Source organism: Hordeum vulgare, chromosome 4H (assembly GCF_904849725.1).
Source record: "Hordeum vulgare subsp. vulgare chromosome 4H, MorexV3_pseudomolecules_assembly, whole genome shotgun sequence".
Classification (NCBI taxonomy): Eukaryota; Viridiplantae; Streptophyta; class Magnoliopsida; order Poales; family Poaceae; genus Hordeum; species Hordeum vulgare.
In genome coordinates, this window is record NC_058521.1 from 589370240 (window position 1) to 589512682 (window position 142443).

Below are 142443 nucleotides of genomic sequence, written 5' to 3' on the forward strand. Positions count from 1 at the left end.
ATGCTTGCGAGAGGGGTTAATCATAAGTGGGATGCTTGTCCAAGTAAGGGCAATACCCAAGCGCCGGTGCACCCACATATCAAACTATCAAAGTAACGAACGCGAATCATATGAACATGATGAAAATAGCATGACAGAAATTCCCGTGTGTCCTCAGGAGCGCTTTTCCTCTTATAAGACTTTGTTCAGGCTTGTCCCTTGCTACAAAAGGGATTGGGCCACTTTCTGCACCGTTGCTACTACTTGTTACTTGTTACTTTTTGCTTGCTACGATTCACCTCACTGCACCATCACTTGTTACCGCTACTTTCAGTGCTTGCAGTTATTACCTTGCTGAATACCGTTTATCAGAGCCTTCTCCTCCTCGCTGGGTTCAACACTCTTACTTATCGAAAGGAATACGATTGATCCCCTATACTTGTGGGTCATCACGTATCAATTTACATCGTCGATGTCAATGCGGCACCGCTCTTCTTCGAGCATTCTTCGCCGCAGGGAGCAGATGGGTTCCCACACGCTGTTCGTTGCAATGCTTAGAGCAGAGGAGCCGGTGTACGATGCGGACATGTGAAAGAACGTGGATGTCGCCTAGAGGGGGTGAATAGGTGCTTTAAACAATTATGGTTTAGACTTGAACAAATGCAGAATAAATCTAATGTTTAATTTGTCAAGCACAAAATTTAAACAACTAGGCTCACCTATGTGCACCAACAACTTATGCTAAGCAAGATGAACAACTATGTGATAGCAAGATATATAACAAGAACAATATGGCTATCACAATGTAAAGTGCATAAATAAAGGGCTCGGGTAAGAGATAACTGAGGCACGCGGAGACGACGATGTGTCCCGAAGTTCACACCCTTGCGGATGCTAATCTCCGTCTGGAGCGATGTGGAGGCACAATGCTTCCCAAGATGTCCGTAAGGCCACCGTAATCTCCTCACGTCCTCGCACAATGCAAGATGTCGTGATTCCACTAAGGGGCCCTTGAGGACGGTCACCGAACCCGTACAAACATGGTTGGGGCAATCTCCACAACTTAATTGGAGGCTCCCAACAACACCACGAAGCTTCACCACAATGGAATATGGCTTCGAGGTAACCTCAAATGCTCGGCGCAATCTCCACAACCTAATTGGAGACCCCGACACTTGCGCGGGGCTTTACACCACATTGATTGAGCTCCAAGGCACCACCAAGCTTATAGGATGCTAAAGCACCCAAGAAGAACAAGCTCTAAGGTATCAAGCACCCAAGAGTAATAAGCATCTCAAACTTTACTTCCACGTATCACCGTGGAGAACTCAAACCTATGCACCAAATGCAATGACAAGGGCGCACGGAGTGCCCAAGTCCTTCTCTCCCTAATCCCACCACAACAATTAATACTATGGTGGAAAATGAGAGGAAGAACAAAGAAGAACACCAAAATCTCCAAGAACTAGATACAAGGGGTTTCCCTCATATAGAGGAGAAAGTGATTGGTGGAAATATGAATCTAGATCTCCTCTCTCTTTTCCCTCAAAAAGGAGTAAGAATCATTGGAGGGATTGAGAGTTAGCAAGCTCTAAGAAGGTAAACAATGGGGGAAAACGAGCTCAAGATTTGGGGAACCATTGGGGAAGAATAGCCCCTTCAATAGGTCCCCACAAATCTGCCCGTTATGTGCAGAATAACACACGGGTAGTACAACCGGTGATGTGGGCGGTACAACCGGTAAATGTAATATAGCGGTACAACCGGCCCACAACCGCCCAAGAACCGCTCCAAAATAGAACATAGTCCGGTGATAGAGCGGTACATGGCCGGTACAACCTCCGGACTAATTCTGGAGCGGTACAACCGCTCCTAACACCGGTTGTACTGATCGAGCGGTACAACCTCTCTTAGGGGCGGTACAACCTCTGAGTGAAAAACAGGTAAGACAAAAACAACCATAACTTTCGCATACGAGCTTCGAGTTGAGAAAACTCAAGCTTGTTGGATATCAGACGACAAGTACTATCCAAACAACAAATGGTTATAGCAAGAAGAGGTAGTAGAAAATGCCAATGATATAGAGATGGGAAACCTCTATGAATGAAGAACCGGCAAAACTCCAACATCAAAAACATCATAGAAGATGCAAATGAACTCCGTTTTCAATGAACTCGAGCATGTCATAAAGATGACCATAAGCTCTAAAACTCACAAAGAGAACCACCAAACAAGAACCGAGAAAGATGATGCAAGGATGCAAATGGTTTGAGCTCTCAACGAACGATACGATAAAGCTACTCACTTGAGATCCTCCCTTGATAGTACGACAATCTATTCAAAAATAGAAAAACTATCAAGGGCAAGCCTATACCTTGCACCTAGTCCACTTGAGCTAGATGATGATGACCTTGACTTCCTCAAGATGGACCACCTTTCTTGATTGCGTTGGCTCGTTGAAGACTTGTAAATTGCTCCCCTATACTCCACTATGGGTGATCCACTCTTCAACACATCTTCACAAGTCCATTGCCACCACAATGGATGGCGAGCTTCAAGCATGATATCTTCATGACGCTCCACTTGAACTTGCACACTACAATCTTCCATGGGTTGAATGAGATCTTCCTCTTGACGCAAAACCATGGGAACACACCTAACCCTACATAGAACTCTCACGAAGACCATGGGTTAGTACACAAAGTTTAATGGACAATGCTTGCCATATCATGGGATCACTTGATCCTTATTGGTACATCTTGTATGCTATATGTGTTGATAAACTTGATTTACTCTTTGACTTAGTCTTGATCAACCTTGTGTATTTATGATCAATGTTTGGATAAAACCTTGAATACCACCTTGGTCATCATATAAACTCCTTGAAACCAACATATGGACTTCAAGAAGTGCCTATGGACAAATCCTACAAATATAACTTAAGGCAACCATTAGTCCATAGGGATTGTCATAAATTACCAAAACCACATATAGAGAGGTATGCTCTAACAATCTCCCCCATTTTGGTAATTGATGACAATCAGTTACAAGAGAGTTTATATAAGGAAATAAGCATAACCAAGCACACATATGCAAATCAATAATGCATGGGTATGAGATGCAAATGATTAAGCAACAAAAGCAAAACTCTCTTAACATCTCCAAACTAAACTCTCTAAACTTCTCCCTATTGGCATCGATTGCCAAAATGGACGAAAAGCTTAGAGAGCCACTATAATAGTTGTTCCTCCAAAAAGTGTGTACTTCTCAACAAATGAATGCAAATAAATACACATATACAATGATAAGTAGTTGGAGGAAAACAAACTATACCAAGGACCCAAAGATTGCAAAAAGGATCACATGGCACAAAGACATACAAAAGAGAGAAGGAAACAATCAAAAGATACCAAAAGGAACAAGTAATCACATGGTCCTTCGAACCACATGAATAAAAGACATTATGATATGGGCAAAGGAGTGTTTTATCAAAACTAGTGAAGCTCCCCATGATTTGTGCACAATTAGGAATTTTTTTTATTTCATACAAGTGAACAAAATAGGATCGTTGCTCCCCGAAAATTAATAAAAACACACAACAAGTGCAAGCAAGTAGATAAGACAATAAGCATATCACTTGCACAAAACATATGGTTGAGAAATATGTAAAAGAGGAAACTTAAGAATAGGCTCAACCAAAATGATGTGTGTGAGTCATGGCAAAGCACTTGAGAAGACTAAGATAAGGATGATCATTACTCATCAACATAGTCTTGATGAAATGAGAAACAAATGGCAAGACATATCCTTCCCACACACACTACTAGCAAATGGGTTCGCAAGCTTACTAATAAACAAATTAAGAACCAATGCTTGTGACAAACCCACCAAAGAGTGCATCAAGATGCAAGGATATAAGATCCTCACTCAAACAAATCCATTCACGAAACCACCAAAAACTGAAAAATAAAATGCAACGGTGGACGTGAAAGAAAAGAGGATATCAATTAGAGATGTAACTTATCTCATGTGTAAAAGATTCTAGGTAGGAAACAATCATGATGATATATATCCACAAAGAACTATGTACACACGAAATTGTTACAAGAACGAACAAACAAGATATCCAAAAGGAAGTCATAAATATACCAATAAGATCTTTGCTTGGAAGCATAGCACATGGCCTAAATTTTTCTTCTTGTATAAATGAACTTCCAACTTACGAACATCAAAGACATCACAACTAGCAATAAGACATCATCATTAGGATGCTTTGAGAAAGGAAACAAGTACCACAAGAACGAATCAAGAAATTCATGCCATGATGCAACCTACAAAAGGTTGAATATAAGAAATGTATGCATGAAGTAGATAATTGTTACCGGGATAGCATATGAATCGATGTAGTAGAAAATGGTTCATCGATCATCCTAGCTTGTCCCCAATAAGTCCATGGTGTCAACAGCTTCCTTGTAGGTGAGCCGAGCATCCAATGCATCTCCAATTGTTCCTAGAACAACAACAAAACAAAATGGTGCCCAAACTCATTGGGACCAAAGAGTTAGCAAACCAACAATACATAGGACAAACTCCACATAAATACGTGCATATAGATATGAAATTGAATTTCATGCACACTTTAGCCAATTTATGATGAGGTGGAGTTTCTCCTATATATCTAGTGAAAGAAAGAAAGCATGCCAAACAAGGTACATATAGAAAATACGCATGCTCAAGGCTTTCAAAATTCAAATCAACACATAGTTGATAGGACACCAAATCACAAGGTATCAAGTGAGAATAAAATACCAAAAAAATTATCACTTGAAGGGTACCAATTAAAGGATATATCAAGGAATGTGATATCCATTGACACATTCCAAATAAAAGGAAACAAGATACGAGTTGAAGGAAAACAAACAAGATGTATCAAGTTCCCGAAAGAGAGCTAGGTTCCAAACAAACCAAACCCTCGACAAATTTTCATGATGGCACAAAGCACCATAAAGAGAAATACTTGCCTCCCACCAAAGCACGCTTGATGGGAATCAGAAGATTTTATGATAAACGCATATAGAGAGTGTTCTAAAGAAAATAGGATAGCTCCCCCAAGAGATGTGCATTATATATAATTTGCAGTTAAATACAAAATGCACAAGATGGTATAATCGCTTTCTCTATATCTACAGAAACACTAGACATGTTCAAAAAGATCCACAATAGGCAAGGAAGACAAGCGATACACAAAATACAATGTAAAGATGATTAGCAATTTCTACCACATGAAGGGAATACCAATTGTCAAAGGACAAGAAGTATTGGGAAATAATTCCCATTGTTAGATTGCAAAAATATCCAACGTCATCTTTACACAAAAAACACAAGAAAATGACACTTGTAGAACTAACATGTCACCTAGGAACAAGATAATTTACAATATCAACACTAAGTGACAATATCTCAAATGTATACGTTTTCTAGGCTTGTAATATGCACATAGCATATACTCCCCCATAATGTGATAACCCGATATTTAATAACAAGTGGCAAATGAAAACCAACAAGATATAATTAATGGACCATTTAGAATTTGAATTTCTCATGAGTAAGACATACCACATAGAGACTAGATAATCTTGAAATATCAATACTATGTGGTATTCCTCATGTATACACATTTATAGGATTGTGAGGTGCGCAAAGCACATCACTCCCCCACAATGGAATGATCCATTAATCTCTCAAAAGAGCCAACTAAGATACAATCAATGCAAAAAGGCTCAACACAATACTCACATGTACATGATGTGCAAACCAATATACTCAAGATAAAAAAATTGTAAGCACAACATATACAAGAACATGCAAGGTACAAAACCACAACATGCAAAGGGGCAAGTAACTAACAATGTAACCAATTTAAGTACAAGTTACCGTAAGGAGGCACATTGGATATAAGATAGAAACTCGGTAATCCAAATGACTTGGCTTAAGATAATATGAATGATGAAGATCCCTTAATTCTTCATAATTTAGCAAAGTCTCCAATGCCCCCCAACATCACCTATAGATCAAGTTTGAGCTTGTGGGTCCCCAACCAAGTTAGGTCCTAAGAGGTTAGTCAGAATATGCTTGGCTACCCAAATGATTCTTTTCTTGACACCACTTTGAGTACCAACAAACTTGGCAAACACATTGCCAACCTTATCCTTCCCAAGAGAATAGATATCATCAATAATGATTGGGTTGGATAAGTTACTGTTCTCTTCTGGTCCCGATCCATCCTCTACTTTTGCGCATTCAACATGAGCTTGTACCTCTACTATTTCTTGTTCTCCCTAACTGAAAAAATGCCATGTCAATGTGGAGGACATTCTTGTGTTGGCGGCGTCACGAGAGGCCCTTTCCTTCTCCCACTTGTTTCACATCGTTGTCGGTTAACCTTTGGAATGGTGGCTCTTCCATTCTTAACTACAACATCTTATTATTATTCTTACAACCCAATTGATTAGTGGGAGCTTGAATCATAATTTCTCTGCTTGTCGGCCTTGAGATCCCGTTAGTGTCCGTTAGTGCTCGTGCTTGTCCGCGCCCGAATGAGCTGCGGTGAGTGACAGACGTCCATCGGCGGCATCAGCGTGGGCAGAAAGCTCTTCGGAATGCCCAAATGGTCGTTGAATCCTCCTCTGTCAAATCATGGTCCGATGGTGCAATTCTTGTCGATGGCAGGATGAATATGGTGTGGAGGTGACGGGCACGGCGGGTGGGGGACAGCTCCTCGTCGATATCTGCATCTGGTCCCTGGGACATCGTTGATTCCCTCTGTCGCTGCCTCGGTCGCTGGTCCCTCCGGGCGATGTTCTTCAACTTGTGTGATTTCATCAAGGACACGGCACCGATTGAGGAGGCGGACGCAGCTTCGGTTGCGATGATCGGGGAAGGGCTAGACGACATCTCGGGCGACAGATCGGCACCAACGACAAGGATTGGGTGCAAGGGTGACGAACGACAAGGGCTTGTACACTAGAAAGGGTTGAGGGAGGCAGGAGGAGAGGGAAAGGTTTGGTGGATTTGATGTAATTTGTGGTGGGGTAGGACTGTCGCGTTCAACATGGTGGACGCGCATGGTCACGCCCGAGCCTCCCCATATACGCCCTACATTTGGGCTGGATATGAGGGGTGTCGTTTAGCCTGGGTGTTTGAGGCACCCATCTGGGTCTGGCTTTTTTGACCGGTCACTGACTGGGACGTCCGTTCGGGCATTTGAGGGGGGGGGGTTGGGGTGCCCAATTATAGATGCTCTTATCATATTGCTTCAAAGCACATGGTCCACCATCGAGATGCAGATCCCTAAAAACCTCATGTTCTCTCAGTCCTCTCCCATCATCGGCAGGCAAAGCTTGCCATGCACCCTACTGCGAGGTATGACAACTGTATTGCAAGGGGATGGGTGTTGCTATAGGCGAGCCACTGCGGTCGGCTCCGGGCTACATGTCGGCTCCAGGTCATGTAAGGCAATGTTCGACGCTGCAACGGGACCACACGACGTTTCGCATATACTTGAAGTGGCATGACAGTTGCTGCAATGGTGGGAGAGCTTGCGGTTTGCAATATGACCCCTGTTGTAAAGGCGAGGGTGATGTGCACTATGCAACACCATTGATGTTTCTGTAGCAACGTCGGTCGACGTGGATGTTACACATCGACGACAACAATACCAGTAATGTTATGGTGGTGATGATCCTAGTGCAACCTTGGCTATGATATCATGGATAGGACCTCAACACCATTGTTGTTGCACGGCGGCGGATGCAACACCGCTCTAGGCCCGCATGAATGCGGAGCTCACCACTTCGGCTGGGAAGGCAAGGGATCACTCTGTGCGTTCAGTTTATTTGGTTTACATGGTTTGGTTTATACGGTTTGTACGGTATGAATACTTCGATAAATATGATATAAGATATGGTTCGGTTTCGGTATATACCAAATTATTTTGGTATGGTTTCGGTATATACCATAAAAACCAAAGTTGACGTGAATTCAAAAATGACATATAATAATTTACAAATTTATGACTCAAAACATATACCTTTTTATACAAAGAGTACATAGCTATGTGCAAGTGTATATTCATGCATGGTTTCTATGGTTATGGATGTATTTAGTATTTATTTATTGAAGAAAAATATGACTACGTTTCAAGAAAAATGGATGTGCTTGATAGGAAATCTGGCTTGTGTAGAAAAAAGAGTACTTATATGGTTGTTCGCCTCAAGATATATAAATATATATTTTCATTTCGGTTTTTGGTATATACCATAAAAACCAAGTCCAAAACGATATGAAAATTTCATGCCATACCGAAACCATAAACCATAAAAAACATTAAATTGGTACGGTTTGGTTCATTTTTGGTATGTTTTTCGGTTCGGTTTGAAAATGCACAGTGAGGGCGAGGAAGATGGTTGTGTGTGGGGGGGGGGATGTTTGAAAACAGTGAGGGCGAGGAAGGGTTCGGTTTGAAAATGCACGGTGACTAAAAACTTATATAGAATCAACACGGGGATGTTTGAAAACAGTGAGGGCGAGGAAGGGTTCGGTTTGAAAATGCACAGTGACTAAAAACTTATATAGAACCGTGTTGGATGACAAAACACATCTCGACTACGCGGCCCAAACTGATGGAGAAGTTTTGAGGTCCGCATTAAAGATGCCGTGATAACCCTTTTCCGAAGTCTAGGTTTTTTTAAATAGTTTCGATTGCTTACTACATGTGGTATGCGTTTTTTTTTTCAAAGTCGACTTAATAACTAGATTAATGGGCGGGTCTGATACCCTGGAGCATGTGGCGATGGAACTTAACCGTACCTTAGAGCGTGCATGACACGACCGATGTGTGGTATGTCCTAGGCTAGCTGGGTCACGGCGATCCATGGATACCGCGGGAAGCATCAAACAACCACCAATGGAAGCACGTACGTCACTCCATAGCTGCGAGGTGTATATAGGTGATGTGGTGATCGATGTCCACATGGGACCTCCAATTTTTGGCCTTCCATAATCTGCCCGCTGTCGCAGTTAACACGAGTAACTTTAAAAAAAAGGGGGGGAGGGGGGGTTGACACGAGTAATTTTGTGCACTCGTCTCTTGGATAAACATGTGGCATATGCGTTTAAGAACTCTAGAAGTTTTCCATAAGATTCTCGACATTACCTTCATTTGTTTCATTTGTAACATGTCTAAGAAAACTAGATCCTTCTAGTGTCATGATTGCTAATCATATGATGGCACGCTACTAAAAGAACTCCATAGTTTCTTGTGTCTGTTTTTACAAGTTTTATTTACTAGTAGTTCAGCCAACAAGTTGGGCTATTCTTTAAAAAGGAAAAAGTTGATGCCGGTGTTTCACCAGGTAATCAGTTTTAACTTCTCGTCTATGTGAAATATGAATAGCTGAACACCAAGCTAAAAGTTTGTTCCTCCTCCACAAAATTTGTGTTATGCTACTCCTAAAAAGCTTAAAAAACAAAAGAAAACCTAGATTAAATGGGAAATTTATTATGATTAAAACCACAAGGAAACTATTATACTAAAGCACACGTAAAAATACAGATATATTAATATTAAACTTAACTGTAAAAATAAAGTATAAATATAATGACAATGAAATATAAGATTACACATATCATGTTTCTAGAAAAAAATAGTAACATTGTAACACTCATAATTTCTCTGAATTCTCTTTCTGCTTCTCTTGAATGATTTGGGTACCTGACCCTCCAAGTGCATAGAACTCTGCTATGACCTCAATAGGTATATTCTTTGTTTCCGGAACCTTTAGACAGACGAAAATAAAAGCCAACACACAAACAATAGCATAAACTCCGAAAACACCCGCCAGACCTATATACCTCAACAATACAGGGAGGGTATATGTCACAATGATGTCACAAATCCAAAAGATTAGGCTACATATGGCCAAGCAAATAGCACGAACTTTGTTGGGGAAAATCTCTGAGCAGAATATATTTGGTATTGGACCAAAACCCATGACAAATATGCAGAAATATATTCCAACACTCATTGTTGAGAGTAGTGCATGTAGTTCAGCACTCAGATTCACAATGTTGACGGTTACCAAAACAACAAGGGAGACTACCAAGATGGGTATTGTCACAAGTAGTATCCGTCTGCATTAAGCAATGAAAAGATATTATTACTCTGTTGTTTTATTTTGTAAGTACTAAATTTGGGCATAAAATCTAAACTTTTAACAATAATTATAAAGAAATATGATACCTTCTTCCTGTGCGATCCATAAGCCACATGGCGATGCAAATAAAAGGAAGCATCAATAAAGTTGTAAGAGCGCTCATAAGAATGGACACTGAAGAAGAGCTAATGCCAAACTTGGAGAGAAGAACCCCTACACCTGCTTGCTCAAGTATTTGAGGGGTGTAATAAAGAATGCCATTGATTCCAGCAAACTGCAAAAAATATTGAAAAAAATCATATTCAATTTAGGTTGAACAAAATAAATAAAAGAAAACTTTGTTTTTGTACTTTAATAACTGTGTGCTCGGCGAGTTAGCACAATAAAATGTGTACGTACTTTCTTTGACCAAATGTTTCTTTACTTAGTATATACTCCCTCCGTCCCAAAATAAGTGTTGTTGATCTAGTATAAAATTTGTACTAACTTAGTACAAAACACTTATTTTGGGACGGAGGGAGTATATCATATATATGAGTATTAGTTAGGAGTTGTATAAATCCCACAGTGCAAGTCAAAGTATATATATACTCTCGCTAGAAATAGGAAAACAAAATCATGGTCAGAACAAACTAACTAAAATATATAATGTGATATTTAAAATCCACAATAATTATGTTTGAAAATAGGCTTATAACTATTATTTCTCACTTCTAAAAAACATACCTGTTGAAGTACTTGTATTCCAACACCCACAACCAGCGCACGTTTTACACCAGGTTCTAATAGATCCTTCCATGTTGTACTTCTATAATCTTGATTAGGTGAATGAATACCAATATTGTGTCCAGACTTGTGAAAAACAGATTTGTTGACCAAAGCAGTTGCTTGAATGAAATTCCCATCTATTTGAGCATCCAATAGATTTTCAGAACTTGGCACACCTCCTTCATGTAAATATACTCGTTCCATGCCACCTTCCATTTGCCCATTTGGACGATATCCTGATGACATTTTCCAAGCCAATTGCCATCCTCCACCAATGTGGCCGCTTTTGCGACATACCACCAAATCATTTATATTCGTAGGTTTTGGTTGAATAAGATAATCATGCTCACCATCATAGAGATCATCGATGTTCTGTTCTAGCTCGTGTTCTTTGGTCTCTTCCTGATTCTCTTCGTCCGCTTCAATTGGACCTTGTTGTTCCAATTCATTGAATATGCCGTGGGCCACCTGTTTTTTGAAAATGTTAGTGTATTTAACGAAAGTGTTGGATTGAAGGCGAAACAACTAGAAACTTTTGAATTACCGAGAAGCACTAAGTATCCAAATCATTTGTAAAATAATATAGCAGTATAAATATTTTATTACATGATGCCTTATGACCCAATTTATTCTTAAAAGAAGATCATAAAGTAACTAAAATAATATGGCTGAGCATGTATGTACACATGTATTGGAAAATCCAAACCACGGAAGTAAAAGATAAAGTTCTAATGCTAACTAGATGAAGTATTGGAAGTTTTTAAATTATTCCATTACCTCAGGGAGCCCGTGCATACTCCCAATAATGTTGACAAGCGGGTCATAGAACGATGCTCCACGACTTATAGGACGACCAATACCACTTTCTTCTGTGTTTGTTCTCTTCAGTGGATAGGCAACACAATGCAAATCTTCTGGAAGTCCATATAATTTTATTATTTCATCATTGCCAATCAATTTTTCCCTTAACATGTTTTCGTTAGTGCTAATTAGGTACTCCTCCATAGACGGAGTGTCACCAACTTTTGTGCCCTCCAAAAGACTTGCCATTTCACCTATAATAAAAGCCATATATAACATTCAAAGCTAACTAAAAAGTCAAAATTATATTATAAAGAGAGCAGAAACATGACTTGATTCAAAGCTAAGATATACCTGAGACATCTTCCTTTTTTCGTAGTTTTTGTAAAACCTTCTTTGCTTCATCCACCCTTCCTTGGCTCACAAGCCAACTCGGAGTCTCGGGTAGGTAGAAGATAATCAACATCGAGTATATTAGTGACGGTATCAATTGTATCCCAAGCATGATCCGCCAACTGACCTTTGGCAGCATGGACATCCAAAACACCATGCAGTAAGATAAGAACATACCAACGGAACCACTTAGCTGGGGAAATGTGCTTAATTTTCCTCTCATATCAGAAGGCGCGGTCTCAACTATATATAATGGCACAAGTGTGACTGCCAAGCCAATACTAAATCCTTGAATAAGTCTCGCGGATAGAAGCATATACACATGTTGGGACCAAAATATGACCAATAGTGCACTAACAAAGGACAATACCGCCGAGGTAAGTAGCATCATCCACCTACCAAATTTATCAGATAGCATTCCAGAAAGTGTCGTGATTATCGTTGCCCCAAAAAGTGCCATGGCCATAATACACCCCTCAATCATTGGCATGCTATCTAGTTTAAATTCCTCCTTTATGTAAAACATAGCACCTGGTGATCATACAAAAGTTCATAAGCAATTAGTGCAATTTTATAACTTTGACCACCTCCCAGAGAAAAAAACAAACTAGAAAAGGCACAATGATACACTATATTACAATAAATTGGAGTGTTAGTATGTAAGCATATATGAGCCATGCATAACAATATAAAGAAGCCATCAAGTCATCAACTATATCAAGGAAGCACTGGTGGTAAACCACATAGAATGTTCATACTACATGTGTGTTTGGGGGTTAAAAATATATTTGTAGATCCTACCAACTACAAGTTAACTTGGCATTGTAAATTGGAATTGCCTTGCTAAATGTTCTTGGGTCCAAGATGATGCCTCACGCATGCACTATTTTTTTTCTTTTGCGAGCCATTCATGTAAGAGATTTTTTGTATGTAATTTGCGGTAGTTTAGGAATTAATTGTTCAAAATAAATTTGAGTTGGCGTTAATTTGTTATTAACCTCAACAAAGACTAGGCTTCCGATATGTGTGAATATGGACTGTATATATAGATGCATATGTTTTCTTGTGCCAATTTGATGTCAAAATGGTTATGAATAAATTCAAACAATTTACAGGTTATAGTCGGTATACACAATGGTTAAAAGAATGAAAGAATAGATTCGTAGGGGAAAAAACTATGAAGAAATGGAGTTTCTTCACCTGCAATACTCGCATTATCCCAGCCTTGGAGCAGGTTGCCGATGGATGCCATGAACGCGACGAGTACCGCACGATCAACGGTCATCCAGTCACGCAACTTCTTACACGCTGCACAGAGAGAAGAAGAAGAAGAAACCTTGAAAAGAAGTCATAGGCCATATATACACGAAGTACAATCGATCTTAAAGCTGGCCGGTCGATCGTGAAACCATGAGCAAGTCGGTTTCTTTTCAATTACCTTGCTGTAGTCCAGATCCGGGGCCGGAGGGAGCGAGCTTGGCATGAAGATTAGCCTCTGAATCTCTCACAAGAGGACATGTTAAATCTTCCATGGTGGATCCAGAGAGATACCGAATGCGCCTGCATTGAGAAGACTTGTTGATTAGGTACTGGAGAGAGAAAAGAAATCGTTCGTGCATGCAGCAGCTAGCCGCCGGCCGTTGAGTCCCTACTCATTTGGCTGAACAGAGAGTCGTCACATATATGATTTGATCTTGCATCAAAACCAGAGAGGGTAAAGCAGATTATTACTCCCACGCAGACCGAAAGCCCATAGGCTAAAACCCAGCGAAAGCAGAAGCGGATTTCGCGCAAGAAATCAGTCACGATCGATCGGGGACATGCATGCTCAATCGGCCCTACACTGATCAGATTGAACGGAGATCCGCCGGCACATACAACTCGGAGAAATCGCGCATCATCAAAGCCCAAGGGTGATGGTGAAACGGACCCAGACCCCGGACGCCAAAACCCCAGCAAAGCACAAGCAGATTCTCCAGAACATATCAAACAGCGTCAGGGGGGTTGCATTGGGGATGGGGGAGAGGAGAGGGGTAGAGTAGAGAGACGAACTGCTACTCACCTCGAGGGGCGATCGGGCTGCCGTTCCGTCCTCGATCTGGCTGCAGGATCTGGCCGCCCTTTTGCCTCCAACGAGCACGTATACTTCGCGTCTATATTCGCCCTGGGTGGTTGGTCAGTCCACGTTTTTTTCTCTCGGCTGGTGCTTCCGTTTGGAAGCTCGTTCCTCTTTCCCGTCCGATTCGTTCTCCATCGGCCATCGATTTTGTTCAGTTCCAACCACACGCAGCGACCAAACAAATTCGTGTTACCAGCACACCAAGCCGGCCCGTTCAGAAGCGGTGTGCTGCGGGCACGGTCCAGCTAGCCAGCTGAAGGGGCATTTCCTAGCCAGTTAACGTGCATTTTTTGTTAACTGACGTCTGTGGCGTTTGTAAATGGGCCGGCCAATCTAGGCGCCTGTTGACGTTTTAAAAAAAAAACTATGAACTTTTCTTAAATTTCAACGAATATTTTTTAAGGCTGATGAACTTTTCTATGATAATCGATGAACCTTTTTCTAAAATATTAAAATTCTATGGACTTGTTTAATATTGATGAACTTTTTAAAATTTTGATGAACATCTTTTTGAAAATGCATGATTTTTTATCAATGTTGATGAACTTTTTTAAGATTTATGAACTTTTTTCCAGTTCAATGAACTTTTTTAAAAAATACATGAACTTCTCTAAATTTCTATGAGCCTTTTTAAAATTTAATAAACTTTTCAAAACTTTAATGTACTTTTTCAAAATTGGATGAATTTTTTTAAAATTTAAATGAACTTTTTTAAAAATTGATGATTTATTTAAAAAATTGATGAAACTTTTTAAAGATATTAACTTTTTTTCAAATGGATGAACCTTTTTCTTTAAATCTGTAAACATTTTTTGATTTCATATTTTTATTTTCGTAATAAAAGAAAATTTGGGCGTTTTTTCTATTGGATCAACAGAAAAAAAAAAACAGATCAAAAAAACTTGGCAGCACGCTAGTGCGCCGGTCCATGCCAGCGACGCTGCACGCGCCGGATCGTTAACGGGCGCCTGCAGCGCTGCATAGGACGTCCCAGCTGAAAATCCAGCATGGAGAGCTCTTTGTGGATCCAGAGTTTGTGAGTGCAAGGATTTTAGATTCTCAAAAGAAAGTGCAAGGATTTTAAAGGCGGTGTGTCATCCAAATGAAAGTATTCTTGAAGCTTCCCTAGAAAATCACCCCTCCCAGATTTAAAGGGCTATTGTTGAGGGAAGAGATATGTTGAAACAGGGCCTAATGAAACGTATTGGCAATGGGAAAAGTACAAATATTTGGAGCTCCAATTGGATTCCGAGGACTAAAAATATAAGACCTATCGTATCTTTGACTCAAGACCCTTCTCAACTTCTGTCAAAATTAATAGATGCATCAAATGCTAGGTGGAACGCACACTAGTAGAAAAAAGGACCTTTTGTCCCGATTCGTAAGGGCCTTTTGGAACCGGGACTAAAAGGTCGTTACTAATGTCCTCGGCCTTTAGTCCCGGTTCTTACACCAACCGGGACAGATGGGCCTCCACGTGGCCGCTGTTGCCAGGCCAGGCAGGGGGCCTTTAACAAAAGGCATCCGCGCGTCAGCACCTGGATGAAACTGAGTTTTTTTTTTTTGAAAGGGGCTGGTTTAGGGGTTAATTTAGGTTGTTATATACATCAACCAAGGAGCATCCATGAGCAAGCACAAAAAGAAATAATTTTATCTTTCATCAATGAGCCTCCATGAGCATGCACAAAATTTCATCAGGCACACCACCATCGTACTTAAAAGTGCAGTAGCAGTTCAACACTATCGTACTTAAAAGGTTTACACTATAAAGATTAAAGCTCCATCAGGTTCTTAAGATCTTCACTCCTGCTTCTTCACCTTCTCCTTCATCATCCTGATGCGCTTAGAGCGGCGAAGCCCCGGGCCAGGCTGTGGGATGTATTCCTCTAACAGAATTGGCATGGCCTTGTCGCCCAGCTGTGGGATCACCATCACGAGGCCATCGTCGCTGCTACTTTTGCTGTAGCCAGAGTCGCTGCTACTTTTGCTATAGCCAGAGTCGTTGCTGCCGTGGACATAGCACATGTCGCAGTACTCGCTGCTCCTGCTCCCATTGCCTTGCCAAATGCAAAAAAGTTTTTTTTTAAATGGGTGTGAGACATAGCCTAATGGATAGGAAGAAGAGACAGAGCGTACTGGCATCGTCGTCGTCCTGGTAGCGCCTCCGACACATAGTCGTGTCGAACACCTTCACAGCGAACATGGCGTTGTCGTCGTACCTGAAGACAAGGAAGTACCCGTGCCGCAGGTCGTAGGCACGGACGAACTGCTTCCAGCCATGATCTAGGTACATGCTTCCATCGGTGTCGAACGCCACCTCCACGTCCCACAACTTGCGAAGCCCGTTGCAGGCCTGCCTCAGCTTCATGTTCTGTGGCCGATGACCGTCCAACATCTTCACAAAATTGTCCGACAGCACCTGCCTGCTGGAGGATTTCTCAAGTATAATCGTGAAGAACTTCATCTCTGAAAAGCAGCAGAAGAGACCAACTACTACCCTTTACAACATTGTCAGTACTCGCTGCTCCTGCTCCCATTGCCTTGCCGAATGCAAAAAAGTTTTTTAAAAATGGGTGTGAGACATAGCCTAATGGAGAGGAAGAAGAGACAGAACATACTGGCATCGTTGTCGTCCTGTTAGCGCCTCCGACACATAGTCGTGTCGAACACCTTCACGGTGAACATGGCGTTGCTGTCGTACCTGAAGACAAGGAAGTACCCGTGCCGCAGGTCGTAGGCACGGACGAACTGCTTCCAGCCACGATCTAGGTACATGCTTCCATCGGTGTCGAACACCACCTCCACGTCCCACAGCTTGCGAAGCCCGTTGCCGGCCTGCCTCAGCTTCATGTTCTGTGACCGATGACCGTCCAACATCTTCACAAAATTGTCCGACAGCACCTGCCTGCTGGAGGATTTCCCAAGTATAATCGTGAAGAACTCCATCTCTGAAAAGCAGCAGAAGAGACCAACTACTACCCTTTACAACATTGTCAGTACTCGCTGCTCCTGCTCCCATTGCCTTGCCGAATGCAAAAAAGTTTTTTAAAAATGGGTGTGAGACATAGCCTAATGGAGAGGAAGAAGAGACAGAACATACTGGCATCGTCGTCGTCCTGTTAGCGCCTCCGACACATAGTCGTGTCGAACACCTTCACGGTGAACGTGGCGTTGCTGTCGTACCTGAAGACAAGGAAGTACCCGTGCCGCAGGTCGTAGGCACGGACGAACTGCTCCCAGCCACGATCTAGGTACATGCTTCCATCGGTGTCGAACACCACCTCCACGTCCCACAGCTTGCGAAGCCCGTTGCCGGCCTGCCTCAGCTTCATGTTCTGTGGCCGATGGCCGTCCGACATCTTCACAAAATTGTCTGGCAGCACCTGCCTGCTGGAGGATTTCTCAAGTATAATCGTGAAGAACTCCATCTCTGAAAAGCAGCAGAAGAGACCAACTACTACCCTTTACAACATTGTCAGTACTCGCTGCTCCTGCTCCCATTGCCTTGCCGAATGCAAAAATGTTTTTTAAAAATGGGTGTGAGACATAGCCTAATGGAGAGGAAGAAGAGACAGAACATACTGGCATCGTCGTCGTCCTGTTAGCGCCTCCGACACATAGTCGTGTCGAACACCTTCACGGTGAACGTGGCGTTGCTGTCGTACCTGAAGACAAGGAAGTACCCGTGCCGCAGGTCGTAGGCACGGACGAACTGCTTCCAGCCACGATCTAGGTACATGCTTCCATCGGTGTCGAACACCACCTCCACGTCCCACAGCTTGCGAAGCCCGTTGCCGGCCTGCCTCAGCTTCATGTTCTGTGGCCGATGACCGTCCAACATATTCACAAAATTGTCCGACAGCACCTGCCTGCTGGAGGATTTCTCAAGTATAATCGTGAAGAACTCCATCTCTGAAAAGCAGCAGAAGAGACCAACTACTACCCTTTACAACATTGTCAGTACTCGCTGCTCCTGCTCCCATTGCCTTGCCGAATGCAAAAAAGTTTTTTAAAAATGGGTGTGAGACATAGCCTAATGGAGAGGAAGAAGAGACAGAACATACTGGCATCGTCGTCGTCCTGTTAGCGCCTCCGACACATAGTCGTGTCGAACACCTTCACGGTGAACGTGGCGTTGCTGTCGTACCTGAAGACAAGGAAGTACCCGTGCCGCAGGTCGTAGGCACGGACGAACTGCTTCCAGCCACGATCTAGGTACATGCTTCCATCGGTGTCGAACACCACCTCCACGTCCCACAGCTTGCGAAGCCCGTTGCCGGCCTGCCTCAGCTTCATGTTCTGTGGCCGATGGCCGTCCGACATCTTCACAAAATTGTCCGGCAGCACCTGCCTGCTGGAGGATTTCTCAAGTATAATCGTGAAGAACTCCATCTCTGAAAAGCAGCAGAAGAGACCAACTACTACCCTTTACAACATTGTCAGTACTCGCTGCTCCTGCTCCCATTGCCTTGCCGAATGCAAAAAAGTTTTTTAAAAATGGGTGTGAGACATAGCCTAATGGAGAGGAAGAAGAGACAGAACATACTGGCATCATCGTCGTCCTGTTAGCGCCTCCGACACATAGTCGTGTCGAACACCTTCACGGTGAACGTGGCGTTGCTGTCGTACCTGAAGACAAGGAAGTACCCGTGCCGCAGGTCGTAGGCACGGACGAACTGCTTCCAGCCACGATCTAGGTACATGCTTCCATCGGTGTCGAACACCACCTCCACGTCCCACAGCTTGCGAAGCCCGTTGCCGGCGTGCCTCAGCTTCATGTTCTATGGCCGATGGCCGTCCGACATCTTCACAAAATTGTCCGGCAGCACCTGCCTGCTGGAGGATTTCTCAAGTATAATCGTGAAGAACTCCATCTGTGAAAAGCAGCTGAAGAGATCAATTACTATCATTTACAACATTGTCACACAACATTTACAGCAACATGATCATCAGTATTAGGTAGGACCTAATTAAATACCCTCTTTAAGGTAAAATAGCAACATAATCGAGGTCGGAGGGGGACGCGGCTCGTCTGCAGTGCCTTCAGGCACGGCAGAACTGCAGTACGTGTACAAATCAACCGTTCATTCACTTTCCATCCCATCCAACGGACTTCTGCTACTCGTCAACAAACGACCCTGAATTAGCGAGAGCTGCTAATAAACTAGCGCCAAAATCACGTCTTTCGTCTGGCCTTCTCGCGCCAAAACTTGTTGCGTCGTGTACCAGGGTGAGGTGCTCATGGCCATGTAGAACCAAGTTCCTGCCAAGTTGTTGCTGCCGCTACCCCATCGCCCGTCGCAGCCGCCGTACCAGGGTGAAGGCACTGCAGACGAGCCGCGTCCCGCTGCATCGAATTCAACGAATCTGCGGCCGCTGCATCGTCCGTCGAGCAGCCGTTGCCGCGTTGCCCGTCGAGAAGCCGCCGCCGCGTCGAATTCAAACTGCACGTACACGTCGCGATCTAAGACGAGTTTGATCTCCATAGGTAAAAACCGAAAATCATCATCAATCCCCTAATCCATTTTTCAAAACTGATCTGATATTCTTGCTTGTACAGCCCAATGGAAAACACAAACGAGGGAGATTACCAGGCCAATGGTAGTCTGAACACGTGAGTGAGATGCAGTATAAATACTACAGTTATATTTTTAAGTTATTTATGTGTGCCCAGCATAGACTAATGAAAGTTGATTCTTGATTTTTACAGATCAAGTTGTTGGAAATATGCCCTAGAGGCAATAATAAATTAGTTATTATTATATTTCTTAGTTCATGATAATCGTTTATTATCCATGCTATATTTGTATTGATTGGAAACACAATACTTGTGTGGATACATAGACAAAACACTGTCCCTAGTAAGCCTCTAGTTGACTAGCTCGTTGATCAAAGATGGTCAAGGTTTCCTGGCCATAGGCAAGTGTTGTCACTTGATAACGGGATCACATCATTAGGAGAATCATGTGATGGACTAGACCCAAACTAATAGACGTAGCATGTTGATCGTGTCATTTTGTTGCTACTGTTTTCTGCGTGTCAAGTATTTATTCCTATGACCATGAGATCATATAACTCACTGACACCGGAGGAATGCTTTGTGTGTATCAAACGTCGCAACGTAACTGGGTGACTATAAAGATGCTCTACAGGTATCTCCGAAGGTGTTAGTTGAGTTAGTATGGATCAAGACTGGGATTTGTCACTCCGTGTGACGGAGAGGTATCTCGGGGCCCACTCGGTAATACAACATCACACACAAGCCTTGCAAGCAATGTAACTTAGTGTAAGTTGCGGGATCTTGTATTACGGAACGAGTAAAGAGACTTGCCGGTAAACGAGATTGAAATAGGTATGCGGATACTGACGATCGAATCTCGGGCAAGTAACATACCGAAGGACAAAGGGAATGACATACGGGATTATACGAATCCTTGGCACTGAGGTTCAAACGATAAGATCTTCGTAGAATATGTAGGATCCAATATGGGCATCCAGGTCCCGCTATTGGATATTGACCGAGGAGTCTCTCGGGTCATGTCTACATAGTTCTCGAACCCGCAGGGTCTGCACACTTAAGGTTCGACGTTGTTTTATGCGTATTTGAGTTATATGGTTGCTTACCGAATGTTGTTCGGAGTCCCGGATGAGATCACAGACGTCACGAGGGTTTCCGGAATGGTCCGGAAACGAAGATTGATATATAGGATGACCTCATTTGGTTACCGGAAGGTTTTCGTGCATTACCGGAAAAGTTTCGGGCTCATCGGTAGTGTACCGGGAGTGCCGGGAGGGGTGCCGGGGACCATCGGGAGGGGTGTCACGCCCCAAGGGGTCTCATGGGCTATGGGAAGAGATAAACCAGCCCCTAGTGGGCTGGAATAAGTTCCCACTAAGGCCCATAAGGTTTGAGAAGGAAAAAACACAAGGTGGAAAGAGTTTCCAAGTGGGAAGGTGGAATCCTACTCCAAGTAGGATTGGAGTAGGACTCCTCCACCTCCAATTTCGGCCAAACCTTTAGGTTTTGAGGCTGCCTCCTCCCCTCCCTCCCACCTATATATACGGAGGTTTTAGGGCTGATTTGAGACGACTTTCTCACGGCTGCCCGACCACATACCTCCATAGTTTTTCCTCTAGATCGTGTTTCTGCGGAGCTCGGGCGGAGCCCTGCTGAGACAAGATCATCACCAACCTCCGGAGCGCCGTCACGCTGCCGGAGAACTCTTCTACCTCTCCGTCTCTCTTGCTGGATCAAGAAGGCCGAGATCATCGTCGAGTTGTACGTGTGCTGAACGCGGAGGTGCCGTCCGTTCGGTACTAGATCGTGGGACTGATCGCGGGATTGTTCGCGGGGCGGATCGAGGGACGTGAGGACGTTCCACTACATCAACCGCGTTCTCTAACGCTTCTGCTGTACGATCTACGAGGGTATGTAGATCACTCATCCCCTCTCGTAGATGGACATCACCATGATAGGTCTTCGTGCGCGTAGGAAAATTTTTGTTTCCCATGCGACGTTCCCCAACACAAGTCCCATCCCAAGTTGGGTACCACAGATGGGCATGAAATTCGGCACAGTTGATGAAGCATGGACATTCTGGGTTGCTTATGGGGGCAAAGTTGGATTTGGTACTAGAAAGCGATACCTCAATCCAAGTAAGTTTGATCGGACAATCACGTCGTGTAGATTTGTTTGCCGCAAGGAAGGTCATCGAGGAAAAGACAAAAGAGATAAGCATATTAAGGAACCTCGAGCTGAGATTAGAACCGGTTGTCTAGCTCGTATAGGTCTCACAATAAATAGAGAAGAGGGAAATTATGAAGTGACTGATCTAGTTCTAGAGCACAATCACATTATGCAGTTACAAGAAACATGCCACTTTCTGCCATCACAACGAAAGATATCTGAAATTCAAGCTTTTGAGATTGAAATTGCCGACGATTCCGGTATTGGGCCAAAAGCTGCATATGAGTGTGCTAGTCGTCGAGTTGGCGGACCATCTGTTCTTGGCTATATACGCAGGGATCATAAAAACTACCTACGTACTAAGCGTCAAAGGGAACTAATGTATGGTGAAGCTGGGAGTATGTTGAAATACTTTCAGGATAAAGTCGCCCAAAACCCATCATTCCAATATGTCGTACAGCTGGACAATGAAGAACAGATCACAAATATATTTTGGGCTGATGCAAAAATGTTAATTGATTATGCTCATTTTGGTGATGTGGTTACTTTTGACACAACATTTGGAACCAACAAGGAACTTAGGCCATTTGGTGTATTCGTTGGGTTCAATCAATTCAGACAAACTGTTATATTTGGTGCCTGCCTTTTATATAGTGAAGCATATGAGGCTTTCAAATGGCTATTTGAAACTTTTCTGGTTACACATAATCAGAAGCATCCAAGAACTATATATACAGATCAAGATGTTGCGATGGGAAATGCGGTTGAGGATGTGTTTCTTATGGCACGACATGGTTTATGCAGTTTTCACATAATGCAGAATGCCATTAAACATTTATCTTCTCATAAGAAGGAGGAGGAGGAGGATGAGGCGCAGGAGGAGGTTCAAGCGGAGGGGGGTGAGGAGGACGATGAACCACATATTCTTGCAGACTTCAGTGCTTGCATGTATGAGTACCGGGACAAGGATACATTTGAGGAAGCTTTTGACACCATGCGAGGTAAAATAGAAAAACAAACTTGGCTTGATAGCATCTATAAGGTAAAAGAGAAGTGGGCTGAATGTTTTATGATGGATGCTTTCACCTTGGGAATGCGAAGCACACAACTAAGTGAGAGCCTAAATAATGACCTCAAGAACCACTTAAAAGCAGATCTTGATATTCTTCGTTTTTTCAAACATTTTGAAAGGGCCGTGCAAGTGAAACGTGATGCTGAGTTGAATTCAGAGTATGAGTCTAGGGAGCTATTACCTAGGGTCAAAATGAATATTCCCATGTTGGTCCAAGCAAGCAAGGTTTACACTCCTATCATATTTGAAAGTTTTCAAACAGAATTTGAGAGATCCATTGCATCATTCACGAAACAATTGGATGTGGGATATGAATTTGCCATAACAATCAGTTCCGAAGATGAATGCAAAGTTATTGGGGATCCTTTTGAACAAACAACTTCCTGCAGTTGTGGCCAGTTTGAGAGAATTGGTATATTGTGTGCCCATGCTATAAAAGTTCTTGATCTGATGAACATCAAGCTATTGCCTGAACATTATATTCTGAAGAGATGGACTAGAGAAGCACGTTGTGGAACTATTCAGGACAGAAGTGGGAGAAATGTTCATGACAACCCAATGTTTGATATTGATCGGCGCTACAAATCTCTCAATCGCAAGTTTATGAATTTGGCCACCCAAGTAGCTCCCTCTGAAGAATGTTGTATTCTGCTTGAAAGTGCACTTGATAGCCTTACTAAGGAATTTCTAGGTCGAATGAAAAATGCCCATCAAAGTAACAACATGGAGGGATGTTCTACCCAGGTGGTACATGAAGAATCAAATGAGCACTTAGCTGTTGCACGCCTAAAGAAAAAATCCCCTAAGAAAAAAACTAGAAAGAGAAAGTTGAGCTGGATTGACAAGCAACATAAGAACAAGAAGAAAGGGGCTCCAAAGAAAGGACAAAGTGAAGTTAGGAGAGCAAATAAATTACCTAAGGTATGTTCTTTATATATTACAAGTTTGTTGTTAATTAAAATATAAACTAAGACTTCATTGAAACTTTCTGTTATCTTTGGTCTCAGCAAAGAGAAGATGAGATGGGACCATCACAATCCCACTCCATAGAAAAAAATAATTATTGGAGCAATCATAATGTTACCGGGAGTAATTGTTTCACAGATAATTATATTGCAACTAGTTTTACCGATTTGTTGACGGTAAGTGTGATCTAAAATTGTGTTCTACTAGTATGTTCAATAATGCAGTTGTACATTGCGATAAAACTATTTTTTGTAATGCAGACTTCTAGAGTAGAAGACATTGAAGCCCTTTGCCGCAACGACTTCTTTTGATAACTAAAGAAAGTGCTCTCATGTAATATGGCTTCTCAGTGTTATTGTATTTGGGGGGTTTATATAAGCAGTAATATTACTATGTTATACTTGAGTTTCATTGCTCACAATTGCAAAATTATTTGATTTACATTGCTTGGATGATTCAGTGCCAATATTGCAGTAACACTTGAGTTTTAGTTACCTGCAATTTTTGGTGCTTGGCATGTACCTACAGAGTTAAATGCATTTTTAGGTGCTTGGCATGTGGGGCACTTCAGACTACAGAGTACAGAGAAACAAGCAAGTACGTTGAACAATTCAGGACCGTTTTTGGTGAGGAGCACCGGCGGCCAGAGTTCAACACTCGTGGGATTCTGTAACTTATTTGCACGGTGTTCTGTCAATGACTCAATGTGATGGTGGCGCAACAAAATCATCATGTCGCGGTAGTTTGTATCTTGGCAGCGCGGCTCGCGCGAGCTTGATAAAAGGGGTTTGAGGACGGACTGACGAACATTTTTAGGTGCTTGGCATGTGGGGCACTTCAGACTACAGAGTACAGAGAAACAAGCAAGTACGTTGAACAATTCAGGACCGTTTTTGGTGAGGAGCACCGGCGGCCAGAGTTCAACACTCGTGGGATTCTGTAACGTATTTGCACGGTGTTCTGTCAATGACTCAATGTGATGGTGGCGCAACAAAATCATCATGCCGCGGTAGTTTGTATCTTGGCAGCGCGGCTCGCGCGAGCTTGATAAAAGGGGTTTGAGGACGGACTGACGACGCTTGGAAGGGACACGTCGCCGCCGGTGTCGTCAACATCACGGAATACTCGCCGACGGCGACTGCGACGGGCGATGGGGTAGCGGCAGCAACAACTTGGCAGGAACTTGGTTCTACACGGCCATGAGCACCTCACCCTGGTACACGACGCAACAAGTTTTGACGCGAGAAGGCCAGACGAAAGACGTGATTTTGGCGCTAGTTTATTAGCAGCTCTCGCTAATTCAGGGTCGTTTGTTGACGAGTAGCAGAAGTCCGTTGGATGGGATGGAAAGTGAATGAATGGTTGATTTGTACATGTACTGCAGTTCTGCCGTGCCTGAAGGCACTGCAGACGAGCCGCGTCCGTCGGTGACGGGGACGACGACGTGGATGATGGAGGGGGCTCCTAGATTTCTGCATAGTGCTCTCCAATTTTAGTATTCAAAGTAGGAGTACTTTTTCAATTTGAGCATTCAATAAGCAAAACAAAATCGTAAAAAAAAATTTGGCCCCCCAAAATTCCTCTCTCTCTGTTAAAAAAAATGGGTTTGTGTAGCGGATATTTGATCTGCTGTTGTGGTCAAGAAAGTAAGAATCTTATCCCGCAAAAAAAAAAAAGAGTAAGTAAGAATCTTGGATCGTTTTCATGCTGAGCCATGAACCATGGAACAAGATGTGAACGAGTGGCTCGCGGCCCAGGCGGGCGTGGCCACGAACGAGGTCCCTGATCCCAACGACGCCCACACGTTTTTTATCCACTTCACCGGAGCAACTCGATCGGCCATGTGCAACTGGATCGCCCGGGTCACGGGGAAGGACCAGCCCAGCCGAAGATTAACGGCCAAGTGACGGGAAAAAGGACCGGACCGGATGCATCCCCTGTCGACGCAACGCCTGGCGCCCGTCCCCAGCGCCAGCGCCAACCACCAACGCGCGCTTCTCCCGCCGTCGCCTCTGCTGCTTCGGCCACGGACCACCAACACCAGGTCCTCGTCGTCCGCCAGATCGGCACCGCGCGCCATCTCGCCCGTCACCCCAACCACCGCAGCCACCGACGACCCGGACGCCGGCACGCATTCAGGTCAGTTGCCACTTGCCAGCCACCACCATGAACTAGCTCATGTCTTTTGACTGACACTGAGACTTGGTACGTGGGTGCGTGCGCAGATAAGTGGGCGGAGTTCGCGGCGCGGGTGTCGGGCGAGTGGGACGGCTTCGGCGCGGACTTCACGGTGGCCGGCGAGCCGGTGGAGCTGCCGGCGAACGTGGTCCCGGACGCGTACCGCGAGTGGGGGGTGCAGGTGTTGGACTGGCAGACGCAGTGCCCCACGCTGGCCGACCCGGCCGCGCCGGGCGCGCTCCACTACCGCCTCGTCCGCCTCCTCCCCACCGTCGGCTGCGAGGCCGACGCCGCCACCGTGCACACCTCGCACCAGCGCCACGCCTCCTCCGCCACCGCCTTCGCCTACGCCGGCGAGGGGGGCTCCTACGTGGCCACGTGGCCCAAGGGCCCGGCGGCCGTGCTGGAGGTGGAGCACTGCATCTGCCACCCGGACAACGCCGAGGTGCGGGTCAGGCTGGTGCAGACGGTGGCGCTCGCCAAGGACGCCGCCCGGCTGCGCGGCCTCAAGGTCTTCTCCGAGCAGTGGTACGGCCCGTACCGCAACGGCGACCAGCTCGGCGGCTGCGCGCTCCGCGAGTCCGCCTTCGCCGCCGGGGAGAGGCTCGCCGCGTCGGCAGTGGCGGGGCAGTGGGAGAGCACCTCCAGGTCCTCCGGCGCGCTGGACCCCGTCACGGTGAGCGTCCTCCTCCTGCACGTACCCCGCACAGTCCGTCCAAGATGTCAGTGCGTGACATGTCCGATGTGATGCAGGGCAAGTTGGCGGGGCTGGAGCCGGACCACGAGCCGCGGAGGACGGCGAGGGACGGCGCCGGCGGCGTGACGCTGCTGCCAAAGCAGCTGTGGAGCTCGCTCAAGGTGAGCGGCGACGGCGACGTGGTGTGCGAGGTCGGGTGGCTGCTGGGCCACGGCAGCGCGGTCACGTCGACGTGCGTCCTCTCCAGGGACGGAGACGTCAAGGTAAATATTGCGGCTTTGCTGCCATTCTCCGGAAATTAAATTTCTTACTTACGGTGCTGCCTCGCTCGTGCGCAGGAGATAGCTGCCGCCCAGGAGACCCGGGTGTCGGAGGCCACCTGAACTGAGCCAGACAGGACTCCTTCAGGTTTCATCAGATATTTACATAGAATGTATAGAATGTGAAGAAAAATATACTCTACTTACACATCTAGAATAGCCATACTGATACTGTAAATCTGTCCTCTACTAAACAAAATTGTCTCTGCAAATCATGAGCTGGTTTGCCTGCCTAGTGTTGTTCTTCTGGTTTACCAAGGGATGATGATCTGTGCAGATAGATTCATATAGTTTTAAAAATTATAACAGTAAGAAGATGAAATTTGGGGAATATGGCATCTCATTAAGATAGGTTTTTCATTAGACATAAGTACACAACTGATAACACAAAGAACAAACGAACTGGACGCACGCCCCCTCTTACTTCCACCTGCTGGATAACAGCCAGTCTTGCAGCCATATGAACCAGGACACAACTACTTACTATATATATGTAACCCACGACGCTGTCTCTCACAATGACTGTACTACTAGCTAGCCCAGCTTATTTTTTCGATAAATGCCACAGAAAGAATGACTTGTTCTCTTCCCGCACTTCGGAAGTACATGCCCACGGCCCAATTTGGGCTGTGAACATAATGGCATAGAGAAGAGAACAAAATCTGTGCATTAATGTACTTGAGCTGCATCTCTCAAGGTCACATTCAGACTGGTCTCCATAGTTGGACGCCCAAGTCCAATATTGCCACCGTTGGCGTTGCCTTGCATCATGGCTACAAATTCGGCATAATCAATTTGGCCGTCCTGAAAAACAAAGATAATACCCATTCATTAGATTCAGCTGGTTTTTGACAAGCAAATCAGCGGTGCTGTAGGTCATGCTGAAGAAAATAACACTAGATTTTTCTCACAGTATTATCCAGCTAAGATCACTAGTACAAAGTTGATTTTTACACAGTAACGAGTTAATATCACTATTTATTTATTTTTGCAACATTATGCAGATAACAAAATTTGTGTGTAATCCGAGATCTATGTGTTTCGTGCTGTTCCTATAAAGATTTTTCTTTTTTAGCTGCTGAGACACTGGGTATTAGGCGTAACTGGTGGTAGATACCCAATGCCACCAATGACAAAGGTACAGTTTCACAAGTTAAATGGCTCTTAGAATCAAGACCCTCTGCAGTAGGTATCAAAGATGCAGGTCCCAAAACACTATACAGTATTCATGTGTAAATTGACAAAATATACCTACCACTATTTGGCCGTGATAGTTTAGAGTGGGATAATAGACTTACATTGTTCTGATCGGCTTCTGAAATAATCTCTTCAAGGAGAGTGCCCTCCATGTTATATTCTGCACAGGCTAGTTGAAGCTTGTCGACTGTGATATAGCCACTGCCATCTTTGTCAAAATATGTAAAAGCTGCCTTCAGGTGCTCTTCCCGCTCTATCTTGTTTAAAGGCATGGTTGCAGCAATAAATTCTTCGTAATTTATGGTTACATCGGTGTCTGTATCAGCCTGAAAAAAGTTCAGGAAGATTAGATGAAGTAGGACAGCAATGCAGACAATATCCTACCAACAAATCAAGAAATGCATGTCTATATATTATTACTGCAATACCATATGTGTACAGCTTAGGCATTTTTCAGCAAAAAGAATGTCATATGTAATCACAGCAATGATATCTATTGCCTAGGTATTTTACAACAGGGGATATCCCAGAATCACATAGGAATTGAAGAATAGTGTGTGGTTGCTAAACAGTGTTTGAAGCAGGAAAACATTTACACATTCCACACATATGGACGAGCCTTTGTAATAATCAGAAGCACACACTTACCGCTTCCATTATATCACAAATCTCGGTATCCACCAATCCGTTGCCATATCTTGTTAAACCTTTTCTTAGCTCACCAAAAGTGATCACACCACTATTTTTTATGTCCACTGTCTTGAATAATTCTCTTAATCCAGCAATCTCCTCTTCTGAAAGACGCTCAGCTATCACCTGGAAGCATATAAAGTGTCACAGAAGAAACAGGGTCGTGCTGTTTACAAAATTGATAGATGTAGGATATAGTGAAACAAATTAAATTCCAGCATGGTGCCTAACCCACACAGTTGAATGCCAAAAACAAAAGCATATCCCCTTTCCGCAGCAAGAAATTCAGGTGATGAGACTAAAGCAGCAGATCAAATGAACTTGCTCGCATGGCAGCAATAGAGTCCATTCATGACCAATGGCATGCTCTTCATATGAACTGTAATGTCAGTTGATGATTCGGTGATTCACAGAAACTATGCATGTGCCATAAACTAACATATTATAGGAAAATCCAAACAAAACAGAGCCATGATCCATGAGACCATTATACTACATAAAGTTAATATTCTACCAAAATTTCAACTATTACACTCGTAAAGATCAAAAGATGTGAAATGGAAAATATTTGCAGAGAAAACTCACTCTCAGAGCCAATTTCTGTAGATTGTTCATTGCAGAGAACCGTTTGAGCCGAGAGATGACACTAGGATCCAAAACTCCGTCAGTGGCCGGCCCATTTTCGCAGATCCAGGGATGCCCTGGCATTAACATATAATTGGTAAACAAGTACAAAAGGAAAATGTTCGTGACTACTAAAACAATTTGCAAGGGTGAAGAAATAGATAAAATATACTTACGTAGCACTTCATGGGCTTTCAAACGCTCTGAAGGGCAATTGCAAAGCATCTTTCTTATAAGGTCCTTTGCACTGTCAGATATCTTAGGCCAGGGGTCTGATTCCAAATCAAGGTGCCCCTTCAGAACTGCATCAAATATGCCTTTCTGTGTATCTGATAAAGTAAATATTGATCGTTTTAGCAATTCCAGGAAGACAGTATACTCAAGTTTAACACCAGAATTTAAAGAAATCACCTGCCCAAAATGGTGGAACCCCACTTAGCAATACATAGAGTATCACTCCAGCTGACCACACATCGGACTCTGGCCCATAGCGTTTGTGCAATACCTCAGGGGCAACATAGAACGGGCTGCCTACTAGCTCACTGAAAACCTGGCCTGAATTGGTAAATTAGCAAAGTTAATAAAGAAAAACAATAACTTATTCAGAAAATAACAACAAACACTTCACACACGGGTTGGGTACATATAATGCAGATACATGTGAATATGAATGAGGTAGAAACAGAATTACATATTCAATTTGCATCATCCTCGTAATAAGCAGCAATGATAAGCTAATATTCATGTGTGTTGTTGAATCGACAAGATATACCAACTCCTGATGTGTTAGTCAACATTCATGTCATGATGTTATATTGTTATATACTCCGTACTAGTTTGAATGTTGAAGTGATGGCTCATATGATGATCGTTACGGGTACAGCAGGATGTAACTAAATGTGACCACATTTCAGTGTCAACAAAATATTATACAGCAAAATAGGCACAAAAACAGTATGGTATTTATTTGTTGCTTAAAAATATATCCCTATACATGCATCGAAATTCAGTACCATACCTGGCTTGAAGTAGACGGATAGGCCAAAATCAATTGCTTTTATGGACAGGTCATCATCTTTGTCAAGGAGGAGGAAATTTTCCGGCTTGAGATCGCGGTGCATCACACCAAGTGAATGGCACATGGCCACAATGCTAACAACAATTCTTGTAATCTCTGCAGCCTTCATCTCACTGTAACGCCCGTTCCCCTGAATCCGGTCAAAGAGCTCCCCGCCAGGCAAGAGCTCCATCACAATGTGGACCGCCTGCACGTCTTCATAGACATCCTTGATGGAGACAACGTTCTTGTGCCCCGACAAATGGTGCATTATCTGGATCTCACGGCGCACATCCTCGACATCCACTCTGGTGATGAGCTTGCGCTTGAGGATGGTCTTGCAAGCAAAGTCGCACCCTGTACTTATCTCGGTGCAGAGGTACGTCGTCCCAAACTGGCCCTGGCCAAGCTTCCGGCCAAGGATATAGTGCTCCCTGAGGTCCGCCGTCTTGCGCCCGAGTACAGAGATGGATGTCGGATCCAACCCTTGCCTGAGAATACCAGCGGCGGTGGGCTTGAACGAGTCAGCATCGGGCCAGGGCTTGTCAGACTTCTTCAAGTCCGAGTAGCTATCCTCTTCAATCCCATCGGCATACCTGGAAGCAGGATGCTCCCTGGGGAACCGGCCGTAGTAGTCGTTCCCGGGGGTCCCATTCTGATTACCCATCCCAACAACACCACCCTCTGCAGGCTGAAAGTTCCCAGTCTCTCTCTCTCTCACACACACACAATTGCCGAGTCCTTAAATAGCAAAAGAACACTAGTTGCAAACCTGGAGAACTGCAAGGATTTCTCGCCGAGGAGGAAATCCAGAACCTGACATTACACAACAAGAAACTTGGTCAGCAACCCAGGACGGCATGAAAACCAGAGCAGGCCTCGAATCAACCAAGGGAGGAGGAGGCAGAAACCTTGGGGGCCGGCAGGAATTCCCTTGGGAAGGCGTCTCTCCTCTCGGCGAGGAGATCTCCGGTGGTGCGAGGCCTTCCACCACGGGGCCTGGCGCGCTAAATAGGCCAAGCTTCTCTGCTCCCGCACTACACGAAATCCAACCAAACCCCACACGGGAAACACGAGGCCTCCGCCGCCCCCGGCACACCAAACCAAACCCTCGGAGCCGGAAGAGCTCCTCCCGAAGGCAGCTTTTTGCCCCCCGCAAAGCTCCCTCCGGCAGGAGATCCCCACGCCGAGGGCCTCCAATGCCGCACACCTGGCACCGGCCCAAACCCCGCGGACGCAAACCGCTGGACCGGGCCACGGATCGGCGGATACCGACGAGGGACGGCTGGCCGCACGACGGCGAATCTGGCCCGCGGAGCACGAAATCCCCGCCGGACGCACGCTAAACCGGGGCCGGGGCGCGCACGGGGACGAGACGGGCGGCGGCGAGCTGGACTGCACTGCGGAGGATCGGACGAGGGGGCCTGGCACGGATTCCCGTGTTCCCGAGGGGCCAATGCGCAAAACGGATGGGAGGAAAAAAAATATGCAGAGAGGAGAGAAGAGGAAGGCCGGCGGGGGAGGGCCGCGATTTATAGCCCCCGCAGTGGACGGGGGTAGGTGCGACCCTCCGCGGAATTTCGCAGTCAAAATGTATGTATTTTTTTCCTTTCTGGAATTTCGCAAGTCGTTTTTTTTTCTCTCTGGATTTCGTGGTCAATTTTTGATTTTCCTTTTTGGAATTCCGCGGTCACGGTCCAGGACTTTTTTTTACGCCAGCATAAACCAGGGGCTTTGCCAAGCAAGAAGGAAAAAAGAAAGGCAGAAACCGGGGGTGCTAAAAAGTGTTTGGCCTTTGGCGGCATGAGACGGCGGGCTCCGTCGCGTCACGTGTCACGAACGGTGATCTTCTCCTCCTTGGATTTCTGCTCTTTCTAGAATATACTTTTTCTGTCCTAAAATAACTATCTTAACCTTATACTAGCTTTAGTATAAAGTTATACTAAGCTTAAGACATTTATTTTAGACGAAGGGTGTATATATATACGGGTGTTTTTGTTCGGTCTGGCTTCTTTCTTTACCAAAAGTTAGCGTGTCTCGCTGCTCCTCCGCCGAGAGCGCTTTGTTTTATGTTTGCACGGAAAGGTCAGAGTTGAGCTGTGCTTGGTTTGGAGTGTTGTGTTGGAGCTGCTACCAGTTGTCTGCTTTGGCTCAAGCCTCTGTTTCCCCATTTTTGGACGCAACATTTCTACCGTGCTGGAACCATGAGTGTTTATGGCTTTTGGAATTGGATTACAGGTGTCTGGCGAGAATATCAGATGATTTGTTTGGATAAGCCAGAATATATCGGAGGGAAGGTTATTCCGTGTCTTCCCGTTTGGAAACCGGGGAAACTACGGTGGTGGATTGTACGTGGAGTTTCTAATCTCGAGCTCAAATGCAACTGGATGAACAGTAAATTTAAAAATATAAATAAAAAATAGAACAAATTTTAGAGAATGTCTGGAGTGCATGCCAAAATTCACCACGGAATCACACTGGTGCAAGGCGTGTTAAAGAAAATCAATGCTCCGAAAATGTTACTTTCAAACGCATTTTGGATTTTTGTTTTTATTTTTTTCCCATTACTTACTCTAATTTGATTTCGTGATGAAACTTTGCATGAACTTCAAACATTTCTTAAAGTTTGTTGCAGAAAAAGCCCGGAAGTTTTTATTTTTATTTTATTTTTCAATTTTACTGTTACAGTAGGTGCATTTGAGCTCGGGGTTAGAAGCATTCCTAGCAGATTGTAGTACCCGATGGATTAGTGCTTGCCTTGGAATACTGGTAGTTGTATGCTTTGTCTCAAACTTCTCCTTCCCCGTTTTGGAGGGAACCATTCCACTATGCGGGAATTAGATGTGTGTATGGCTTTTGGAATTGGATTACAGGTGTCAAACAAGAATATGAGATGATTTGTTTGGATAAGCCAGAATATCAGAGCACGGATTATTCCATGACTTTTTTCACACATGGAAAAGATTTATTCCATGATTTTTTCTTTTGTTTAGAGAGTTGTCTTACCGTGGTTGACAAGTACAACAAGTATTTTTAGGCACTTCTCGCCTGTAAATTATAATGACCACTGCTTTGAATAAAACTACTCTATTTAACAATATTTAGTTCAAGAAAGCAAAACGGCTGCTACAGAGCCATACAAAGTCTCCTCTAAAATGCTATGGTTCCTTTACCTTCCGCCGCATAGCTCCGGCGATCTGCCTTGTCTTCGGTGGCCAGAACCATGGGTCCCGGTGGATCCTAGCCTTTGCTCGTAGGAGGGCTGTGTTTTTACATGTTTTTTGGAGTATAGTTAGGATTTGTGTCCTAATAAAAAGGTGAGACGTCAGTGTCTTTCTAAAGATGAAATGAAGTTTTTTCTGCCTAGCCCCGTTTCAGTGGTGCGTCTAGCATCGTCGGTGGACGTGTAACGGTATGTCTCCAACATATCTGTCCTGGTGGATTTGTTCGGACCTGGTTGATGTTCGTCATTGTTTGTGTGTTTTTAGGTGGATCCTTCTGGTATACGCTGCTCTTCATGGATGGCGGTTGTTATTCTGGTGCGTTGTTTCTATAAGGCCTTAACACGAAGACTTATAGACTATCTACTACAAGAAGTTTTGTCGGCTTCCGCAAGGAAGGGGCGTTGACAATGGCCTATGAATCTGGATGTAATTTTTATTATTTATGATGTTCATTGTACTGTCATCATTAAAAATGAATATATCAAAAGTTTTTTCGCAAAATAAATAATATATCATTTATGCGCCAACTCTGTTTAGAGGTGGATCTATGCCGAAGCTCCGTCGACTCCATCCCGATGAACGACTCGATAGGAATCGGAGTCCAGAAGACTCGTCTGAAGATGAAGTGTCGTCACTCGTCCAAGCATCGTGTTACAAAAAAATAACTCAAACTACACTGGAACCGGCACACAGAGGAGAGGTGGATCCACGGACTCGTCAATGAAGTTTGGAAGGGATGAGTGCTCTAGCCGTCACAATCGGGAGCGGGAAAAGGAAATCCTAACCTGGAGCAACTTTTTAAACTTTGACAAATAACTTTATATAAAGAAAACTCTCGATATCTACAACATTTACAAATACGAAGCTATTTCCTTGGATGTATGTGTGTGCATGTGTTTGGTATTGGAGATGCAGAACTATTCTATCAATAAGTTTGATCCAATTTTGTAATATTGAGAAAAACCATGGAAATGGATGGGATTAGCACGAATGTACGAGCGAATTAATCTGTGCTTAGATGGCTAGAGGGACTTGTTCACATTTATTTTTGTATTTATTCAGGATCTTGGATGATGCGCATTCAGTGAGATAAACCTTTTCATTGACGATGAAGTGTCTACCTTCATTTCGTAAATTATGATATGCCGGCTCAATCTTTCGAAGATGCTCATAAAAATAGAATGTACATGTATGCGTTCCTAGAGGTGAATATATGCGTGTGTATATGAGTCATTGGGTCTATACTGTGTTAAATAAAATAAAATAAAAAAGCACGAATGTACGACACGTGTGTGATGTCGCGTGTTCCAAGTCAACCTATTGCCGGTCGCCCTTGGGACGCACACGAGGCGAGGTGCGTTTTCAGCTTGCTGGACACGTACTGTACTGCCTGAAGCCCTCGCGAGTCGCGACGGCCACATGCGCCGGCCGGACTCGAGCGGAGGGGGACAGAGCGGCGGAGCCACGCACACGGCGGCCACATGGGCTGGTCTGGTGGTGTACAGCCGTCGCAATGCGCTGCGCCATTGGCTTTCCGTGAAGGATGGTTAGGCCTATGTTCACCGTGACCTACGTGCAGCGTCCAACACGGTAATGTGAGAGCAGGAGTAGGCATATGGTTAGGCCGCCGTCGCCGTCGGAGCACGATCGGGTCGGACTAAAGGGTCGCTCCGCTGCCGGCTTTCCACAAGCCATCCGTCGATCGCGACCGACGGCCTGCTGGACCCGAAAGGCCGCGGACTAGCGCCCGCGGTGACAGGCCGATCTGAACCCACAACACAGCGACCGCGAGATCGACTCGATAGGACGTGACGTGACAGAACGCACGGCGCACCGCATTTGTTGGGGGTCGTTTCTGGAAATAACCATACATCACTATTGCACAATTTTTTTTGTTTTGAAACGACGCAAAAGAGCAGTCATTTGCATTAAGAAAATTATTGGATTAACTGATAAAATATCAGGCTAAAAGTGATACAACTCAACTCTTCATATGAACACCACAGGTCAACCTGGCCTCCGATAAGAAACACAGAATTGCAAAGAAAAAAACATCCGCCGAGGAGTCACAAGTCATCACCGGTTGTCTCAAACGGACGACTTCGGCTTCATTATAGAGCTCCATTGTCGAAGCCAACCTGCAAACAGCAATAGAAACCACGGCGACACATGACAAAGAATGACCACACACGTAAGCAACTGATAGCTCTAACTTTAGCGGCGAACATCGTAAGGAAAAGATGCAAGGCTTGCATTGAACATGCCCTCTGCAAATGACCATCAAGTGCATGTCATAGTCATCACCTGGACTCTCGAATGCAACTCCGACTTCAAAACAATCAAGCAACCACGGAAGAGCATCTCGGACACGTCGGGAAGAACCGACTACCGAAGCCCATGCCACGACCCAAGCTCCTCTCGACGTGATCATCGTTGTCAAACAAAAAACCAACACCCCACTTCATCAAACCACGCAACAAAGATGCCGCCATCCACTGGTCTTCCAGCCATAACCGGTTCCAAGATGATGCCCCAAAGATAAGAAAGACGCGAAGACGTCTTCCACGCCTGATGCAGCCGATCTAAGGTTTTCCTTCGAAGCCAAATCCATGGGGAGAAGGAGGTGCACACCTTCACGATGACACTTACAAAAAAAATCACGACACCTGAAGGAGCTGCGGTCACATGCTTCGAAGAAGACCGGATCAAGGATTTCTCCCGAAGATGACAACCTGCAGCCACCGATCGTCGTCCATCAACCACCACATGTCAAGGCCGACCTCACTTGGACCACGGGATCCGATGATCCACCGCAACTAGACACGCACCATCCCCGGTCGCAGCCGCCGCCCACCACCGCCACTACAGCCACAAAAGCCGCATGGCGAAATACAACGCCAAGATCGAAGAACTAACACACACTTTTATTTTTATTTTTATTCGGAACTCACCATTACACAAAAACGATAGGGGAATTAGGTGGGTACCGAACGGTACCCACGAATTAGCTTCTGGAGTAATGGATTGGTCTATTGTAAGGTGCGGCTGCATAGTGCGTGATGTTGATGTATGCAGGTGTGCACTTGTTCGGATATGGAGATATACAAATGGACGATGTACATGCGGTGCCTTAGAAAGGTAAGGCTCTTTTTTCTAGGAAAAAGAAATGTTAGGTTCGTGCTAAAGTAAAAGAAAGTTGCAATATCTATAACTGGACCCCTTATCCTCTTTAAACGTGTGAAATGTCCTCCCAATCAATGTTCGGATAAAAAATATTGATCTAATCGGACATCACACTTTATTTCTAGACGTTTGGACCGACTCTCGTCTGTCATATCCTTCACAAATCTAAGGACGATATGAGGACTCGCGGACGCGTTCAGACACACCTGGTCAGTCTGTTATGTAGGACGCGACCCCATCCCGGATCACTTTTTTTCTTTTTTTATTCATTATTTTATTTATCTCTATTTTTTCCATCAATCAAGTGCAAGTGATCGAACATAGAAAAAAAATATGAGAAGTGCGGCTATGCAAAGGAAAAATAAGGGCTGAAAATGGACACCCGGTCACTGAAGTGCCCGGACGCGTCCGCGAACATTTAAGGGGTCATATTTGTTAAGTCCGGCTCTAGATGCTTTTACGCCTTGTTCCTAGAATCGAAAGATTAATCACATGATCATATCCCTTAATAAGAACGTCCCATGAAACCTTCCTCAAATGATCGGGCGAGCGGGGCGAGCGGCCCGGTTAATGATCGGTCAGAAAAAACTGATCAATCCAAACGCCACGAACCGGCTTAAATGCACGGTTGACCGATGCTCCTCATATCCAGTCCAAATGCAGGGTGGATATGCGGCGGCATGTACGCGTCCATCACGTCGTGCTTACAGTCGCGTCCCACACGTAAGTGCGGCGGCATGTATCCTTCACACGTACGCCTCATGGAAGACACCTTAGGACAGTATCATATCAACACACAACTTATATCAATAATATCATATCACAATTAACCCGTAGGACAAAACATATCTACTCAAACATCATAGGATAGTCACATATCATTAGAAAATAGTATGTAGTGTTGAGCACCATGTTTAAGTAGAGAGTTATAGCGGGAAAAGAGGTGTTACACCGCTGCACAGAGGGGGAGGAAATTGGTGTTGACGGCGATAAGATTGTTGATGTATATCACCATCATGCTCCTTGCCCGAGTGGCACTTCGGTGCCATGGGAGAGAGGGGGAGAGAGCCCCCTCCTTATTCTTCTTCCATGTCCTCCCCCTAGATGGGAGGAGACTTCCCTCTCTAGTCCATGGCCTCCATGGCGGCAGAGGGGCAGGAGTCTGATACGTCTCAAACGTATCTATAATTTTTTATGGTTTCACGATGTTATCTTGTCTTCTTTGGATGTTTTATGTACCTTTTTATATCTTTTTTGGGACTAACTTATTAATTCAGTGCCAAGTGTCAGTTCCTGTTTTTTCCGTGTTTTTGACTCTTTTCAGATCTGATTTTGGAACGGAGTCCAAACGGAATAAAAACCCCGAAATGATTTTTTCCGAACGGAAGAAGATCAGGGAGCCTCTGGGCCAAGCCAGGTGGGCTCCAAGGAGCCCACAAGCTCCCACTCCGCCACCAGGGGGAGGCGGCGGTGTGAGGGCTTGTGGCCTCCGTGGCCGCCCCCTGACCTAGATCCTTGGCCTATATATTCCCAAATATTCAACAAAAAATCAGGGGAGCCTCGAAAATACTTTTCTGCCGCCGCAAAGATGGCTTCTTCTCTCTCTTGGATCTTCAATACAAAGTTCTTCATGGAGATCTATCCGATGTAACCTTCTTTGGCGGTGTGTTTGTCGAGATCCGATGAATTGTGGATTTGTGATTAGATTATCTATGATATATATTTGAGTCTTTGCTGATTTCTTATATGCATGATTTGATATCCTTGTAAGTCTCTCCGAGTCTTGGGTTTTGTTTAGCCAACTAGATCTATGATTCTTGCAATGGGAGAAGTTCTTGGTTTTGTGTTCTACCATGTGGTGACCTTTCCCAGTGACAGTAGGGGCAGCAAGGCACACATCAAGTAGTTGCCATCAAGGGTAAAAAGATAGAGTTTTTATCATTGGTTTGAGATTATCCCTCTACATCATGTCATCTTGCTTAAGGCGTTACTCTGTTCTTATGGACTTAATACACTAGATGCATGCTGGATAGCGGTCGACGTGTGGAGTAATAGTAGTAGATGCAGAAAGTATCGGTCTACTTGTTTCGGACGTGATGCCTATAGAAATAATCATTGCATAGATATCATCACGACTTTGCACGGTTCTATCAATTGCTCGACAGTAATTTGTTCACCCACCGTCTACTTGCTTTTATGAAAGAAGCCACTAGTAAACACTACGGCCCCCGGGTCTATTCACATCCATCGTTTACACCTCTGCTTTTACTTTGCTTTGTTGCTTTGTTACTTTCAGTTCTCACTTGGCAAACAATCTATAAGGGATTGACAACCCCTTCATAGCGTTGGGTGCAAGTTTTGTGTTTGTGCAAGATCTTGAGATACTCTTCCGCCGGATTGATACCTTGGTTCTCAAACTGAGGGAAATACTTACTGTCGTTGTGCTACATCACTCTTTCTGCTTCGAGGGAACACCAACGCAAGGCTCCAAGGCCACGGGGGAAATCCTTTGCATACTTGCCTAGGAAGTCCCTTAAGGCGTAGCCGTAGCTGAAGGATTCCTGGTGCCGTTGCTGAGGAGTATCAAGCAACACTCCTATTTCTCGCTCGTTGCCCGGAGGAGCACGTCAAGATAACTTCCCGACAACGTGCCTATTTCTGGCGCCATTGGAAGGTCTTTTGTTGCAATAGCAGAGCCCCTCCGAGAATGGATCTCCCTCTCTATTCTCTTATGTTTCGCGTTCCACGTTTCTCACCCTTCATAGTTTCTTAAATTCCGAGAGATCCGTAATTCCCAGAGAACATGCACTTTTTGGGTTCAGTCGGATCTTGAACTTGTGCAGACTCGCGAACGTCTCTTTGAGATCGTCGAGGAGGGTGCAACTTTCTTTGGTTTTGACCACAACATCGTCTACGTAGAGGTGTACATTGCGACCAAGCTGTCTATAGAGGCATCGCTGCATGCAGCGCTCGAATGTGGCACCGGTATTTTTCAGCCCGAACGTCATCATAATGTAGCAAAACGCCCCGAAGGGTGTAATGAAAGTTGTCTTTAGCCGATCGACTGGATTTAGCTTGATCTGGTGGTAGCCTGAATAGGCGTCCAGAAAGGACAACATCTCGTAGCTGGCCCTCGAATTGATCACTTGATCGATACGGGGCAGAGCAAATGGATCCTAGGGGCATGCCTTGTTTAGGCTCGTGTAGTCGATACACATGCGCTAAGTCTTATTTTTCTTCAACACCTGGACAAGGTTCGACAACCAGTCCAGGTGGAAGACTTCCATGATGAAGCCGTCTGCTAACAGCAGGGCAACTTCTTCACCGATGGTTTTCCGCTTCTCCTCTAAGAAGCAGTGCAGGGGTTGCCTGACTGGTTTTGCATTCGACCTTACGTGGAGAAAGTGTTCGACGAACTTCCTCGGGACTTCTCGCATGACCTTTGGGGACCATGCAAAGATACCCCGATTTTCACGGAGGAAGTCGACGAGCTCGCTTTCCTATTTGTCGCTGAGGCTGCCCCCCACCAGAACGGACTTACCGGTGGGGTCGGCCGGGTCCACACGGACCTTCTTGGTGTCCTTGCCGGTGGCCGGCTGAAACTGGGCCTCCGCAGTCGACTGCTTAAGCTTGGGCGAGGGTCACGAGCCGGTTGATCTATCGCCGCTTGATACGTCTCCATCGTATCTACTTTTTCAAACTATTTTGCCCTTGTTTTGGACTCCAATTTGCATGATTTGAATGGAACTAACCCGGATTGACGCAGTTTTGAGCAGAATTGTCATGGTGTTGTTTTTGTGCAGAAATGAAAGTTCTCGGAACGTCCTGAAAATTTACGGAGAAAATTTCTGGAAAATATGAAAATACCTGCGCAAAGATCAACCGGAGGGGACGGGCCAGTGGGCCACAAGCCCTGTTGCCGTGGCCCCCCTGGCCGCGGCAACCAAGCTTGTGGGGCCCACGTGGCTCTACCGCCCCAAACTCAGCTCTATAAATTCCCTTTCGTCCCGAAAAAAATTAGACGATAAGATTTCATCGCGTTTGCGATACGGAGGCGCCGCCACATCCTGTTCTTCATCTGGAGGGCAGATCTGGAGTCCGTTTTGGGCTCCGGAGAGGGGAAATCGTCGCCATCGTCATCATCAACCTTCTTCCCTCTCCAATTCCATGAAGCTCTTCATCGTTCGTGAGTAATCTATTCGTAGGCTCGCTGGACGGTGATGAGTAGGATGAGATTTATCATGTAACCGAGTTAGTTTTGACGGGGATTGATCCCTAGTATCCACTATGTTCTCAGATTGATGTTGCTACTACTTTGCCATGCTTAATGCTTGTCACTAGGGCCCGAGCGCCATGATTTCAGATCTGAAATTATTATGTTGTCACCAATATATGTGTGTTTTAGATCCGATCTTGCAAGTTGTAGTTACCTACTATGTGTTATGATCCAGCAACCCCGGAGTGACAATAACCGGAACCACTCCCGGTGATGACCATAGTTTGAGGAGTTCATGTGTTCACCAAGTGCTAATGCGTTGGTCCCGTTCTTTATTAAAAGGAGAATCTTAATATCCCGTAGTTTCCTTTTGGACCCCGCTGCCACAGGAGGGATGGACAATAGATGTCATGCAAGTTCTTTTCCCTGAGCACGTATGACGATAGACGGAATGCATGCCTACATCACATTGACGAATGGGAGCTAGCCACATATCTCTCCGTGTTATAACTGTTGCATGATGAATGTCATCCAACAAATCACCGACCCATTGCCTACGAGTTTGTCCCATTGCTGTTGTTACTTGCTTTGTCTTGTTGCTACTGTTACTTGTTTTGCTCTGCTGCTGTTACTATTGTTGCTACTATTGTTACTTGCTTTGCTCTGCTGCTACTTGCTACTGCTGTTACTTGCTACTGTTGCTACTTGCTACTGTTGCTACTTGCTACCGATGTCACTACTGTTGTTCCTTGCCACTGCTGCTACCTGCTACAATACTTTTTCTCGCACCATTGCCGGGAAAGAATATTTCCCGTCCACGGGCAACTTTCTGGCGCCATTGATACGACAGTTAGGAATAGTCTGCCTTGTCACCAGATCGTTTCTGGCACCGTTGCTATCATACTACTTTGTTGTTGATACTTTGCTTGCATATACTAATCTTTCAGGTGTGGTTGAATCTGACACATTCAGCTGCTAATACTTGAGAATATTCTTTCACTTCCCGTCGCGCGAACCAACAAATTTGGGTTGAATACTCTACTCTCAAAAACTCCCGCGATCCCACGCGTTGGTGGGCTATTGCAAGACAATTTTCTAATTGTTGAGCAATTGGGACGAGCTCTTTTCTGGCTCCGTTGCCATGGAGGCATCAAGTCAGGAATAGTTGCACGTCAGCAACATTTTTCTGCCGCCGTTGCCGGGGAAGGATAGCTATATTTTCTGAGTCACTTGGGATTTATATCTGCTGATCACTATGAAGAATCTGAAAGATCCAAAAACCAAAGTCTTGCCCTCAACTACGAGGGGAGGTAAGGAACTGTCATCTAGCTGTGCACTTGATTCACCTTCAGTTATGAGTAAGTTTACGACACCGCCTCCTGCTATAAATCTTGATATGTTGCGTGTACTTGATGATCCTTATGATGCTATGCCTGATACTGCTAGAGATGTTATGCGTGATACTGCTAGAGATGCTATGCCTGATACTGCTAGAGATGCTATGCTTGATACTGCTTTGTCTGATGATGCTACACATTCTATTTTGCCTGATGATGCTATGCTTGATACTGCTAGAGATACTACTTTGCCTCATATGCCACTAGGGGTATTCCTTGATGCTCATATTGCTAGAGTTACTGTCAGTGCTCGTGATGCTCGTATTGGTAGAGTTACAACCTGGTAGTCTTTTCTTTTTTCGTAGATTTGTATTTTCAAAATGTTTTATCTAATAAACCGTATGTTCAAATCTCAAACCGTTTTTATCTTGGGTTTTTGCGTCGAGATCTTCACAACTAGATTCCATGTTGATAGGTTTTGACGAGTTTTTTTTCTCATAAATAAATCAGACCCCAAAAATGTGCCTCTCACGATAGAAAAAACAGAAAACGTATTTTTTTCATATTTTTCCCTTTTCGAGAGGCACGACCGTGCCTCTCATGAAGGTAAAACCATACCTCTCGCGAAAAATAACGCATTTTTTCGTTCCGAGAGGCACAGGCGTGCCTCTAATGAAGGCAAAACCGTACCTCTCACGGAAACAAAACTGCGACTCCCACAAAAAAACAGAAAGCAGATTTCCCCCCTTTTCGAAAGGCACAACCGTTCCTCTCGCGAATGTATAACGGTGCCTCTAGCGGAAGCATAACCATGCCTTTTGCGGAAGCAAAATCATGTCTTTCGTAAAAAAGTAAAAAGAAAAAACGCATTTTTATTACATTTCCGAGACGCACGGCCGTGTCTCTCATGAAAAAAAACATAAAACGTGTTTTTCACATAAAAAATGAAATTTCTTTCCGTTAAAAACTAAAAAAAGACCGGTGAAAAAACAAAACACAAAAAAACCCAGAAAAACCAATCTAAAAAGCCAAAAAGGCTTGCGAAAAAAATAAGTTTCTTTTAGAAAAGAAGGATGACCTGGGCCTTTGCATCGTAACGATGCATGCAACAATTTTATTAATTATTCACAAAGACCTTACGGAATAATACATCAGCAAGCCTAAAGCCCCCATCTCGACGGCATGTGTCGCTACTCCTATCCCCTTTATGTATGGGTGCTGAAAATCCGAGCTAAATACCAAACATACTTCGCACCAAAAGACTAACATCTAAAGCCGGATGCCTCAACAAAGCCACAATGTTGTGTGTGGGGCACATACCAATCTGATGCACTCACAGATGTGCCATCGTCGTATTTCACCTATCCATCTTCAGAACATGAGCTAACACATCAATCTTGCCAGGTCTGTCGTCAGTGCTACCATGACGCCAGACAATGTCGTCCTCCTGCGCGAGTCCATCAACCCACATAGGATGTCAAGACTCCATTGCACCACGCCGCTGAGATTCACCGTCATCGATGCGGAGGATGAAACCCGCTCCAGCACTAGGCCCTTCCGGTCGGCATCTGCTCCAAAACGATGCAGGGAGAGCGGCATCAAAGATGCCTTCATCGTCCGATCCGGGACGACCGGGATCTAGGGTCCCCCCAGAGCGTCTCGAGTGTGGTGTCGCGACCTGCAACGACGATGCCTCACGATGGGAACGGCGTCACAAACGCCACCATAGTCCGCCATGACCGTAGTCGCGCGATCTTCATTGGAAGTTGCGTCCCCTTGATCTCGTCGCTGGCTGACACCGTACAGAAACTTGCCAAGAAGACGAAAGTCGTCGTCAACACTCCTGCAGGGAGCCTCCAGCCCCCCTCACCGGTCCCTCCTCGCGCCATGGGTCGGCCAAGGCCACACCAAGACGATCTGGGCGGGGTCTGCACCAGATCCATAACCACCGTTGCCATGCTTTTGCACACATAGCAACCCACCTTGATGAATAGAGCGCCGTCACCGCCACCAGCCATCTCCAGGTTGACCACCCCTCCAACAATGAAGCCTCGACTGCCGCTGCATAGTAGTGCCGCCACCCTATCTGCTAGCACCATCATTCCCGCATGAAGCGCCCCTCCACTTCACGGGAGATCCGCGATGACCACCCGCCCATGAGCCTTTGAGGCCAGGCCCGCCACCACTACGTCCCTTGCCGCAGCAGGGGAGGTCTCGAAGGTGGGCTGGTGGCTAGGGTTCATGGAGCCCTTGGCCTCGCCCAAGGGGGGGGGGGCGGCGACATGAATGGGTACGTTGCAAACTAATTAACTGCCAATGCGTTTGTGAAGACGACAATAACAGAAATGTTGCAGCGACTCTTTGTCCCTCCCACCCGCTCCCCTAAATGGGAATATAAGTTGAGCATGGGAATTTAGGCCGTGGGAAGTATGTCTAATATGCTCCCCCTTTTCAATTTCTTTTAGGAAGTTCACTCGACAAGGAATCCAGAGATATATTCCCTCTGTCCATACTAAATCCATTACACTTATATTGGGACGGAGGCGATAATTTTTAGGACATAAAATGTAAGTTTCACTAGTCAAATTGAGAACCTAAAAACCCGTGTCGTGACTTTTATTTCCATCCAGAGGGAGAAGGAGTACTTTGTACTTCCTCCGTTTCTTTTAGTCTGCATATAAGGTTTAGTCAAAGTCAATCTTTGTAAAGTTTGACTAACTTTATATTAAAAAAATATCAACATTCACAACATGAAATCAACATTATCAGATGCACCACGAGATGTATTTTCATACTATATAATTTTAATATAGTAGATATTCATATTTTTTGATATATATTCGGTCAAACTTTATGTTGTTTGACTTTGACCAAATCTTATAGGCGGAGTAAAAAAGAAACGGAGGGAGTATCTCTCCCTATGGTTCTGATTCCCTTTCTCCGTTTCATTCTCCTCTGAGATTTGTAATAAGAGAGATGAATTATCCTGAAACCCTGAAACCAAATTTTCATTTTGAGTAACGGTGGAATCATTCTAGGTGGGCCGAGCGCACCGTTAGGGAGTCTATCGGGCTGGGCCGCGAAAGTGCTAGTAGATCTTCCGTCCTTCCTACCCGGGCCTGTGTGTCACTCTGCCACAGTGACGCCGCAGCCGCAGCCGCAGCCGCAGCCGCTTCCATCGCCGACGAAACCACGGAGCGCGCCCGCGGCGGATAAATTTGGGCGCGGGCGGGAAGGAGACGAGAGAGAAACCCCACAAGACCGCCCCAAACCCCAGAACTCCGCCTTCGCCTTCGCCTTCGCCTTCGCCGCCGGTCGCCATGGAGAGGAAGCAGGCGGACTACAGCAACCTGGTAAGCACCCCGCCGCCCCCATTCGATTCGATTCGCCCCCGTTTGGGGCCGTGGACCTGGCTGATTTGCTGACCGGCGGCCGCGCGCGTGCAGGACGAGAGGTACACGATCCAGGGGGAGAGGTACCAGGGCCAGCAGTACAGCCACATCTACTACACCCGCCTCCACCACATGCGCACCCTCCTCCACGCCCTCGTCCCCTCCCGGAAGCCGCACCTCCCCGGTACGGAGCCCCTCGCAACCCCCCCCCCCCCCCCCCCCCCCTCCCCGTCGATGCTTAGGAGACACTTGAGCATGACTTATCTGCGGGTAGTTATGGGCAGAAATTGTCTCGAGAGTATTGCCTGATTTCGGTGTTCGCCGTGAATTTGTGGTACGGTATGTATGTTTGTTGAGTTAGGGTTTCTCTGCTGAAATGTTGCTCTCTAATCCATGGACAGTTGATTAATGCTGGATCCACCAGATTTGGCAAGTGCAGTTGTCGCTTGCGACTGTCGAAATTTAGGCCCTTCGAGCTCCGTTTAGGTTAGGCAGCTTTGGAAAATGGTTAGCCGTTTAGGTGCTCCTGTGTCTGTTCAGGCTCATGTCTAATTTAGATTGTCTGCTTTCATAAAGTTCTGGAACTGGTAGCTATAAAATGTTTTGGTTGGTGTGCAATTGAAGTTAGATCGAATATCATTTCACTTGGCTGTACTGCTCTGTGGCATAGGATCTTTTCAACGGGGTTAATATTGCTAAGAACAGTGCACCATCATTTTGTAGTTAGAATCTGTATTTACAATCTTAATAAACCCGCCTCCTTGCTAGCAAGATTGGAAATTTGGATCCGGTTACCTGGGGTTTACCGGTTGTCCGATTCAAATCCTCAACAGGGTTTTTTGTGTTGTGCAGCTATGTTTTCTTCATGCTAGCGGATCGCACAACATGTGCTTTCCTTTTGTGATTTAAGAACTAATTTTAGTCACACCTTTTTCCTATCTTGCAGTCACTACGGTGCTTGGACTCGAAAAAGGAAAAGATTGTGTGCTTGTTGGGACTTTATACAAGCACATGAAACTGAAGCCTTCTATTCTCGATGAATACTCAAAGGAGGTAATGTAACATTATGATAGTGCTTCCATGCGTTCATATATGTTGCCTGTCTGAAAAAACTGATGTGCTTCTGCATGAACTTTCTGTGCTGCAGAGGTCGGCAATACCTCTTGTAAAGCCACACAATTTCATGCATTCTGACGATAATCTTATTCTGGAAGATGAAAGTGGAAGAGTTGCACTTGCAGGAGCCATACCTCCAGCAGCTTATGTGACTGGTAAGTTTGACTGTCACCTGAAGAAGACTCGGCACACTGCAAATTCAAGGCTTGTTTCTTTGGTGCTGTACAATTTATTCTGTACTTTAATCAGCATACCATGTTTCTTCTTATTTTTTGCTAATAATGCCATGTTTCTTCGAAATAACACTTGACCATCTACAGGGGTTGTAGTAGCCCTTCATGGGAAGGAAACAAGTGCTGGCAACTTTCTTGTTGAAGATGTTATGGAGGCTGGCCTTCCTCCTCAATCTGTGTTGCCTTGCATAAGTAATATTTTCTGTTCCCTGCGGTGCTCATTCCTGAATATCTTTCCATGTTGTACAAATTTCTAGTTGTGCTAACATTGCTCTGGAATCACATCCATTTCTGTTACAGATGAGGACAAGTATGTTGTTTTTGTATCGGGATTAAGTGTCGGGAGCAGCACATTCAATCCTCTGCAGTTCCAACTTCTTATTGACCATATCACTGGGCATTTGGGTGATGAGAATGTATGCCATTTGTCATCATAAAATATAAGAATTATTATACTCGAGTGAGACACTAATTCTGATGATCTCTCTTGAAATAAATTAGGAGCAAACCATAGCATCAAAGATAGTTCGTGTCGTGGTCGCTGGAAATTCAGTACATATTGCACCAAGGTTCTTGAATGGCCAGGTAATCGCATTTCATTTCACATGTTTTGTGGCTACTTTGCGAAATTGCTTAGTAGTATGTATCGTATCTTTCAGACAGTAGCTGCAAAAGATCAACCAAGGATAGCTGAGCCAATCAAAGAACTGGATATAATGCTGACTCAGGTTAAACTGTTTTACCATTTCCCTTCAAATTTTGCCAATGCGACTGCTCCATTTTCTGTTGTTGATCTTGATGTAGTTCATTTCCTCTGCAGCTGGTGGCGTCATTACCTGTAGATATAATGCCAGGTTGTAATGATCCAGCGAATTTTTCTTTGCCTCAGCAGGTGGGTTCTTGATGCTGATGAATGGTTATTGAATTGTATATCAGTACCAATCAATGGTAGTTTCTTTTGTGCATGCATGACTAACTCATATCTTTATTTATTTATTGTAGCCTTTGCATAGATGCCTTTTCTCTGGAGCATCCACCTATAATACGTTCTCATCATGTCCGAATCCACATCAATTTGATCTCGACAATGTCAAGTGAGTGCCACTATTTCTTTAACCTTCTATAAGTGAAAGCAACCTGGAGATTTTAATGCATGAAACTTTGTATGTAGGTGTATTGGAACATCTGGCCAGAACATAGATGACCTCTACAGGTACTCGGATGCCAAAGATAGGTTGGAATTCATGGAAAGGACATTGAAATGGCGCCATCTTGCTCCGACTGCACCAAACAGCCTAGGTAACTCATTAGGCATTTCAACTTTATTAGTGCCTTAGTGGTATGATGAGATTGTTGGGGTAAAAGGATAGTGTCGTTACCATTTCTTTATTTTAGCTGAATTTCATGATTTAATGGCCATTTGGTAGTTGTCTTATCTAAATCTAGACGACCCTTACATTTTTTTTTTTGAGCAAAAGAGGGTTTCCCCTCCGATTTCATTTAAAGAAACAGACGACCCTTACATACCTGTCTGTTTCTTTCAGGATGCTATCCATACACAGACAAGGACCCTTTCCTTGTAGAAACTTGCCCCCATGTTTACTTCGCCGGGAATCAAGATAAATACGAAACTCGATTGTTGAAAGGTACCACTTCAAGCAAAATCCATACGTTGTTTCAGCACCCAGCTTAACACTCTTGTGTTATCCAGGAACGGAGAAACAGCAGGTTAGGTTAATCAGCATTCCAAGATTTTGTGAGAGTGGAATCGCAGTCATGGTACGTACTGGTAGCTCTACGTCTCCCACGTTTTATGTTCTGTACTGATGGCTTGCTTTGTCACTTTCATCACACAAAGCAATTCTCTTTTTGATAACACCGAGCCGCCTTTTCATAGGCAATTTATGATGGTGGTTTGCTGACAAGCATATCTGTATGTTAATGCAGCTCAACTTGAGGAACCTGGAATGCAGCACCTTGAGCTTCTCAACGAGCTTCGACGCCTGACTTTGCTCCATGTGTGGAGTGTGTATGCAGAGCTTAATGTTGAAGTTTAAGCTTTCATGAGGACGCACACTCTTTTTGTGACCTGTAGCCTGTAGAGGTTTATGCGAGGGCCACCTCGGAAGGATGTTACGTAACCAAACAATTCTTAGACGCGCGATGACCTAGGTTTCTCCGATTTCACCCGGTTGTAGCCCTGTGCTTCGTTGTAGCTGACAAACAAATGGAAGAAGCTCGTGCTCCTTTCCCCCTGTTTCCGTGAGCTGATTCATTCGCCAGACCTTGTGTTTTGTTGCCATTAGTTTCAGCAAATGTACCACTCTTTTCCGAAACAGATTGTGTTGCTGTGTAGTAGTATGCTTGTGTGGAAGCACATCTGCCAGCGGAGTGTCTGCATTCTGCAAGATGCGTTCACCAGGTGGCGGAATATCCCAAGAGCATTTTCATATCCTCGTTGGTGACATCTTGCCTGTGCAAAAGGTCACCTGTATTTTTGTTTTTTTTCTTATTAATTATGAAAAAGGCGAAGCTTACACTAGTTTGCTACTGCTTCATTTTTAAGTGAAGATCCTTAAAAAACAGGAGCACTCGTTAGGTCGGAATTTGTACAACCTACTCCGTATCTAAATAATTGTAATTGAAGAAAAGACCATAATTATTTAGATACAGACGGAGTAATCGTCATTAAAAAAAAACTATTTTCTTTCTCTGAGAGCCAGCCAGGAGGCCTCTCCTGATCTGAAACCCCCAAAAATCTGTGGCTGCAGCTCCTCACACACACACACAAAACAAAGTGACAAAAAAACAGAGATCCAATTTCTCGTGTTGTGCGTGCCCTTGCCCACCTGCTCCCCGTTCCCCCTTCGTCGCCATGGCCGCCGCATTCTCCCCCCACCTCGCCGCCACCGGCCCGCTGCTCCCCGCCTTTCGCCCCCCTGCCCGCCTGCTCCGGCCCGCGGCCTCCGGCGCCCGCATCGCCCTCCGTCGGTCCAGCAGGTGCGTGCCCTATGATATGATGCCCTCCTCGCCCACTTCCTTATCCTACCGTTCCTTCTAACAACCAGTCGGGCATTGGCCGAAAGACAGGGGGGGGGGGGGGGGGGGGGGCGATTTTGCCGATACGGGTGCAGGGGAAGAAACGGGGGCGGCGTTCTGTGATCTGTAGGGTTTGGTAATAATGTCGTCGGAACCGAAACCAACTGGAAGAATTGACCGTGCCAGTGTTGGAGATACCTGACATATCGCAGTGATTTATACCTTGCTTCATGATGCGTCTATCGTGGTCAATCAGTCTCATAGGAATACCTAACATGCTAGCACTAGCAGTATGTGTTTTATACTTATTTTGGTAATAAAAAAAAGGGGAAGAAAGATCATAGAATGCCCTGATAAATGATTCAAGGCAAAATAATTTTGAATCTACAAAGGAAATACTGCAGGATTGGTTTAATACTGACTTTGGTACAAGGAAAAAAAAGATCATGGAATGCCTTGAGAAACGATTCAAGGCAAAACAGTTTTGAATCTAGAAAGGAAAGATTGGTTTTATAGTGAAAAGTAGGAATTAGTATAAGTGCAATCCCCATGGATTGGAACCGGCTTCTGCTCAATACATACTCAGTTCATGCTGCAGCACGGCTCAGGAGGCACAAGACATTTTTTGCCAGATGGTTGATGCGATGGTTCTAGACCATGGTGGAGGCAACAGCAGCAGGTTACTGTTCGTCTCGAATCCGGTGGCTCTCATCCGTTATATTTAGAAGACCAACAGATAGGATTGACGCCTGGGTTCAGTTCAAAATCGATACGCTATATAGTGTAGACATAGATAAGTTTTGTTGTTTGGCTTATCTGATGCACCTATGTGGATAGAATCGGTCATCTGTGGCTTTGCAAGAGTGAGAATAATAGCTCCTAACTGTGAAAGAATCACCTGCACGTTTGAAATTTCAGTTGTCCATTTTATGAGTGACCACATGCCACCTAGAAATATTTGAATCGTTACATGGTCGTTGAGAAAGCCCATATGTTCATCAGTTGTCTCAGTGCAGGCTATGAGAATGGGATCTGGAACTTGAATGCAAATCCTGTCAGCAAGGGCACCTATGTGTGCCCATATGCTGATATGCACATCGGTTGTCTCCGTGTTAAGTGAAAGGGCAAGGAAACCTATATCAGTATGTGACTCTCTTTGTTTTGTACTGCAGGTATCCTTACCCTTTGGCAAGAAATTCGGGGTGGTTTCAGAATGCGACAAGGTTGAGGACAGAGAACAACCCGAAGAAGGCTCTGTTTGCATCAGAGACAGACTCTCCTAACACCGAGATTTCAAAACAGAGCAGCACCAGCGACGCCAACTCTTCTCCAGATGGCCCGCCAGTCCTCACCATTTTGGCCGGTATAGTTGTGTTCTTCCTGCTCTTGTGGGTAATCGGATCGATCTTCACCTGGATCGTCGGTCTGGTCTTCGGGGCTGCGAAATCTTAGGTGTTCATCAGTGTTAGGATAGTTCTGCACCTTTTCAGTTGTATATACACTTGTCCCCGACTGATGTTTGATAGCCCCTGGATCGTTGCATCCTCTGCTGTCATTTCCAGACGAAATTTCTTGAATAATTGTATTACATATTTCCAGCCAAAAGTCATGGATCACCGCGTTTGACGCTGTTATTTCTAGCCATATCTTCGGCTCATGGCAGCAAGTGCTATTATTTTGGAGACATACAGTGCCTGTGTTCCATTTATCCTTTGTTGCTGTTATTTTGGAGAGAGTTGAAAAACCGGACGAAAACCTATGCATATAAACCGCATGCAGACTACTCTCTAAAAGCATCTCCAACAGGCGCCGCGCGCGCAAAAAAACACTTCAATAACATATTTTTGAGCGCCACATCTCGCTGGTACCAGCGCCTGTTGAAAAAAAATGCATGCGCGCCGCGTTAAAATTTAAAGCGCGTGATGCATATTCTACACAAAAAACATAGATAAAAAACGATACATAAGATAGTCATAGATAAAAACGATGCATAAGATAGTACAGATACTTCATAGATAGAAACTACTCCTCGTCGATAGTTCACCATAGATAAAAACATACATCTTAATGAAAAATGATAAATACTACTCTTCGCCGTCTTCCTCCGACGCGTTGGTATCCCACTCCTCCGTTGTGATGAAGGCGTCAGCTCATCGCTCATCGTCGGAGTCTCAAGTCCTCCGACGCGCTGGTGTCCCACTCCTCCGTCGTGATGAAGGCGTCAGCCCATCGCTCATCGTCGCAGTCCCAAGTCAAGGCTCCCTTGAGCTCCATGTTGAAGAGTGTGACTTGCTTCCGCGTACGCACGTCCTCACGGTAGGCGGCTCGCTTTGCCCTCCTCTCCGCCCTCCTTTGCGCGAAGAATGCGCGCTTGTCGAGGACGTCCTGTGGGAATTGTTGGCGCCACGCCGCCATGGCATGTTCGTCCATCTCAATGATGTCGAGGCGGTGCTCCCGCCTTAGGTTCTGGCGACGGTCCTCTTCGGTGAAAACTCATAGGGGAGGCGCGAGCCGCTACGCCCACTCCCACGTCATAACCTCGGGGAAATTCATGTCCCTACGAGGCCGGTTGAGGTGCCACGCCACCGCGTCGTACGCGCGGGCGGCCTCGTCGTCGGTGTAGAATGTGCCGAGGCCGAGGCGCATGTCGCCGGAGCGGATCTCTACATAGAAGGTGCCGGAGGGGCGCTCGCGGACACCGCGGAAGCCGAAACTTCCCCGGCGGCACGGCGGCATGATGGCGCGGCGGCGGTGAGGCGAGTAGAGACGAGAAAGAGCGGCGAAGAGAGCGGTGGAAGGGTGCATGGAGGGGCGATGAATTTATAAAGCGGGACGAACGCCACACGTCAAAGCTAGCGCGCGCCGGGCCGCTTTTTCATGCGCGCGCGATCTTTTCACGCGCGCCAGAATCTCGTGCACCCGCTGGAGCGCGCGAAACAGCTCCGCGCGCGTAAAACTTATGTTTCCCGTGTGCGTGTTTTTTTACCGTTTTTATGGGAGATGCTCTAAGAAAGAAAAAGCACCTACATCAGCACCGCCACATGCCACTTGACCAACAGCCTCAGGTGAGAGAAAAATAGCAGCACTCAGACTTTCACAGTCCATAAAGGCTGACTCGACTCCAACAATAAGGGTGAGACCGTAGTCGACATCAACAAGTCCCCTCCAAAAGGGACGCAACTTCAATGACTTGACGAAGCCAAAGTCTTACCGTAACTTATCCCCCTCTATCAGTCACTCAATATAGATCTGCCGTACCAAATTGACCCAAATTTCAAACAAGTTTTTTAAGTATTCAGAAAAATAGAAATTTTTCCAATAAATCTTAAATGTTTCATCTTGTATTCTATGCAAATTTTAATTCATTTGGATGTATCGTTTATGAATAAACAATATTTATTTATTTGACCTCAAAAGGCTATTTAATCACAAAAGATACATCCAAATGGATTGAAAATTTCACAGGATACAAAACGAAACATATACATATGATTTATTCGGTTATTTTCAATTTTTTCTGAGCATTTTAACAAAAACTATTTAAAATTTAAGTCTGATATGTTATATCTTATATTGAATGACTGATAGAGGAAACTAAGTTACTGTAAGACTTGCTTCGTCAAGTCACTTAAGCTGCGTCCCTCCAAGACACTCATTCTCCTTAGAAAGCACCATCAATATTGATGATGTGGACTTTCCATAAAGTTTTTGCAGCTCAGCATGATCTGCGGCACCGGAGCCGCAATCTCGACAACCACCTCACTTCCAGAAGCAATCGACACGCAGGCAACAACAAGCTTCGCTCCCAGAAGCAATCTAGCCCATTTTTTTCGAGATCATGCCGGCCAATTCATGGCAAGCGAGAGCTCGACCAAAATCTTGGCTGACCAGAATTTTTCTTTTTGGTAGGGGGAAACTTGGGCACGAACCAAACACACCCGTGCGTGCTTGTGACGCGTCTTTGTACTACCAGAAAGCAGTAGCCACTGGATCATTGTGTTGGCGCTCGTGCCTCCTCTCCTCGGCCGTGTTTATTACCCGCAACGACGTGTACTTGGAACAGAGTTACTCGCCAGCAGAAGGTACTGCCGGTGCACGGCGGAGCACGTACCCCCACTCCCCACGGCTCACGGGCGCCGTGCGTCAGTCAGTGCTGTCATTTATTACGCCGTCGCCGTCGTCGCCGGCCGGCCGGTCAGCAGATCCAGCCCAACGGCCCGAATCCTCTGGGTGATGATGGAGATTCCCTTCCGTTTCGCCCGCTGGTGTCACGGGACAAGGAGTAGTAAAATGGTGGTCACAGCACAGCGACCACACGGTCGACCGATCGAGCCGGCAGAGAGGAAAGCGCTCACTCCCACGACGGCACGAGCACGACGCCGGCCAGCGATGCACTGCACACAGACACAGACACAGGTGCCGACCACTACCATTGCCAAGTGGGACCCCACCTACCCGCGCTCCGCAACGGCTATATTCCCCGCGCGCGCTTAAATTAAATACCGCGTCCCGTTCCTCCTCATCCCCTCCATCAATCCTGAATCCCTGACCCCGTCGTCGTAGACCTCCTGCTCCCCAACGGCTACTGTGCCATTACCCGCTCAGGCCGAGCCCAATCCGATGGCGACGACGCCGGCGCGGCAGTCGCAGGGCGGCGGCGAGGCGGTGTCGGTGCAGCACGTGGCCAAGGCCTCCTCCGACGAGCTGCTCCGCAAGTTCGCCGACCCGGACGACGACTCCAAGCAGAGGCAGCTGACCCCCCCTCGCCGCAGCCTCGCGCTGCGCCGCAAGCGCTCGTCCCGGCGCGTCGCGTCGGGGCTCTCCGCGAGGGACTCCGGCACGGCGGGCGCTGCGTCCGGGGCGGAGCTGGCCGCGCCCAAGCGCCGGCGCAGCATCGGCGGGTCCACGGACTGGAGGGCCGGGCTGCTGCTGCCCACCACCACGGCCTCCTCCTCCTCCGCGCGGAAGGGCACGGCCAGCCACGCGCGCCGGGGCGCGCGGCTCGACGACGCCGGCGTCGCGCACTTCCTCGCCGCGCTGGAGCGGGTAAGCTAAGCTACCTGCCCGTTTCTCCACCCGTCGTTTCTGAACCTCAATTCCGATCGCCTCGGCTAACGCTGCACTGCATTGATCGTTGGTGGCGTGGTCAGACGTGGAAGAAGACGGTGGCGGGCGCGTCCAGGATGTTCGTGGAGAGGCACCGGAGCAGCCACGTGCAGCTCATCAGCGACATGGTCTGACCGATCACCCAAAGCCCAAGCTCTCCGCTGCCCATCATCTTCTGATGGGGATGGAGCTAATCTGCGACAGTTTCTGCACGCGAATTGAACCCAGTTCGCTATATATGTTTGATTGGTTGGTTTTAATAGGATTTACAGCAGAATAAAAATGGCAGAGAAGCACGGGGCGGCTAATCGAACCAGCTACCGGGTAGAGTTCAGCCTCTTTCTCTGCCGTTCGCCAGTGTGTTTGCTTATGTTCATTTCTTTGTCGCCACCACTACATACATTGTAAATTCAAGTTTGCAAATTCCGTACCACACAGCTATATATGCTACTACTAATTGTATCTCCATCTTCCGCTGCACTTGTACTACGCCACTGTTTTACATTCAGTTTGTTTAAATTTTCTCTACAACACTGGGGGTGACAAGCAGAGGAGACAGACAGAAAGAGAGGGGTACTTTTCAGTGCAGGCGACAGGTGGGGTCCGGGGTGGCAGTGCTATTGCCAAGTGAGGTTTTTTTCCTTTTTCAGAAAAAAATGCTATTGCCAAGTGTGAATGTGGATAAGGCCTCTTGGGCTCTGTGTGTTGGGCTGTGCTGAATACAAGAGCGTTCTTCGTCACAATTCCGCCTCTTCTTTGGTCTGCTTGCTCATCGTGCGCTCCGGGAGCATAAAGTTTGTGTCTGACTGCACGATCATGCTCGCCGGCTTTTACTAGTAAGTTTCCTTCCAAGAGATTCTCGCCGTGCGCAGGAATAATGCTTCGTTCCCTCTCTGACGAATATGCACCTTTTGCACTGCTAGAAGGTGCGTATTCCTACTCGTACATGAACTTGTGAATCTCCCTGATGGTGTGCGCACAAGCAGAAGAGAAACAAGCAAGCTGTGAAATTCAGATCGTACGAGCCGAGAACACACGCGTGCAGGTCTCCAGCTCTTTCCGTGCGTGCACTCTCAGCATGTGAAATCTCCAGCCTGCTTTCTTCTTACTTTGGTAGCACACAGAAAACCTGCTTTCTTATCCCTAGTAGGTACTCTTTACGCATCAGCACCTAACGTAAGGTTCCACGGCCTGAATAAACACGGCCAGTTCCGATTTCCGAAAGGTAAAAGCCAGATAGTAGCAAGCAGGCAGGATAGGTGATCGGTCGGCCCCATCCGCTCTGACGCCGGTAGGCGCACGCGCGCACACACACACACACACATATATATATTCGCACCCAGCAAACCCCCTACGCTAAGAAAACGTGACCTAAGTCAACACTGACATTATTTCATGAGGTCCTCCTTTTTTTCCCATTTCCTAACAACAAGTCTGGCGCGGTGCTCTGAATCTGATCGATCAACCAATGGGCAACGGGCACGTTGGTTCGGGTGGACGGCGCTCCTTTGCAAGAGAGTAGTGATCTGACTGAATCACCCGCAGAAAGAAGGGATGTAAATAAAAGATAACAGGGCCTTTCCTCTAATAACCACAAAGCGTCGCGCACAATTCTTGCTTCAGGTAGAAGAAGAGGAGAGGAATAGGTTCCCCTGCCTGACTGCTAGTGCTAGTGCGACGGTGAGCTGAACGTGTGATAAAGTGTCATGTGGAGAACGGACCATGCAGAGGGGATGAGCCGCCTTTCCGTGGCTTTTTCATGAGATCTTTTACCTGTGACATCAACCCGGAACGGATATTGAGCCTTTCCGCGCGGGGCCAGGCGCGTCCGGGCATCGCAGCCGTCGCCGTCTCCGTCTCCTCGTCCTCTCTTCACTCCACTTCTCTTCTCTTCTCTTTCGGAGAAGGAATCAACAACTTTTGCATCGCAAGGGAAAAAGGTTGAGCCAAGCAGAATAACCTCATGCAACTGGCTACAACCAGGGCCGGGGCTCGCTTTGTTTACTACAGTACTGGTTTTACTTGCTCGTGATCGAGCGAGCCTGTCTCGGTGTTAACTGTTAAGATTTGAATATCTGACTAGGATGGTGTCTGTTTCGTGCAGAGCTACAACTCTGAAGCCACTCCTGACACTGACAGCGTAAGGTGTGTACAAAGATGTCGTATTCAGCAGCATTGACATTTCGAGCCCGTAGGGATAGGTCGAGCGGCGGGCGCGCCGAACGTACCCGACGGCGGTCTGGCGGTATGGCAGCTCGACCGACGGAGGAGATGCATTGTTTCCATTCGAGAAGAAGAGAGTGGGAGCATGGCATGGGCAGCTCACGCTCACTGCACCGACCGAGGAGGAGTAGTACTTGTACATGATTAGAGTGATCTGTCCCAGATACACTGAGATATCGGGAGGATCGATGATCAGTTTCTGTCTTCAGTGGCTTAGGAAATGATGGTATCGCATATGCAATACCACGATAGTATACTAGTACTAGTTGTGAACCGCCACAATAGTATATACTACTCCCTCCGCCCCAAAATAACTGTCTCAAGCTTAGTACAACTTTGTACTATAAAGTCGAGACATTTATTTTGAGACGGAGGGAGTACTTCTTTTGTCTTAAAATAAATGTCTCAATCTTAATATAATTTTATACTTGAGCTAGAATAAAGTTGAGACAGACGGTGAAAGTATATAATGCTAATGCATAATATCATATATTGGTATTATAAGATAGGACACTGATGGTATCTGCACATGTCAGCAGTATCATAATAGTATACTAATATTAGTTGTGAACTGGTAAGCTTCGATGCAATGATACTAGTGCAGAATATCATACTATATTGATATTATAAGATAATTTACTCATCATGTATGACGCATAGTGGCATCTCATTCAATATGACACGGTATCATAATATGTATTCAACCATTTCTTCCTTTATTTAATTTCATGTTTCATCATTAAAATTACCTACTAGTTAACATACATGATACTATATGTATGATACTTTTACTATGACCAGCCTTGTGAGATACGTCTTCTCGGGCTCGGAGCAGGTAAACAATGTTGCAGGACACGGTTGACCTGCAAGAGTAATAGAGTACATGTACAGGGAGCAGGACGGGAGCCTCTGAAGCACATAGCATACATTTATACATTTATGTGCTCAAGGCGAAGCGCGGTGGAACCAGATGCACATTCTCCGGTGCGCCGAAGCGATCTGACCGCGGCCCCGAGGTCCTGATCCGGCGGTGGTTGATTCATGTCGGCATTTCAGGATGGAACCATCGATCGTGGCCTGCCAACGACGCGTTCCGGTCCCCAAGTACTGCACGACTGTGTTTTCCAACCATTGTAGCACACGCAGCGGCGGAGGAACCGACCGGCCGGGGTTGCGACGACGATGGCTGCCAGAAAAGGTAACGTCCCTGCGTGAAAGCTAGCCGGCCGGCCGGCCGTCCTCCCGCACCAGTTTCTTCGGGCGAGAGCGAGAGCGAGACGGCGTTGGATCGGTCGGCAGCGGGGGCAGAGCAGCTTCGGCCGCTCTCGGTGGGCGCATGCGTACGGCGTGTAGCGGTTGGCGTGTGGTACTGTCGCCGTCTCCCGGAAACTTATATGCGCGCCTGTCTCGCTCGCATACGAACGGCGGTTGTCTCTGCGTGATTTGAGCGTCGCGGTGTACTCATGCAGGGGTTTATCGCTGCTTTCGCTCTCGGCCCCGTCAGCATCGTCGATGGACCGATGAATTCTGTCGACCGAGAGGGAGAGAGGGAGAGAGAGAAAGTATCACGCAATCAGCTGTCACTCAATCATAGGGCTGGTTGGTAATTCTCCGTGACCCTTGCCTGCAGAGACTAGAGTTGGTCAAAACTGCCAATGTTTTTAATGGTAAACTTACTACACCTGCGTTTAAATGGAGACTCTCATATCAGTATTAATGACTTCTGAGTATAGTACTACTCCTCCTTCCGTCTTGGTTTATAAGTTATTTACGAAAACTAAATAGTCTCAAAACACTTAGCGCGTTGTATTAACTTTTTTATCTTGTTTTTATTTTTTGAGATGAATATATGAATCTACCAATAAAAGATCCGAGACATATATATTTTTTGATGATTTAAGACTAACTAACACGACGTGCAGTGATTAATTCATTAAATGCAATGATATTAATTAGCAAATTAACATTAATTTTTTTTTCTATTTTCGTGTTGATCGTGGTGTACAACCTAAGATAACTTATAAACCGAAGCGAAACGAGTATTATGTACAAGTGGATTTGGGTGTGATCAGTAATTACTCCTAGAAAAGAAACAATGATTTGCAGGATGATAGAGGAGAGTTTGTGAATCGGAGGCAGGGGCGGCGTGCGTGCGTGAGTGGCGGCGACGCGAGACGCTGCGCCTTTCTCGCGACCCGACGACGACCTCACCGACCTATCCGTCCAGGTCCTCCGTCCCACTGGCCCTCGCCCCTCAGTGGCAGGGACCCGTAAATAACCCCAGGATTCCGCCTCCTTCCCCACCGGCGGTGGCGTCCTCTTCCCACTTCCCACCCCCAACTGCCAACTCAAAAAAAATCCCCCCCCCGCCCCTCCCCCTCCTCCGCCTCCCGCCGATCACCTCGCCCGACCCTCCGCCGGAGGTCTCCACAAGCTCCGGCGCCCCGCTCCCGTTCGCCGGCGCTCCGCCCTCGTTCGCTCGCCGGGCTCCCAAGGACGTCGCAGAGAGGAGAAAGAGAAGGGTCGACTGGGTGTTTTTTTTACCGCGGCGCCCGAGGTGAGTAATCGCTCGCTCCGGCGACCTCCCGCCTCGTCTCCTCCTCCTGCCTTTGCAGAAGCTTCGAGGAGGTTCCTCCGCTTCCTCCGCCGAGCTTCTCGCACCCCTCGCCCCGTGCCATTTCCAGCTCCTTGAGCGCGGCGCTCGCTAACTTTTTCCGGAATTCAGGGAATCTCGGGCATGGGCTAGGCCCGAAGCTCCGTTCCCACTTTCCAGGCGATTTGTGCAGCTGTTTGGGGGAATCCAGTCCCTCTCATGCCCGAATTTTGTTGGTGGAATCGGTTGGCCGGAGAAGGAAGGTAATGCCCCGCCTTCTACAAGCTTCTGGAACCGTCTCGATGTACTGTGTGCGTGCTCAGCTCCGGTCCGCCTCAACCTATGGCGTGTGTGCGTCCAGGTTAGCGCGGTGACCGGAAGCAGTCGATCGCGATGACGTCCTTGTCGCGGACGCTCTCCCGGGCCGGCCCGATGCAGCCGCCGGGGCCTCGCCGGATTCTGAGGACGCAGACCGCCGTAAACCTCGGCGAGCCCATCTTCGACAGTGAGGTGGTGCCGTCGTCGCTCGTGGAGATCGCGCCCATCCTCCGTGTCGCCAATGAGGTCGAGGCGGCCAACCCCCGCGTCGCCTACCTCTGTAAGCTGCCATTCCTCCCCTCTCTGCTTTTTCCAGCACTGCTACACGCATGCTGTCAGTCAACGCAACGCTCTGCTAAACTGTACTCTGTTCTAGTCTAGTGTGAAAGTTAGTCTATGTTACACACTGCTTTTTTTCTATAAAATGAGTACAGAAACCGAACCACATTTGATGCCTGTACTTATTAGAGCAAGTACAATAGTATAGCCAGCTGCTGGCTATAAGCCATTGCCATGTCATCTATAGCTCACCTTATAGCTAACATGTACAATAGTTCATTGTAAAAGTGCACTACTTCTTTATTATATGGTCCACCTTTCATACTCACAAAATGCCTAGGAGCACGTGCTAGAGCTGGCTCTTAGCTAAGAGCCCGCTTACCTTCTCTCTCTTCTTCTCTTTCCTCTAACTAAACAAAAATATATTAGTTTATTCCTTATAGCCAGCTGACTCAGCTCTATTGTACTTGCTCTTATGGCATATGCCTCAGTATTGGATTAGGCTATAATTGCTCATTATTGTTCTGTTGCTTCATGTTGTGCTTAATCACATTAATGCGTCGGTCTGCAATAATGGACATGGACAGGTCGATTCTATGCGTTTGAAAAGGCTCACAGATTGGATCCAACTTCAAGCGGTCGAGGTGTCCGACAATTCAAGACCGCTCTCCTGCAACGGCTTGAAAGGGTGCGAGTTTGTTTTCAGTACTTCTATTTGCATCCAGCTCAGTAGCAACCACCTACAGATGACCTGCCCATCGAACGCCAAATTGGATTCTTCGCCACGTGCTCCATTTTTCTCCACCACTTTATGTTAGATTTTGAACATACGCTACACATGCTAATACTTGCATAATTTTGAATGGCCTTGTAAGTGTGAGTTTCACGTTGTGCTTGAGAGGAGTTATATTTATGAGATTAGATTTCACCATACAACATGGAGAACCTTTAGATGACATCAGTGTCCTGTTTGAATCTAGAACCCATCCATTTGATTGGACTATACATTTCATAGCCTGTTCATTTTTTCCCCATTAGGAGAATGAGCCCACCTTGACCGGAAGGGCCCAGAAGAGTGATGCACGGGAAATACAGACCTTCTATCGACACTACTACAAAAAATATATTCAGGCACTTCAAAATGCTTCTGACCAAGGGGATCGGTACATTACTTTGTTTATTTGATAATTATCCTTTGTCAATTGATGTTGTCGCCAAGAGATTTTGTTTCTGCATGCAGTTCCCAACTTACCAAAGCATACCAGACCGCCAATGTTCTATTTGAGGTTTTAAAAGCAGTCACTCAACAACATTCTGTTGAAGTTGATGATGAGGTATAGTCTAACAAGTTATTTGCTTCCCTTCGACGGTGCTGCACTATAATAAGCAATTAGATTTTGTATGGAAATTGCCACTATAACAATTGACAATTAACAGTTACCAATTTAATTTTGTATGTTCCTAGATCTTGGAAACTGCCGATAAGGTTAAAGAGAAGACAAAAATCTATATCCCTTTTAACATTCTGCCTCTTGATCCTGACAGTGGCAACCAGGCAGTCATGAAATTTCCTGAGGTTTCCTTTTTCTGCCCTTTCTTTTTGTCTAAATATCCTGTTGACTTAATGTTGTCCAAGTGAAGTATTTATGGTGCTCTCTCTACCTTTAAGATACAAGCTGCTGCTTCTGCTCTTCGCAATACTAGAGGCCTTCCACTACCCAAAAATTATGAGAAGAAGGTTAACGAGGACCTCTTGGATTGGCTACAAGCTATGTTTGGCTTTCAGGAAAGGCAGTCTACATTTAACTTTTGTTATTGTCTAACATGTTTAGGTTTTATATTGTTCATTTTGACATTTAACCAATTTGTTTTCTGATGTTTGATGTATCATTAATCTCTCAACATGCAGACAGATAATGTTTCTAATCAGAGGGAGCATTTGATTTTACTTCTTGCTAACATACATATACGGAAAAATCCAAAGACTGATGAACACTCAAAGGTGTTTTTCTTTCTGTAGACACTCAACCCCTAGATGAACAGATTTTCCCCTTGCCTTTCTTATGTTTCCGTAACATTTATCTTCTGTTCCTGTTAATATGCCTTTTTAGTTTATAAGAGATCTAATGTTTCATGGTTGCCCTTCAGTTGGAGGACAATGCACTTAATGAAGTGATGAAAAAGTTATTTAAGAACTACAAGAAGTGGTGCAAATATCATGGTCGCAAGAGTAGCCTTTGGTGAATTCCTTAGAAACCTTTCTATTATCCTAATTGTTCATTTGTGGCTTTTGATTTATTCTGCCTTTTTAGTATTTATATTTAACATTATTTTTTTTTTGAAAAGGAGGAACTTAGCCCCCGGCCTCTGCATCAATCGAGATTGATTCTTTTGTTATGTTTCCTTACGTCTTCTTGATGGATTTAAAGCATTAGGACTTGGTAAAATTATTATGAAATCACACACAAATCTATAAAATGGAAATGACATTTTTGCAAATGTTTTTTCTTTAATACTTAAAAATTGCAAAAGTTCACCCACTATTAGGTATATTAAGCATGGAGATATAAACCGTGGACACATAATCTGAACGTGGTTACAACTGTAATGCTTGTTCTTGCCGCCAACAGTTTCAAACTACATGTAGTCCGCTCTACCAATTGAAGTAAGACATTGCCTGCCACCTTCTTTTCCCGGCTTCCTTGTCTGGCTGCAAAATCAACACTTGTGTACGCAGAGCAAATACACACAAGTGAGGAAAGTAGATGGAACAAATAAAATAATTTCTTGAACATGATACCCTCATTGCCTTTAAATCTGCAGAAGCAGCAGCCACAGCATTTATCCAATCAACTAAGGGGTCTTTCTGGTGTTTTTAGTACCCATATGTAGAATCAAATAAAATAATTTCTTGGACATGATACCCTCATTGCCTTTAAATCTTCATAGGCAGCAGCCACAGCGTTTATCCAATCAACTAAGGGGTCTTTCTGGTGTTTTTAGTACCCATATGTAGAATCAACTAAAAAAAAGTGAGAACGTGTGTAGGTGTGTCAGAGAAGGAACCTAGCAGACAGCAAACGTATTTGGGGTGAAACCCTTCCTGTTCATGTACTTCCATCGGATGTATCTGGGTTGGACATCAGTGTTAGGTATCCACTTAATTTGGTTAACTGTATAATTAAATGCTGGGGACATACTAGAGTGAATCAAAAGAGATTAGGTTTTCCCAATTACCAACTGTTTTGTTCTGTTATGATCTTAATGTCAGATAATGAAAGAAATGTGCTTTTGGCTAACATTCTAAGTTAGAAAGTCAGGGTTGTGTTTTTCTCAAAATGGGCAAATAGGACTGCTGTGCTCCACGGCTAGTCATTTCTGATTCTTTGTTGTGTCTATCTCAACCATAGGTTGCCAACAATTCAGCAAGAGGTGCAACAACGAAAATTACTCTATATTGGTCTGTACCTTCTTATCTGGGGTGAAGCTGCAAATCTGCGATTTTTGCCAGAATGTCTTTGCTACATATATCATCATGTACGGTGTGGACAAATAATAACTCTCTTCATCTCGAGTTTTCATGCTTACTTGAAAAATTCTGTTATAATTAGCTGTCAGATTTGCTTTACTAGCATCTTGTATTTAGTAAGATTACTCTTTAATTTCCCATTAATGGTAATCAAGTCGTTCATGCTCGTCATCTCTTTTTAGGACTGCTATAGTCTATATGAGAAAATCCTTTACTTGTTGTAATGAATAGCAATAAGCAATGAAGTTCTTCTATGTAAACTGATTCGTGCAACATCCGCCAATCAACTTGGTGTCCGCCTTTTTAAGCAATTGACAGACGCTTATATTCTTATGTCCATCTCCATTTGACCCATGAACACATCCTCGGTTGGTGCAAAAGATAGTGTGGTGTAAGCATTTTGGGCATATTCTCACTATTTTGCTAGACCCTTCTTGAAATGTTGAGTTATCGAGGGAACACTGAATAACCAACTAGTAACTTAAGGGAGTACATGTGCTATTAGCTTAAATGTACAACAGAGCCTATCGAAGGCATAATGTAATGGCTGTGAATGCTTGATTTAGATTTCAGTGTCATCTCTATGCTAATGTAGTTGTTTTCTTTAGAAAATCTGTTGACCAGTAGCGGAGTGCTTACAGAGTTCAGGATTTGCATCATAAAGTACTACAATTGTTATTTCTATTTTAAGAATGTAGTCTCTTTTAATTGTAACATGCCCACAAAAATGTTCATCTTCAACTATCATAGCTTAGCAAGGGGCTGACAATTCTAGCTCTTACATTTTTATAGATGGCATTTGAAATGTATGGTATGCTAGCTGGAAATGTGAGTGCCATGACGGGTGAATATGTGAAGCCAGCCTATGGCGGTGATAAAGAAGCCTTTCTAAAGAAGATTGTCACTCCAATTTACTGTACCATTGCCCAGGTACACTTTGACTTTGCTCTCAAACACCATTCGGCACTTGTGTTTCATGCTTCTTCACTTGCTATATATAAGTATTCCACCACCATTTTCAGGAAGCTGAAAGGAGCAAAAGAGAAAAAGGGAATCATTCTCAGTGGAGAAACTACGATGATCTTAACGAATTTTTTTGGTATTTGTTTTTATTACTTCATACTTTATACCCCTGCTTTCTAGATTTTATATTTGTATATTTGCAGGTCTGCTGACTGCTTTCGGCTAGGTTGGCCTATGCGAGCTGATGCTGATTTCTTTTGTCAACCTTTAAAGCCAGTTGATGAAAGAAATGAAGTAAGTCCATTCGAACATGAAATTTTTGTATATGCCTTCGCTAAAACTTAAAATATTTTACATGTCATTGGGCTTATTGCAAATGCTTACTTATTTTTCATGCCAGTGCAAAGATTCCTTCTGATTTGTCTATGCCACTGCCGTCACTTTTCCTCTACTAGTGTAACTTTTTGCATGAGAAAACTACAGTACCAGTCCAACTTAGGTAGCAGCATTGCACAGATCTGGCGCAAGTGGTTGCGCAACAAAAAGTGATGCACCTTGGAGTTAGAGTTTTCAACAATCATGAAAACTTCTTAGATGTAGAAGGTGCTATAATATGCTGCATTTTCCTGTTCAGAAAGTATGTATATCATGTAAAAAAAGGATGCATGGTGCGTGCATGAACTTTTGTAGGTCCCCTATTATAGCATGCTCTACTCCATGAATTTTTTTCATGATTATTAATTGGGAACTCCATTGTCCTCACCAACTGGGGTTTTGGACCCAACTGCTTGCGCAACAATAGTATTGTACAGTAGTAAACACATATCTCACAGAGTTTGAAAACACAGCTGTTATGGCAAAAATAACTCCAAACAGCATAGGGAATGATCCTGTTAAGTATATTTCTCCAAATCGTAGGCTGCATTGCCAGCCTTCATACGCCATGGCTGATGACCTGTATGCTGCACGACGCCTTGTGGGTGGGCCCACCACTTGCTGAGCTTTCGAGGCTAGTCCATAGCTGCTAATCCCCTAGATGATCACCTGCACAGACTAGTCAAAGTTGGCCCTTCCACACTAAAGTGATCGATGGTACCAAGTCTTAGCCTGGTGTGTCCGTTCTGTGATGTGTCGATCTTGGTACATGAGGGATTGAGGATATTAGAGATACATGGAGACAGGCATGTGCACATACATTTACAGAGATTGCATCCAGGCAATGGATGAAGGGTTTAGGTAAGATGGATGGAGGTGGTGTGGGTCGAGGAGGACTCTGCTGCCTGTGTTGAATACTGTTTCACCCTGCTGGAGTCTGGGATGCCTGTTGATGGAGGTTGCGGTGGCTTCTAGGTGGGTTGGAACTTTTACGGTTCAAGGGATTTTGAACCATGTTCGGAGGAGATAAGTTATGTCTGGAGAAATTACACGGGTGCCCTTGGCCAATTATAGACAACTGAGAAAACTCACTGAGTATAACGGTAATGACATAAATAAATACATCAAAATAAGTCTGTGCAGTATACGACAACCTTTACAGCAACATATACAGTAAGTTAACGTTTAGCAGTTTCATATACAAAAAAAATCCTTTTTAGGATCTACCTCATGTCCTAATGTTATGTCCTTATTTCATTGACAAAAACAATAACAACTAGTGTAACTGTTTATATGCAGGGCACAATTAAGGCTGACAAGCAGAAAGGCAAGGTCAATTTTGTGGAGCTACGCTCGTTTTGGCACATATTCAGGAGTTTCGATAGAATGTGGAGCTTCTTTATTCTAGCTCTTCAGGTATTTACTCCCACTTTGGTGGTAACTATCTGTCCTCACAGATTTCACAACCGTTATTTTGTGCATTCCTTTACAGAGTCAAATGCTTTAAGTTGAGAAGTGCTTTGTATGCAAGGCACTTAAACAACCTATGGTAGGTTGATAGATGAAATCCTAATTTCAGCTTAATATAATATTGATTTTTTAATGCCAGATTATGGTTATTCTTGCTTGGAGTGAAGGAGGGTCATTAGGTAATATTTTTGATCCTCTGGTTTTCAAGGAGATCTTGAGCATCTTTATCACTTCTGCTATGCTAAATTTTGGACGAGGTATGAGATCTTGATAACCAAACTGCTACGATGACCCTCTTACATTTTACTCATTCACCTTTTTAGCTCACATCCTTACTTGATTGTGTATTCTTTCTCCGCTCTTTCTCTTTGAGTGCGAGCATGCCACATGTGCTTCTCCCTCTTCACGCCTGTAACTGGCCATGTAGAATATCACTTTTTTAAACCAACGACGAAAGTTTTGTCTAATTTCATTACATAAGGAATTTGTGAACAAACAAATCATGAAAAGAGGGGAAAAAGAAGATCAAAAGCCTTTCCTCCTGTTATGAGAGCCCGTAGATGCTTAGCACTGGTCATGTACTTGCTCTTGCTCATCCTTAATCTGGGTTACAATCACAAGTTACGTGCTGCTGAAGTTCTGGGAAACCGTCACACCACGCTCTTTCTAAATTTCACATGAGACAAGCATGACTAGGTTTGCAGCACGATGTCATCTCTGAATACGAAACATAGTAAGTTACGCCTATATGCTGTTGCCATTTGGGAATGGGTGGATTAAGTTGAGTAAGTTTAGAATCGGTCAAAGGAATGTGCTATGATATAAGTTCACAGTGAAAACTGGCTACGAAAGGAAGTTCGACTTGGAGTCACCCAGTGGCCCAAACTCATAATGTGTAGCACTAATATCTTCCAGCCAGCATAAAGTTGTAATGCCAGCGTTCATGATTGTTATGTAATTTAGTGAAATTCAGCTGTGATTGAATATTCATTGGTACGTATTTATTTACAGCTACACTTGACCTAATCTTTAATTGGAGGGCCAGGAGAACGATGGAATTTATGGTCAAGCTGAGATATGTCCTGAAGTTTGCATTAGCAGCTCTGTGGGTGGTACTTCTGTCGGTTACATATGCATACACCTGGGAGAAACCGACAGGAATTATTAGGGCCATCAAAAACTGGTTCGGAAATGGTCCAGATCAACCATCACTCTTTATCATTGCAGTAGTCGTATACTTGTTGCCTGATGTGCTAGCTGCTGTACTTTTCGCTCTTCCATTACTACGCCGGAAACTTGAAGGTTCAGATTACAAGCTCCTGAGATTGATCATGTGGTGGTCTCAGGTAATTACATTTGAGTGAATTGTACTAATGAGCCATTAAATTTGTGCTACTATTTCATTTGCCAAAGCTAACATTGCCTTAAACCATCAAGAACGTAATTCTTTCAAAAATCCTTTTATTGTCTGTACTTTCCTCGAGTGCTTATATGCTGAGAAACAAACTGTGCCTCTTCGACTGCAAAAACTTAAAGAAGTAACTCTATAATGGAATTATTTTGTTTTTGGTAAGCCGCAAATAATTCTGGTACAATCAACTAATAGTAAGGTAAATTTGAGATTTAAAATCAAATATGTAAAATGATAAATTGATAACATTGAAAATGCACGCTTTTTAAAGTCATGTAAATCTAAAGTACTTATGTAAAAAAATAAGTATAGAATGTTTACAAATACTTCCTCCATTCCTTAATATAATATTAGTCTTTTTAGAGATTTTACTACAGAATACTTACGAATGTATATAGACATACTTTAGAGTGTAAATTCATTCATTTTGCTCCTTATGTAGTCCGTAGTGAAATCTCTAAGAAGACTTATATTTAGGAATGAAGGGAGTACATAAGTATTTTAAAAATATTGACATTCTGATTTATTTATTATTTTGGTTTTGAATTGTATTCTTAGTTCCTAAGATACATCTAGGTTTAATTTATTCTTTGACATTGATGCCACATATTGATTTTTTTCTGAAATTTTGATCGGACTTTTACAATAGTTGTTGTATTTATGCAGACTCGTCTGTTTGTTGGTAGGGGAATGCATGAAAGCGCGTTCTCACTTTTCATGTAAGAGCCCGTGTGTTATTGTTCACTACGTACTGAATCCATGATAATCAACAAGACATATGTAATTGCAAGGTTGTATATTGAGATGTGGTGCTTGTTTCGTTTTTTCTCAGGTACACCATGTTTTGGGTTGCTCTTCTTTTGACAAAGTTCGTATTTAGCTACTATGTCGAGGTAATTATATACACATACCAATATATCTTTTTTATGTCAATAATGTTGAAGTATATGTGGATTGTCCAACTTTCTCCATCAGTTCAGACTTTTGATTCTATTGATTGGTTCGTGAATTTTAATATGGTATTAGAGACAAGAGGTCTTTGGTTCAAGTTTCGTCTTCCACAATTTAAGTAAAAAATTGCTTGCTGTTTTTCTGTCCACGTTTAGGCCTTATCTGGCCACACATGAGAGGGGTGTTGAAAAGTGTATTGCCCAACCTTCTCTCAGTTCAAACTTTTGGCTCTACCTGTTGGTGCATGAAACTAATAGAGGTTTTGGGTTCAAGTCACGGCTTTCACAATTTAAATTAATTTTTGCTCGTCCACTTTACTGAAAAAGTCTTTTGTCGAGCTTTATATATAAAGCAAATCACCAGAGCCAACAAGGTCAACACAAAGATCCACACCGCACGACACACACACACACAGTAGCACACGAGCAAAGTACAAAGGTTAATGTTGAGGGCACAACTCAACAAGCCCCAAAAGATAAGAACAACAACAATGGCCGTGGTCTGCCGCAGGAGAGTCACGAGGACTAATCCGGATCAGGTAGTGGTGGGGGAAGCGGAGCACCAACACCCAAAGATCAGCGATGAAGATGTCGATGGCATAGCCCGTCTGCCTGGGACGAGGGCCGGACCGCACTAGGCTAGCAGAGCCCCCAACCCTGGGGGCTGAGCGAGCGCCGGCTGCGGATCCAGCTACTCGATCCCCGGGAAGGAGCAGCGGCGCAAGAGCGTGCCGGACGATGGCGACACCAGCTTCCCGTTCTGCAACCTCGGCGAGATCCGCCCAAACCACCTCCCGGCGGTGCACAGGGGCCGGCGATGAGGACGCCGAGGCGAGGTGGGCTTCCCCAGACGTGACAGGGTCGGCGGAGGGGACGGCGAGCGCGGCAGCCGGCGACGCCCGGGGGGGGGGGGGGGAGACGGAGGCACCGTCGGGTCGCCCAGGCAGTTGCCAGAGGGGGTAGCAAATTCAAACTCCATCCTCTGTTTTCTCTTTTGCTTGTCCTCTTTCTATCCACGTTTAGGCCTTACCAAGCCACACATGAGAGAGGGTGTTGAAGGTTCTGCTAGAATGGTGCATGAAACTTAATAAATAACATTTAGCCAAATCAGTGGAAGATTTTTTTGGTCAAGCTAGTCGTGTTTGGCCAGAGAGATCACTGGTAGTAATTTACATTTGTTACTTAATAAACTAGATGATGCCCCGCACGCTTGCTGCGGGAACATTGCTAAAAAATGGATAAATAATTGTTATAAAAAAATCTGAAACTAATGAAAAGCGAATGTAAACTTAAAAACAATAAAATACAAAGCGTATAAAAACTGAGTGAAAAGCTAAAACACGACTAGTCTGACCTCGCTCCTGCCCCTGGCCCTGTGGTGGCGGCGCCGCGGCTTCCGGCTAAGGCCCGCATCGGCCCCCGCTCCGAGGTGCACCGCGTTGCTGGTGGCGACGTGGTGGATGAAGACGGCTTCCAGCAGCCCCGCCGCAAGAACCGTCCCCGCCCCCGTCGTGCGCCCGAGCCGGAGCCCGCGCTGCAACGCCCGCGCAACCCCTCCCCCGAGGCAATCGCTGGGCTCTGCTTCCGCTGCCTAGATCATCACCACCGGGTCCGGGACTGCAAGAGCGACATCCGCTGCCGGAAGTGCCTCATCTCCGGCCATGACTCCCGCGGCTGCGAGAGCTTCCACCGGCGTATGGGTCGCGCTCCCCCAAGCACTCGCAGTCAGGACGTCCCCGCGGCCGGCCCCGCCCTCGCCACCCCCCCGCCACCGCCTCTGCTCCTAGCTCCGGTTGCCCAGGTGCCTGCCGCTGTCCCAGCGCGGGTCATCCTCGCGCGCACCGTTGAGATGGAAGAGGCAGAGGAAGTGTTGGCCCGGGCCATGGTGATCACCATCACGGGCACCAGGCCGAAGGTGTCCGCCGACGAGGTCGCCGACCTGCTCCACAGCACCTTCAGCTTCGAGGTCGGGGACTTCTCCATCCACGCGCACCAGCCCGAGGACTTCATCGTCATCTTCGGCACTAGAGCCTGCAAGGACCGCATGAACGGCGAGCACCTCGTCTATGGCCCAAGGTTCACCCTGTCGTTGTGCCCGTGGTGCAAGCTCGCGCATGCCAGCTCGGGTGGGTTCGAACACCGTGTCGAGCTCGAGCTCCGCGGCATCCCTGCCCATGCCTGGAATGTTGCCACAGCTGAGCACATCCTCGGCACGACGGTTTGGATCGAGCGGCTCCATCCTCGCACTCGGTCCCGCGCCGACCTCGACGTGTTTCGACTTGCTGGCCGCACACATGATCCTGATGCCATCCGACGCGCCGCTTCTCTGGAGGTCGTCGAGCTGCTCCCCGGCGCTGGCTCCTCCGCCCCGACCGTCCGCATCCTGTCGTACCCCATCTCCATCTCCCTCGCGCGCTCAGAGATTGACCGCGCCCATGCCCGTGCCGCGATCGCCGCCAGGCACGACAGGGACGGCAACGCAGGGGATGGCAACGGCACCGCCCCGGACGCCGGCCAAGACCCTGGCCGCTCCCGCCGCCGCGGCCGCAAGCGCCGTCGCGCCGACGCGCCACCCCCGGGCCGTGCCGATGGCACTGCCATTGATTCCCTAGGTTGGCAGGCCAAGGATCGACCTCCGCGTGCGGATGGTGTCGCCATGGCTCCCTGGGGCTCCTGCACGGAGGCGGCGCCGCCGGCCGGCCGTCGTCCCCTCGTGTGCATGCTGCCATGGCCTGGCCGGGATGGGGCCCGCCACTTCCGCTGGGATGCCAAAAGAGGAAAGGCAAAAAGGAAAGTAAAGCAAGCTCTTGTAGACGGTCCTCCCCCCACGACTGCTGCAATCGGGGACGTAGGGCCAGCAGGTACAGATTCGCCAGGATGCGGGCCAGCTGGCGGCGCGGCATTGGCGGCGAGCGGCACGGAAGCCACCCCGAATTTGAATTCGGTGTCGCCTTCTGCCCGAGATGACGGCACTGGCGGCCCAACTCTGACCCATGCAGCCCCAGGCCTCGTCGGGATCTGGCCCCTGTCGGCTCGGACAGCGAGGTGCCAGACTCACAGCTGGCGGGCCCATCCTCACCGGCCAACAGCACAGCCCGGTCGGGACAAAGTGGTGCTTTGGCCGCGTCACAGCCTGCCGCAGTTTTGGAGCCTTCTGAGGGTCGGTCCCCGGGGACCGCGATGACCAAGGAGGGGGAGGGCCTGCGAAGCGTTTCTCCCGCCGTTATTTTGCCGCCTCCCCCAGCCATGCAAGATTCCCCCCCCCCCGTGTCGGCCCTGCAGCCCACCACTTCACCGCCAAGGCCCATGCTAGCTGCTGGACTGGTGCAAGACCAAATTCCGTCTCCACCATCATCGCCCCCTCCTCAGCTCACTGCTAGGGGGCCCACCGAAGACTGCGCTGCCATGCGCTCGGCTCCCAACCGCTTCGCCTCGCCGCCGGTTACCTTCCGTCGCCCTAGAGAACGTATTACTGCCAACATGCACTGGACCCTTGGGGACTTCCTTGCTGCCGCCACGAAACAAATTGCTGCCTCTCTCCCCACGCCGGGGAAGAGGCACACCCGACGTCCACTAAGCTTCTCCGTCCCTCGCCGCGGCCGCTCTGCCTCCACTGCCAAATCCCCTGGAGCGGCGCCGCCCACTGCCGAAAGGATGGCACAGGTGCAGGTCTTGCGCACACTTGGGATCATTGGCATCGACCAGCGGATCACTTCTGCGGAGATGCACGCATATGATGGCATCTTCGCCGCGCCCATCCCGCTCGACGTACTCGCGGCTATGGCCGCGCTGATTGATCGAAAGCTACCGGAGGGACTTTGCCGTCTGACGAGCACCCCTGCTACCGCTGCCGGCGCCGGCGAGACTTAGCCCCCGCGCTGCAATCTCCGACCGTCGATCCCGTTGTTTATGGATCACGGCCCTAAGATTGTAGTTTGGAACGTCCGCGGCTTAAACTCTCGCGTTCGACGTTACGCTGTTAGATCGCTGATCGAGACTACGGGCGCGACCATTGCCTGCTTCCAGGAAACAAAAATGGATTTCATTTGCTCGTCGGTGCTTCTCGATACGCTGGGTTCTGAGTTTGACGATTACGTATACCTGCCGGCATTAGGAACGCGCGGAGGCATCCTCCTCGCTTGGAAGAGCCGGTCTGTGAGCATCACAGACCCAACGTCCTCTACGAACGCACTCACCGCTAAGGTTGCTCTCGGCACAGCCACGCCCTGGTGGTTGACGGTCGTATACGGCCCGCAGGATGAGGCGGCAAAGATCGCCTTTCTCCAGGAACTCCGTGATATCCGCGCCGGCTGCCCTGGGCCATGGATGCTTTGCGGTGACTTTAATCTGATCTACCGCGACGAAGACAAAAATAACGGCAATCTCCATCGGCGCATGATGGGCAGATTCCGACGGGTGATCAATGAGCTCGCGCTGAAGGAAGTATATCTCAACGGGCGCCGCTACACTTGGTCGAATGAGAAGTCCCCCCCCCACCCTCGTGCACCTCGACAGAGTCTTATGCACCTCGGACTGGGAGGAAGCACATGCTGCGTGTCACCTTCGTTGCCTGGCCTCGGTCGTTTCCGATCACAGCCCGCTGTTGCTGGACTGTTCCCCCGTGCCTCCCGCTCAACATCGCTTCCGCTTCGAGGATCTCTGGCTGCGGCTCGACGGCTTCCACGACACGGTCGACGTAGCCTGGAATTCGGTCACCCATGCTGACCCATTCCACCGTCTGATGCTGCGGCTCCAGGCAACGGCGCGGTCGCTGACTAGTTGGAGCTCTCGATCTGTTGGGAACATCAGAAGCAAGCTCGCCATCTCTCGTGAGCTCATCTCACGGTTCGACAAGGCGCAAGAGGATAGGCTGCTATCACCCCATGAGGAATGGCTCCGTAAGCAGCTCAAAATCTCCTACCTCGGACTCGCCTCTATGGAACGCACGTTAGCTCGCCAGCGTGCCCGTTTGGCATACCTGAAGGACGGCGATGCCAATACCGCCTTCTTCCATCGGCAATGCTCCTATCGCCGGCAGAAGTCCAGGATTCTTGGGCTCGCCGTGGAGGGCCACCAGATCACCGAGCAGGAAGGTCTCGCCCAGGCAGCCTACGAGCACTACGACGCCCTCCTGGGCACCGCCCTCGCCCGCGAACACACCTTGGAACTGTCGGAGCTGATCGAGCCCACGGACCTGGAGGACCTAGACCTGCCCTTCAGCGCCGACGAGATCTGGGCGGCGATTAAGCGCCTGCCTGCGCATAAGGCGCCAGGGCCGGATGGCTTCACTGCAGAGTTCCTGCGGGCCTGTTGGAGCACGGTTAGACAAGACTTCCTCGACGTCTTCCAGCAGTTGTTTGAGCTACGAGGCAGGGGCTTTGCTAGCCTCAACCAAGCGTTGCTCTCCCTGCTGCCTAAGCGAGCTGGCGCCAATACGCTCAATGATTTCCGGCCCATTAGTCTGATCCATCTTGTGGCCAAGATCTTCGCCAAGGTCCTCTCGCTGCGCCACGCCCCAAAACTCGATGGACTGGTCAGCAAGAGTCAGAATGCTTTCATCACTGGTCGAAGCCTCCACGACAATTTCATCCTTGTCAAGCATTCTACGAGGCTGCTACACCAGCTCGGAGCCCCGAGGATCCTGCTCAAGCTGGACCTGGCGCGCGCGTTCGACTCCCTGTCCTGGCCCTTCCTATTCGAGGTCCTGCGGGGATACGGCTTTGGCAGCAGATTCCTGGAGTGGATAGCCATCCTCCTCTCATCAGCTAGCACGCGAGTCCTGATGAACGGTGAGCCCGCCCCCCCATATGGCACCGTCGAGGGCTACGTCAAGGAGACCCCCTCTCTCCGCAGCTGTTCGTGCTCGCTGTAGACACACTCGGACGACTAATCCGGAGGGCCATCGAAGTTGGTGTTCTGGCACGGCTGCACCCTGCGAGGGCAATCCCCGCGGTGTCGCTATATGCCGACGACGTTGTGCTCTTCTGCCACTGCTCCGCACACGACACAAGGGCTGTACGTGAGATCCTGAAGCTGTTCGGATCAGCTTCTGGCCTGATGGTGAACTACACCAAAAGCACGGCAACTCTGTTGCACTGCGACGACGACACAGCCACTGCGGCCATCGTCAACCTGGGTTGCCCCATCACCCAGCTCCCGCTCACCTACCTCGGGATCCCCCTCACATTAAGGCGTCCCTCGGCCGCCCAGCTTCAGCCCCTGGTGGATAGAATCGCCGATCGCCTGCCAACTTGGAAGGCGGGGCTGATGAACAAGCCTGGACGCCTTGCCTTGGTCAAATCCGTCCTGGGAGCCATCCCCGTGCACCAGCTCCTAGCGTACGCGCCGCCGCGTAAGACGCTTCGTCAGATCGAAAAAATCGAGCGCGGATTCTTGTGGGCTGGTCGACGTGCAGCCAATGGCGGACAATGCCACGTTAACTGGCGCCGTGTCTGTCGGCCTTTGCAGCACGGTGGCCTTGGCGTGCAAGACCTGGAGCGCGCCGGCCTTGCCCTTCGCCTCCGCTGGCTCTGGTTCTCCCGCACAGACCCGGAGCGTGCCTGGCATGGCCTAGACTTGCAGTCCTCCTCCGAGGAACACGCGCTCTTCTTCGCCTCTACCTTCATGACCGTCGGCAATGGCAACGTTGTCCGCTTCTGGGAGGACCGATGGCTTAATGGCAGGTCCGTCTGCGAACTAATGCCCCAGCTGTACACATGCATACCGAAGAGACGGCGCAAGATCAGGACAGTGGCTGAGGGTCTCCTTGGCAACTCCTGGGCCCGAGACATTCTCGGAGTTCTAGGCGTCCACGAGTTAGGCCAATACTTGCAGCTCTGGCAACTTGCCCAGCAAGTCACGCTCTCAACCGAACCAGACAGGCTAACTTGGAAGTGGACGTCCAACGGCATCTACACCGCGCATTCTGCCTACCTAGCAACATTCCAGGGCTCCACAATGTGCTCCTCTTGGAAGCTTATATAGAAGAATGGGGCTCCCCCAAAGGTTAAATTCTTCCATTGGCTGGCCTGCCAGGACTGATGCTGGACAGCGGAGCGCCTCGCGCGCCACGGAATGCAGCACCACTCCCGATGCCTGCTCTGCGATCAAGCCCCAGAAACGATGCGCCACCTGATGCTAGAATGCCCATTTGCTCGCCAAACTTGGCATGAGATCCTTGCCTGGCTCAGGATGACTGCCACCCCACCAGACCATGAGGCCTCGCTCATGGACTGGTGGCTGCAGGCCAGGCAGAATACGCCGAAATCGCTGCTCAAGGGCCTCGCGTCCGCCACCCTCCTCGTGCCATGGATGATCTGGAAACACCGCAACGCTTGCGCCTTCGAAGGGGCCCAGCCTTCCTCGCTGCAACTGCTCAACAACATCAAGGAGGAGGCTACCGCCTGGGCCAACGCGGGCGCCCGTGGACTTAGAGTAGTTCTCCCACAGACCTGGGATGTCCACTAAATTCTATCGATTTTGCTTTGTAACTGGTGCCTCCTAGGAGGACATGTAACCCAAACTCTGCCTCTTCAATGATAAAAACGCAAATGTCATTTGCGCTTTCCCGAAAAAAAAAGCTAAAATTTAATTTCTAACAAAATATGGAGGATGAACTCTAATGCAAAAAATTACTGATGACTAATATGCATGAATTGATGATGTGAAACCATTGCATGTGTAGAGTAATGCAGAAGATGTTATTTATGTCTTGCATGCATACTTGTTTATGTGTCATGGTTACATGGCTAGAAAAATTAGATAGTGGGTCGTATCTATTTAGGAATAGAGGATAGCATGTACCCAAACTGTAGTAATTAGTGTTTTTATAATCGGTAGCAAGGTACATAATCAGTCAATCGTAAAGTAAAACATCTAAATCATATGGCCTAATATAACGATTCCAAATATACAAGATAATTGATCATAAAAGCTAGCTTGACCTTAGAAAGGGGCAAAAGTCTTCTAGATGCTTCAAGTAGGTCCTTACACCTCTCCCTGAAAAAAAAAGGTCCTTAATACTTCAAAACTTGCATAGATCTTTACTTGCCAAAGAAGTGTTTGCACCATGATCCGGCACTGAATTAAGGTATAGGATTAACGATCCTGAAGTGGCTTCCAATTGTTGCTTTGACATACACCTATCTATCACCCCTGCTCCGCAAAGCGCTGGCCTCCGTAGCGCTTCTGGTACCTTGGATGATCTGGAAGCATAGAAATGCGTGTTTATTTGACCATGTAACCCCATCACTAGTCGAGCTAGCTGCTGCAATCAAGGACGAGTCCAGAAGTTGGGCTAAGGCAGGGGCTATAGGGCTTAGGGTCACCGTGCCCTCCTCCTGGGACGTCCATTGATCCATTTGTAACACCGTTGTACTGGCCTCTTAGGAGGATGTTTTCCCCCCTCTTTTCAATGCAATGAAACGCAAAGGCTTTTTGCGTTTTCTCGAAAAAAATACATCTATCTATCTATAAAATTCCAAATGGACCTCAATATTAAACCTCCATTTTCAGTTGTACTGTACTTACAACTATCTAATCTAATAGTTATAATCCCACCGGATCTTTGCACCGACTATCCAGTTTAGAGTCTGACAATAGTTTTGCAGCGACAGTAAGATCACTTTTGTCTAACTAAGAAGCAGTAATGACCTAAGTGAGAAAACTTGCAAGTTTATGGACCTAAACTGGAACCTTACGACAAAACTGGAGATTCCAAGTCTACCAAGGTAAGCCACAGTTTGCTACAACTACAAGTTGATGAACCTCGAGTACAACTTCCCCACAAACTTGTGTGTTGGAGATGTTACACCTGTAAGACAGTGCAAACCATGATGGTCTGATACATTGAAGAGTTACATTTCAAAGCCGCAGAAGTAGAACCTGATTGATTTTAAGCTATGCAAATTTTCATCTCAATATTTTTATTTTGCTTTGTTCAAATAAACTGATATTGAACTAAATGTATCTCTAACTTAACTGTTGCACTTGTTCTTATAGATAAGGCCCCTTGTTGATCCCACCAAGGATATCATGAAATTCCCTATAAATCATTTCCAATGGCATGAGTTTTTTCCAAGAGGTATTTATGTCTTTCTGAGATGTGAGAAGTGACAAACTTGACCTTTATCAGAAGTTCAGCCAAAAGTGACCCTAGTCCGATATCTTCTATTCTTAAATAGCTAGAATCCACTATCCAATTTTCCTCTTCATGCAACAATGACACATCATCAAGTCATGCATGTAGTTATAAGTTACTTTTTTTTATTAATCTCTTCATGCAAAACATATCCTCATGCATGAATTTTTTCTCTATTCTTAAATAGCTAGAACCCACTATCCAATTTTCCTCTTCATGCAACAATGCCACATCATCAAGTCATGCATGTAGTTATAAGTTACTTTTTTTTATTAATCTCTTCATGCAAAACATATCCTCATGCATGAATTTTTTCTAGAGTAGGTATTAAGCAAGACATTATTATAATGCAAGACACTATTATAATGGTTTTTGCATTATCATTAGTTTTCTAACACTTATCCATATATTTTTAACAAGTTTTCCGCAGCAACGCTCGGGGCATCGTCTAGTACTGTACTAAATAGGTCCGACCCTTTTGCCCAGCGCCAGCTATTCTGATGCTGAAGTTGACTAAGTCAGCGCCATGTATCTTCACATTGAGAAAAGTCAATATTTTCATGGTTGAAATGACGATTCACATGTCAGTGCCATCGTTACCAATGCTGAGCTTTGAGAGCTCAGTGCCATTCCTTTTGGTGCCGGCCAGCACCACCAACCCATGTTTTCTTTTTGAAGATTGCTTACCACATATGTCACGTGGTACCGCCATCCCATGTTACCAACTGATAGAAAAATGCATGCACCGACATTATAAAAAAAAACTGCACACACTGCACGCTAAGCCGGGGCTAAGCCTCCTTTTCTAAAAAAAACACTGCACGCTGAGCACCACATGGCAACACTGCTAGTACTTGCCACACAACAGCGGCTAGCAATTTTACTTTATCTTCTATTCCCATGCATATCTCACAGCCTCACGCACAAGGAGCCAAAATTCACCAAGCACACCTACACCACTCACTCAACTAACTCGGCAGTGCGGCCAATGCATGTGTTACATACAACTGAACCGCTTAGGTTGGAAAACCATTCAGCACCAATGAGAATGGCGCTGAGCCGGTGAAGGTGGTGCTGACCTCTGAATCGCCATTTCATATACAAAAATGCTATGTTTTTCTCAACGCCAAGATGCACACCACTGATTTGGTTAAAATTTTGGCTTAGAGTCATGTTTGGCTGAACTTTCAACAGAGGGTCAATTTTGTTAAAAGACTGCCGAGACAATCATTTGATGTTTATTTGTTTATAACATTCCTTAATCGTGTTATACAGCGAAGGGCAATATTGGCGTTATAATTTCACTTTGGGCCCCAGTCATTTTGGTAAACTATTTTCCTTTGTTTTGATGGAAAGTTCAATCCCTATTGTAACCATGTGACTGATTATGAAAAGTAGGAGGCCGCCACTTATGACAGTCTCACTTGTGCACTAGAGGAGAGCACGACAATGATTATGCGCATTGTTTTCCCTTTCCAGGTGTATTTCATGGACACCCAAATTTGGTATACAATCTTCTCCACTCTAGTTGGTGGAGTTTATGGTGCTTTTCAACGACTTGGCGAGGTTATATTTTAATTGTTCAGTAATGTCTATTTACAAATTCATCAAACAGGCCAACCATTCCTTTTCTGTTATGACGTGGTCCCTCTTTCATAGAGTAACTCTTTTATCCCAGCATGAAGCTTTTTTGTTAACGTGACTCAGGCTGCTCAATAGGAAGTTCTAAATGATTATAATTTCTCAAAGAAATCATTTAAAAATCATATGAATGAGTTTCTCAAAATTAATAATTTACAAATATCTTTTCCTTTTCTGGATGAGACAGATCCGCACACTTGGAATGCTGCGGTCTCGCTTTGATTCAATACCTTTAGCCGTTAATGATTGTCTAGTTCCGGTTGAAACATCTGATGCAAGGCGGAAGAAAGGTCTAAGGTCTAATTTCAAGAATCGTTTCAAGGAGGTACTCATATACATTTACATATTATTGTGGTATTCTCGCAACTTATTGTATGATAGTATTAATTCTTTGAAATATGTTGTTAATAATACTACATTTTAGATGACACATGAAGATAAGGAGAAGGTAGCTGCAAGATTTGCACAGATGTGGAATGAAATTGTCTCTAGCTTTCGTGAGGAAGACCTTATAGATAACAGGTGATTAGATTGTATGAATTATATGTTTTCAACTGCACTTATGTTTTCTGACCATAAACTAATGCCGCCATTTTTAACACAGGGAGAAGGAGCTGCTACTTGTTCCATATGTGGCTGATCAGGGTCTTCGTGTTACGCAGTGGCCTCCATTTTTGCTTGCCAGCATGGTTCTTCTCTGCTTTTACTTTGTTTATTTTATTTCTAATTTATGGGAAGCCACCCTCATTCCCTTCTATTTATATGCAAATGGACAGGTTCCCATAGCCGTTGACATGGCGAAGGATAGCAATGGTAAAGACCGTGACCTGAAAAAGAGGATTGAAAATGATTATTATTTTTCTTGTGCAATTAAAGAATGCTATGCATCGTGTAAAAACATCATCAATGATCTTGTACATGGTGAACCAGAGAAAAGGTATATCTCCTATACCTTTTATGAGTCCTAGATTTTATCTATTAAACTTGTGAGAAATAGTTGCCTAATCCATGGTGTACTTGCTGCATTTTATTCGTGCTGCTTTCAGGGTCATAAATATTATATTCACTGAAGTTGAAAAGTGTATTGCTGAGGACAAAGTTATTACAGATTTGAATATGCAATCCCTGCCAGATCTCTACAATAAGTTTGTTGAATTGGTATTATACTTGGTATGTATGACATATTTCCAGTTGTGAAAACAAGGTCATAAATAATAAGTTATAGGTTCTTTTTTGTTTTCTACTGAATTTCCGAAAAAGGAACAATTTATTTCCCCCACAAGTATAGATATATTGCTGGAAAGTATGCACCTCAATACAAAGCAATATCAGTTTCATTTTCTTCCTTTCCGTAAGTGTTGATAGTGTACGCAAATAGCAGATTAACCCGATGTCTTCTCATGCCACCTTAGAACTCTTTACTGGGTTGAAGTGTATATGTGGATTGCCTAGCCCTTCCATCAGTTCGGACTTTTGGTTGCGTTGGCTAGTGCATGAAGCTTAACATGGTATTAGAGCCTAAGGTCTCGAGTTCAAGTCTTGGGTTTCGTAATTTATCCAAAAATTGCTGCTGCCCCCCTTTGTGTCCACATATAGGCCTCTTGAGCCGTACCTTTGAGTCTATCCACGTGTTGACTTTCCTAGTCAGCAACTTATTAGCAGCAGTCTAATTTATTTTCCCTTAATTTGAGCAAAATAAAATCATATCTTTTTGCCAGTAGCAGCTAGAAACTGGAGCAACACACTACCACGAAGTAGACCAGTGTGTTTGTGTGTGTGTGAATACTATTCATAACACATTAGTGGTGGTTCCAATGATTTGTGCCAGCAAACAACACTTTGTGTTTCTTTTGGACAATGCATGGTTGCGTACTATAACCATGATCAGTGTGCAATTTTACCAAATGTAAGACTAGCACTGCATGCATGATGCATTGAGTAAATAACTAGACCTTTTTAATGAAAATATCTAGACATTTTCCTAGTTGCTATTTGTACTGATGTCGATTCTTAAGCTCACGTTGTCCTTTTGTATATCTTGCATTACATAATGCTTGTTAGACATACTATAGCTTATTGTGCTCATTCTTGTTTTTCATTCATCTTTCTTTTGTTTACTGATGTCAGAAAGAGAACGCTGAGAAAGATAGGGTTGCTGTGATAAAGATATTCCAAGATATGCTGGAGGTTGTAACAAGAGATATAATGGAAGAGCAACTTCCTAGGTACAAATATTGTTTTAAGCATGTATAAATATCCCTGGTGATGAAGTACTGCACCATGCTATCTTACTGTTTACAGCTCATTCGGTGAGCAGCTTATATTTGTGGTTTGTCATTGTTTCTTTTACAACATGGCAGTGTTTTGGAGTCAAGTCACGGGGGTTCATATCAAAGGCCAGAGGGCATGATTGCATTGGATCATGAATATCAGTTATTTCAACCATCTGGAGCTATCAAGTTTCCACTAGAAGTCAGAACAGAGGCTTGGAAAGAAAAGGTTTTATTCAAGAAGTAACTGAAACTTTTAAAATTGTGAATCTCTGTTGTTTTTACGAGGTGCACTATTTCATAGATTGGGGAATCATTTCCTGACCAATTTGCTCCATTCTTACTTCCTGCCGATAATACAATTCTTCTTGTTCCCCTTTTCTTGCATTCTAATGAAACCGGGTGCTTACCTATTGTCTAAGGATATAATCTTCACTTCAGGTGAATAGGCTGGAATTACTGCTCACGGTGAAAGAGTCTGCTATGGACGTTCCTTCAAATCTTGAAGCCAGAAGGCGTCTTACGTTTTTCACCAACTCTTTGTTTATGGATATGCCTGATGCTCCTAAAGTCCGAAACACACTTTCATTTTCGTAAGTCCTTATATGTAACTTGCACATTAATTTTACTAATCCTCTTTTGACCTTGTATGCATCACCCTTTTTGTGAAACTGTGATCAAGTAGTATATAGATCTACTATAGTTATTTGTTTCTGTAAATTGCAAATAGAAAAATGTAATAGCACACAGCCTGAAATTATAAGGTTTCGTTAACTTCTTCTTTCTTTCCTTCTCGTCTGCTTTGGATTCACATGTCAGATATTTCTGTTATTAATGATGAGATTTTTTTTGTGTGTGTGTAGTGCATTGACTCCTTATTACAATGAACATGTTCTTTTTTCCATAAAAGAGCTTGATGAGGAAAATGAAGATGGAGTTTCCACTCTGTTCTATCTACAAAAAATTTATCCAGGTTGAGGGGAAAGAGGAAGAAAATTTTCTCCTTGTCCAGACAGTCCAGTCACAAATAACAAAGTATATTCTGGAGCAACCTGGCATTTACAGTGCATGGTTATGCTTATGCATGCAGATGAATGGACGAACTTCCAGGAAAGGATTGCTGGCTGGGACGAGGAACTAAAACAAAATGAAGAACTGAAGGAAGAAGAGGTTCGTCTATGGGCTTCATACAGAGGTCAAACGCTAACTCGAACAGGTACGATTAATTGGTTAGCTTTTATTTGTTGAATTCAGCTACATGTATCACCCCTTTTCAAACAAATGCTATATTTTATCAATTTTACCTGATAATGCTTAAATTTTAAATTATTTGATTGATCTGAAACAGTTAGAGGCATGATGTACTACAGAAAAGCTTTGGTTCTTGAAGCATTTCTAGATATGGCCAAACATGAAGGTAATCTTTTTGTAGTCTCTGTTATCTCCCCAGCTAAACCTAAATGGAAAGAACGGGGGTCTTAACACCATTAGCAGCGCACCTTTACTAGTGCAAGCATGGTTTTATGATTGTAACATGGGTTTGGTTTTATGATTGTAACATGGGTTTTCTGCAGATCTCATGGAAGGATATAAAGCAGCTGGGTCAATATCGGATGAAGAGTGGAAGTCCTTGATTGCTCAGTGTGAAGCATTGGCTGATATGAAGTTCGCCTATGTAGTATCATGCCAACAATATGGAAATGACAAGCGTTCTGCTCTTTCTAATGCCCACGACATATTGCAGCTAATGAGAACGTAAATGATCCTTTTGCAGATATTTGAATAACAATAGAGGATATGAATTTAACGGAATACTCATTTTCTAGTTGCTGCATGAAATACACATATCTTGATGTAACCCACATGAAATTTTCTCACGGGTCCTAAAAAATCTCGAAATATTGGTGGGCATAGAGACAGGGATATTAGATGGCACTGAGAAATTTCATGATCAAATTAGATTGCAATTCTGAGAAACAAAAATATGGAAGTAGCTCAATGGAATAGTGCAGGAAACCCGTAACCATATATCTCTGTGGGAACTTAAATGTTCTCTTGTTTCTCCCTGATACGGTCATGCAATTACCCGGAACCACAACATATGCTTTCCCCCGCATTTGCCTTCACAAAGTTCACAAGTTCACCTAAGTGTAACTTGATATTTACCCATTATAATTTGATAGTACCTTCCAAGTTTAAACTAATTGCTGGAGTTACATTTCTTGCAGGTACCCTTCTCTTCGTGTAGCATATATTGATGTGGTGGAAGATAGAGTAGGAGAGAAGCAAATTGAGACAGCTTATTACTCTACTTTGGTAAAGGTTGCTCTAAATAAGGACTCTGAATCGGCAGATCCAGTACAAAATCTTGATCAGGTAATGCTAGTTCGATTTTATCAGGCTATGGAGCGGAATTTATGTCAAATCATGTTCGCTAAGCAAATAGATTTTACAATAGAAAGGGCAGCGCAGAACCAAATACCCACAGTTTTTTTCTGAAACTAGTATGGATCTAAAACATGTGATGGAAGATACAAAGAACATGGGCAATGAAATTCAACAACAACAACAACAAAGCCTTTAGTCCCAAACAAGTTGGGGTAGGCTAAAGGTGAAACCCATAAGATCTCGCGACCAACTCATGGTTCTGGCACATGGATAGCAAGCTTCCAGCACCCCTGTCCATGGCTAGTTCTTTGGTGATGCTCCAATCCTTTAGATCTCTCTTTACGGACAATAGAAGGAACATGAGGAACTTGAACAACAACAACCAACTCATGGTTCTGGCACATGGATAGCAAGCTTCCACGCACCCTGCCCATGGCTACTTCTTTGGTGATGCTCCAATCCTTTAGATCTCTCTTTACGGACTCTTCCCATGTCAAGTTCGCTCTACCCCGACCTCTCTTGACATTACCAGCATGCTTTAGCCGTCCGCTATGCACTGGGGCTTCTAGAGGCTTGCGCTGAATATGCCCAAACCATCTCAGACGATGTTGGACAAGCTTCTCTTCTATTGGCGCTACCCCAACTCTATCTTGTATATCATTATTCCGGATTCGGTCCTTCCTTGTGTGGCCGCACATCCATCTCAACATGCGCATCTCCACCACACATCCATCGGGCAATGAAATTCAACATTGAAGAAAAAAATAAACTAAAAAAACAATAGAAGGGGCATTCTCAACTATCTTCTAGGTGCTGAAAATGGTGGCAGTAATCGTCCTACTTGATTGATTCATGGACGTCATTAAACGGAAATTTAGTCTACGAAGTCTTCAAGCTTGTTTCTGAAATTTAGTCTATGGTTAGAAAAAAAATCAGATGGCGTAATAAAGCAGAGTCACTAAACTTGCCACTTATGTAGTTGTGTTTTGTACAAGCCTAAAATCTCCGCTGCAATTTTTGTTCACGAAACTTCTCCTTTTCCATGAAAATGTCAAGATTTCAGGATGAGTACTCTTTTTTGTTTGTATAAATGACTCATGTGAAATTTCCACCATCTGAACACATCTTTATGTTTCCAAGGTTGTCTACCGGATAAAACTTCCAGGCCCTGCAATATTGGGAGAAGGAAAACCCGAAAATCAAAACCATGCAATAATTTTCACCCGTGGTGAAGGCCTGCAAACCATAGACATGAACCAGGTATCCCATCATGCTTATGGTGCTTTTACTTATGAAATTGTACTGATGCTTCTAGTAAGAACTCATTTGCTTGTCATCATGCCATTAATTTCGTAGGATAACTATATGGAAGAAGCACTTAAAATGAGAAACTTGCTTCAAGAGTTCCTTACAGAAGATGGAATCCGGCAGCCATCTATACTTGGAGTTAGGGAGCACATTTTTACTGGCAGGTTGATTACTGTAGTGGACATTGATATTTTATTTTCTGTTATTTATATGCATCTTAAACCTCTCTTGTCTCCCATGATGCAGTGTCTCCTCCCTTGCATGGTTTATGTCAAATCAGGAGCACAGTTTTGTGACTATTGGACAACGGCTGCTTGCAAACCCTCTGAAGTGAGATCTTCTCCTATTAACTATTTCACTACACATTTACTCATACATTTCAATGATTAGAAAATACTCTGTACATTTTATTCTGGCAGTGCGTCAATTACTGTAAAAAGAGAAAGAAAAAACACACTGTGTTTATTTGAGTATCGAAGTATTTGGAAAAGTATTAATGCACTACATTCTATTCAGTCCCTTATTTTTCGCAATAGTTGGTGCGAAGAATAAGACGGTTGCAAAAAGCGTTCTTGTTCCACAAGAATCGTTATACATGCCGTTATCCAAAAATTCTGTAAGAAAGCAAGTCTTAGATCGAATTTTTATAACTACCGGTTTGAAACAGTTAAGGGCTCCTTTGCGTTTTCTCGAAAAAAACAACCAAGAAAGTAGTACATGTATCTTTCAGCGTTTTGTCCACTTGCGCACTGACTTCTTATGACATGGTTATTCCTCTGCGCCGCCAATCACTTCATACTGTCCATCATTTGTGTCTATTTTCATATTGTGCTCTTCTCCCAATTCATTCATTATTTTCTGTGATTCAGCTAGCAAATCCTGCATCTGTGTAATGGATTCTCCTTTTTGAATTGTATCTAAGTTTATTACTGAATTTGTCTAGGGTTCGATTCCACTATGGCCACCCCGATGTATTTGATAGGCTTTTCCATCTAACAAGGGGTGGTGTCAGTAAGGCATCAAGGAGTATCAACTTAAGTGAAGATATTTTTGCAGGTTTGTTCCATGATTTTATCGAGTGTTCATTGATGTTCTTAGGATCAAGGCCCCCATAGTATTTAGGGGGCAATGTTTATAAAAGCCAACATGGTAGTCATTAAAGATATTGTCTTGCAAGAGATAACGGAATTTACGATAGATATCAGCAGTATATTTTAATTCATATTGTCTTCAATACTTCAGGGTTTAACTCAACTCTTCGTGGAGGCAATGTAACACATCATGAATATGTGCAAGTTGGAAAGGGAAGAGATGTAGGACTAAATCAGATCTCCAAGTTTGAGGCTAAGGTGGCAAATGGAAATGGTGAGCAGACCCTTAGCCGCGATATCTACCGGCTTGGGCACCGGTTCGATTTCTTCAGGATGCTTTCATGCTACTTCACCACCGTGGGGTTTTATTTCAGTACACTGGTATGATCACTTTGTTCTGAATATATCCATACAAGTTCCTCTGCCAAATGCAAATATGAATCTTGTTAGCCCTACGCAGTTCTCTCTATATAGAGATTCTTCTACAGCCTCAGGGGCATATTTGTCTCATTTATATTATACTGATCTTACCATCAATATGTTCACTTATCAAAGCTAAAACAACTTGTATTTTGCATTTGGAGTATATCAGTACAATGAGCTCTAGTTTTTTCTAACAACTTTTACTCCTCTCAGTTGACAGTCCTCACAGTTTATGTGTTTCTGTATGGGCGCCTTTATCTTGCTCTCAGTGGACTTGAAGAAGGGCTTTCAAAACAACGGAAATTCAGCCATAATCATGCTCTTCAGGTTGCTCTTGCCTCGCAGTCTCTTGTTCAGCTTGGTTTTCTGATGGCCCTGCCCATGATGATGGAAATTGGCCTTGAAAAAGGATTTGGCAAGGCACTAAGTGAATTTATAATGATGAACTTGCAATTGGCATCCGTGTTTTTTACATTTTCACTTGGTACCAAGACTCACTATTATGGACGTATGTTGCTTCATGGAGGTGCTCAATACAGAAGTACCGGCAGGGGCTTTGTTGTCTTTCATGCAAAGTTTGCGGAAAACTACAGGCTATATTCTCGCAGTCACTTTGTTAAAGGCATTGAGTTGATGATCCTGCTCATCGTTTATCAACTATTTGGTCAAACTTCCCACTCGACCATCGCATATATCTTTGTTACGTCCTCTATGTGGTTCCTAGTGTTGACATGGCTCTTTGCACCCTTTTTATTCAACCCCTCGGGGTTTGAGTGGGCGAAAATTTTGGACGATTGGTCGGATTGGAATAAGTGGATCAGCAATCGTGGTGGGATTGGTGTGTCACCAGAAAAGAGCTGGGAATCCTGGTGGGAGAAAGAGCAGGAGCATCTGAAGCATACAGGAACACTCGGAGTCTTCTTTGAGATAATTCTGTCCCTGCGGTTTTTCATATATCAGTATGGCCTTGTGTACCACTTAAGTATCACAAAGGAGAACAAAAGTATTCTGGTATGCTTTTCTTCCTGTTCAGAGCAGTATTTTGATTTTGACCGTGCTAGGTGGCTGGGTGGGTCTTTTAACATTTTCACTCTTGTTACTTCCAGGTTTACTTAATTTCATGGCTCGTGATTTTAGTGATGCTGGTTATTTTGAAGGTGAGAGAGCATGCTTGCTTTGTCAATAGAACATGAATCAGTCATACAAATCTTTATAGCAGAACAACACGATTTCCCATCAACTCCGTATTCCTGAAAGTTACTTTGGCTAAATTCGTTTCCTCCTAAACTGCCTACTGTCTTTTCAGATTATATCTGTCGGAAGGCGGAGGTTCGGCGCGAACTTTCAGCTGTTCTTCCGTCTGATCAAGTTCATGATATTCGTTTCCTTCTTCGCCATTTTGGTTGTGCTGATAGTACTGCTTCACATGACTATAAAAGACATACTTGTCTGCTTCCTGGCATTCTTGCCCACCGGATGGGGAATACTGCTGGTCAGTCTCTCTCTTGTTTGTATCTGCTTCATCATATATGCTACTATGAGTGACGGTGGCATGCTTGCTTCTGTTTCATCTATGCTTCCGTTGGTTTCTTACTGTTGCTCCGTTACCACTTTCAGATTGCGCAACCTTGCAGACCTCTTTTTCGGGTCACGGGGCTATGGGGATCTGTCCGAGCCCTTGCGCGGGCATACGAGGTTATCATGGGGATGCTTCTCTTCACGCCGATTACCGTCCTGTCATGGTTCCCCTTCGTCTCCGAGTTCCAGACGCGGATGCTGTTCAACCAGGCGTTCAGTAGAGGGCTGCAGATATCCCGGATTCTCGGTGGTCAGAAGAAGGAACGGGCCTCCAGCACCAAAGACTAACTCAGCTCTTTTGCCCAGTTGCATGCCATTTTCAATATGGTGCTACTTCAGAATACGTAGGTTGTGAATATTCCAGGATATAGAACATTTCCTGTGATTACAACTGTATACAAGTTGTGAAATAGTATATCTGCTAATTGCGATGCAAGGAATCGTAGTCGTCGGATACTGCCATTTTCTTGTGTAAATACTACAGCAAATTTTTATACGGGCATTTTAGCAATGGCCACGATTTGGGGACATTGGCCATTGAGTACATTGATCATGTGATGCAGCACCGGTACAACATCCCTGTTACCTTTTCCCCCCGTGCTACGGTGATCATTTCTTTCTCCCGGCAGTTGTGCGACTGCAATTACTATCACACTTGACAGAGTGTGTGCCTTAATTTCTCGGCCGTAATAAAAGTGGCTCCAGCGTGACCTGATTTACTCTACCTGCTGAAGATTAGTTATCCGTGCGTGTTAAGTGTCCTTAGTTATTACTGCAGAGTTTAAAGTAGTATTTTCGTCTACTTGCAGTTAATTGTTTTCAGAGGAGATGGTGGTCCTGAGTCGTCTGGTCCGGTGAAATTGATCGGAATCCGTATGAACTGACAGCGCCAGCTCATCCGGATCGGGCTGCGAGTGGAATGGCATGGCAGGCGCACTCGCTGGCTATTCTGGTTCTGGGCCTCATCTCCCCGGATTCTGAAGCGCCCGGCAAATGGGCGCCAGTTGCATTGCATGTGGTGGGGCTGCCTGCCCAGCAGCAAGGACGACCTCGATCCATGGACAAGGAGCAAAACTCGAGAGCAAAGTCACATGCCTACTCAGCTCCATCCAATTTACTACAATTTACAATTCCATGGTGCAGCGTGTAAAGTCGCCGCCGTACCGTCGGGCCTTGTTTATCATGTAGCGCACGAAATGGCGATCGAGGCTGTGTCGGTGTAGCTGCTCTCTGTAACGGCATTGTGCTTCTCAAACCAGCGCGTAAAGAACAACATGTAGGAGTATGTAGTACGTATTGTACACACGGTTCCATGGATTACACGGAGAAATAGCTGCGACTCATGCAATCAATGGCTGGGAGAGGATGACAAGAAGAATGTGATGGCCTGACGAGGAATGAATATGGCCGGGACGGAATGGGACGTGCCACCGCTCTCTCTCTGCTTTCACCGGACCCACCCCCTCACAGTCACAGAAGAGACGCGAGCACGGCGGAACACGCGAGCGCGCCGACCGACGACAACGCGGCGACGGTGGCGGGCGACTTCTTGACGTCCTTGTGGACGTGATCATCCGCGGCCTCCGACGGCGCGTCGGCCGGCGGCGGCCCGGGCGGGGAGCTGAGCGGCGCGTCCGCGGCGGGTGACGGCGCCGGCGCGGGCGTCGGCGAGGGGGCCTCCGCGGGCGCGCCGGCGAAGAGCTCGACGGGCATCAGGAGGCGGTCCACCGTGAGCACGCACACGGGCGTGTCGTCCAGCACCGTCTCCGCCACCCGGGACTTGCGGAGGCCGGTGTCGAGCGACACGTCGTCGCCGCGGGCCACGACCGACACGTTGAACCGCCCGCCCGCGGTGGACGCCAGCGTGCGGAACGGGCGCGCCGACGCCTTGACCAGCTTCAGCGACGGCCTCGGGTTGTACCCCGGCAGCGCGTGGTAGCGCAGCAGCGCGACGAGGTCGGCGCGGGGCATCGCGTCCACGTCCGGCGCGCCCTTGGCCATGAACGCGTCGTCCTTGGCCGCGAACAGGGTGAGCCCGGCCTCCCCCGCCATGGCCGCCTGGTAGTCCTTGAGCACGCCGGTGCTGGCGATGAGGGACGCGAAGCGCTTGCAGCCGGCCTTCTCCAGCAGCTTGGTCAGGTTGGCGGCGGACGGCCCGTCGAAGAGGCCGTCGAACTCGATGGGCGCCGACACCTCCAGCACCGCGAAGTCGTACTGCGTCTGCTTGAGCGCCTTGGTGAAGGTGGCGTCGTAGCCGTCGCCGGTGCTGGCGGCGGACGCGAAGCCGAAGCCGCCGCCCTCCAGCTTGGCCATCTTGACGCTGCCCGTGGCGCTGGTGGCCGCGCCGCCCGAGGCCTGGTAGAAGGTGTCGGTGAGCGTGTCGGCGCCGGTGGGCAGGGCCTTCAGCTTCTTGACGTCCCAGTAGTCGAGCAGCGAGTGGAGGCGCAGCGCGTTCTTGATGGCGCCCAGGTCGGCCCCGGCGTCCGACACGAGCGCCGACATGGCGCCGTCGCCGAGGACCAGCACCGTGACCCCCGCGCGCGCGTTGATCTCGTCGCACACCCGCGTCTCCGTCAGGTACCTGTTGTACTGCTTGTACTCCGGGTGGCCGCTGAGGAAGGACGTGATGTTGTGCGCGATCCCCGCCGACATCCCCTTCGCCGTCGCCGCCGGCGGGCCCAGCGCCATGCTGCAGGCCAGGAGCGCCACGGCCGCCACGCGCCGCAGCTGCGCCCCCGCCATTGCCGAGCTCAGTGATGATGGGTGGCGCTGGAATGGACCGAGGACCTAAGCTGGCTAGCCGGAGTGGGCTGTCTGTCAGCGCGCAGGGAGTGTGAGGATAAAATGAGCAAGCAATGGTTTGTGGGCAACTTCAACTAACTACTCCCTCCGTTCCTAAATATAAGTCTTTGTAAAGATTTCACTAATGAACCACATACGGATGTATATAGACATACTTTAGAGTGTACATTCAATCATTATGCTCTGTATGTAGACAGCTAGTGAAATCGCTTAAAAGACTTATATTTAAGAACGGAGGGAGTAATTATGTATGGCTCAGCGGCGGTTGGTGAGGTTCCGGGTTTTGCAAATTGCGAGCACATGAACATGTGAAGGCGCGGGAGCACGAGCGATTGGAGGACTGGGTGGTGGCTAAATAACGGTGGTAGGGAGTAGGGACGACGATGGCATGGCACGGCGTGCCTCCTCCGTTCCTGGCCATTTTAATTTGGTGGGGGTTTATGATTGCGCTCTCTCCATTATGCGTCGCCCGGTCTATTGTAATGCAGACGTTTTGTTGATAAAATGAGGATTGATAATAATAAGGTGATGGTGTTCGGCAGTTTGGCTCTCACTCTCTCGTGTCTACTCCCTCCGTTCCTAAATATAAGACCTTTTAGAAATTGTACTATAAACTACATACGGATGTACATAGACATATTTTAGAGTATAGATTCACTCATTTTGCTCCATATGTGGTCTCCTAGTAAAATCCCTAAAAGGTCTTATATTTTGAAACGGATGGAGTACTATGTAGGGAATGGCATGTCTTTTCTTTTTTCAGATCAAAAGAAATAGTGTGGTTGGTTGTTGAGGTGGAGACACCGAGCCGAAGATCGATCAGTGCTATTCAATCAAAAGAAGAAAAAAAATCAGTGCTAGTACCAATAATGTGTCCCAGAGGCTAGTGGCGGAAGAATCCGAGGCGAGTCAGCTCTGTTTTCCTCTCTGCGTATTGCAACTTGCACCGGTAAAAGCAAGCACGTGCTCGGTCATTAGTTTTCTCATCATCGATTCTTACGGTTCCGGTTACGTTTGCTTCTTTGTCACGTGGATCGGCGAAGCATTAGCAACGTGTCAGTGTCGGGCAGAGTTCGATGGGACTTCCATCCCGTCTCAAGCGTTCTTATTAGCACACCGCGACTGATAAGGTGGTGATAACATGCTCCGTTAGCATGTCCCCATCCATCGTAGAATCTCGACCGATTTTGAGCACCCATGGTGAGGTCCTCTTTTAATTCTTAATTGTTAGCGGAGAGCAAGCAGATAATGCTGCCATTCGTTTCTGAATACTGAATGGATGCACCCACAAAGATCATCCGCCTTGTAGGCCGTTCTATTGCGTCGGCCACGACCACCTGATTGTCCAATTTTTTTTTGGCTTTCCTTGCAACATTTACCATATTGTACCGGTGTCCCTTTGCACCATCTCTCATGTTAGAGCATCTTCAGCCCCCCCCCCCCCCCCCCTCAAGGCATGAAATAGCGTCGCCTGAGGGCGTGTCGGTGTGATGGGCTCGGATTCCCAACCGGTCCCAAGGTCGCCCTCCAGCCGCAGATTTTGGTCCATTTTTGGCGTAAATTAGCCCATTTTCGACGTAAATTGGCTCATTTTTTATGTAAAATGAGAGCAATTTTGGTCTACATTCGGCGTGCTTTGGCATAAATTGAACATATCATTTGTTTTTTATCACATAGTTCATCATAGAAATCAATGCGAATAAAAAAATAATCAATACAAATCACAATAGTTCAACAAATAAAAACTCATAATTCATCACAGATCGAGCTAGGCGTTGCCCTTGAGCCTTCATAGGCGCTCCACCAAATCGTCTTGCAGTTGTTGATGCACCCGTGGGTCTCGAATCTCCTCACGCATATTGGGGAAGGCAGTCCAGGTTACCGGTAGCTGGTGATCAACTTGGGCAAGAGAACCCTACATGTAATATGGTTCAGTGTCAAACGCTGACTCTTTCTGCTCGCTCTCAACGATCATGTTGTGCAAGATGGCACAACAAGTCATGACTTCCCACATTTGATCTTTCGACCAAGTCTGAGCGGGGTACCAGACAACAGCAAATTGATATTGGAGCACACCAAATGCCCGCTCGACATCCATCCCGCAAGCTTCTTGACGCTTGGCAAAGTAGGAGTTCTTGCCTCCTGACGCAGGGTTTGAGATAGTCTTCACAAATGTGGACCATCTCAGATAGATGCCATCTGCTAGGTAATATCCCTTATTGTAGTGGTGCTCATTGACCTCGTAGTTAACCGAAGGAGCATGACCTTCAACAAGCTTGGCAAAGACATTCGAGCACTCCAATGTGTTGATGTTATTGTGAGTTCCTGGCATACCAAAGAAGGATGTCGAATCCAGAGGTCATGTGTGGCCACTGCCTCAAGTACCACACCACAACCTCCTTTGGCGCCTTTGTACATCCACTGCGAAACAAATGGACAGCTTCTCCATTTCCAATACATGTAGTCGATACTTCCAAGTATCCCAGGAAATCCTCTTGTTGTCATCTGTGCTAGGATCCGAGCAGTGTCTTCAACATTGGGTGATCGCAAGTATTGAGGTCCAAATACTGCCACCACTGCCCTGCAGAACTTGTACAAAAGAACTTGTACAAACACTCAATGGTGGTGGACTCAGACATGCGTCCATAGTCTTTCAGAATATCACGGGGAGCTCCGTATGCAAGCATACTCATAGCTGTCGTGCACTTCTGGAGTGAGGTGAATCCAGTTGTGCCGATGCAATCATTTTTGCACTTGAAGTAGCGTCGAACTCACTGATGGAATTCACAATCCTGAGGAAGAGCTTCCGGCTCATCCGATAACGGCGCCGAAATACTTTGTCGCCGTGCAGAGGAGCGTCGGTAAAGTAGTCGGTGTAGAGCAAGCAATAGCCTTCCAGTCGATGCCTCTGCTTTGCCTTCAGTCGGCCCGACGCGAGCCACCTCGCCGGGGCTTTGCATTGCTCGCGAACAAACCGACCAGAGCGGCGATGACCATGAGGTGATCTTCATCCTGGGCGTCGACATCGTCTTCCTCCTCCATTAGCGCCGTAAACGCCTCCTCATCGTCGGAGTCCATCATCGTCGAGGCAAATCGCCAAACACGTGGCGGGCGTGGCAGATGCGCAGCCGCGTGCGTGGCGGGAACACCGGAAAAAGTTGCCAAGCCGTAGGGGGAAGCCACGGCGAACCCTCCCTTTGTCGCTGGGGAGATGGCCTTTGTAGCGGCGGTAGGTAGGTAGGCGGTGCCGGGGTTGGCACGGGGTGAAAGGTGTAGTGCACGAGGGGAGCGGATCCGGAGGTGGAAAATTATTTTACAATCGTTTTATAAACAAATTACATTTAGAATACAAATAGTTACATTCATATTCATCCACTGCGTAAATTTGGCATAAAAGAAATAAAAATATCGGTCATAAGACCAGAAAAATTATATTTTATGTATATTTTACATCATATATTTACGTTTGTAGTACATAACAAAAATAAATTTTACAACGATTATATATTTTCTTATGTTCTATTTTTACGTATGAAATAAGAAACGGTGAAGAATTATGGTGCATTGATGTTAAAATAGAAACGGTGAAGAATAACTATTCTTTACCGAGGGTGACGATGATTCAGATTTCAAAAAGTGTTCACGTTCTAACCAAATTATTTGTTTTGTAAGTTTTCAAAAAATGATTGAAATAAAGAAAAAACAATGTTGATAGAAAACCCGATGGCTATTGTATTCTGGTAGAATAAAATCATCGCGATGCACAACTCCGTGCGTCTGGCCAACTGCACACAGAGCGTCGAATAGGAGTTCTCATTTGGTACACCTTGGTGGTGCACCCGAGTGAGTCGCTACGAAGTATCTTGGCCTGCATTGGCTGCTCCACTTGTTTGCTCGCCGGCTCGCTAGATGTTTGCTTTTTTTTTTTTTGTTTGTGTGTTCTGCTGCTGGTCGTCTTCTGTTACCGTAAAAACTGGTCATTTTTCTTAGTCTTTAAAAAATCACTTCAATTTAGAATCTTCACCAATCTGAAAGAAGTTTTTGAATTCATAAAAAAATGGTAAATTTGAAAATTATTTGAGGATTTGAAAAAATCATGGTTTTAAAAAATGCTCATGAATTCAAAACAAGTTCAAAATTTTGAAAAAAGTTCATAAATTAAACACACGATGGACAGTATTTAATAATTCGATGGAACTTTTCGAAAATATAGGATGGACACTTTTTTGAATACACACATAACCATTTTTAGGAATACGATGGCCATTTTTTTTGTAAAGGTAGATGATGATATTTTGAAATTAGACAACAATTTTTTTTTACAAATACACATTTAGCAATTTTAATATACATGATGAACAATTTTTAAAATCCTTGTCAATTGTTTTAAACTTGATAAATATGCTTTAGCAACAAAATGACATTTGTAAAATTATGCAATTAAATTTAATGAAATATATTACATGCATTTTTTAAACACTATGGACATTTTTACCACATTTATAAAAAAAAAACAGACACAAAAAACAGAGAAAAATAAAGGAAAAGTTAACATTTTGTTGCAACACATGAACATTTGTTACAATACGCGTGAACATCTTTCTTGCAACACATGGACAGTTTCTTCAAAAGAAGATCATTTTTTGAAAAATAAATGAACTTCTTGTTACTCATGTGAACAGTTTGTTTCCACAATACATGAACTTTCCTTTTGAGCGAGGAGAACATTTTTTAGCAAGGATTGAACATCATCGTAACAGGTTTGAGAGCAATTTGTTAATTATCTTGAACATCATTCGCATGCTCCAAAAAAACTGTGCAAGTATGTGTGTGTATAAAAACTAAAAAGGCATTTTTAAAATAAAAAATAAAAAACACAAAAAGAAGGGATAGTGCAATAGGAAAGGAAAAAAGAAAAAAAGAAAGGGAAAAGGGAAAAACTAAATCATAAAAACAAATAAAAATACAAAAGAACAAGGAAGGAAATGGAGTCAGGAAAATAAAAAGTAGGGGAAACTAAAAACCAGACACAAAACTGAGTTATTGCCAAAAACCGGATTTGACAAAAAAACCGAACGGGCCAACTGTTTACGCTGGGAACCGCTCCGACCGTCTCGTGCTACTGACCGGCCCGCTTCCTTCTTCTGTTTGCCTTTTCTTCTCCCCAAAGAAAGAAAGAAAAAACGCAGCGGAACCCAAAGAGAACAGAGAGACAGAGAGAGGAAGAAGCGAGCCTGAGCAGCGGCAATGGCGAGCTTGATGACGAAGAAGGAGATCGGGCAGACCCACGACGTGCTCCGGTTCGGCGTCAACGACAGCGTCAGGGGCGACCTCGCGCCGCCGCACCCCGTCCAGGCCACCATCCATAAGGTCAGCCCGCTCGTCCCCCCCGGGCCCTCGAAACCCTAGCTAGCTCTGAATCTGATTGTTTTTCGTGGGTGCGCGCCGTGCAGGAGACCAAGTTCTGGGACGAGAAGAGGAGGTTCGGGACCGAGGCCATCTACGGGTCCGCCTTCAACATCCGCAAGGATCTGGACGCCCAAATCCTCTCCAGGTTCGCTCTCTCGCCTTTTCCCCTCCTGGAAATAGGTTTTGGCTGACTACTAAGAATCACTGGTAGCTTATGCTGGCATTCATAATTTTCTAGCCATCTGATCGGGCGGCTGCAGTTTGTTGGAATCCTGAATTTGACCTTACTGTGAGAATTAGATGTGCTAATACCTTGTAGTCCATGTGTTAATATCTCGGCAATTCGACATGGGTCGTTTATATGCTCTCATTATCTAGATCACATGAATTAGTACCAATTAGGATTGTCTTCTAGAAATTTGATATGGGATGTATTCTTCCGGTGGACAGGCACACTGCAATTCGTACCGATTGGGATTGTCGTAGGCGCGGCCCCTTCCTGTCATCCTTATGAACTCAACAGCATCTACCTGCTCATAGTACACCTCATACATAGTATCACACTTAGGAAATGATAGTCTACAACAACAAATAGCATGAATGGCGGCTCGTACAAGTTGGTTCTACATGTTGTGTTGAACGTGATTATACATCATCAATGCACTTGCACTGCATCCTACAATTCCCTCTCGCCTACTACATCAGATTATTTATCCAGCTCTCCGAATTTGCATGAACCTTAAACAAGAATTCTGGATCCTTGGCTCCAATCTCATAAAAAAACTCTAGTGTCTTCCTGACATCAACATCTGCTTCGTCTTTGCTGATCTGCCCACGCAGGTTCCTAAGATTATTCTGTTTTGTTTTTCCAAGGAAAAAAGATTATTTGTTTCAGCAACAAACTATTTTACCTGCAAATTGGAACTACCGGGAAATCCATCGGCTCAGCCGCTATCTTCTTCGTGTACGTTAAGGTCAACACCTTCCCACGTTTGTTTGTTGTGTTGCGGACCTCTCCCCTGCAACATTAAGACGAAGGAGAGGAGCAATGGGCGTAGGCACCAAAAGCCACACACCATCAGGATCACAAGATTTTTTTTCTGTACGATAGTCCATCTATGAGGCATTACCTGCGCCATCGGTACATGAGTTCTAGTAACGGAGCTGCTCCATCCTTCAAACAGGCCTACAAGAGCATAGCTCAGGACGTCAGTACAGGCTACCACCGTGGGTGTGCAAAACGAAATAGTTGTTTCAATACACCAATTTATCTCTTCTTCTGTCCACATGGGTTTGCTACCCTAGGAATAACTGGATCTCTTCTGTTTAATGCACAAAGATGTCTTGAGGTTTTTATTTGTCCACATGTTCCTTCAAGCAATTAGTACAACAAATGCAAGGACAAGGGAGGGCAGAGAACATGTGGATAAACATGTGATTTACATTTTGTTTATACACTTCTGAAGTCCTCAGTTCCTTTTTTCCTTAAAAATATATAGGCGATAAGCTCTTTTGACTTAGTAGCTGCCTCATCACACTAAAAACGTTGCCTGATGACTTGTGTGTTTCCAGGTTCCAAAGGCCCCCGGGTGCATTGCCATCATCTATGCTAGGATATGAAGCAATGACAGGTTCCTTGGATGATTTCGGATTTGAAGATTACCTTAACTGTAAGGATTGCCATCCTTTTGTTCTCCATCAATCTCTTGCTTTGCTGCTTCATGACTCCGCAAGCATTCGTGCAGAACTTGCTAGTTATGAATTGATTAGTTGGAGTTAGGATGGACTGTTATCTTTAAACTTCTCTAAGCTTTTATGAGTACTAGCTTCTTTGCTCACAGTGCAACATACTCGAGCAGAATTTATTGATATGATGGGAAATCAAGATTTATGATTTATTAAAATGGTTCTGTTGCTCATTTTCCATACTTCTGGTTACTTACATCAGCACAGATTTGTGCTGTAGAATATACTCGAGGAGATCATTATTATTATTATTGAAAACAACAACTGTATTTACAAGGTAGGTGGCTAGTGGTTCTCATTCTATTTAGAGGAATATATTCAATAGCTGACGACAAAGTGTTTGGAGTAAACAAACCAAGCTTGTGTCCCTTATTTAGGTTTAAAAGAGCTTAGTTAGGCATATGGTTTCTATGGCAAAGAGTGCAGCACCATGTTCATCATTTTTCCTTCCTTTGTGCTTACCACTATGAGGTCTGTGCCGATAGCTTAAGAAAATGGATGGCTTTCAGTGCAACGTTTGTCCACGCAAGTTGCAAGTATTCTACTCCCTCGAATCCGAATAAATTGACCCAGCCTCCATACAATGTATGCGTCAACTAATTCGGATCGGATGGAACATATGTTATTTCCATTGCTAGAAAATTTCATCAGTGCTTGTGTTAATTTTTCTTTGCTTGTCCACTTTGCAGTGCCCCAAGACTCTGACAGCCTGCGCATACCAGACATGCACCATGGGATGGAGGTTCGGCTTGGCCTGTCGAAGGGGCCTGTCTGCCCCAGTTTCAACTGATTCCTTCCACCCATGTATGTTTGTCTTGTGCTTCCCATCCAGCATCTAGACTGTGTCATGGATTGGTGAAACATGAGAACCAAATAAATGGGGTATTACAGCATCAGTTTGAATATCATGAAATCTCCCCGTCGTCCTGGTCGCTAGCTGAGCGTTACTCCACGGGAGCACTTTTCTGCGGACGGGGGCATTGACTCCTGTTTTTTGGAATGATTCAAAAATCAGGTTTCCATGTTTAAAAAAACAATAAAAAGGGGGAAATGGTGTTAATCATCCGGCAGATCGGACAATTTCTATCCGCCTCCTCGTGTCCCGTGCGTTGGGCCGAACAGAGTGGAGGCCGCAACTATGAAGTCGATGGCTGGCGGTGCGGGTGAGAATCTGGATTGTAGGGTCGCTATTTTCTTTTTCCTAAAACATTACATGTGTTGTAAAACTTATTTTCGCAACAACACATGTGTTGCAAAAAAGAGAAAACTGAAAAAAAAACTGCAATATGGCTTTTTGTTGCAAAATTTTTTATCTACTGTTGCAGAAAAAAAATGTACAACAAACACTCGGTTGCAAAATATTTATGCAACAAGACTTTTGTTGTAGAGAAAAAATTCTACATATGTCTCCTCAACACGATCTTTGTTGTGGAAAATATTATATAAAGAAAAACTCTTTCCATCATCCGGTTGATTTCTACGATTGCGTAGGCGTAATGACAAGTTTCTGCAACTTGGTCTTTCTTTCAAAAAATTAGAACAAATATCTTTTGTTGTAAAAGTTTTCTACAACCTGACCTACGTTGCAAAAGTTTTTTGCAACATGACATTTGGTGAAAAAAAATTGCAACACGATCCTTATTGCAGAAAATATTCTATAACAAATTATATTGCAAAAAAAAAACGGATCACAACATGCTCTTTTGCAGTGACTTTAACCTGTTGCAAAAGACCCGTCAGTCACTTTTTAACCTGTCAGCCGGACGGCGTAGCAGTGTGCTTGTTTCTGCAACTGGAGCGTTGTTTCAGGATTTTGTGTGGTGGATGGAGACGACCGAGCTGGTGATCAGACGGTGCACGCGTATACATCAGCCGGATAAAAGGGTGGTGGATGGTTACTACAAATTCACTGGTGGATGTCTAGCAGTCCCCATAAAAAAAACTGTGATAACTTATACATATTCATGATGGATCTGTGAATTTTTATTTAAAAATATTAAGATTTGCAAGCTGCATAAAAAAAACACAACCCGGCCCGACAATAAAAAAAGTTTGGCCCATTTTCATCTATGTACTATTTGTTGTTTTTTATCTACGCCACGTATGACAGTATATTGTTATGATTTTTTTTGTGAATATCTTATATGTGTATTTGTGTGTGTAAAAAAATTGATTTATTTTGTGTTGTGGAAATATGTTTTTTTTTTAAAGTCCACTGATGCACCCATCCACCAAATAGCATTTTTGGTTACTCCAATTGCTACTCCCTTCGTCATTTATACTACTAATAAAAGATCAAACGAGAACTTCTCTAAGTACACACAACTATTACACCCACAAAAAACAAACACCAATCACCACCACACAATTAATCAACAAATTGCAATCTAACGACCTTTCACCATCCATGCACCACGAGGGTGTGCACTTACCAAATTCACCAAAGGCTGACCGTGCTCCACCTCCTTACAGCGAGCAAACAAAAATAGATCCAACTGTTGCACCTCCCCGCAAAAAAAACGAGCCAATCAACTACAGAAATTTAGCCACAGTTAACGGCAACTAACACGTCCTCCTCACACCATACGCCGCAGCCACCCGCCATGTCCTGCACCATCGCCGTCGCCTCCGCCTCCGCCTGCCCCTCCAAGTCCGCCTCCGCCTACCCCTTCCCCTCCCCGTACGCCTCCGCCTCCGCCTCCGCCTCCGCCGCCGTCGCGAACTGTTGCCGCGAGCAGCGTCGCCATCACCAGCGGAGGATGACCGCATCTCTTCTCGCCCCCGCCCTGCGCACGGCCGCCGCCGCTCCACTCGCCCGGCTCGCCGACGCCCCCACCCCGCGCACGATTGTCGCCGCTCCACTCGCCCCGCTTCGCGTGCCCCGCACGGCCGCCGCCGCTCCGCTCGCCCTGCTCCGCGCGCCCTACACGGCCATCGCCGCTTCGCTCGCTCCGCGCCGCCAAGGATAGGGGCGAGGCGCAGGGCACCGACCGCGACGTTGCGGTGAGCACCCCGGACGCTGGTCGACCAAGAGCAGCACGCCCCCGACACCTGCTGCTGACTGCCATCACGGATGCCGGCGTCGCTGGATTGCTGGTTGTCCTGCATACGTATACTGAATAAATACTATCGTGAGCCACCTTTTGTCATGGCCGACATCTATGGACTGCAGTACACCGGATCGTTGCATTTGAGCCTAACCGTCTGCGCACCACCTAGGGAACTTCCCTGGTCAGCCAAATCCTTGTTCTTCACTGGCCGTTGGTAAGGGAAAGCACTGAGCTCTCCTTCGATACTCCCTCTAATGTCAACAAGCAGGCAGCGGAGGCCTCGGCCACCTTGCCATGCATCAGTTTGTAACTTTTTAGTCAGTCAGCGATTGGCAAGTGCTTGTGGAAATGCCTTAACGGGCTCACGATTGAATTTTTTATGTAGGGGCTGACGAAGCACACAAAAGGAATAAGAGGCATATGATGTTATGTTGTACCCAGGTTCGTTGTTGCCGCCGAACGGATACGCCCGAAAAGTTTCCCTTCACATATGGTCTACCGTCTCAAGAATTGTTTTGCAATTTAAATCATCCTCTTGCAACTGAAAATAGGAGCCCTAAATCTGGTTCTTATACAAGTCAACTAATATAAAGGTTTGAATCTGCATAATTGTAAGCTATCAACATGTCAGTATTCAATGGAATTTTTTCTTTAGCGTGGTCTCGCACACTTGCAAGTTGCAACCTGCCAAAACACTCATGAGAATATCGAGAAGCAGAATTGGGGTTCGTTTCATTTCCTCAATTATCACATGTCTTGTCATTGGATTTGAATCTAATAGAGTTATATCATACATCTAAAGCTCTTACTAAAGCCTGTCTATTTGAATAGTTCTTACTATTTTTTGGTTCCCAATTTATGCAGACATCTATAGATATTTTGGCCGGAAAGCATGCATGCTTGTGCTTCTCATGTTACTAGCTAATAAATGCATCGAGTCATGTGCTATAGTGACATAGTACCACTAGTATATCAACATGTGTTGTAAGAAATGTGTTCATCCCCTGATATATTTTTTCCTAAAATTTTGCATAGAGATGCATTTTTGCTTTCATGGGTCGAAGCCAGCCTCGTGAGTTTGCTCACATACTGAAATTTATTTACAAGACATTATAATTGTTTGGGCACTATGCATGGAGAAGTGTGCATTTTGGTAAGAGATTATATAATTGATGCAAAGATGTGTGATATTTGTTTTTAAAAAAATGTTTATTTATGAAGAGTGACGTTTCAAATTATTTGCATGAGGCAAAAATTAGGTATTATACACAGAGTTGAGGAGTATTCCTATATGGTAATATGAGTTTATGGTTAGCTAACTAATTAAGTGGCAACTAGGGCAAAGAGGAACGTGCCATTTTTCTGTGTTTTTTATAGTATCACACAACGATGCTAATGGAGGTTGAAATGTAAATTCTCATGGATGCATGTCTATATATTTGGTTCTTTCAAAAAAATCATCCGCAACATTAAGCTAGCAAGGACTATAGAGCTATAGTACATATACACAGGGTTGAGCAGCATATGCTAATATGAGTGTGCTTCGCTAGCTATTTTAACCTTGTTTTTTTGTGTTTTTTAACAGTATGACATTGCGATGATAATGCAGGTTGAGATGTAGATTGGGATGTGATTCTTTTTCCATATTGTTGAAAAATAAAGAGCCCAGTGGTAGGGATTCAATTCACTCTGTTTTGGATGCAAATATGATACACTTTTAGAGACCACACATCTTGCCAAGGAGAAGAAAGGCATGTCCTATAGTTGAGCCTCGAGATGTACCAACTCGCCTGCATTGGGAAAAATATCAAATAGACTTCTTCGGGAAGTTCTACCGGCATGCTGAATTTTCGGATTACTATGGTTTTGAAAAAACTTTGCTGCCAATCTAAGCATGAGTTACTGTGGTTTTAAACCCTGATGATGAAATTTTCAAAGCATCTTAGCATTTATTTTTGTGTATTAATGTATTTAAAAGGTGATGATTTCTGTCCATTGTTGATTCACAGTCCCATGTTTTTTTGCTTCAACGACCAAATGAGACAGATTTACACGGATGCTCCTCATGTGTCAATGAACCTATGAATGTGGATGATGGTTCTATAGCCATGACAACATTTACATCATATTTTGAGTACCTATGCTTATGGTTCTTAAAACGTATGAAGTTCTTGTTTTCTCTCTACATTGCTGATAGAAATTCGAAAGCAAGAATACTAATATTATTGTGTGCAGTTTATGCTGATGATATCATTATTGGGGAACGTAGCATAAATTCAAAATTTTCCTACGCATGTTCAGATCTTCCTATGGAGAGACCAGCAACGAGAGAGGGGTAAGAGCATCTTCGTACCTTTGAAGATCGCTAAGCGGAAGCGTTGCTAGAACGCGGTTGATGGAGTCGTACTCGCAGCGATTCCGATCTAGTGCCGAACAACGGCACCTCCGCGTTCAACACACGTGCAGCCCGGTGACGTCTCCCGCACCTTGATCCAGCAAGGAGGAGGGAGAGGTTGGGGAAGAAGACCAGCAGCACGACGGCGTGGTGTTGGTGGAGAGACGAGGTCTCCCGGCAGGGCTTCGCCAAGCGCCGGCAGAGAGGAGGAAGAAGAAGTGCAGGGCTGCGCCGAGGGAGAGGGAAAACTGTGTCCTCCAAAGGCCAAAAGTGCCCACTATATATAGGGGAAGGGGAGAGGGGGTGCCATCCCTAGGGTTCCCACCCTAGGGGGTGCGGCAGCCCTCCCAGATGGGGGGGGGGTGTGGCGGCCAGATGGGGAGGAGGGGGTGGCGCACCCCTCTGGTGGGCCTAAGGCCCACCTAAGTTAGGGTCCCCCCCCCTCTTTTTCTTTCCCCTGCGCCATGGGCAGAGTGGGGAGGCGCACCAGCCCAACTAGGGGCTGGTTCCCACCCCCACTTAGCCCATCTTACCTCTTGGGGTCGCAGCCCCCCTTCGGTGGTCCCCCGGGACCACCTCCGGTGGTCCCGGTGGTCCCGGTACGTTACCGGTGATGCCCGAAACACTTCCGGTGTCCGAAACCATCCGTCCTATATATCAATCTTTACCTCCGGACCATTCCGGAGCTCCTCGTGACGTCCGGGATCTCATCCGGGACTCCGAACAACTTTTGGTAATCTCGTATAACAATTCCCTATAACCCTAGCGTCATCGAACCTTAAGTGTGTAGACCCTACGGGTTCGGGAGACAGGCAGACATGACCGAGACACCTCTTTGGCCAATAACCATCAGCGGGGTCTGGATACCCATGGTGGCTCCCACTAGCTCCACGATGATCTCATCGGATGAACCACGATGTCAAGGATTCAATCAATCCCGTATACGATTCCCTTTGTCTGTTGGTATAGAACTTGCCCGAGATTGATCGTCGGTATACCTATACCTTGTTCAATCTCGTTACCGGTAAGTCTCTTTACTCGTTCCGTAGCACGTCATCGTGTGACTAACTCCTTAGTCACATTGAGCTCATGATGATGTTCTACCGAGTGGGCCCAGAGATACCTCTCCGTCACACGGAGTGACAAATCCCGATCTCGATTCGTGCCAACCCAACAGACACTTTCGGAGGTACCCGTAGTGCACCTTTATAGTCACCCAGTTACGTTGTGACGTTTGATACACCCAAAATACTCCTACGGTATCCGGGAGTTGCACAATCTCACGGTCGAAGGAAAAGATACTTGACATTAGAAAAGCATTAGCATACGAACAATACGATCTAGTGCTAGGCTTAGGATTGGGTCTTGTCCACCACATCATTCTCCCAATGATGTGATCCCGTTATCAATGACATCCAATGTCCATGATCAGGAAACCATGATCATCTATTGACTAACGAGCTAGCTAACTAGAGGCTTGCTAGGGACACATTGTGATCTATTCATTTACACATGTATTACTGTTTCCTGTTAATACAATTATAGCATGAACGATAGACGATTATCATGAACAAGGAAATATGATAATAACCATTTTATTATTGCCTCTAGGGCATATTTCCAACAGTCTCCCACTTGCACTAGAGTCAATAATCTAGTTACATTGTGATGTATCGAACACCCATAGCATCATGGTGTTGATCATGTTTTGCTCGTGGAAGACGTTTAGTCAACCGGTCTGCGATATTCAGATCCGTGTGTAATTTACAAATATCTATCACTCCAGTTTGGACATGGTCCTGGATGGAGTTGTAGCGGCGCTTGATGTGCTTCGTCTTCCGGTGAAACCTGGGCTCTTTGGCTATGGCAATGGCTCCAGTGTTATCACAGAAGAGTGTCATAGGACCCGACGCGCTTGGAACCACTCCAAGGTCGGTGATGAGCTCCTTCATCCAAATTCCTTCATGAGCCGCTTCTGAAGCAGCTATGTACTCCGCTTCACATGTAGATGCTGCCACGACTTCTTGCTTGCTGCTGCACCAGCTCACTGCCCCACCATTCAACACATATACGTATCCGGTTTGTGACTTAGAGTCATCCGGATCTGTGTCGAAGCTAGCATCGACGTAACCCTTTACGACGAGCTCTTCGTCACCTCCATAAACGAGAAACATTTCCTTAGTCCTTTTCAGGTACTTAAGGATATTCTTGACCGCTGTCCAGTGTTCCGCACCGGGATTACTTTGGTACCTTCCTACCAAGCTTATCGCAAGGTTTATATCAGGTCTGGTACACAGCATGGCATACATTAGAGAGCCCACGGCTGAAGCGTAGGGGACAGAACTCATCTTCTCTCTATCTGCTGCCGTGGTCGGCGACTGAGTCTTACTCAATCTCATACCTTGCAAAAGTGGCAAGAACCCTTTCTTTGAGTTTTCCATATTGAATTTCTTCAATATCTTGTCAAGGTATGTACTTTGCGAAAGACCTATGAGGCGTCTCGATCTATCTCTATAGATCTTGATGCCTAATATGTATGCAGCTTCTCCAAGGTCCTTCATTGAAAAACTCTTGTTCAAATAGGCCTTTATGCTCTCCAACATCTCTATATCATTCCCCATCAATAATATGTCATCCACATATAGTACGAGGAAAGCTACAGAGCTCCCACTCACTTTCTTGTACAGACAGGCTTCTCCGTAAACCTGTATGAACCCAAACGCTTTAATCACCTCATTAAAGCGAATGTTCCAACTCCGAGATGCTTGCACCAGCCCATAGATGGAGCGCTGGAGCTTGCATACTTTGTTAGCACCCTTAGGGTCGACAAAACCTTCTGGTTGCATCATATACAACTCTTCCTTAAGGTTCCCGTTAAGGAACGCTGTTTTGACGTCCATTTGCCAAATTTCATAATCATAAAAGGCGGCAATTGCTAACATGATTCGGACTGATTTCAGCTTCGCTACGGGAGAGAAAGTCTCTTCGTAGTCAACTCCTTGAATTTGTCGGAAACCCTTTGCGACAAGTCGAGCTTTGTAAACGGTTACATTACCGTTTGCATCAGTCTTCTTCTTGAAGATCCATTTATTTTCTATGGCTCGCCGGTCATCAGGCAAGTCCACCAAAGTCCATACTTTGTTCTCATACATGGATCCTATCTCGGATTTCATGGCCTCAAGCCATTTGTTGGAATCCGGGCCCGCCATCGCTTCTTCATAGTTCGAAGGTTCACCGTTGTCTAACAACATGATTTCCATCACTGGGTTTCCGTACCACTCTGGTGCGGTGCGTACCCTTGTGGACCTCCGCGGTTCAGTAGTAACTTGATCCGAAGCTTCATGATCATCATCATTAACTTCCTCTTCAGTCGGTGTAGGCACCACAGGAACAACTTCTTGCGCTACGCTACTTTCCTGTTCGAGAGGGGGTATAATTACCTCATCAAGTTCTACCTTCCTCCCACTTACTTCTTTCGAGAGAAACTCTTTCTCTAGAAAGGATCCGTTCTTGGCAACAAAGGTTTTACCTTCGGATCTAAGATAGAAGGTATACCCAATAGTTTCCTTAGGGTATCCTATGAATACGCATTTCTCCGCTTTGGGTTCGAGCTTTTCTGGTTGAAGTTTCTTCACATAAGCATCGCAGCCCCAAACTTTAAGAAACGACAACTTAGGTTTCTTGCCAAACCACAGTTCATACGGTGTCGTCTCAACGGATTTAGACGGTGCCCTATTTAAAGTGAATGCCGCAGTTTCTAATGCGTATCCCCAAAATGATAGCGGTAAGTCGGTGAGAGACATCATAGATCGTACCATATCTAATAAGGTGCGATTACGACGTTCAGACACTCCGTTGCGCTGCGGTGTGCCAGGCGGCGTTAGTTGTGAAACGATTCCACACTTTCTTAGGTGTGTGCCAAACTCGTGACTCAAATATTCTCCTCCACGATCAGATCGTAGACATTTTATTTTTCTGTCACGTTGATTCTCAACCTCACTCTGAAATTCCTTGAACTTTTCAAACGTCTCAGATTTGTGCTTCATCAAGTAGATATACCCATACCTACTCAAATCATCGGTGAGAGTGAGAACATAACGATAACCACCGCGAGCTTCAACGTTCATTGGACCACACACATCAGTATGTATTATTTCCAATAAGTCGGAGGCTCTCTACATTATTCCTGAGAATGGAGTCTTAGTCATCTTGCCCATGAGGCACGGTTCGCATGTGTCAAATGATTCAAAGTCAAGAGACTCTAGCAGTCCATCAGTATGGAGCTTCTTCATGCGCTTAACGCCGATATGACCAAGGCGGCAGTGCCACAAGTATGTGGGACTATCATTATCAACTTTGCATCTTTTGGTACTCACACTATGAATATGTGTAACATCACGATCGAGATTCATCAAGAATAAACCATTCACCAGCGGAGCATGACCATAAAACATATCACTCATATAAATAGAACAACCATTATTCTCTGACTTAAATGAGTAGCCGTCTCGCATTAAGCAAGACCCTGATACAATGTTCATGCTTAAAGCTGCTACTAAATAACAATTATTAAGGTTTAAAACTAATCCCGACGGTAGATGTAGAGGTAGCGTGCCGACGGCGATCACATCGACCTTTGAACCATTCCCGACGCGCATCGTCACCTCGTCCTTGGCCAGTCTCCGCTTATTCCGCAGTTCCTGCTTTGAGTTGCAAATGTGAGCAACAGCACCGGTATCAAATACCCAGGAGCTACTACGAGCGCTGGTAAGGTACACATCAATAACATGTATATCATATATACCTTTAACGTTGCCGGCCTTCTTGTCCGCTAAGTATTTGGGGCAGTTCCGCTTCCAGTGACCTTTTCCCTTGCAGTAGAAGCACTCAGTCTCAGGCTTGGGTCCGTTCTTTTTCTTCTTCCCGGTATCTGGCTTACCGGGCGCGGCAACAGCTTTGCCGTCTTTCTTGAAGTTCTTCTTACCCCTGCCTTTCTTGAAACTAGTGGTCTTGTTGACCATCAACACTTGATGCTCCTTCTTGATTTCTACTTCTGCAGACTTGAGCATCGAGTACAACTCGGGAATGGTTTTCTCCATCCCTTGCATGTTGTAGTTAAGCACAAAGCCTTTGTAGCTTGGTGGGAGAGACTGGAGGATTCTGTCAATGATAGCATCATCCGGAAGTTCGACTCCAAGTGAAGTCAGACGACCGTGTAACCCAGACATTTTGAGTATGTGCTCACTGACAGAACTGTTCTCCTCCATCTTACAGCTGAAGAACTTGTCGGAGACTTCATATCTCTCGACACGGGCATGAGCTTGAAAAACTAGCTTCAGCTCTTGGAACATCTCATATGCCCCGTGTTGCTCAAAACGTCTTTGGAGCCCCGTTTCTAAACTGTATAACATGCCACACCTGACCAGAGAGTAGTCATCACTCCGTGCTTGCCAGACGTTTAGAACATCCTGGGCTGCTGCGGGAGCGGGAGGGTCACCTAGCGGCGCATTAAGGACATAAGCCTTTTTAGCTGCTTCAAGGATGAGCTTCAGGTTGCGAACCCAGTCCGCATAGTTGCTACCATCATCTTTCAGCTTGTTTTTCTCTAGGAATGCGTTGAAGTTGAGGTTGACGTTGGACATCTACAATATTTATAAAGACAACTTTTAGACTAAGTTCATGACAATCAGGTTCATTTAATCAAATTAAGTATGAACTCCCACTTAAATCGACATCCCTCTAGTCATCTAAGTGATACATGATCCATGTTGACTAACCCGTGTCCGATCATCACGTGAGACGGACTAGTCACCATGGTGAGCAACTTCATGCTGATCGTATTCAACCATACGACTCATGTTCGACCTTTCGGTCTCTTGTATTCGAGGTCATGTCTGTACATGCTAAGCTCGTCGAGTCAACCTGAGTGTTTCGCGTGTGTAAATCTGGCTTACACCCGTTGTATGCGAACGTTAGAATCTATCACACCCGATCATCACGTGGTGCTTCGAGACAACGAACCTTCGCAACGGTGCACACTTAGGGGAATACGTTCTCGAAATTTTAAGAGGGATCATCTTATTATGCTACCGTCGTTTTAAGCAATAAGATGTAAAACATGATAAACATCACAATGCAATCATATAGTGACATGATATGGCCATTATCATCTTTGCTCTTTCGATCTCCATCTTCAGGCATCGCATGATCATCATCGTCACCGGGGTGACACCATGATCTCCATCATCATGGTCTCCATCATCGTGTCTCCGTGAAGTCGTCACGCCAACTACTACTATCACTACTACTATAGCTAACCGTTAGCAATGAAGTAAATGTAGTAAGCACATGGCGTTGCATCTCATACAATAAATTAAGACAACTCCTATGGCTCCTGCCGGTTGTCATACTCATCGATATGCAAGTCGTGAAACCTATTACAATAACATGATCATCTCATACATCATACATGCAACATCACAACTTTGGCCATATCACATCACATGTCAAACCCTGCAAAAACAAGTTAGACGTCCTCTAATTGTTGTTGCAAGTTTTACGTGGCTGATTTGGGTTTCTAGCAAGAACGCCTTCTTACCTACGTGACAGCCACAACAATGATATGCCAAAGCTATTTACCCTTCATAAGGACCCTTTTCATCAAATCCATTCCGACTAGAGTAGGAGAGACAGACACCCGCTAGCCACCTTTATGCACGATGTGCATGTCTGTCGGTGGAACCAGTCTCACGTAAGCGTACGTGTAAGGTCGGTCCGGGCCGCTTCATCCCACAATACCGCCGGAAAAGAATAAGACTAGCAACGGCAAGCAAATTGACAAACCATCGCCCACAACTTTTGTGTTCTACTCGTGCATAGAATCTACGCATAGAAAACCTAGCTCGGATGCCACTATTGGGGAACGTAGCATAAATTCAAAATTTTCCTACGCATGTTCAGATCTTCCTATGGAGATACCAGCAACGAGAGAGGGGTAAGAGCATCTTCGTACCTTTGAAGATCGCTAAGCGGAAGCGTTGCTAGAACGCGGTTGATGGAGTCGTACTCGCAGCGATTCCGATCTAGTGCCGAACAACGGCACCTCCGCGTTCAACACACGTGCAGCCCGGTGACGTCTCCCGCACCTTGATCCAGCAAGGAGGAGGGAGAGGTTGGGGAAGAAGACCAGCAGCACGACGGCGTGGTGTTGGTGGAGAGACGAGGTCTCCCGGCAGGGCTTCGCCAAGCGCCGGCAGAGAGGAGGAAGAAGAAGTGCAGGGCTGCGCCGAGGGAGAGGGAAAACTGTGTCCTCCAAAGGCCAAAAGTGCCCACTATATATAGGGGAAGGGGAGAGGGGGTGCCACCCCTAGGGTTCCCACCCTAGGGGGTGCGGCAGCCCTCCCAGATGGGGGGGTGTGGCGGCCAGATGGGGAGGAGGGGGTGGCGCACCCCTCTGGTGGGCCTAAGGCCCACCTAAGTTAGGGTTCCCCCCCTCTTTTTCTTTCCCCTGCGCCATGGGCTGAGTGGGGAGGCGCACCAGCCCAACTAGGGGCTGGTTCCCACCCTCACTTAGCCCATCTTACCTCTTGGGGTCGCAGCCCCCCTTCGGTGGTCCCCCGGGACCACCTCCGGTGGTCCCGGTGGTCCCGGTACGTTACCGGTGATGCCCGAAACACTTCCGGTGTCCGAAACCATCCGTCCTATATATCAATCTTTACCTCCGGACCATTCCGGAGCTCCTCGTGACGTCCGGGATCTCATCCGGGACTCCGAACAACTTTCGGTAATCTCGTATAACAATTCCCTATAACCCTAGCGTCATCGAACCTTAAGTGTGTAGACCCTACGGGTTCGGGAGACAGGCAGACATGACCGAGACACCTCTCTGGCCAATAACCATCAGCGGGGTCTGGATACCCATGGTGGCTCCCACTAGCTCCACGATGATATCATAGGATGAACCATGATGTCAAGGATTCAATCAATCCCGTATACGATTCCCTTTGTCTGTCGGTATAGAACTTGCCCGAGATTCGATCGTCGGTATACCTATACCTTGTTCAATCTCGTTACCGGTAAGTCTCTTTACTCGTTCCGTAGCACGTCATCGTGTGACTAACTCCTTAGTCACATTGAGCTCATGATGATGTTCTACCGAGTGGGCCCAGAGGTACCTCTCCGTCACACGGAGTGACAAATCCCGATCTCGATTCGTGCCAACCCAACAGACACTTTCGGAGGTACCCGTAGTGCACCTTTATAGTCACCCAGTTACGTTGTGACGTTTGATACACCCAAAATACTCCTACGGTATCCGGGAGTTGCACAATCTCACGGTCGAAGGAAAAGATACTTGACATTGGAAAAGCATTAGCATACGAACAATACGATCTAGTGCTAGGCTTAGGATTGGGTCTTGTCCACCACATCATTCTCCCAATGATGTGATCCCGTTATCAATGACATCCAATGTCCATGATCAGGAAACCATGATCATCTATTGACTAACGAGCTAGCTAACTAGAGGCTTGCTAGGGACACATTGTGATCTATTCATTTACACATGTATTACTGTTTCCTGTTAATACAATTATAGCATGAACGATAGACGATTATCATGAACAAGGAAATATGATAATAACCATTTTATTATTGCCTCTAGGGCATATTTCCAACAATCATATGCTTAGAAAACCTACAAAGTCTGTAGTCCAGCATATGGTGTTGCTGCTATCGTAACATCTATTTAGGTACATGACATAAACATCTCAGACCACTTTTTCGCAATGCCAACTTGTTATCTTCAATTGTAATTTTAATCCTTTGGAAATTTAGGATGCAAGGGATAGTATTTCATCAAAGATGATTTTTGGCTTGAACACAGAGGTGTGATTTTTAGGCTGGAAGAAACTTCATCCATATGTGCTGGCCCACGAATAATTTATCATATTTGTACAATGATTTGGATATACTGGAGATGTTTACTTGAACAAGTATGTTATCTTCCTTTATTATCCACATAGTGGTTCTAACAATAATCATGAGATAAATTTTGTGGAACATGTTCTAACAATATCTTCAGGTAGAAACTCTGTTGCAGCGAATGTTATCATTTCCTACAGAAAGACAGGTCGTTGGCTTTCATAAACTATTCCGGCTGGATGTGCTGTAGCCAACACACACACGAAACACTTTGAGGTACGTGCATATATATATTGCAACACTTTAGGACCTAATGAAAGTAGGATGGACAGGAAAACATGTCGTGTTTAATTCCAACAGGCGATGGTGTGCTAGACGATGGAGATAATTTTTCGTTCACCGTTCATCACTGATGGGGTTATAGTCCCAGGGTAGGGTCATAGGTCTGCCCTATAGGTCCTACCCAAGGACTATCCTTCATAGAAGACAAGGCCCTTAGACAGTTCCAACTGAACTAAGGACGCCCCCATGGTCCAGTCGGCGACGATCCACTCGGAACATATCTAACGTACCGACTGGAATCCACTTTGTACATCGTAACCTCTCAGGAGGGCAACGGTCATACGTTTTCATACACCATTATTAGCATTTAAAGCTTACGTTACTTGTAACGTAAGCATTTACTCGCCACTATTCCACCCCTGTCCACCGGGCCATTATGAAGGGCAGCGCACTCTATATAAGCCGCCCTTCACCACTGGTACGGGGGTTGGCACTTGCTGTAATCCTATAATCCACTCGACACAAAGCTCCCAAGAGCACTGAGACGTAGGGCTTTTACCTCCACCGTAGAGGGGCCTGAACTCATACATCCTCGCCGTAGCTAAGGCTCTGCCCATATACTTTCGTACCCCATACTTCTACTGTCAGACTTATACCCACGACAGTTGGTGCCCACCGTGGGGCAGGCGTCTAAGCGACTTCCGGCGAGTTTGCGATTTCATCTTTTCGTCATGTCGTCCGGCGGAATCTGTGCATGGGTCATGAGATCCTCTTCGGTGCACTCTCCTTCATCGCCGATGATTCGGCATGGCTTCGGGATGCGCCCCTCGACGTCGAGGCGCTTCCGAGTCGCGGGGCTACTCACTTCCGTGCCAGTTCCTGTGGCATTCTTCTTCTCCAGCCATCGACCCCGGTGTCGATCTTCGCCCCCGTCACGCGCCGCAACAAGCGATCCCGTCGCCCACGGCTCCATTGTTGGGTGTGACACGCCCAAGCGCGACAAAACGCGTCCTCTTAAGTGGCGGTGCTCGAATCAGTTGTGGTCCCACCGCCATCCCAGTGCTTGGAGTCAGTTCCGACTGAACTACCTTCCGAGTATCCGGGTCACGGGCCTGCAGCCGAAGTACTCATGGCCGATTCCCACGAAAGTCCCCTTGGGTCTGGTCGGAACGAGCGTGAGTTCGGAGAATCATCCGGCGCTCGTCGTCAACACCATCGTTCTTCCAGTCGGCGCACTCGCCAGAGCAACGTCGAGGTGTTCCGCACACCCATCCTCAACTTGGCTGCAGCCGCCAGAATAGCCGATTCTCTCCAGCCGACTGATTCAGAGGCTCGTAGAGGAATCGAGCAGATCCGTGCCTTGTTGCATACGGCGCAACAGCAAAATTCGGCGGTCTCCCAGTCGCACAACAGTATCCACAACAGTTCTGTTCAAGCGAACACGCATCGGTCGGTTTTCAGTCCCGACTCTCACCAGCGACGCAGAGGGGGCAGCCGTTCCACGGACCCGAGTCGGAATCTGCTTCCCATTCGGTCTCATCCTGAAGATCGTCGCCGTTCGCGTACTCCTCCGCGGAGTGGGCCTTACGGGCCCCGGGATTACGATGATCGTCGTTTGGGCGATGGCGCGCATGATCCAAGGCCTGATGCAAGAGGGTACATCGCCCAGAAGAAGGTCGACACAAGTCGAGCCCACCATGATGGTCACGATAGAGATCGTCCGAGTGGAAGCAGGACCGTTGTTTCTGGCCCCGAGTGCTTCAGTCGGGCCATCCGCTCAGCTGACATCCCTCCCAACTTCCGATTGGCGACGGGAATCAGCAAATTCACAGGAGAGTCCAAACCAGAAACTTGGTTGGACGACTACAGAGTGGCGGTCCAGATCGATGGTGGAGATGACCATGTCGCCATGAAACATCTCCCACTGATGCTCGACGGTTCGGCGCGAGCATGGCTAAACCAGTTAGCTCCGTCAAGCATCTACAATTGGGCAGATTTGGCCCGAGTCTTCATCAGGACCTTCGAGGGAACGTGCAAACGCCCTGCTGGTCTCGTAGAGCTTCAGCACTGCGTCCAGAAGCAAAACAAGCCTTTGCGCGATTTCATCCAGCGCTGGACGACCCTCTACCACACAGTAGAGAACGTCACAGAGCACCAAGCAGTCTGCGCCTTCAAGGCAGGCGTTCGGTACAGAGATCTGTACCTGAAGTTTGGTCGGACAGGCGACATCTCCATGAGCAAGATGATGGATATAGCCGCGTGCTATGCAAATGGCGAAGAGGAGGACCGCATACGCAGCGGCAAGCATAAGTCAGTCGCCGATGGAGATGGGAACAACAATCAGAAGCAGAAACAGAAAGCTCAATCCACTCCGCAGACAGAGGCAGCAGTCGTTTCAAATGCTAAGTTCAAAGGCAAGGGGAAAGCACAGTACACCCCCAAGAAGAGGCAGTCAGGGAATTCCATCCTAGATCAACCGTGTCCAATCCACACGAAGACGGATGAAGAAGGCAATGTCATATTGCCGAAGCATACCACTCGGCAGTGTCGCCTCCTGATCCAAGGATTCGGTGAAGGACAGCCGAGTGAGAAGGACACCGAGCAGGACGATGAGGACAAGGAGGATCCGTTCCCCCAAGTCCATGCAACTTTGATGAATTTTGCTGATGTGGAAAGCAAAAGTCGACTGAAGCTGGTCAACAGGGAGGTAAACATGGCAACCCCATCCACTCCCACATTCCTCAAGTGGTCACAGACTGCAATCACCTTTGATCAGTCAAACCACCCAGCACACGTACCCACCCCAGGGAGGCAAGCTCTGGTCATCGACCCGGTGGTGGAAGGAGTTAGGCTGCGCAAAGTCCTCATGGACGGCGGCAGCGGCTTAAATATCATGTACGCCGATACTCTCAAGGGAATGGGCATTCCGATGTCCAGACTTAGCGAGAGCAGTATGCAGTTCCACGGAGTCGTCCCAGGAAGAAAGGCCAAATCACTCGGCCAGATTGCGTTGGATGTCGTCTTCGGCTCTGACAAGAACTTCCGCAAAGAGAACTTAACATTCGAAGTGGTAGACTTCCAGAGTGCATACCATGCGATTCTGGGTCGTCCGGCATATGCGCGTTTCATGGCCCGTCCATGTTACGTCCATTTGAAGTTGAAGATGCCAGGTCCCAAAGGTGTGATTACTGTCACAGGCAATCGGCAGCGGGCCGAGGAGTGTCTGCAGCAGGGGTCGAGGATTGCAGATCATCAGATGGTTGTACTCGAGCTGGATGAGTACAAGAAGACCGCCGACCCCGCTGATCTGATGCGTTCAAAGAAGCCAGCTTCCGAGTTCGCATTCCAGTCGGCGGGAGAGACGAAGAAAGTCAGCATCCACCCGACGGACGACACCGCCGCCCCAACGAACATCTCCACCACCCTTGATCCAAAATAGGAAGCCGAGCTCATCCAATTCCTCCGTGAGAACTGGGACATTTTTGCATGGAAGCCTGCTGACATGCCAGGTGTACCCAGGGAGTTGGCTGAGCACCGACTGCATGTGGATCCTGCCGCTCGGCCCGTCCGAGAACGCCTGCGTCGGTCCGCCGCGCACAAGAGGAAAACAATCAGAGAGGAGGTGGCTAAACTTTTGGCAGCCAACTTCATTCGCGAGGTACACCACTCCGAGTGGCTCGCTAATGTTGTCATGGTGCCCAAGAAGGACAAGTCTCTTCGTATGTGCATCGATTTCAAGCATCTCAATAAGGTTTGTCCGAAAGATCACTTCCCGCTCCCCCGCATTGATCAAATCTTTGATTCGACTGCGGGTTGCGAGCGCTTATCCTTCCTTGATGCCTATTCGGGCTATCATGAGATCCGTCTGTATGGTCCAGATGAATTAAAAACAGCCTTCATCACCCCATTCAGGTGCTTCTGTTACATCACTATGCCATTCGGTTTGAAGAATGCAGGAGCAACTTTTATGCGCATGATCCAAAAATGCCTCCTAGACCAGATCGGTCGGAATGTGGAGGCATATATGGATGATATCGTCGTAAAGTCACGCAAAGGTTTCAACCTGCTGACTGACTTGACAGAAACATTCGCCAACCTACGTAGGTACGATATCAAGCTCAACCCAGCCAAGTGTTCATTCGGTGTTCCCAGGGGGAAGTTACTCGGTTTCTTCGTTTCCGAACGAGGGATCGATGTCAACCCCGAAAAGAGCGGGACCATTGTTCGAATGGAGCGGCCGGTAAGAGTACATGATGTTCAAAAGCTCACAGGTTGCCTAGCGGCTTTGAGCAGGTTTATCGCTCGACTCGGCGAGAAGGCGTTACCTCTGTACCGACTCATGAAGAAGTCAGATACCTTCGAGTGGACAGACGAAGCCCAAATCGCATTCGACGACCTCAAAGCCCTGCTTTCCACCCAACCGGTTCTTACTGCCCCGCTCAGTAAAGAACCCCTTCTTCTGTACATCGTGGCTACAAATCAAGTCGTCAGCATCGTTCTGACAGTCGAACGCGAAGAAGAAGGCAAAGCGTACAAGGTTCAGCGGCCAGTATATTATGTTTCCGAAGTCCTGACTCCTTCCAAGCAGAGGTATCCCCATTATCAGAAGCTTATTTATGGGATCTACATGACTGCAAAGAAGGTGGCTCATTATTTCCAAGACCACTCGGTATCTGTCATATCTGATGCTCCGTTGTCGGAAATTCTCCACAATCGGGACGCATCAGGCCGAGTGGCAAAGTAGGCAATGGAGATGCTATACTGCTACATCAAGTTCGAAGCCAAGAAAGCTATAAAGTCTCAAGCTCTCGCTGACTTCATAGCAGAATGGGTAGAACAACAGCAACCGACTCACATCTACTCGTCTCATTGGACCATGTTCTTCGATGGGTCCAAGATGTTGAATGGCTCCGGCGCCGGCGTAGTGCTCATATCCCCGAAAGGTGATAAACTCAAGTATGTGTTGCAGATCCATTTTGATTCTTCCAACAACGAAGCATAGTACGAAGCTCTCCTTTACGGGTTGCGCATGGCCATCACACTCGGCGTCCGTCGCGTGATGGTCTATGGCGACTCAGATCTAGTGGTTAATCAAGTAATGAAGGAGTGGGATGTAAGGAACCCCACCATGACTGCATACTGCAACGCAATAAGGAAGCTCGAGAAGAAGTTCGAAGGCCTGGAACTTCACCATGTTCCCCGACTGAAAAACCAAGCAGCAGATGAATTGGCAAAACTTGGATCCACTCGGAGACCGGTCCCGAGTGATGTCTGCCTCAAGCACCTACACCTCCCCTCGGTAAAAGAAGATCCTTTTACAGAGGAACCAGTAAACCGAAGAGCTCAACAGATCAGACTGAAGTCGAGGTCCCCGTTGTGGTTGATTTGATCATGGAGATTCTAGCTGTCATTCCCGAATGGACTGTGCCGTTCATTGCGTACATCATGAGGCAAGAGTTACCAGAAGATGAAATCCAAGCTAGGCAGATCGTTCGCAGGTCGAAGTCCTTCACCGTCATTGATGACCAGTTATACAGGGAAAGTGTTTCAGGCGTCCTTCAGCGGTTATCTCTCCTGAGGAAGGGCAGTTAATCTTGGAAGAAATTCACTCGGGAACCTGCGGTCATCATGCCTCCTCAAGGGCAATCGTCGCCAAAGCATTGAGAGCTGGTTTCTTCTGGTTGCAGGCGAATGAAATGGCAAAAGATATGGTCGACCGTTGCGAAGGTTGCCAGTTCTATTCAAACAAGTCCCACAAGCCAACGTATGCGCTGAAGATAATTCCTCTTGCTTGGCCATTCACCGTGTGGGGATTAGATACAGTTGGACCATTCAGAACAGGCCAAGGAGGATTCACCCATCTGCTGGTAGCAGTCGACAAGTTTACCAAGTGGATTGAAGCCAAGCCTATCAAGAAGCTTGATGCCCTTACGGCCATCAAATTTATCAGAGACATCATCGCCAGATACGGGGTTCCGCACAACATAATCACCGACAATGGCACAAACTTTGACTCAGACAGGTTCAAAGGTTTTTGCGCAGGCCAAGGTATCCGAGTGGATTTTGCATCCATCGCGCACCCCAAACAAATGGACAAGCGGAGCGGGCGAATGGACTCATTCTTCAAGGGTTGAAGCCTCGACTCCTGCGAGAAGTTGGACATGCCGCCGGCGCATGGGTCACCGAGCTGCCTTCGGTGCTGTGGGGCCTCCGCACAACTCCGAATAGATCGACAGGGCGATCCCCGTTTTTCCTCGTTTATGGAGCAGAGGCAGTCCTTCTGAGTGACTTGCTTCACAACTCTCCACGATTCGAACTCTTCTCCGAAGCCGAAGCAGAGCAAGCCAGGCAAGACGGAGTGGACCTTTTAGAAGAGGAGCACGAGATGGCACTGATCCGTTCAACAATTTATCAACAAGATCTATGTCGATTTCATGCGCGGCACGTCAGGAGCCGCACATTCCAAGGAGGCGACCTGGTGCTCCGAGTGGATCAACAAAGACCACACAAGTTGGCTCCCGCCTGGGAAGGACCATTCATCATCTCTAAGGTGCTGAACAACGGAGCATATCGACTCTACAACCTCGACAGGGAAACGGACGGGCCGCGAGCATGGAATGGAGATCTACTGAAGCGCTTCTACACATAACCGCCGACGGAGACAATGTAAAGAACAAGTATCGTCGAAGTAATACAAAGCAGATTGATTTCTTGTCGATTCAAAATTCTTCCGCGTTTGCAGACTCCGGTCTAAAAAACCAACTCCGAGTGTGCACTAAAAGTCACACTCGGGGACTTAGCTGCGACCCAGAGTCGCCTAAGTAAACAACTCGCTCCGAGTGTGCACGAAAAGTCACACTCGGAGACTTAGCTGCGACCCAGAGTCACCTAAGTAACAACTCGCTTTGAGTGTGCACGAAAAGTCACACTCGGAGACTTAGCTGCGACCCAGAGTCGCCTAAGTAACAACTCGCTCCGAGTGTGCACGAAAAGTCACACTCGGAGACTTAGCTGCGACCCAGAGTCGCCTAAGTACAAACTCGCTCCGAGTGTGCACTAAAAGTCACATTCGGAGACTTAGCTGCGACCCAGAGTCGCCTAGGTAACAACTCGCTCCGAGTGTGCACGAAAAGTCACACTCAGAGACTTAGCTGCGACCCAGAGTCGGCTAAGTAACAACTCGCTCCGAGTGTGCACGAAAAGTCACACTCGGAGACTTAGCTGCGACCCAGAGTCACCTAAGTAACAACTCGCTCCGAGTGTGCATGAAAAGTCACACTCGGAGACTTAGCTGCGACCCAGAGTCGCCTAAGTACAAACTCGCTCCGAGTGTGCAATTAAAGTCACACTCGGGGACTTAGCTGCGACCCAGAGTCGCCTAAGTAAAAAACTCGCTCCGAGTGTGCACGAAAAGTGACATTCAGACACTTAGCTGCGACCCAGAGTCGCCTAAGTAACAACTCGCTCCGAGTGTGCACGAAAAGTCACATTCGGAGACTTAGCTGCGACCCAGAGTCGCCTAAGTAACAACTCGCTCCGAGTGTGCATGAAAAGTCACACTCGGAGACATAGCTGCGACCCAGAGTCACCTAAGTACAAACTCGCTCCGAGTATGCACTAAAAATCACACTCGGAGACTTAGCTGCGACCCAGAGTCGCCTAAGTAAACAACTCACTCCGAGTGTACACGAAAAGTCACACTCGGGGACTTAGCTGCGACTCAGAGTCGCCTAAGTAAAATGCTTCCTCCGAGTGTATACTCGAGATACACTCGAAGGCTTAGCAGACCCTCATTGAGGCTAATGTGGATGTGAAGACAACTGACAACTACATGAGTAACAACTCGCTTCTAGTGTACACGAAAAGTCACACTAGGGGACTTAGCTGCGACCCAGAGTCGCCTAAGTAACACCCCGCTCCGAGTGCGAACTAACAGTCACACTCAGGGACTTAGCTGCGACCCAGAGTCGCCTAAGTAAAAACTCGCTCCGAGTGTGCACCAAAAGTCACACTCGGGGACTTAGCCGCGACCCAGAGTCGCGTAAGTAAAGACTCGCTCCGAGTGTGCACCAAAAGTCACACTCGGGGACTTAGCCGCGACCCAGAGTCGCCTAAGTAAAAACTCGCTACGAGTGTGCACCAAAAGTCACACTCGGAGACTTAGCTGCGACTCAGAGTCGCCTAAGTAAACAAATTGCTCCGAGTGTGCATTCCAAGTTACACTCGGAGACTTAGATGCGAACCAGAGTCGCCTAAATAAAAAGCTTCCTCCGAGTGGGCACTCGAGATACACTCGGAGGCTTAGCAGACCCTCATTGAGGCTCATGTGGATGTGAAGACAACTGACAATTACATGCTCCGCATGTTTGCCATTGGCTTCACCAAGAGACGCCCAAACAAAAACCACGAGCCAAAATCGTGTCAAAAAAAAACTCAGCGAAAGAAGAGCAAAAGATCCGATTCGAATTCAAGTTGGATGTGCGATCGGTCGGCTCGGTGTGAATCAAGTTTATCCACACCGAACCACGAATATACCGGCCAACAGAAGTGGCCAAAGTTTAATACAGACTCCACTCGGCATACCGAGGTAAATGTGCGTTCAACATAAAGTTTATCAAGCGTCACCGGGACTGGCGGGCTCCACAAAGGTGTCGAGGTCGATTCCATATGCAATCCGAGTGGCTGTGTTGAGGAAGGTCTCCATGAAATCTTCAAATCGAAGCTTCTTGGTGTTGGCGACCTGCAACGTCTTCAGCTTGTCTTCACGGGCTTCCTTGAAGTGCACTCGGACCAGAGACAGCGCCACGTCCGCACCACATCGAGCGGCAGACTTCTTCCATGCCTGCACTCTGCTTGGAACGTCCTCCAGTCGAGTCATCAACCCCTCTATCTCGTTTCGGGAGTCATAGCTCCTTGTCGATTCGGCCGACAACTCTTCTCAGGCGACCAATGAAAGGGCCCACTCTGTTAAGGCGAGAATGCACTCGGAACATGTCCCGGTTAGCTTCATCGCCGAGTGGAACATTCGGAACAAGCGACCGTTCAATTTTGACTGTTTCGGCCTCAACGTCCCGACAGAAATCTGCAAAGAAAAGACAAGCAGAAAATAAGCGCGGAGTGAACTCCAAAGTCAAAAAGCACTCGGCAAGAACTTACCACCAAGCAGTGCGACCATCTTCTTTGCCCAATCGTCGACGTAGTTCTACTGCGCTCTGCACCGAGTGTTCATTACCTTCAGCTGGCCCATCCATTCGGATCTCTCCCTCTTCATTTTTTCTACCTCGGCCACCAGTGCCTTGTTAGTCTCCCGAGATTCCTCCAAAGATTTCTCTCGGTCAGCGAGAGCCTTCTTCACGCCAGCCAGGTCATTCACAGCCACCTCCAAGTCCGCAGCAAGTTGAGTCTTCTCAGCCTTCAGAGCATTATACGCCGATCCCATTTCACAAGTCTTCTGTCAAAGAGACACAAAGGGAGGATCAGACACATTCAACAAGGAAAAAGTCTCGACAGATATGACAAAACAATCAAAACTTAAAAATTCTTCAGACCCCTACCGATGCAAGCAATCGACAGCGGTCTCGGGGACTACACCTAGTGGGTTCACTAAGAGTGACCCCACTGGTATGAAGCTCGAACAGGTCGGTCCCATTGAGCTCCATAGCAAACCAACAACACTATGAGTAACACTACTCTCGGAGACTACACCAAGTGGGTGCACTCTGCATACCCCCACTGGTACCATTCGGGCAGATCAACTCTGATGGAAAATACATATAAAGACAACTGCCGGTGCAAGCACTCGACAGAAGTCTCGGAGACTACACCCACTGGGTTCACTCGGAGTGAACCCACTGAGAAATCAACCTACTGTATCCGAGTATCTCGCTGAAACCCCCAGTGGGTACCAAGAGGAATGTAAACACTTACTGGCGCACTTACTCGGATATCATCCCGAAGCTCCAAGCTCTTCTGGTACAGAGACGCGATGGAGTCATATGCTCCCTTGGCGTCGCCCACCATCAGCTCCACTTGCACCATGGCGTCCTTGGCGGCTCCTACCTAATCCTCTGGGAGGCGTCGGGCATCATATTGAACAGCCGACGGACCCGGCGTGGCAGAAGGCTCCCTGGGCATCCCGAGCTCCTCTCCAGTCGGTTCCGCCGTGAGAGCCACCGTCTCAGTCGGCGGAACGCTCATGGCGGGATTGGCAGCAGGTTGGATAACCCCAGAAGCAGGCGCCAAAGCTGGTTCCGACCTCCTTTGGTCGTCATCATCCAGATGGATCACCTCCGAAGGAAGCCCGACTGAACAAAATAAAAACACAGAAAAAGGTCAAGATCAAAGACAGCACTCGCGAAACGGTAATACAACTCTCGGAGTCGTGACAACATACCTTGCTGGGACGTGGCGGCGTTATCGGTGTCCATGGGATCATCATCCTGACGCGGCAGAGAGGTGGCGGAGGTAGCAACTCTGTTGAGTGAAATCCACTCGACGGGTAAACATGAATTCCCAAAAAGAAGAGTCCAATCGGATACTGAAAGAAGATGGAAGAACAAGACACTTACACTGAGGCGACCGGAACAACGATCCTCATCCGAGGCAAAGCTTTCCGAGGCTTAGACCCGCTGGGTTTAGCCACCTTGGACGGTTGGTTCACGGGCTCGGCAGAAGCACCCCTGGTTCTCTTCACACTCCAAGCACTCGGGGCCACGGGAGGAGCCGGCGGAGCATTCGGGGCCGCGGGAGGAGCCGGCGGAGCAGCGGGGTCATGACGGCGCTTGGTTCGGTGCTCTGGTGGTGAGGGTGAAGAGCTCTGCTCTCCACTCTCCTCCTCCGTCTCCCCACTGTCAGAGACATACTCGGTGCTATCCGCGCTGCCCTCCATGCTGCCTTCCTCTTCCTCGACTGGATTCCCATTCGAGACCGCAGAATGCCAGTTCGTCCACTCCTGCACAAAACACAGTCGGCAACGTCAATCAGCGAGACAAGAAAAGCAATAAAGCTGAGAAGGTTAAAAGCACTCGACAACATGTACTCACCTCATTCGGAGGAGGATTTTCGGCGCGGAAGGGCTTCACGCGCCGAGCTCCCACAGGGTTATCACATGTGCCTGTGATGCTGCGGACCCACGCACTCACAGTCTCCCCGCTCACGTCCTCTGGATGAGACCGAGTGGTATCCGAAGGCCCCGTGTAATGCCACATAGCGTGGTATCGGGTCTGCAGCGGCTCGATGCGCCGACCCAGAAAAGTCTCCAACAGGTCCATGCCGGTGACTCCCCTCCGGACGACGGCTATCAGCACGTCGACCAAAGGCTGGATCTGGGTTCTTTCTCCCTTAGAGAGCGCTAGCTTCCTGGGAGGGCCCGGACGGTCTAAACTGAAAGGTGGCAACCCACTCGAAGCATTCGGGCAAGCAATGTCCTGGCAATAGAACCAGGACGATTGCCAGTTCCTAACCGACTCGGATAGCTGGAGGGAGGGATAGCTACTCTTTGTTTTCTTCTGAAAGCCTAAACCCCCGCAGAGCTGGAGGATGTGTGTCTTATCATCCGACTGGCTAAGCTTCTTAACAGTTTGGGATCTAGCGGAGAAGACATATTTAAAGAGCCCCCAGTGGGGAGGACATCCTATGAAGCACTCGTAGAGGGTGACGAATGCGGAAAGATGAGCTATTGCATTCGGAGGAAAGTGATGGAGCTGCGCCCCGAAGTAATTCATGATACCTCGGACGAAAGGATGGGGAGGCAAGGAGAAACCTCTGGCCACATGGCTGAGCATCAGAACGCGGTCCCCCTCCTTCGGCGCCGGCTCCGTCTCGCCTTCCGGCAGCCTCCAGGACTTGTTGGCGACCATGCCGTGCTCCACCATCTCCAGCACGTCGTTCTCCGTCACCGAGGAGGGGAGGAAGTCCCCCTGGATCCAGCCCGCCGGCAACGCCCGCTGCCGCCGCTGAGTGGAGGCCGCCCCCTTCTTCTTCTTCTTCTGTGCCTCGAGCTTGCTGGTCTGCCCCTTCGTCATGGCGAGGACGACGGATCCGCAGAGGAGGAGAGGTAGGAGGTAGCTTGAGGTGTGCAGAGAGCTGCGGGAGGAGCGAGATTAATGGGAGGAGGATGAGCAGCGCAACAGGAAATCCCGCCGGGGAGGCTTTAATAGGCCTTCGACTGGGTCACTTACAGGTGGGCCCAGGATCTTATCCCCCAACCGCCCGCTGCAAGATTAGTGGAGAAGATAACGGCGCGGTAATCGAGGAGGCAAACCCTACTCGATGGCGATGTCGTCATCCCCGCTGAGCGCGCGACAACCGAAATTTGAGGATCCTGGAAAATCCGGCGCTGTCAGTTTGACCAGTCACGTCGAAAGATTCCGTGGAAGCACTCGGTCCCTGACGGTTCGTTTCACTGGCATATTCACTCTGATCACTGGCTGAAAAGATAAAATGGATCGAGGCAAACAACGCTAAAGTCACCTCAATACCAGTCGGTTCCAAACTCCAGACATCACTTCATCGTTCCAACCCCGATCCATTCGGGGACTAATGATGGGGTTATAGTCCCAGGGTAGGGTCATAGGTCTACCCTATAGGTCCTACCCAAGGACTATCCTTCATAGAAGACAAGGCCCTTAGACAGTTCCGACTGAACTAAGGACGCCCCCATCGTCCAGTCGGCGACGATCCACTCGGAGCATATCTAACGTACCGACTGGAATCCACTCTGTACATCGTAATCTCCCAGGAGGGCAACGGTCATACGTTTTCATACACCATTATTAGCATTTAGAGCTTACGTTACTTGTAATGTAAGCATTTACTCGCCACTATTCCACCCCTGTCCACCGGGCCATTATGAAGGGCAGCGCACTCTATATAAGCCGCCCTTCACCACTGGTACGGGGGTTGGCACTTGCTGTAATCCTATAATCCACTCGACACAAAGCTCCCAAGAGCACTGAGACGTAGGGCTTTTACCTCCACCGTAGAGGGGCCTGAACTCATACATCCTCGCCGTAGCTAAGGATCTGCCCATATACTTTCGTACCCCATACTTCTACTGTCAGACTTATACCCACGACAATCACATCTTTCAGACTTCCAACTGCTTATTCAGGTGAAGCACTACTTCTACGTTTCTTCTCTTTTTAGCTAAGCCATCAAGATAGCTTGCAGTTCAATGTTGTGATGACATTTTGATGCTTCTTCCCAATATGAAAGTATGCAATATATACCTTGCCGTTGGTAGGGCTGGCTGGCGAGGGTTGTGATTTTGACGGTTGTTGTCAACGTTGAGCACTATACTATTCATGTGTTCAGTTATGACATACTAGCTTATGTAATCAATCATTCCTAAGCCAATTTTATTATAAATTACGGCACAAAAATGACGCTTGCAATTATGTTATTTGTTATTTCTCAAATCAGCTGACAAAAATATTTCCATATTCATGAAACTCGATATCTGACAGTCAATTAGATTGATCAGTATTTATTTTGCATCGAGATCAATCAGCACATGTTTCAGTCACTCGGTGTCGCCTGCTTTCTTACAATTGTTGATGAAAATTTGATTTCAATTTGCATCTTATATTTTTTTATGTTCCTCTTTCCTTCATTATGTTTTCATATGTTGCAATAACATGTAATTTTTGGTTTGTGAAGTATCAACGTAGGTATGGCATCACCGCCCCCTCCTACCCTCAGACCCTTTGTCGCTAGGATCGCATTCCAGCAGCAGAAAATGTCACATGTGATGGCCTCACGGATCCACGCCGGTGCTGGAGGCCTCTTGTCTCTTCGACCGCCAAAGATGTGCATGAACAGTAACCCTACCAGCAGTATGTGTGTACGTCATCAAGCTCCTAATTATCCATGATCCAGCTGTTGTAGTCATCCTTCTGATGAGTTGTGTTAAAGCATGATAGTAGGTTTTAGTTTATAATCATGAATGTAAATCTCATATCTGGACAAATATAGCTTGAACATGCTTAAAGTATATGGTCAAAGTTTGTATTGAATGTCGCACATCATGTGTTTTGTTAAAAATTATACAATTCTTTGTACTGCTTTGAATAATGATTTTCAAAACAATCTCTAGAAAGCTAGCTTGAATGATCATGTGTAATTAAATCCATATATTATTTTGGAGTACCTGAATCCATATATATTATTCATTATTTCTATCCAATGTTTCAGTTCTCAGCTACTTGGAAGTAATTTTACTATTCAATTATCTTGGGTGAGGTTACCAATGGAGCACTAGCGATAGCCATTGTGGAGTTGGAGAAATATTTTGGGTTGGTTTGTAGAGAAGGTAATTTATCATGTTTGTTCATAAGTATCTCTACTGAAATTGCCATCTCGGAGAATACCATATGATGCTCATACCAAGTCATGACTAGATTTGAAATTCTGAAGAATCCCATAGATAATTTTAGAGATGGCATCAAATTGAAGTGAAGATGATATGTTTTGGTCATAACATTGAAACAAGACCAGGAGACGCACATGAGACCTCACCCAAACTAAAGGTGGTAGCAATGGGAGGCATGTGTCATAGCTCTTCTGAGCTAAGGATCACTTTGGTCAGGAGGTTTGGGGAAGCGAGATGGTGAAGCTTGTCAGCAAGCCATGGCGGTGGCCATCTCGGGAATGCTATAGTTTGGTTACCAGAAGTGTTCACTCATCCCCGGTCTTATTGTATATAAGTTTTGAGGAAACAAGAGGTACATCTACTGGTTACTGTCAAAAATAATTCATTCATTCAACGCACATTATGTGTTTATTTCATACATGCAGTGCCTTGTCGGGGTATTTGATTTTTAACTACATACACTCATTGTGCGATGGAAAGCTATATTTTCCTATACCTCAGGTGAGTATTTACACCATGCTTATTTGTATACACATTACACATACAAACTTGTTATAACAATGTTGTCTAATGCATATGTAGGATTGTTTTGAACTGAGGAAGCGATTTTTGGTGCATATTTTAAAGTATGAAGAAAATGAATCTCATAACAATATCCCATACATTGAAGGAAGCATCATAGATCGCATCTATAGATGGACTTTCATTGCTTCAAAAGATGGACCATCAAGACGTGCTTAGTCCTGGTTTTTAAAATATATTTCTGTAACAATTATAATACAATTATTATGTGATCTTGAATTTTGTGCGGAGACATGTTTCTAGATCATATGTTACACACGTTCTCATATTGTTTTATATAAGACACCGATAGATTGCTCGATAAAAAAACTCAAATATGTTTTACTATAGATTATGATACGTGTGTTGGATCACAAATATGTCACAATTTTGAAAATATAATTTGAGTGACATAATAACATTTTGTACCGTCTGAAAAAATCAGAAATTATTTTACTATGATACCATATGAACCTTTTTTTTTTGAGACGTGCGTTGCACGTGCATGCTTACTAGTACAATATAAAAGCTTTCGTTCTGTAATATAATAGCGTTTTTAACATTTATCTCTCCTAATAATAAACCATGGATCGCTGCTGCCGTACGTCGCTGGCGGTTTTGCAAAAAGGTCCTTCTGTTTTCAGCTATTCAACCCGCGGTCCTTTTCTGAGTTAAAAAACGTTTCATTCTTACGTGAACCCCCTCGCAGTCACCCTCGTCTTCCGGCCCACGGCCTCCGCTGCCTGCTCCGCATCGGCGAGCTCTCAAGATACCCGCTCCCCCTACAGCAGTGTGTGCGCCTCCTTTGCGGCCGCGCCGTTCTGCTCTCTGCTTCCTCCTCTCCCAAGACTCTCATCTCATCTCCATGGAAGAAACAAGGACCCGCGTATTCCACTATGCTCTCAATGGGCGACGCCGCCTTCTTGGCCGTCTCCGTCTCCAGGAACCTTCCAGCCCAGGTGGCCAGGCGCGGGTTCCTGCCCGCGTCGATGACCATCACGCCGAACATCTCGCGCAACGCCTCGAACCAGAAGAGGTGGCACCCGAGCGCGAGGTCGAGGTACCCGACGGAGTCGCCGGCGTAGAAGGCCTTGCCGCCAGGGCAAGCGTCGAAGGCGTCCTCCAAGGGCCTGACCGCCGCGAGCGCAGCGTCGAGCCTCTCCGCTCGCTCCTTCTCGGTGGTCGCGCGCAGGATGCCTAGCATCGCGGAGACCACCTTGTCGTCGACGTAGGCTGCCCAGAATCGGGAGACGACACGGTCATAGGGGTCGGCGGGGAGGAGCGAGGCTGCGCCGGCCCAGACCTCGTCGACGTACTCGACGATGACGAGCGACTCGTAGACGGGCCTGCCGGCGTGGATGAGGACGGGGACCTTCTTGTGCACCGGGTTGGAGGCGAGGAGGAGGTCGCCCTTGTCGAACAGGTCCTGCTCCAGGTCCTCGTAGCTTACACCCTTGAGGTGCAGTGCCATGCGCACGTGGACCGCGAACGGGCTCACCACCGTGCCCAGCAGCTTGACGCCTTCTCCTTCGCCCGCCATCGTCTTCGACCGATCTCTTCCCCTCACGATTACACTATCTGCTCTCCTGTGTCTGTGCTCTGAACTGAATTTGTAAGTGCATATAGTAATAATATCTTCGTTCTCCTTGTTGTTAATTTATATAGGCAGGAAATTAGGCTGACCAGTTGGCACAGGTCTATGACTATGTGCGTCGCCGTTGGCGTGTGCAGCATGCTTGCACGGAAGAAGGTTGACTAGTCGGCATCACACGTAACGCTTCACTGATGGACGATATTATTCAGAGTGATTACAAAGATGTTGCATATAGAGTCAGGGAGAAAGGTAGGGACACAATTAATCCAAACAAGATAGTTTTTCAAATCTTAGCCCAAATATATTTTATATTGATTCTACCCATACCATCTGTATGTTGCAATTTTCTTCCATATTGTTGATTTCATCCCTTCTAATAACCGATCGAATAGTGAATAATCCATTTCATATATAACTCCAAGCAATGAAGTCAGTCGTATTATGCATACGGAGAGGAGTCAAGGGCACCCACGAAACATCAATTGGCCACAACGTTTGTCTCGTCAACTCTTCATTTTGAAAATCGGAGACTAGATCAATAAGAGACCTTTGACATGTTCCTATTTGCAATTTTTGGGATCCATGCATCTTTTTAAATATCAATATTTTGTCATGATGTAATGACTTGTTTATCCACTGCAAAAAGTTTTGCTACTGTCTTAGAATTCTTACTTCTAAGAGTCGGACTAATGATCCCAATGCCGCTGAACGAGCGCTAAGAACATCTACAACCATAATTGCCAAATCCCGGCACATCCACGGACACTGATTAGGCGGCCCGCAAGTATCCACTGGGAGGGGCGGAGGGCGGGGGAGGCTGGAGCCGGCGGCGCTAGGTCTCGCCTCCCCGCTCGCGGGAGTGGGCGAGACGAGCGGGCCGTTTGTTTTACGATGTTGCCCGGATCAGATCCCGGCTCCGTTCTGATCAAACCGTTCCGGTATTTTTTCACACGAAGGGTTGGGGAGCGGAGATTCGACGGTAGGGTTTGGTGATGGCCTCGACCCCCGCAGCTTCGCGATGACCTTGTCCCTCAACGCCCACGAAGACGAGAACGGCCATGCCTTTTTCGGCTTGGCGGTGGCTGCAGGGGCTTGGTGCGGCGCGGGGACGAGCTGCGCATCGGGGACATGGATCCGACGTGGGGACGAGCGCACCGAGCAGCTTGAGCCAAGATCCGACACGGGGACGAGCGCACCGAGCAGCTTGAGCCACGGGGACGGTCTGCTTTGCTCACCTGAGCGGTGAAGATGAGCATCCATGTCCTGCCGGGCGACTCGGCCCCGCCGAGCATCTCAAAGAAGGTGGAGGTGTCGAGCTTGGCCTTCTTGATCTTGGCCAGCGCCGCCAGCACCTCCGGGGCCGGCACCTTCCTCGTCTTGGCCGCGTCCTTGAGCACCTTCACGCTCTCCGCCACGGCCTGTGCTGAACCAGAACCAAGAAACCACCTTATATGGCAGCCAAATTGCGGGCAGTTTCTTCTAAGTGAGATGGAGATGGGACTCTGTTTGCGATGGTCGCTGCTCACCAATAGGGCAGAGGTTTCTTCCGGCTGCGGAGGGGGCGACGAGGAGGGCTCCTTCCGGACATCCGGCGACGCGGCGGCGGCGACGGTCAGGGAGACGCCGCGGGGACGGCGGGGGCTAGAGCGGAGGCCGAGCTACGACGGGGCAAGCCCGCAACGCCGCAGGGGCCGCGGGGAGGCTGGAGCGAGCGTGGAAACAAAGAGGCGGACGAGGCCATCGCCTTCATCTTGCTCGGGCTGGCAGGCAGGTTGCTGTGTTCTCCGACGAGGTGCCGAGATGGTAACCACGAGCTTGGAGTGTGTGTGGCTGTGGTGTGTGGAGGGACAAGGTCCGTGTGACCATGCAAGTGTGGAGTGGACACTTGGGGAGCACATGTCGACAAAGCCACCCTACTTCCACGGCTTCAAAACCTTCTCTCTGATGAATGTATTCCTTCCTTGCATTACTCCCTTCGATCCGTATTATACTTGATTTACTTCCTTTTTACATAAATTATCCGAATTTGTGGCCCCCACTTCGATATGATATCAAATCAAGGAGAGGAGAAAGGGGGTATTCGTTTATATAAACATTTTTATTAAAAATAACAAATTTTTATTTAACCTTATCATCAATGTTTATTAAAATTTAATTAAAAATGACACACAATGTTTTTTTTCCGCCCGATGCAACGCACGGGCATTTGTACTAGTTATATTTATGGGAGAGAGGGAGTAGTTTGGTATTTTGGCAGCGAAAGTTCGTTAGCACCCCACTAATCAGTGGTGATCGATCCTAGTAATGCGCTAGTTAAAAAATTTGAAAAAGGAGATGGCACATACATCTGACACGTACGTTCTCTGACTCTCCGAGCTTGAGTTGAGCTACATCTTCCATCGGGCACGTCACTGCATATTGTACATGTACATGTGATAAAATAAAAACATAGTTTCATCCAGCTAACACTTAACCACTACCGTCGCAAGGGCCAGATCACGCGGTCGGCCTGTCTCTCTCTCTCTCTCACGGTCTGCAAGAAAACTAAGATAGATAAACCGATCCTAGATTAGGAAAAGATAAACTAGCTGTGGATTAGCATACCGAGGCATAGCGTGCCGTCGCTACTCTTTGTCTTGACCGGGGAACAGTCGTATAATTCTGCGTAGATTTCAAGAAAAAGTAGAGTCCGGCGATCTCACAAAGACCCCGCCCCCCTAAATTTGTTTCATCGGCGGACAAAAGAATCAGTCCGCGGGACGTACGTATGCACAGAACGGCCATTCAAGTTATTCGCATACACTTCAACCATAATATGAAGGGAGCTGCTAGGCGTCTACCGATGGATCCGTACTAAACATCGATCACTGAAATAGCCGTTCGATTTATTTGCTGGCATGCGGTTTGATTGCCTCTTCTGACCAATTAATTCCTGAAGCAACGGTTCAGTTGCACAAACGAGCTCATTGCCCTGTAAAAATCTTTGCATCAGAGGTCGCTACGTAAAAATCAGTCGTTCGATTTATTTACTGGCATGCGATTTGATCGCCTCCTTTGACCAATTAATTCCTGAAGCCATGGTCCAGTTGCAGAAACGAGCTCGTTGCCCTGTAAAAATCTTTGCATCAGAGGTCGTGCCGTAAAAATCTTTGCAACAAATGTCATGTTGCAAAAAACTTTTACAACATATGTGAGGTTGTAGAAAAAAATTGTTCGTCTTTTTGAAACATATGTACTGTTGCGGAAGATTTTTTTCCAACGAAGGTCATGTTTCCAAAAACTTTACCTTGCACGTTCTCACACCGAGCACTCCTCCGACACTTTCTTCAAGCTGAGTTATGTTTCTGAAACAAGACCCTTATTGCGGAAGAAAAATATATTCGTTGTTGAACCCTTTTTTCTTTTAGAAAAAATACTATGTTGCGGAAATCTTTTGAAACTAGCCAATTGCTGAAAAAAACTTCACGACCAAACCTTTTTCTGAAACAGTACATGTGTTGCAGAAACCTTCTGAAACAATACTCTTGTTGCATGAAAGGAAAACTGACTGCACGAGACTTGTCGTCAACGACGAGCACTCGATTAAGACCAATCCGACGGCTAAGCAAGCGGTGGATGATTCACGTGCATCAGCCGGTTGAGCAATAGAGTTTTCCTAATATGAACTAAAAACTGTACTGGATTAAGTTAAAACTAGTCTATGACCGTTGTGGGCGAATATCCATAGCCATAACACGGATACCCTTATAACTAGTTTACGATCGGCCATGAAGGACCTTTCTTGTCTTCTCCTTCTTCAGCGGCGCCGTTGATCAAAGTGGTACTGAAGTGATATGCATCTGCCGGAGGGGAAGGTTGACCTCCTTCCATAAAGCATGGATGAGGATTGGTTTTGGAGAGTGGGGGGGGGGATGGCTTGCGAGAGTGTGCAAGTCACCGACTATGCATGTTGGTGATGCCGCAGCAGTGGCCTTCGTGGGACCCAAGTAGCGGCGGCCTACCATGTTCTACTTTTACTCTTTGATGGCGGTAGGCAACGGTGGCCTTTATGGAACCCAAGCAGCAGTGACCTCCGGTGTTCTACTTTTACTCGTTGATGGCGGCAGGCGGCGGTGGCCTTAGTGATACCCAAGCGGCGGTGGCCTCTCATGTTTTACTTTTGCCCATTGATGGCGGCAAGGCAATGACATGTTGGTCGCCGCGTCTTCAATCTCCGCGAAGACAACTTCTTTCTCCGTCGACAAGGCGCATCTCCGTCAACGTTAGCGACGAATGTAACGGTCGCAGGCACGGGAGAAGTGGTATGAAATGCGGTCCATCAAATGCTCGCTGACGCGCCCGGGCGCATCCATGGACAGTGACCGGTCACGCCTCAAAAAAAGACTACCGCATCCGCACATCTCATATTTGATACCTCAAATCCATACAAAAACATGCAGCATATTAAACCTATGTACTACGTACGAGCTAGCTACTCTTCCTCGGAGATATCGACGATCTTCATGCCCTTCGACGGATTGATGTGTGATAGATGCATCCCCCCCGACGTCGGTGCTATGGCCCCCTCCGCCCCTCCGACTGCTTCGGTGTGGCTTCCTCTGCTGCTATCTCCGCCTCGAACTCATCGAAGAGGGCGTCGACCTTCGCGTGCCTCTGCCATATGAGCCTGCGATTCGCCTCCACCTCAGCCTCATCCCGGATGGAATCCACGATGGCCTGCTCCTCCGCCATCTCGTCGGCTTGGGGCGACGATGAACTCTTCCTTCGCCTCTGCCATGTTGAAGTCCAGAGCATCATCCTCCTCCTCCATCTCGTCCTTCTCCGGCTGCTCCTCCTCCTCCTCCATTTCCGACAAGTCCGGAGGAAGACCCGCAACGATGCAGGCGGCGTGCCGAGCCTAGATCTCCACCTCGATCTGTTGGAATTATGCCCTAGAGGCAATAATAAATATAGTTATTATTATAATTCCTGTATTAAGATAATAGTTTATTATCCATGCTATAATTGTATTGAATGAAGACTCATTTACATGTGTGGATACATAGACAAAACACCGTCCCTAGCATTCCTCTAGTTGGCTAGCCAGTTGATCAAAGATAGTCAGTGTCTTCTGATTATGAACAAGGTGTTGTTGCTTGATAACTGGATCACGTCGTTAGAAGAATCACGTGATGGACTAGACCCAAACTAATAGACGTAGCATGTTGATCGTGTCATTTTGTTGCTACTGTTTTTCTGCGTGTCAAGTATTTATTCCTATGACCATGAGATCATATAACTCACTGACATCGGAGGAATACTTTGTATGTATCAAACGTCGCAATGTAACTGGGTGACTATAAAGATGCTCTACAGGTATCTCCGAAGGTGTTAGTTGAGTTAGTATGGATCAAGACTGGGATTTGTCGCTCCGTGTGACGAAGAGGTATCTCGGGGCCCACTCGGTAATACAACATCACACACAAGCCTTGCAAGCAATGTAACTTAGTGTAAGTTGCGGGATCTTGTATTACGGAACGAGTAAAGAGACTTGCCGGTAAACGAGATTGAAATAGGTATGCGGATACTGACGATCGAATCTCGGGCAAGTAACATACCGAAGGACAAAGGGAATGACATACGGGGTTATACGAATCCTTGATACTGAGGTTCAAACGATAAGATCTTCGTAGAATATGTAGGATCCAATATGGGCATCCAGGTCCTGCTATTGGATATTGACCGAGGAGTCTCTCGGGTCATGTCTACATAGTTCTCGAACCCGCAGGGTCTGCACACTTAAGGTTCGACGTTGTTTTATGCGTATTTGAGTTATATGGTTGGTTACCGAATGTTGTTCGGAGTCCCGGATGAGATCACGGACGTAACGAGGGTTTCCGAAATGGTCCGGAAACGAAGATTGATATATAGGATGACCTCATTTGATTACCGGAAGGTTTTCGGAGTTACCAGGAATGTACCGGGAATGACGAATGGGTTCCGGGAGTTCACCGGGGGGGGGGGGGGGGGGCAACCCACCCCGGGGAAGCCCATAGGCCTTGGGGGAGACACACCAGCCCTTAGTGGGCTGGTGGGACATCCCACAAGTGCCCTATGCGCCAAGGAAAAGAAAATCGAGAGAGAAAGAAAAAAAAAAGGAGGAGGTGGGAAGGAAGGGGGACTCCCTCCCACCAAACCTAGTCCAACTCGGTTTGGGGGGGGGGGAGTCCTCCCCCTTGGACTCGGCCGACCCCCTTGGGGCTCCTTGAGCCCCAAGGCAAGGCCCCCTCCCTCCCACCTATATATACGGAGGTTTTAGGGCTGAATTGAGACGACTTTTCCACGGCAGCCTGACCACATACCTCCACGGTTTTTCCTCTAGATCGCGTTTCTGCGGAGCTCGGGCGGAGCCCTGCTGAGACAAGGTCATCACCAACCTCCGGAGCGCCGTCACGCTGCCGGAGAACTCTTCTACCTCTCCGTCTCTCTTGCTGGATCAAGAAGGCCGAGGTCATCGTCGAGCTGTACGTGTGCTGAACGCGGAGGTGCCGTCCGTTCGGTACTAGATCGTGGGACTGATCGCGGGATTGTTCGCGGGGCGGATCGAGGGACGTGAGGACGTTATACTACATCAACCGCGTTCACTAACGCTTCTGCTGTACGGTCTACAAGGGTACGTAGATCACTCATCCCCTCTCGTAGATGGACATCACCATGATAGGTCTTCGTGCGCGTAGGAAATTTTTTGTTTCCCATGCGACGTTCCACAACAGTGGCATCATGAGCTAGGTTCATGTGTGGATGTCTTCTCGAGTAGAACACAAAAGTTTTTGTGGGCGGTGATGTGCGTTTTGCTGCCCTCCTTAGTCTTTTCTTGATTCCGCGGTATTGTTGGATTGAAGCGGCTTGGACCGACATTACTCGTACGCTTACGAGAGACTGGTTTCATCGCTACGAGTAACCCCGTTGCTCAAAGATGACTGGCAAGTGTCGGTTTCTCCAACTTTAGTTGAATCGGATTTGACCGAGGAGGTCCTTGGATGAGGTTAAATAGCAACTCATATATCTCCGTTGTGGTGTTTGCGTAAGTAAGATGCGATCCTACTAGATACCCGTGGTCACCACGTAAAACATGCAACAACAAAATTAGAGGACGTCTAACTTGTTTTTGCAGGGTATGCTTGTGATGTGATATGGCCAACGATGTGATGTGATATATTGGATGTATGAGATGATTATGTTGTAATAGATAATATCGACTTGCACGTCGATGGTACGGCAACCGGTAGGAGCCATAGGGTTGTCTTTATGCTAACATTTGTGCTTGAAGATGTGTTTACTATTTTGCTAGGATGTAGCTTTAGTAGTAATAGCATGAGTAGCACGACAACCCCGATGGCAACACGTTGATGGAGATCATGGTGTGGCGCCGGTGACAAGAAGATCGTGTCGATGCTTTGGTGATGGAGATCAAGAAGCACGTGATGATGGCCATATCATGTCACTTATGAATTGCATGTGATGTTAATCCTTTTATGCACCTTATTTTGCTTAGAACGACGGTAGCATTATGAGGTGATCTCTCACTAAAATTTCAAGACGAAATTGTGTTCTCCCCGACTGTGCACCGTTGCTACAGTTCGTCGTTTCGAGACACCACGTGATGATCGGGTGTGATAGACTCAACGTTCACATACAACGGGTGCAAAACAGTTGCGCACGAGGAACACTCGGGTTAAGCTTGACGAGCCTAGCATGTGCAGACATGGCCTCGGAACACATGAGACCGAAAGGTCGATCATGAATCATATAGTTGATATGATTAGCATAGGGATGCTTACCACTGAAACTATACTCAACTCACGTGATGATCGGACTTGGGATAGTGTAAGTGGATCATGAACCACTCAAATGACTAGAGAGATGTACTTTTTGAGTGGGAGTTTAGCATATAATTTGATTAAGTTGAACTCTAATTATCTTGAACATAGTCTAAGTCCACTTTAAATATATTTGTGTTGTAGATCATGGCTCACGCGACAGTCATCCTGAATTTTAATACGTTCCTAGAGAAAGCTAAGTTGAAAGATGATGGAAGCAACTTTGTAGACTGGGCTCGTAATCTTAAGCTAATCTTACAAGCTGGGAAGAAGGATTATGTCCTTAATGCTGCGCTAGGAGATGAACCACCCGCTACGGCTGATCAGGATGTTAAGAACGCTTGGTTAGCACGTAAGGAGGACTACTCAATAGTTCAATGTGCAGTCTTGTATGGCTTAGAACCGGGACTTCAACGTCGCTTTGAGCGTCATGGAGCATTTGAGATGTTCCAGGAGTTGGAGTTTATCTTTCAGAAGAACGCCCGGATCGAGAGGTATGAGACCTCCGATAAATTCTATGCTTGCAAGATGGAGGAAAACTCGTCTGTCAGTGAACATGTGCTCAAAATGTCTGGGTACTCAAACCGTCTAGCTGAGCTGGGGATTGAACTCCCGCAAGAAGCTATCACTGACAGAATCCTTCAATCACTGCCGCCAAGCTACAAAGGCTTTGTGTTGAACTACAACATGCAAGGGATGAACAAGTCTCCCGACGAGTTGTTTGCGATGTTGAAAGTCGCAGAGTCTGAACTCCGTAAAGAGCATCAAGTGTTGATGGTGAATAAGACCACTAGTTTCAAGAGAAACGGCAAAGACAAGAAGGGCAATTCGAAGAAGAGCGGCAAGCCTGTTGCCAATCCGCCGAAGAAACCCAAGGCTGGACCTAAGCCTGAAACGGAGTGCTACTATTGCAAGGGTATGGGTCACTGGAAGCGCAATTGCCCCAAGTATCTGGCAGATAAGAAGGCGGGCAAAGAAAAATCAGGTATATTTGATATACATGTTATTGATGTGTACTTAACCGGCTCTCGTAGTAGTGCCTGGGTATTCGATACCGGTTCTGTTGCTCATATTTGCAACTCGAAACAGGAACTGCGGAATAGACGAAGGCTGGCGAAAGATGAAGTGACGATGCGCGTAGGAAATGGTTCCAAGGTTGATGCAATCGCCGTCGGCACAGTGTCACTTCAGCTACCGTCGGGATTAGTGATGAACTTAAATCATTGTTATTTAGTGCCTGCATTGAGCATGAACATTATATCCGGATCTTGTTTATTGCGAGACGGTTACTCTTTTAAGTCAGAGAATAATGGTTGTTCTATTTCTATGAGTAACATCTTTTATGGTCATGCACCGAATGTGAGAGGATTGTTCATATTGAATCTTGATAGCGATACGCATATACATAACATTGAGACCAAAAGAGTTAGAGTAAACAATGATAGCGCCATATTTTTGTGGCACTGCCGCTTGGGTCATATTGGTGTAAAGCGCATGAAGAAACTCCATGCTGATGGACTTTTGGAGTCACTTGACTTTGATTCACTTGACACGTGCGAACCATGCCTCATGGGCAAGATGACTAAGACTCCGTTCTCCGGAAGAATGGAGCGTGCAAGTAACTTATTGGAAATCATACATACCGATGTGTGTGGTCTAATGAGCGTGGAGGCACGCGGCGGATATCGTTATTTTCTCACCTTCACTGACGATTTGAGTAGGTATGGTTATGTCTACTTGATGAAGCACAAGTCTGAAACATTTGAAAAGTTCAAGCAATTTCAGAGTGAAGTGGAAAATCATCGTAACAAGAAGATCAAGTTCCTACGGTCTGATCGTGGGGGTGAATATCTGAGTTTCGAGTTTTGTGATCACTTAAGAAAATGTGGAATTGTTTCACAGTTGACACCGCCTGGAACACCACAGCGTAATGGTGTGTCCGAACGTCGTAATCGTACTTTGTTAGAGATGGTGCGATCTATGATGTCTCTTACTGATTTGTCGTTATCATTTTGGGGTTATGCATTAGAAACAGCTGTATTCACTTTAAATAGGGCACCATCAAAATCCGTTGAGACGACACCATACGAATTGTGGTATGGCAAAAGGCCAAAGTTGTCGTTTCTTAAAGTTTGGGGATGTGATGCTTATGTCAAAAAGCTTCAGCCTGAAAAGCTGGAACCCAAAGCGGAAAAGTGCGTCTTCATAGGTTACCCAAAAAAGACAGTTGGGTACACCTTCTATCTCAAATCCGATGGCAAAGTGCTTGTTGCTAAAAACGGAGCTTTTCTCGAGAAGGAGTTTCTCTCGAGAGAATTGAGTGGGAGGAAGATAGAACTTGACGAGGTTGTCGAACCTCTCATCCCTCTGGATGGTGGCGTAGGGCAAGGGGAAACCTCTGTCGTTGCGACGCCGGTTGAGGAGGAAGTTAATGATGATGATCATAAAACTCCAGTTCAAGTTTCTGTTGAACCACGCAGGTCGACGAGATCACGTGTTGCTCCAGAGTGGTACGGTAATCCCGTCTTATCAATCATGTTGTTAGACAACAATGAACCTGCGAGTTATGAAGAAGCAATGGTGGGCCCAGATTCCAACAAATGGCTAGAAGCCATGAAATCCGAGATAGGATCCATGTATGAGAACAAAGTGTGGACTTTGGAGATACTACCTGAGGGCCGCAAGGCTGTTCAGAACAAATGGATCTTTAAGAAGAAGACGGACACTGACGGTAATGTGACCGTTTATAAAGCTCAACTTGTGGCAAAGGATTTTTCACAAGTTCCAGGAGTTGACTACGATGAGACTTTCTCACCCGTAGCGATGCTTAAGTCCGTCAGAATCATGTTAGCAATAGCTGCATTTTTCGATTATGAAATCTGGCAGATGGATGTCAAAACGGCGTTCCTTAACGGTTTCCTTATGGAAGAGTTGTATATGATGCAACCCAAAGGTTTTGTCGATCCTAAGAATGCTAACAAGGTGTGCAAGCTCCAGCGATCCATTTATGGACTGATGCAAGCATCTCGGAGTTGGAACAAACGCTTTGATGAGGTGATCAAGGCATTTGGGTTCATACAAGTGGTTGGAGAATCTTGTATTTACAAGAAAGTGAGTGGGAGCTCTGTGGCGTTTCTAATATTATATGTGGATGACATATTGCTGATTGGAAACAACGTAGAACTTTTGGAGAGCATAAAAGGTTACTTGAATAAAAGTTTCTCTATTAAGGACCTAGGAGAAGCTGCTTACATTCTAGGCATTAAGATCTATAGGGATAGATCAAAACGCCTCATAGGACTTTCACAAAGCACATACCTTGATAAAGTTTTGAAGAGGTTCAAAATGGAACAGTCCAAGAAAGGGTTCTTGCCAGTTTTACAAGGTACGAGATTGAGTAAGACTCAGTGCCCAGCAACCGATGAAGAAGAGAGCATATGCGCTCCATCCCCTATGCTTCAGCCATAGGTTCTATCATGTATGCGATGCTGTGCACTAGACCGGATGTTAGCCTGGCCATAAGTATGGCAGGTAGGTTCCAGAGGAATCCAGGAGTGGATCACTGGACAGCGGTCAAGAATATCCTGAAGTACCTGAAAAGGACTAAGGAGATGTTTCTCGTGTATGGAGGTGACGAAGAGCTCGCGGTAAAAGGTTACGTCGATGCAAGCTTTGACACAAATCCGGACGACTCTAAGTCACAAACCGGATACGTATTTATTCTTAATGGGGGTGCAGTAAGCTGGTGCAGTTCCAAGCAAAGCGTCGTAGCAGATTCTACATGTGAAGCGGAGTACATGGCTGCCTCGGAGGCGGCTAAGGAGGGTGTGTGGATGAAGCAGTTCATGACGGATCTTGGAGTGGTGCCAAGCGCACTGAATCCAATAACCTTGTT

At 46.3% G+C, this 142443-nt stretch overlaps 10 protein-coding genes and 1 pseudogene across 14 annotated transcripts; 6 read left to right on the forward strand and 5 right to left on the reverse strand.

The window, feature by feature from the left end:
- Positions 1-9701: 9701 nt before the first annotated feature.
- Positions 9702-13687, reverse strand: LOC123449796 (monosaccharide-sensing protein 2-like). The gene is made up of 8 exons (XM_045127128.1): positions 13594-13687; positions 13356-13463; positions 12283-12686; positions 12117-12201; positions 11739-12016; positions 10920-11429; positions 10280-10467; positions 9702-10170 (listed from the first exon to the last, which is right to left on the reverse strand). The coding sequence occupies exons 1-8, from the start codon at positions 13685-13687 to the stop codon at positions 9702-9704; spliced, it is 2136 nt and encodes a 711-aa protein (XP_044983063.1).
- Positions 13688-25648: 11961 nt separating this feature from the next.
- Positions 25649-34392, forward strand: LOC123449799. 2 transcript variants are annotated; one of them, XM_045127130.1, is made up of 5 exons: positions 25649-26138; positions 26225-26853; positions 26931-27137; positions 27213-27282; positions 34251-34392. In XM_045127130.1, the coding sequence occupies exons 1-4, from the start codon at positions 25928-25930 to the stop codon at positions 27255-27257; spliced, it is 1092 nt and encodes a 363-aa protein (XP_044983065.1). In that variant the 5' UTR covers positions 25649-25927; the 3' UTR covers positions 27258-27282; positions 34251-34392. The 2 variants fall into 2 exon arrangements, with proteins under 2 accessions (XP_044983065.1, XP_044983066.1); XM_045127131.1 differs by lacking the exon at positions 34251-34392 and having other exon boundaries at positions 27213-27427.
- On the reverse strand, positions 27517-32258 carry LOC123449798 (calcium-dependent protein kinase 7-like). The gene is made up of 8 exons (XM_045127129.1): positions 31674-32258; positions 30724-31578; positions 30117-30260; positions 29882-30034; positions 29667-29782; positions 29040-29207; positions 28493-28717; positions 27517-27998 (listed from the first exon to the last, which is right to left on the reverse strand). The coding sequence occupies exons 2-8, from the start codon at positions 31427-31429 to the stop codon at positions 27864-27866; spliced, it is 1647 nt and encodes a 548-aa protein (XP_044983064.1). The 5' UTR covers positions 31430-31578; positions 31674-32258; the 3' UTR covers positions 27517-27863.
- An 11451-nt stretch (positions 34393-45843) lies between the features above and the next one.
- LOC123449800 (DNA polymerase delta small subunit) lies at positions 45844-49799 on the forward strand. The gene is made up of 14 exons (XM_045127133.1): positions 45844-46075; positions 46169-46298; positions 47061-47167; positions 47262-47385; positions 47551-47655; positions 47764-47879; positions 47965-48048; positions 48123-48191; positions 48284-48355; positions 48466-48557; positions 48635-48762; positions 49008-49109; positions 49175-49242; positions 49411-49799. Exons 1-14 carry the CDS (start codon positions 46043-46045, stop codon positions 49468-49470), a joined length of 1290 nt encoding a protein of 429 aa, XP_044983068.1. The 5' UTR covers positions 45844-46042; the 3' UTR covers positions 49471-49799.
- A 498-nt stretch (positions 49800-50297) lies between these two features.
- Positions 50298-52136, forward strand: LOC123449801. Its single transcript, XM_045127134.1, has 2 exons — positions 50298-50463; positions 51675-52136. The coding sequence occupies exons 1-2, from the start codon at positions 50339-50341 to the stop codon at positions 51952-51954; spliced, it is 405 nt and encodes a 134-aa protein (XP_044983069.1). The 5' UTR covers positions 50298-50338; the 3' UTR covers positions 51955-52136.
- A 2882-nt stretch (positions 52137-55018) lies between these two features.
- Positions 55019-56076, forward strand: LOC123449804. Its single transcript, XM_045127139.1, has 2 exons — positions 55019-55548; positions 55653-56076. The coding sequence occupies exons 1-2, from the start codon at positions 55123-55125 to the stop codon at positions 55740-55742; spliced, it is 516 nt and encodes a 171-aa protein (XP_044983074.1). The 5' UTR covers positions 55019-55122; the 3' UTR covers positions 55743-56076.
- Positions 56077-60594: 4518 nt separating this feature from the next.
- Positions 60595-90101, forward strand: LOC123449802 (callose synthase 3-like). Of its 3 annotated transcripts, XM_045127136.1 has the most exons (43): positions 60595-60687; positions 60786-61022; positions 61609-61709; positions 62060-62184; positions 62262-62355; positions 62487-62597; positions 62691-62807; positions 62931-63023; positions 63170-63261; positions 64432-64558; positions 65343-65480; positions 65573-65649; positions 65717-65807; positions 67188-67304; positions 67498-67615; positions 68370-68704; positions 69436-69488; positions 69602-69662; positions 78720-78801; positions 80134-80183; positions 80338-80424; positions 80687-80824; positions 80924-81021; positions 81104-81188; positions 81276-81436; positions 81546-81669; positions 82627-82724; positions 82860-82998; positions 83211-83362; positions 83633-83742; positions 83860-83985; positions 84118-84186; positions 84344-84524; positions 84998-85145; positions 86298-86417; positions 86514-86629; positions 86712-86795; positions 87409-87521; positions 87708-87937; positions 88193-88990; positions 89086-89136; positions 89286-89471; positions 89597-90101. In XM_045127136.1, exons 2-43 carry the CDS (start codon positions 60818-60820, stop codon positions 89843-89845), a joined length of 5850 nt encoding a protein of 1949 aa, XP_044983071.1. In that variant the 5' UTR covers positions 60595-60687; positions 60786-60817; the 3' UTR covers positions 89846-90101. The 3 variants fall into 3 exon arrangements, with proteins under 3 accessions (XP_044983071.1, XP_044983070.1, XP_044983072.1); XM_045127135.1 differs by having other exon boundaries at positions 81104-81436; XM_045127137.1 differs by lacking the exons at positions 89086-89136; positions 89286-89471; positions 89597-90101 and having other exon boundaries at positions 88249-88342.
- Positions 90102-90820: 719 nt separating this feature from the next.
- LOC123449803 (fasciclin-like arabinogalactan protein 8) lies at positions 90821-92434 on the reverse strand. Its single transcript, XM_045127138.1, has one exon. It carries the CDS (start codon positions 92297-92299, stop codon positions 91028-91030), a length of 1272 nt encoding a protein of 423 aa, XP_044983073.1. The 5' UTR covers positions 92300-92434; the 3' UTR covers positions 90821-91027.
- Positions 92435-97529: 5095 nt separating this feature from the next.
- On the forward strand, positions 97530-100427 carry LOC123449805 (cyclin-B1-2-like). 2 transcript variants are annotated; one of them, XM_045127140.1, is made up of 5 exons: positions 97530-97729; positions 97813-97913; positions 98219-98254; positions 99341-99438; positions 100204-100427. In XM_045127140.1, exons 1-5 carry the CDS (start codon positions 97607-97609, stop codon positions 100302-100304), a joined length of 459 nt encoding a protein of 152 aa, XP_044983075.1. In that variant the 5' UTR covers positions 97530-97606; the 3' UTR covers positions 100305-100427. The 2 variants fall into 2 exon arrangements, with proteins under 2 accessions (XP_044983075.1, XP_044983076.1); XM_045127141.1 differs by lacking the exon at positions 98219-98254 and having other exon boundaries at positions 97533-97729.
- Positions 100428-129643: 29216 nt separating this feature from the next.
- Positions 129644-131061, reverse strand: LOC123447341 (probable glutathione S-transferase GSTU6). Its single transcript, XM_045123935.1, has one exon. The coding sequence runs from the start codon at positions 130633-130635 to the stop codon at positions 129805-129807; it is 831 nt and encodes a 276-aa protein (XP_044979870.1). The 5' UTR covers positions 130636-131061; the 3' UTR covers positions 129644-129804.
- A 659-nt stretch (positions 131062-131720) lies between these two features.
- LOC123450851 lies at positions 131721-132616 on the reverse strand (annotated as a pseudogene).
- Positions 132617-142443: the final 9827 nt, after the last annotated feature.

Coding starts and splice junctions, on each gene's coding strand:
- LOC123449801 (XM_045127134.1), top strand. CDS start 50,339: ATGGCCGCCGCATTCTCCCCCCACCTCGCCGCCACCGGCCCGCTGCTC. Junction 50,464..51,674: donor GCCCTCCGTCGGTCCAGCAG/GTGCGTGCCCTA, acceptor TTTGTACTGCAG/GTATCCTTACCCTTTGGCAA.
- LOC123449804 (XM_045127139.1), top strand. CDS start 55,123: ATGGCGACGACGCCGGCGCGGCAGTCGCAGGGCGGCGGCGAGGCGGTG. Junction 55,549..55,652: donor TCCTCGCCGCGCTGGAGCGG/GTAAGCTAAGCT, acceptor TGGCGTGGTCAG/ACGTGGAAGAAGACGGTGGC.
- LOC123449802 (XM_045127135.1), top strand. CDS start 60,818: ATGACGTCCTTGTCGCGGACGCTCTCCCGGGCCGGCCCGATGCAGCCG. Junction 63,262..64,431: donor GGTCGCAAGAGTAGCCTTTG/GTGAATTCCTTA, acceptor TCTCAACCATAG/GTTGCCAACAATTCAGCAAG. Junction 80,425..80,686: donor CTTTTCAACGACTTGGCGAG/GTTATATTTTAA, acceptor TGGATGAGACAG/ATCCGCACACTTGGAATGCT.
- LOC123449800 (XM_045127133.1), top strand. CDS start 46,043: ATGGAGAGGAAGCAGGCGGACTACAGCAACCTG. Junction 48,558..48,634: donor TTTGATCTCGACAATGTCAA/GTGAGTGCCACT, acceptor CTTTGTATGTAG/GTGTATTGGAACATCTGGCC. Junction 48,763..49,007: donor GACTGCACCAAACAGCCTAG/GTAACTCATTAG, acceptor TGTTTCTTTCAG/GATGCTATCCATACACAGAC.
- LOC123449805 (XM_045127140.1), top strand. CDS start 97,607: ATGGCGAGCTTGATGACGAAGAAGGAGATCGGGCAGACCCACGACGTG. Junction 97,914..98,218: donor GACGCCCAAATCCTCTCCAG/GTTCGCTCTCTC, acceptor TCCGGTGGACAG/GCACACTGCAATTCGTACCG. Junction 98,255..99,340: donor ACCGATTGGGATTGTCGTAG/GCGCGGCCCCTT, acceptor GTGTGTTTCCAG/GTTCCAAAGGCCCCCGGGTG.
- LOC123449803 (XM_045127138.1), bottom strand. CDS start 92,299: ATGGCGGGGGCGCAGCTGCGGCGCGTGGCGGCCGTGGCGCTCCTGGCC.
- LOC123449796 (XM_045127128.1), bottom strand. CDS start 13,687: ATGGAAGATTTAACATGTCCTCTTGTGAGAGATTCAGAGGCTAATCTT. Junction 12,017..12,116: donor AAAAAAGGAAGATGTCTCAG/GTATATCTTAGC, acceptor CTTTTATTATAG/GTGAAATGGCAAGTCTTTTG. Junction 11,430..11,738: donor GTATGCACGGGCTCCCTGAG/GTAATGGAATAA, acceptor TTCAAAAAACAG/GTGGCCCACGGCATATTCAA.
- LOC123449798 (XM_045127129.1), bottom strand. CDS start 31,429: ATGGGTAATCAGAATGGGACCCCCGGGAACGACTACTACGGCCGGTTC. Junction 29,783..29,881: donor GAAAGCCCATGAAGTGCTAC/GTAAGTATATTT, acceptor TGTTAATGCCAG/GGCATCCCTGGATCTGCGAA. Junction 28,718..29,039: donor TTTGTGATATAATGGAAGCG/GTAAGTGTGTGC, acceptor AACTTTTTTCAG/GCTGATACAGACACCGATGT.
- LOC123449799 (XM_045127130.1), top strand. CDS start 25,928: ATGCATCCCCTGTCGACGCAACGCCTGGCGCCCGTCCCCAGCGCCAGC. Junction 26,139..26,224: donor GGACGCCGGCACGCATTCAG/GTCAGTTGCCAC, acceptor GTGCGTGCGCAG/ATAAGTGGGCGGAGTTCGCG. Junction 27,138..27,212: donor CCAGGGACGGAGACGTCAAG/GTAAATATTGCG, acceptor GCTCGTGCGCAG/GAGATAGCTGCCGCCCAGGA.
- LOC123447341 (XM_045123935.1), bottom strand. CDS start 130,635: ATGGCGGGCGAAGGAGAAGGCGTCAAGCTGCTGGGCACGGTGGTGAGC.